Raw genomic sequence first — 126,851 nt, 5'->3', positions numbered from 1 at the left:
ATACATAATTATATCTTCTGGAGCAAGAATAAATGACAGAGAATGGATTCAATGCTGAAACACTAACTGGTCTCAATGTGAAATCTGGAACGGAAGGAAAATGACAGAAAACTTTTGATGGGAGTAGAAAAGGGGAAGTCTGCTGCATTTGCTGCTCTGAGATCACCTGTACAAACACAGACATGGCACCCAATGGATCTCCAGAGACATCTTAAAAACTGAAAGCAAGGGTGATAATTGCTAGAGGCTTTGTGTTTATTTTGGAGCAGTCACTAGCAATCACTCCAGAGTAGCCTCTTAGTTTCCAGGGTAGGATCTCAAAAGAAGGGAAGCCTCTATTCTCACTATATATATTGTATCAAGCACTTACTCCATTCTCTATTCTTCGATCACCAGGCACTTTCACACCATTTCTTTTTAAGGTTGGATCTTGAGACCTTTGGCCAGTCCCTAGATAGAAATACAGGAACAGGCAAAGATGGTAAGGTACTTTAGGATTTTTCTTATCCCTTTACACACCACATTCAATAGAAAATGAGAAACAGTACAGTCATTTTGGTTTAGAATCTGAACACTTGTTCTTCCAATGAGCTTACTGTTGAGATAACTTAATGGATGACACAAGACATTTTATTAAGAGGTTGGTGTTTGATGTCAACATTTATCTAAAACTAAAAATAGGACTGTTTAAAACCCACCCAACCAAAAAAGCTTAACCAACAGCACACTATTTCAGTATTTTTCCTGCAGTCAACAGGCCCCTAGTAAGTCTGCACTACAGATGCTTAGTCAGGAAAGTGTGTTCCCCTCTGCAAATGAGACAAAAGTAACTGGTTAATTCACAGAAAGACATTTGGACCACTGTCTTAAAACCATCATCTATATGTTCTGGTGTGCCTTTAGCCAACTGTCTTACAGAGAAGATGAATAACAACAGTTAAAGGTTAGTCACCTATCATGAAAGACACACCACTTAATCTACAGCTGATTATGTGCACAAAGCTGAAAAGACAAAGGTTTTTCTTTCTGGCAGTTATTGTAACAGTAAAATGCTGTTTAACTAGAATTCTACTTTAATGTTTACATCAAGTTACGTACAAACCATGTTCAGATGCCAAATACCGAGCCCACTCATTTCCCTGTATGACATACATGTGGGTTTGTCCTGCAGTACATCTGTTAGCTTCTTGCGCATATGATACCTGTTTCAAGAACATGTTTCTGCAAGACTAACTGCAGAGTTCCTAACTATTCATTTGCTTTTCCCTAGATATATTGCTTAGCAATGCCATGGCCGATAAAATAACAACAATCCTAATCCTAATGCAAGCACCCTGGGCTTGAAAAATTACATCCTCTAGATATTTAGCTGTGGCTAGTATATTTAACACAGGATGCCTCTGGATGCCTTGGTAATGACCAGCTCTAGAAAACCTGCAAAAATTTCAGTTTGGATTTAATGTCCCCAGATCTGGCAAGGGAGGATAAAGTCTTTACTAAAATGAGCAAGTTTTCTGTTACTACCATTCTATTCATCATAAAGTGACAGACCAAAAAGGGCTGCAACACCATACTGACTACCAACATTAATAAATTGCATACACATGCTGTTCCCTTAACCTTAATGAAATGAAGCTTAGACAAACAAACCAGCTGAAAGAAACACCTACCTGTTTCCCGGCAAGGAGAGCGTTCATGCCGAAGAAAGAAGCGAACCTCACCTCTCTGCATCCCAAAGCGCTGCAAAACATCCAGCATCCGTTCATTATCGGCTATGGGACGTTCTGAGAAGGTAAAAAGCCAGTTGTCTATTACATCCCTAAGCAGCACATACCAAAACAACACAAAAATATCTGTCCATCATCCAGTGTGTGCACCTAAGCCTTGCCCTCACCCAAGGCATTTCTACCTTTTGCTTAGGAAGGCATTATATCACTCCTTGCTTCTGAAATTCAACCAACACTTCTGAAAAGCAGATATACTCTCTAAAAGTCCACACCTGAAGGGAGAAACTGAGGCACCATCCACCCCAAGGGGAAGCAAACAGGCAATTTAGAGCTTTCTGCTTAGTTTTGTATTTGCAGATCATCTTAGCCACTCACCACCGCAGGAAATGTGCTGTCGTACCTTTTGCTCCACTTCCGTGGTACCTCAGACAAACTTATTTCTTAGTCAGTCCTACTCAAGGGCTCCTCTGCGCCAATTCCTACAGGGACTCATTTACTATTTATTCCAACAAGAATTGAGAGGTGCAAAGATAAACTCATAGAAGAGAAATTCTTTTCTTAAGGCTTCCTAAGGATTGCACTCAAATGCTGAATTGCAGCTCTTGCCTTCAAGTTCAGGCAGAAGCACTCACTTCCCTGAAGAGGCTCTTGGGCAGTACCCAACAGCCTGATCCTCAGCATGCCATCATAGCTTCTCTCACTTGAAGTGATCACTTATAGCTCCTGTCAACCACAGATCTGGCTCCTTCTCTCAGACAGCAAACTTCATGAAGTTCAGATTACATGTGTTTTGAAAGCCCCACTTCGGATAAACCTGGAAAAGCTGAACTATTTTGGAGTCACCACTCAAAGGGGGAAAAAAAAGATCACAGTGAAAAATGACTCCGATAAAGACTTGCCATTTTCTTTCAGACAGTTAGAATGAAGTTTCCTTAAAAGTTACATGCACAGTTCCAGTGAATTTCTTTTCCTGTTCGTGTTCCCAAGTTCAGGATTCAGTCACATCTTATTTTTAACCCATACTCGTTGCCTTTTGAAATCACAAAAATGCATTGGGAGTCTACACCTACTGCCATCATCTACCAGTACTCTTCCCTTGCTGTATTACTGTTGTTCCAGAATTTACACGCTTCGCAGTTGAGCATTCACAAACAGGAAATACCAAGAATTACTAAATTTTTACAGAAAAGTGATTTCTTTGGGTTTTCTAAGCATTTTACCATACATTTTTACATGTATTTTAAAAGTGATGGCAACTGTGGTAAACAGATCTCAGAACTACCTTTAAATAGTCAGGCTACACTCATAGTATCGTATTGGATCCATTTGCGCTAGGTGTCAGACAAACAGAGGATATTATTCCTGGCTTAAGAAATAAACAAGCAGAGGAAGCCTGAAATGAAATACCACCACTTCTGCACCAGTTTTGATTTTGCTAACATTGCTTCTGTTAGGTGCTTCCTTTTATTATTTAAGGGGAGGAACAGAAAAGAAAATTAGAGTTGTTAATTCATATTCAACAGAGTCTTTCAAGTCACTATATTAATATGGAATAATCATTTCAGGGAAAAAAAGAAATCGTTGGTGTTAAGAATTGAAGCTACTAACATGTTTTCAGCACGTAAAAAGCTCTTTTCAACATAAAAGTGTTTCTTTACATGAAAATGCTGCAGCTGTGCTCAAGCAGTCTAGGAAGAAAAATTTCTGGAGTCACTGTCAAAAGAGATTAGCTTTACAGAATAAGCAAGTAGGTCACTGTTACAGAAAAAGCAGTCTCTTGGCAGTTAGTTGTCTAGACAGCTAAAAAAGCTCTGCATCTACTAAACCTTAATTCAAGAGGAAAAAAAGACAAAAACCAAAAAACCCCAATAGTACCACTGTCAGATTTTCATCTTCAAGAATATACAGCAGGCTTAGGAGGCAGATTTCTAGCAGCTCGGCAATACTTCAACTGAAACTCAATAATCAAGGGAGATGCCCTTTGAAAAGGATTCTGTCAATACCACTCAGTGACTTCAAAAGGAAGGTCAAAGGGATTTTCAAATAGCAAACAAAACTACATTTGGAAAGCTCAAGAAGAAAGAACAAACAATCAGACTTCTTTTTAATTCCCTGTCTCACAAAGAGGAAAAAAAGAAGTCTTTATACATGCATACACCTTCTGACTGCTTTCCACAGTGGTCAAAGGTAGTTGCCTAATAAGAGTTCTGGCACAAACAGAAAGATGAAGAACGTTTGCCCTGATATTCATCAAATTTCAAACCAAACTGGGAGGACAGGGCAAGAAGGAAACTTGGCCCCTTAAGGGAGTAGAGTGCCTCAAGCACACTTGCAGCAATCTTTCAAAGTACCCTTAATAAGGCCTGACAACAGAAGCTAAAATTCCTGAGCAAGCATCAGAAAGAGAGACAAGCAATGTAAGAACAATCTGATCTCAGTAGCTCAAGCCTGAGAAGTCATTTTCCTACATAAATCTTTTGTTTCTACCCCAGGTCAGCTGCACTGCACCATGTTTGGTTTAAAATAGTTTCATTTGTTCAGTGTAAAATGCAAGCAAAATAGAAGTCATGGCATATCTTGGCAAAACAAGATAGCAAACTTTGCTGACATCTAAAATGAGATTATGTAGAAGCTTAAAGTATTTCCTGCCTTTGCTGCCCCCACCCCGTAAATCAAACATGTATGATTTGTATATGTTGGATTGGGGGGGGGGGGGGGGGGGCAGCAAATGGTTGTGTTTACAAATGATTGCTACTGGATGTTATACAGATGCTTAAGAAAGTATATTTTATCTGAAACAACATGCGTGTACTTCAGCCAGGACTCAAATCTTTCAGTCTTACATGATTTGAGAATAATGCATTTGTTGTTACCAAGTACAATTTGAATCTGTTTACAGTTTTATACACATACACACACTCACCAGTGTTTGTGTCTAGAAGTAAATACTTAGTAAATATGAAGGACCTTGAAAGGAACAAGAATAATTTGGTTTCTAAAACAATTGTCAAGGTTTTCACTGTATAAATGGAGGGGTTTGGGTTTGTTTTTTTTTTTCCTTAAAACAATAGCTGTGCAAGTAACATCCATATATCTGTTCTCATGGTATCTCATGACGTCTTTGCAAAGACTCATTTCAGGCAAAAAAAAAAAATCTCTGCTTTACGTTTCTGCATCCAGACTACTTTCTTACATCTCCTTGAGAAGTAGAGAGGCTGACAACCTGATTTTACAAATAAGCCTTCACGTATTACATGATCTCACTCAGCCAGAAGCTCACTTCTGAGCTTACAAAACTATTTGGACACGAAGCACTGGCAAACTTCACTTGCCTCTCACTATAGGTGCTCTCCATTGATTTCAGGACAATCTTGCTGCTCTTTCTAGCATATTCTACATCAACATCTCAAAGGCAATCAAGAATCCAACTTCAAAAAAATCACAAGCAGAGGAGCTGCTCACTCCAGCAGGGCTCCAACTTTGGTAACAAAAGGAAAATCCTGTCCCTCACCACCACAACCTGTGCTTTTTAACAGGGCATGGGGCTAAGGCTAACTATAAATTCAGTGGGTTTACCTAAACCTTTAACTTGTGTTTCACTACATAGTTTGACATTGCTTTGATTTAGACACAGTTGGACAAAGATGTACAATAAGAAAACAGTCCTGGAGTATCTCTCTCCATGCTTGACTGCTGATCTCATTTTACTACCATTTATAAAGAAAATATGCTTCGTTTCTAAGGAGAAAATTCTGTTGCATTTTTTTAATTTAGAAGTAGCAGAAACATTACGTCACTGTCAGAAAAGACAACTCAAGAGACACCTCAGGTATCTCATGCTATTAAACATCCAGCTCAAAGACTTCTTTGAACAGACATGAGCCTGAGCCAACAGCAGAAGAGTGGAACATAAGCCCTCATCATCTGATTCTTTTATAGTTTTGTTGAAGCATCTTAAAGAAGTTGGATTAAATATAATTATTTTCTTGACTTAAACCCCTTCATCTATTTTACACCTCTGGATAACTACCAGTATCTAACGAGTACCACAGAGACAGGAGGTAGTCAAGAATCCTTTCATGTTCAAGCCATGAAAAGTTAGCCACACTTCGGCTTTTGATTTGTTTGTTGACATGCTCTCCAGTTCCAATGGAGCACTGCAAACCAGTGAGATCTGAACTTCCAAGACAAAAATCAGCAAGAACACAGAAGGAAAAAAGCCACAACTGACCACATACATAAAACTCTCTCCCACAGGCTTAAAAGGACAGTGAACAGTCCAAAGCAGTTTCTATGTCCTCCCTCCCACACACCTTCTTTAGAGCACTTCACATCAGGTGACTCCTACTACTTCTGGTAACACTCCTTCAGTTAACACAATTGAGAACAATGATGGTGTTATCAGAAAAAGGAAATTTTCCTTTGCCACTGCACATGAAAATGGCTGCAGGGTCAATGAAACAGTTCTGACTGGGTCACAGAACTACTGATACTTACTGCTTCAAAAACCACATACAGGCCACTGGGATCCACTGTGAAGAGAAGGAAAAGAAAACAACTCCCCCACACCCTTAGAGACTCATTTCAGTCAGAGAAGGGCTGCACAGACACAAGAACATCTGCATGCCTGAGTCCCCTTCTTTTGCTTTCAGATCATTTTTGCACATGTCAGCCTTTCTGTAGATGTATTATCGTACAGCAGGTCTGAAGAAGAGGTTAGCAAAACTGTAAGGCAGAAACCCTCTGGGACAGGACCAAGTCCATCAGGTCTCCATGTGCTACTGTATTAGAAGCAGTGAATGGGTAGTAATTCACAAAGTGCAAGTGTTACCTACCTGAGCCACGCCACACCTCAGCCAGGTGGCACTCACTCTCACCAGGCTCCTTGCACAGCTCCACCACATCTCTGCAGGTTGTTTCAGGGGTGACTGGCACCTCAGTGAAGTGCTGTTCATTGTTACTGAGGTACACCGTCAGAAACATCTGGAAAATACAAAAGGGTAACAGCACACAGTTATTTTATAGCACAAAGCCAGACTGCACATCGGAGTCACAACCCTCTCATTAAATGCTTTCTTCTCAACATAATTGTATCATTTGTTAACTACTCTGCATACAGAAGTTCAAAAAAAACCCAGATTTTGGTAAAAGCAACTGAGACCCCACAGAAGTTACCCTCTGCTCAACTAAATTACCTTGCTGAAGGATTGCTTGGTTTCAAATCTGGACCTACTGCTCCTTCCTTCACCCTTAACATCAGAACTCCTCCCACCTTACTATATGTATATACTGCATCTATTCAATGCAGAAGGAGAAACAGCCATCTAGAGTTCAGAAATGTTATTCAGCATGAAAAAAAATGACATCTGTAAAGAGCAACCACACTAAAAAAAGAACAGAACTTACTACATAGGCAGTGAAATTTACATTTCCATAACATGTCATCTAAGGGTAGAAACACAAGTCTACTTGCTACACCCCTAGTCTCAGTATGAACACAAGGTCCCCCCAAATGTTATTCGCAGGGAAGTAAGGATACTTCACTTGGCTTCCTCTTCACAGCTGTAGAAAGATTCTTGATCTTTGGTTATTATTCTCTACAAACACACCACACAGATGTTATTCTTGCTTGTGTCTTTCCTGCCACAACTAGGAAATGAGCATTTTAGAAATTAATTGCCTTTTTTGATAGGAAATATCAGTGATGACTGCCTCAGAACACCACCTCACTGCATGCTATTAATATTAAACTGCTATGAAAGTTTAGCTGCTAGCTAAAAATTAATGTCAACTCTCTTCTGAGACCTATTCTCAATTTCACTATCAACTGGCTGCTAGTCGCATGACTCCCAGCAACACAAAAACCTGTCAAATACACCCAGCAACCAATTACTCCACTAAGCATTTCAAGCAACAGAAAGCCTTATCAATAGGCTACACAATTCATATAGCTGAAAAAGCTGGTTTTGCAGGAAAACACAAACCCTTACCTGTCCTCATTTTTAGAGGGTAAAAGGGGTATATGCATCCTTACAGACACCAGTTCAAAGGTCAAAATAAAGATAGTCCAAATCAAACACGGCAAGAGACAAGTATAACTATTCTTAATTAAAAACAACAGCAACACTAACACACAAACAACAACAAAACACAAAACCATTACCACAAGCATTACTTCTGTGATTTTGTGTGAATACTCCAGAACAAAGGGGGAGGGTTTATGCCACTGCAAAGTAAAATTTAGCTCCATCTTCTTCACAGTTTTGGGAACTCCCTCTTGGGGATTCTCCTGGAGTACAACCATGCACATCCCTGATGTCTCCAAAGTCTTCCCAGGGCTCTTTCAAGTGCCAACATTCCCTGCACCCCTCTGAGAGAAGCTGCCTTAACTGTTAAAGACTTCTGCAAAAGCACTCCAAACTCAGCCTGTGTTGTTATACAGGGTTTTTGTGCCACTTGTGGCAGTATGAACACCTGCAAATAGTATTTCAGGGCCTGGCACTGCATCAGATTTAGCACCAAGAGCATGCAGAGTTTGATCTCTGGTTTTGCCCAGCTCCCCAAGACAAGAGTTTCTGACAAATTCCTGAAGACCTTTCAAAAACATACAAGGAGTGGGAAAAACCTGCCGAAATAGAGCTCAAAACTGCCTGCAACCCTTAAGAAAATGTTTAGCTTCCCCAACCATCTCCTTGTCACATTCCCACACAAAAACACTTGTAAGCAGAGGAATTAGGAGAGACAATGTGGAAAATGCAAAGGCAGCAACAAAGTTCCAGTTACTGACCGAAGGAAGCTGGCGAATGCTGTGGAGAGCAGGCAGATGGAGTGGAACACCCAGGACTTGAGGATTTTACCTTGAATCAAGGCTGCTGCTCACTCCACAGCTTTGGCTCTTGGAGGGGAGCATCCTGCCTGCCAGCCAGGGTCACAGCTGCTCACCCAGGGTGGCAGGGAATGTGTTTCAGGGGTGGCAGGGAATGTGTTTCAACCTGCTCCCTCTCGGGTATGCTTTGTGTGGGCCAGAGCTGTGCAGCATGCAGTCAGGTAGGATCAGTTTACCACACAGCACTTATTAGGTAGTGAAGACTGGCACAACCATTGTGCTGTTTACAGCACAACACACTGAAGTCCTGACCTAAATTAAGAGACAAAGCTTCTCAAGCGAGAGCTCTGATACTCAGCTTTAATCTTTTGTCACTAAACATGGTATGTTTTTGATGTAGCGCTTCTACAGGAGGCTGATAGCGAGGGATGCCACGTGCAACCAGGTAGGAATAGCTCTTAATCACAGAAATTAGGGCAGAGAAGTATAAAATAAGAAGCTCCCCAAATAGCTTTAGAGCAGGGTTATACAGGTACGTAAAACACATCAACGTTTCACATTTAATGCTGTACAACCTCATATTCAGATGAGGTTCGTGTTCTCGTATGAACTTAGTGTTCTCATATTCAGAACACTAATTTGCACAGGCTGTGCATCTGCAGTAACACTTGTTAGTTTTAAAAGATGCGCTTGCAGATGGGTATCAAGAGAAAATTATAACACCCATGGCATTATACACACAAAGCAGACCTAATTTGACCCTAGCACGGCTGTTCACTCTTCAGTGTGCCTGTTTATATCCAATTGTTAATCCTCACGAGGATATACCAATACAGACAACTACACAAGAAGTATCACAAGTTGCCGTTTCTATCCAAAATGCTCAGGATAATTACTAATACCCTAAGCCAAAAGCATTCAAACCTGGTGTGTGAGAGCCATTTCTGAGACTTGGTAGTGTCTTTATCCCATATATGCTAGGAACTGGGGTGTGTGGGTGTGTGTATAAATAATTAAACCACATTCTGCAAAACATACCTCAAAGTCTTAAGAGTCTCAAGCAACTGAAAGGCTACAAAACTGACATGACCTTCACAGTGACCTCATCCCACTTCCCTTTAGCTCCAGGGACAATGCTGAGATGATTCAGAAGTCCTCTAGGTAGTTGTGACCCTCCTCTTGCCATTCAAATGGTGGTCACATTTAGCACCTTTCAAGAGAGGCAAAGAGCAAGCTCTGTCTGCTCCACTGCCTGTGCAACTACAAAGTCTCCTAGGGTAGCCTGCTCCCCACCTGGCTGCATCAGAGCCTAGGGCAAGCATTGATCAGAGAGTACCCATCAAGAGATGCTCCTCTTCCCAGAGAGGGTGGAAAAGATAAAACAGCTGGTGTGAACCAAAAGCCTGCTATGGCTTCTTGGCACTGCTCACAGTCCTTAGTGGCTGCTGTAGCTTACGCCATGTTGCTCCAGGATCCCAAGAACTTATCCTACCCCTAAGAACAGTTCAAATGCAACATTTATTAACCACCCTCCCAGCTAGTTTATATTGCTCTTTGATTGCTGTGAAAAACAAAGGGAACAAAAATTGTCACATGACACCTTGTTCAGAAGCTGGAATCCTATCGATTGCATCAAGTTAGAACATCAAAGCCATCTTTTGCTCCTTCCTAAACCATGAAGATGTTAAGACAGTTATATATAGGTATATAGGCATTAATATAAAGGGGAAAAAAAAAAGAAACAACATATTAAAAAAAATCAGTTTCAAGCTAGGCATAAATGGTTAAACAAATAAGAGGGAGGAAGGGGAGGCAAAGAAGCCTCAGACCTTACACTTCTTTTAAAGACAACATCCAGGCTAATACTGAAATTTCTGACAATTCCATCAGGTTTTTTCCTCTCAAGACTTTTAAAGAGTGAGTTTTCGAATGCTCATACAGGCTGAGCACCTTCAAACATGGAGTCAGGTCCCTAACTGAATTCTAATCTAATGACTTCCCCCTCATTCCCCACCCCCAAGAAATACCCACTGTTTATAGGTATTGTGGCATACTTGTCAGTAACCAGGGATGTGCTGTGTAGCTACAGAAGCAGTTCCTTCTAAAAATCACATCACAGGTTTTAGCTGACTCTGCTACAGCTTAGAAAATAAAAGTTTGCAGCTACAGAGCCACCAAATGACACAGTTCGATCGCATGCACCAAGAGCATCAAAGGACACAATGACCAAGGACACATGAGCTAAAGCAAGCTTTTGCAAGGAATGACTGCAATGTATAACTTACAAACAACTGAATAGCAAAGCAGAGCACGAAACACAATGGACTTCATGTCTCAGAAAAGCCCACTTCCTCAGACATCTAAGAAATCTAAGAAAATCCAAATCTGTGTGAATTACAACTTTGAGTTCTCTCAACGTGAAATACATAATTTTGTTCCAACCCATATTATTTATGCATCACCTCCAACTACAGCCACTAAATCTGGACTGTAACACGCCCAGGAACAGGAAGAAAACCTAGCAAGAAAAGCAACCAAACAGGACAGAAGAGGGCATAATTAAAGCAAGTCACACCCCACTTTATAATCCTCCATCTCTCTTCTGCACGTCAGTCCCAAGGAGCCTTACATTTGCCTGCAAATCTGACCCATTTGCTGCTAATCTCATCAATGGGATCATTTCATGCAATTGCGCTGATATGAAACATGACATAATAGGTCTCAACATCTGCAAGTTAGTTTTCAGCTGAAAGTAAAATATTTAATGGCTAGCTCTACAAAAGTGCTAGCCTACAACCACACTGCGTTTTGGATCCTGCTTTTTTGCATTAAAAACCCCCGAAGTCAGCTTCCAAACCCGTCTGGAATACAAACCTGAGCAAACACATGCCTTACAATTCACATCCATCCCACAGGATATCATTTTATATGAAAGACTTCATATCAATCTTCCCCTTAGATCACAAGGCCTCAATTATTGATTAAAAAGGGGAGGAGGGGGAGGAGAGCAATTTACTTTACAGGTTTGATGGTGTTTCTGTAAGGATCAGACTCCTCTTACTCCTTACTTACTATACAACTGTAATAACATCTTGGGTATTAAAAGGCTGATATATTGGACACTTTCTAATTAATAATGTTATTATATTAATAATTTATATAATGATGCAAATATTCAAGTGAAAACTATTACTGTGCATAATGCAAATTAAAATACAAGGGCTTCACTAATGGCTGAAACTACCAGAGTTTAAAGGATGAACATACTTTTCCCCCACAATAGTTTCTAGTTCAAGATCTAATTTAGATCATAGAATTGCAATAATGGACAACAATGTTCCAAGACAAAACTCAGCCCTTATAAAATATTATAATCCACTAAAGATTAAACACAAAAGAAACCCTAAAACTTCACCCTGGTTTTCACTATTTGCTGAATTCCTAACTTTATGCAGTCTTCCTGCACAGCATGCAATATACAATACAAACCATGGCACACATTCACATAGTATTTTACATCTTCAAAGCATCTTATGACCAGGAAGTTGTAAAATAAGCATGCAGTTTCCTACTTTCTGGGCAGGGAAACTAACACATAGAAGGCAGCAATGACAGACACAAGAACATTACTTGATAGCCAAACATAATGCCTCTGGAAATCATGATCCATTATCCTGCATTAGAGCTAATAATTCTGTACCACACTTCCTATTCTCTGCATTTTAGACTGAAACCCAATACCCTTGAACCACATGATATTAAGTGTTTGGGGTTTTTGTATTTCCATAACACAGCTAAGTAATGGTCTTATCTTACGTAACAAACTTACTTAGCTCTCTGTTTTAAGGAGGCATTAAAAGCTGCTCTTCAGGTCTCTTCCAACCTAAACAATTCCATGAATTTACATCCTGAACTAAAATACATTTCTAGAAGTTAATCTTAGCTGAAAAAACACCAACATGGAATTTTTAGAACGACTAAATTAGATATCAAATTTCAAGCACAAGCAAGAGAAATGAGAAATAACTGCTTCCACCCACAGACCTCATACCCACAGTTTTAACCACAAATGAGTCTTCCCTGTTAAATATAAAACCCCTCCAAACAAAGAGTTTCAAAAGGAAGTCTTGCACCTTACCTAGTGGAAACACTGATGCTGCACCTTCCCAGATGGCCACGAAGAAATCAGCTGCTAAAATAGGTATTTTTGCTGACTTGATGCAACTTTCTAAACAAGAGAAGACAGCCTGCACAACAGCACATTTTCCTGTTCTGATAAGCAGCACTTTGTGCTGGTATATAGTTACAGCTCTCCATTTAATGCAAAGTACACCACAATAACAAAGTAATTCAGTGATTCTTTCGTATCAAGCTCCTCAGAACCTGAAAACAGTCCTTCAGTAGGCAACAACCTCACTTACTAGACCTGAAGATTAAGGTAAGTAAATGATTAAGGTAAGCAAAGATTATAACAGACTTACTAGAAGACACGGGATGATTACTATTCCTAATCCTTTTCATATTCAGCCGTTCAATAAAGCTAGGTTCAACGGCAATGCAGAGTCAAATTCAGTATTTGCCTACAGCCACACCCATGGTGTGGGCTCTTGCAGTCTCACCCACTGCACACACTATTCCACTTATATTGTACTGGCTTTTGGCCCTAAATACGAGAAAGGAAGTTATGATGCAAGGTAGGTGGAGTACAGTAGGAAGCACCATGGGATTGTTCAGATTATTCCCAGTCTATATAAAGCACAGCTCTTTTCCCTTTCAATTGTATCACAGGAGAAAACAAGACTGAGCCTTTACTCTAAAAGGCATGGTAGTTTCTGCTTGTATAGATTATTTTAAAGATAAGTTTATTATGTATTTGTATTTTATTCTTGGTGAAAATGTATGTTTTGAGTGCTGGAAAAAATTGGTATCTATGTGCACTTTGGGGAGGATGGGAGAAAGAGCTGGAAGCAGCAAAGAGAAAGTTTTCCCCTCCTGTTCTTTTTCTCCCCCTTATCCTTAATGTAGAGAACAGAATGAAAGCCATCTGCTTTTGGTATACGCTAGATAAACTGGGCAAAATGCTATAGCATAAGCACCACATTAGGTCTCGCTATCACACATACATCTGAATCATCATTAGGGGAATCTGAAAAGCTGCAAGGAAAACAGAGTTCTGACCAAGCATTGTTACCATCAGAAATTAACAGATGTAGGTTTTCAACCCTTCTAGTTCATGGACTGCAGCCTCAAGGACAGAGCTCAGTGCTTCAGTTAAGACTTACAAATGAGGAAGATGTGATTACCATCTTTCTGCGAAACCTCATGGAAAATCATCATTCTCTTGGTTTAGCCATTTTGATTTTGTGAAATCAGGCATAGTTCAGGACTGGTAAATACAGGATTCCTCACCTCCCCTCTTTTAGTAGAGTATTAAGCACAAGACCCTTAAGAATAGAGCTTCCCAAAGACTTTTGAACCCAAGTTACGTTTTCCAACTTGATGTATTTCTTCAGTCATTCTCACACACACGAAGAGTAAAAGTCTCCCCAGAAGCCAGACAGCAGAAAGGTCTACGCAAACAAAGCTCACTTTTTGGATGAACACTAAGCACAGAAGCAACACACTTCATGCTCCATAGTTGAGCTATGCATCACTGAAGGAAGGACTGTCTCAATCAAGTGTGGCTTCTTCTACTTTTGCACTGCAGGTATCTATTGCAACATCAGCATTAAGGAGGAGAAAATGTTGTAAAAGATGTAGGCCAGTTTGTTTGTTTTTTAAGATATATAAACTAAACTGGTTTCAGTAATATATGTAAGAAACCACAGCCTTTCACTGAGCATCCCACATTTGCCAGCACATCATGTACAGCTCATTCTGCTCAGACCTGAATCCACACTTGGAATTGCACCAATTTAGTTTAACAACTGCAGGAATTCAGGGTAAACAAACCCTGAATACATTCTTCATATTGTTCCACACAGCAGCACATTCACAGATTTCTTCCCATTGCCATCTGTGAAGTTCCTCACCTCCATATATTCTCCCGCCTCCCAGTACTCTTCCCCTTTCTCCTCAAATCCCTCCTTGTGGCTCCTTAGAACCACTGAGTTTGCACTGCTGGACACACCACCAAAACCTGCTGCAAGCTGACTGGCAGAATCATGCCTTTACGTGGTGTTTGGACTTGTACTGTTGGTGTCCTACTTGGAGCTCACCCCTCCCTCCTCCCTCGAGTCAGTGAAGGAGAACTCTGGGTCTTTGGAGGCTTTCCCCTTCAGGCAGACTCTGCCTCATCTTCTGCATTCAGCACTGAGTTACAAACACTTGGTACACAAGGAGAAAGCAATTAATATTATTTTAGGCAGGTAAAAAAAATAATACCATGTAATTCTTCCAATAGGTACTATGCTCTGGAAAAGGATAACAGTCTGACTTGTACAACATAACCACTGGGGTTTACACTTAACTCCTCCTCTCATTCTTCAGTATAGCAACACATGTTGCACCCAACAAGAGCCTTAAGCCACAGCAACATCCAAGCATAATGCATAGGGTTATGAACTCAAACTTAGGCCTGAATCATCTCAATGTGCGGTACTTGAGTCAAACCCAGGGGCAGCCTTTGCATTAAAAAAAAACCAACCAAAAAACCTACGAAATAAAGGAAAATATAAAGAAAGAAACTAAGCTGCTCCTGCTGCTCTTCAGCTTTGCATCCCCCCCCCACTGAGAATAAGCCTTACTGTTCTCTTAGCCTCCTGAATGGCTAGAGGCCAGTAAAAAGCCACACAAAGTGCTCCCTGTCAAGACACTTGAGAATTACACCTCTCAAAATAGTCCCTCATGATGCAGGTGTATTCTTACAGTGGAAAAAAACCCTTGTATTTATCCTGGTAATCAAAAGAGAACTGGTACAACCCAGGATCCTTCACAGCGAAAAGCAGTTACACCCACATCAGGGCTGAAAGCATATTTAACACAACCTACACATCAATAAAACAGGCTGGCTATCGCAGCCAACTGGCACCTTACCACCCACACCACACCACCCCCTGCCTACGACACCAACTCTTCACTGGGTTTAAAACCACTCATTTTCTGCCTTTCCAGCCAACATATAATCATCTCACCAACAAAAAGAAGATCAGCATTCACACCAGGAAGCACTCGACCTCAGCGCACGAGTACATGCAAGTCAAATCCACATTTAGCATGCAACAAGTGCCATCACACAGCAAGCAAATTATTACCTTCTATTCACCGGCAACAGGGGGCTGTGCTGGGAGCACCCACGGGAGAGGCAAAGTAGTGAAGTAGAAAAGAGGATTTTGCTTTTTCTTGAGTCAATGTCTAAGTTAAAATTATAGAGCATAAATGTTGTGATTTAATAGCAACACAAATCAAGTCAGAAAAAAGAAGTGTGGAACACCAGTTTACTCCAATCCCAGCAACTTCATAGAGCTCAGTGCCAAACACTTTTGAAAATACTACTCCTTCTATCATGCTATTCAGTCCTCCAGGAAAATAGCTGCCAAAATGTGTGTCCTACCTCCACGAAACAGATCTATGACAAACCAAAACACTCATGACGTGCACAGGTAAGTCAGAGGACACACCATTTCTGGCATGCAAAACAATGACACATGTTTAACCACACAGGTAATTGCAGTGTGAGGAAGTCACAGGATGCACTGCTTGGGCTGTTCTGTGATACAGGCTGAGCAGTCTGGTATCCTAAAGTGCATTACTACAGTGCAAAACCACAGGTTGATATCTCCTTCATGCTGCAACCTCAGAACATACTGTTCAGCCATACTGTTCTACCTTCAGAACAAGCGAAAAAGAAACACTCAAAACAGGAATTTCAGACCAAGAACAGTTTGTGTGCTTCACTGCTTTCAAGATCAGCTCCGGCTTCCTATATACGTGCCTCCAGGAAGCAGAGGCTTCCTGCTGTATGAGCTTCTCTATCTCACCGGGATAAATGTATGTTTTAGTCCAGCTTAATCATCCCAGTGAGTGAGAATACCCATAGAAGGTAAAGAAATTCCCCTCTATTACCATCTCCAGACAACATGGAGGTTAAGGAAAGCATAAGATATCATCTGACTGGTACAGCTTAGCTGACCTAAACGGTGAGCTGACAGAGGTAAGCCATACTCTTCCCAAATCTCACCCCCATTATGTCCAACTGTGCAGCCACATGGCATATCACTTCCACCATATAAACCTTTTTGATGCTTTTTGCCTTTCTGTGTAGGTAGCATTTCCACCCAGTCAGCTGTCACCCAACTCCTTGCTAAATTCAAGGGGAAGCTACGAAAGACACGTGGCTTTGGGTGGGGATGAAAACCAAAGGAACAAGACCATTCATTTAGGCAGCATCCTACTATTAAATTAATTAGGTGTAATGTCACACCATACCTTTGCAGAAGGGTATCTCTTTCCTATTCACCAGTAGTTCTGGGTGGGAACTCCTCTTGTAATGGAAGTGTACCTTGAAGAATAACCTTTGCCTGTCAGACACAGATGACTGCCAGTATACTAAGAGCAGCCTGTGCATGGCAATGCAAGCAGTCAACATAGCCACCAGCAATGCCAAAGGAAATCAGCACAAAATGCCTATTGCTTGGTGATCATATCTGTTTGACAACAGCTGAAGTTATTCAAAGCCATAAAGAAGGGGTTTTTGTGCTACCACTTCTGGGCTGCAAACACACAGGAAGTCATTAGTAACCGCGCAGATACTGATTACCCTACACTCAACTGACACAGAAGACACATTGAGCTTTTGCACCAAAACAGATGGATCTTCTTTGTAATTTTGCAAGTTAAAAGAGACCAGTGGAGCTATTCCAACAATGCAAGCGATGGATGGTCAGATGGTCTTCATAAACCATGTTATAATGGGATATGTAAAACTAGTACAGCAGAACTGGGAAGGAGAAATCTTTCCCCCTCAGTACGACTATTATCCCACCACTTGATTTAACCTTTGCTCCTGTCACGTGGAGCTCTACATCTTTTAACTTTCGTCAGGAAACATTCAGCTACTCTAACAGGAGCTGCAGAAGGGTGGCAGATTGTACAGTTGATCAGTCTGACAGGTTTTATTTAAGTGCTGCTTACTCCCCAGCACTTATTCTAAGCAATATCAGGTTTTACAGAGACACACCAGCTGAGAAGTGAAAGAAGGGAGAGCGGTTCATCAGAGAGAAATGGTAGGCTTGCTGGGTGGCTCTGCACGTTGTCACCAGCAAAGTCATGACTGTAATCTTCACAGACAGTCTTGAATGAAATGGTGGTCACTGAGGGGATACCACAGCTCTTTTATATAAATTAAACACAATAGTTTAATCAAATCAACATTTATACTATGCTGGGCTCCTCAACAGGCTTCTTTTGCCCAAGAACTCCAGATATTGCCCCCCTTTAGCCTGTTACTATTTGGCCACTCATTCAGCTTCCCTGGAGGCTGAAAACTTTTTCCTCTAACTCAACTTCACTAAATGCTATTTGCAAGAGAAGCACTCTAAATAACAATGGGTTTGTGCAACACTGGTAAATCACACTGCAGAAAAGGCCTTGTGGGCAAGACCTACATACAACAGCATAGGAATAACGATGCAGAGGCAAGAAATGTGCAGTCCTGTTTCCATAGCTTCCCCACACAAACCTTTACTTGTAGTAAAATGTATTCTCAAAAGGCTGGAAGACACAGCATAGCTATCATTGATAAAGTGGCTATGGGGCTGCATGACAAGCAGGCAACGCTCTTCAGAAACACAGCTCATCAAGGCCCACGGCAGGGTTGCTTTGTCAGGTTTGGTATTTCACAAGAGAGCTTTGTGGCATTCTCCAAGGAGGTCTGGAGTATTTTGCCTGGCCCCTATGCACCCTGCCTTTCACGACTCAGCAACACCTCCCTCCCTCTCTTGTAGACATAAATCAGTCACATTCCCTGCTGCGTCAGCTTTTCCTGAACGCTTCATTATGTTGAGAGACACACAGCGTCTTACTACACCTCAGAACCTCTAACAGATTCTGGGAAACCCATCCTGTAGAGGCTTTCCCAGCCCTGGGATGCCCAAAGATGGCAAGAATTGGCTTCACTTTCCTAAAGAAGTCAGGACAGAAGCCATCAATCACTGCTCTGCACAGCCCAGATACTGATCCACGTGAGGCTCTGCATTCAGGGTAGCAAACACTTATGTAGGATGGAGAGCAGGGTGAAAAAAGGTGTTCACACATGCTTCAAAAAGGAAAACAACAAACCAGACAAGCCACCACTCTCAGGCATTAAGGGAATTACCACCGAGTTATAACTGAGCACTGGTACGACAAACAGCTGAATAAAAACCCCAGCAACCAGGCGTAAAGGCTTTGTGGATTCCCCAACATTGGATATTTTTAAGGTTCAGAGTGCTAGGACATCAGATCTAGGTCATGCTTTGCCTGGAAAGGCTGGAGCAGATGATACCTGGAGTCCCACCCAACCCAGTATTCTGTGATTCTATGGTTCCTATGTGGCAGCTCAGCCACTTTACACAAATTCAACTTCATCCAGCACAACTAAGGAACATTGGGATGACAACCCTACGTGTCTTGCTGAAGAGGCTTCTGGCTAATGAAACCCAAGAAGGGGACAATAACCTTGCAGAAGGACAAGCCTTGACACCTTGAGAACGCAAGAGGGATACTCTACACCAGTGCTTATGTGTAGTCTTCTTATCTGCAAGGCCTCAACATGTTCATAGACTGGCAGGCTGCGGCTCCACTGGAGTACCAGAGCACAGGGGTGGTTTGGTGCAGCATAGAGCTCAAGTGGAATAACAACGGCATTAAAAAAGAACCTGCTGAAGAACTAAGAAAACATGGATTTTCCTCTTTTAAATGACAGAACGAAATTGAAGGCAAGAAGAAGACATGATTCCAGGGACTCTTCCTTAGCTTTCAATTTAAAGAAACAATGGGATTTAACATTCCATTCCAATAGGGGAAAATAAGTAATCTAAGCTTAGATCTAAATTGCTCCTTAAGCAGTTAAGCCTCAAAAAAAAAGTATCAAAAGACAAGGAAAATCTCTTAAGTTACCTGACACAAAAGTCACATGCTGCTTCTTATATCCAAAATATGCCTTAAACAGTGCAACAGGAACACTGGCTTTACACACATGTAAAGGACTTATGAACAAGCACCTCTCTGGGGGACCGTCCTCAAGCATGGAGCTGAATGAATTACCATAAAGGTTCTCTCTAAATTCATGATTAACCCTAAAGAAGCAGGGGTGCAGGCCAAGCAAGATCATTTAATACTTACATTGGATATGGCAGACCTGTATTACAGCCACACCAGTATGTACCAGTTGGTTTTATTCTACAGGTCTTCCAAATCCCAAACTGAACTCACCGCATGACCTTTAGCAAGTGGCTTAACCTCCCTGCAGCTTCCACTCACTTTATTAAATGCTGTGATCTGTAGCAGTTAGTATTTTAGAGACCAGATGTTTGGTACTGAATGACTCAAAATAACATCAGAAGCTTTCAAGTCAGCACAGTAAATGTGTCCATGTTTTCACTTGAGTTTGGGTACTATAACTATGGCCCAGATATAATGCAGATAAAGGTCTTCCTGAATCAATCAGCAATAATCAAGAGAACCATGCAGAACAAGGGGTAACTGCAGTAATGTCTGACTTTACAATGTATATGCTTTACTTTGCAAAAGGAACAAAGATACACAGAATTAAAATTACTAAATAAATAGGCAGGAAGTGTTCCCCTAATTCTCCTTTTAAAATAGATGTCAATAGAAGTCAGAGCACTGCACACAGCCATCTATCAAAGGATCATATCATATTAAGATATGGAAGCACCACTCTACAGAAGAAACTGGTACAGAAATGATGTTATCGTCTCAGTAATAAAATTCTTGGTATTAACACCACAGCAACAAAAAGCCCCTCACCCTTTTTGACACTTTTTTGTGCCTAAAGTCCCACCCTTTAGACATGATTGGGTTCAACGTCCACAAAATGACACATAATAGCTGTGGTGAAACAAGTGGCAAGGACACATGCATGACTAACTCTAAACACTAGCAGCAAGATCCAGAACGTTAATGATTAACAAAAAGCCAATAGCAAAAGCAAGCGGAAGAGTGGTTTCTGCCTTTTAACATGTCCAGCATCACAACAGAGTCATGACTGCTGTCCTGCCTCTGATTGACTCACCATTCCCTCTCCAGGCATATTTACCCCAAACTACAGCTATCGTTATCTAACACTGTTCTAAACAACACTTCAGGTCTTTCCCGTTCCACAGAAAAGACCTGAAACCTCTAAAACAGTTAAGCAACAGTGACTAAGATAATTAAGTACACTTCATATGATGTCCAGGATTTCTAGTGATCTTTATACGCAATATTGTCCAACTACTTCAAGATCAAAAAGACTTGGCCTGACTCACAAGTGACTAAGCTGAGAGAAACCGGGCTTAAAGATAATAAAACAGAGAGCAAAGAGAAGAGTTCTATCTGCCCGTTACCTCATGAATAGGAGTACCTTCCAGTTTCCAGAGCATTAAGTAAGTTTTTACACTTCCCAGGAAGTAAAAGCCTACAAATCAGAAGGATCTGGGGGTTCCCTTTGTTATCAGTAGGCACACACAAAAGGAAGCAGTAAGTCCTCCTCCAGCTGTGCCATCAGGCCATGGGAGGTAACTTGAGTCAGTCGCCCAGGGGTTACCCAGCTCCCCCTTCAGAGGCTGTACAGCAGGCAAGGCACAACTCTGCCCATAATTAAACAAGCTCAGTAACATGCACAGTGGGAGAGAAAGGAGAGTCCCTGAGGCAGACTACTAACAAGGACAGCGGCTAGACAAATGGAGTACTTTCAAGACAGTTTCTTAATCAATAATTTGAAAGGAATGCTAGGCACACTGCCATTCCGCTAGTTTATTCTGCTGAAATAACCTTTATACCTGCCTCTTTTAAAGTTCAACTGACTTGCATGTAAATTAATCTGACAAAGCAGACCTGCTCACTCATAAAGCAGAGATCCCATCTGGCAACACTTGGAAGAAAAGAAGAAAGAAATTATCCACCCATCCCAAACTTCATCACCGCATACTAGCCCTCGAAACAGTAAATGCAAGAGCCCCACGAGGCACTCCCACCCTGAACTGTTGAATAGATCAGAAGCAGCATAATTAGCTATTCCCATGGCCTCCACAGCTTGATCTGGTATGAATTTGTAATATTGCCCTTCCCCCATTTGATAAAAGCCACACAAAGAAACAAAGATATTTAACATGCCACAGCTTAATACGACACAAATTGCAGATGGAAGGTTAAGGTATTTAAAAAGTCATCTGAGAAATTAAATGCATTTAAAACTATTCCAGGAATAATTATTCATTGGACAGGGAAAAAAAAATAAGAAAAGGAGTGCTCTGGGAACTTCAAGGCAGTATTTCCTGTTTTGCATAATGATGGTTTGCAAGAGAAGTGCAAGAGGTATAAGTTTAGAGGTAAGAAAGCTCAGCAGAACCATCACCTAGGCTTTATTCAGCATTCTAGACAAAATACTTAAACTCTAAATACCACATTAAAATGTTTGAATACAATCACAGTGTTAAAACTTTCCAATCATTAACATTAAATGGAAATTCAGTTAAAAGCACAGACAACAGATACTAAATCCTTCACAGATGAAGATGTAATGCACATGCTCAAAAGAGCTCGCAGTCTTAAGTCCCACTCACACAGGCAGACATGAAAAACAGTGTTAATGATCTATAAACCTGATCAGAGCTTAAATAATTAAAAGACTACAGGAAACAGGGCTTTGATCCTAGAGATCACATCTTGGTATCAGAACAGGCTGTGCAACTCTCCTGGGGGTCAGTTTGTTTATAAACCCATAGCTGCTCATCTTACAAAGTACAAGACGTTCATTCCTATTAAAATTTCTTTAGTTAAGCTGCAAGAAAAGTGTTTCCTAAGAAAATTGCCCGAAGATGGGCTACTACTACTCCAGTAATTCAGAATCCATATGGCAATTCCAATTAATTACCTAATGGAACAAGCAAAACAGCTTTAATTGTAAGGGCTCAGGGCTGTTTTCTAAGGTTAAAAATACATCAGAAAAAGCAAACAAACATCCAGTAGCAAGAATCCTGCAATAACAATATTCACTTTAAATCGAGTGCACACTGGATATAACAGCTCAGAGCAGACCACTTGGAACAAGGCATTCAGCAGACTTTAGAAGGAGAGCACAGCTCCTTATGGTATCAAAGTTGTATCTTTACACTTAAAGCACAGTTTAACTTGATCAGAAAAGAACACACAGTTACCAGAAAACTTCAGTTTCAGAAATTTAAGTCATTTCTGATGCTAGAAGGCAAAACTAATCTAAGAATTCAAGCACTCTCCAGTTTGCCAAGTTAGTAACAATGTATCTGGATCTATCCTGATCTCAAGGAGGCTCCCAATAACTACTGCACACAAGACAAACTGCAAAATGGACTCTTATCCAGTTCAAGGCAGTTTGATCCAAAAACTTCTATGGGCATTAAAGAGTAGCTCAATTTGTGTTACCTCCCACTGCCAGCAAAAAGCCATTTATCCAGTATGCATAATGATGCAAATTATTTCTCAATGCATGCTTATCTTTAGGGTAATGATGTAAAATAAGGGAGAGAGACCAATTATGCTGCAGAAAAAATATGCTATTTCAGAAAGTGTTTCCAGCTCCTTTTCACTACTTAACAGTACCAGTTACACTCCCACAAGCCTTCCCAGATGAAAGGTGAGACTTCGCACAGCTTGCCAGCATTAACCCTGTTATTACCTTCACCAGTACAGCTATACACAAATTACTTCATATTACACCCTTACACAGGCTTTTAATCACATTGTCCTGACATATGGTTACAGCAGCAGTTGAGCCCTGTCTGTCATCACCACAAGGAAAACATTCCCATCTCAGGGCAGCCCCCCCAAGAGCACGGATAGTCACGCTGCTACAGCAACTTCCAAGCTTTTCACTGGCAGCTACTCAGAGGTGAAATCCGGGCTGAAATCATGCATTTGCAGTCACGAGCCCTCCCATGTTGTTTAATCCCTTGTCCATGCTACCTCCTGGAGCACAGGAGAGACAGACCTGGAGCAAACAGTTAAAAACTTATAGGGACAATTTGATTTGGAGGGTTGGGAAGAGAATGAGACCTCTTAAGAAGCATTAAGCAAGAAACAAAACATTCTGCAGATGGTTTAGGGCCAGCCTACTACTACAGATAAAGATACCCAAGTCCATGAACACCTCATTACTGTATGAAAGAGCACTCAGATGTTCCACTCCCTCCTTTCTTCAAACCCTCCTTCTCTTCCCACTCCAAACTTCTTCAATCTCTCTATAAAAATAGAAATGAGAGAGTAGGGGTTTAACTAAAAGATTATGAAGAAATATGTAGAAATACTTATGAAAAGATAAATAGTAAGACATTAAGACTTGCTTTTGGCACTGCGTTTTCCACTTTCATATTCACATTCATGCAAGTATATTTACTATAAAATGCTTTCAAAGTGGCAAGGGGCTGTTACATTCCCTACAGACAGTGAACCAGAGCACTTCTACAGCACCTTTCTGCGCTGCCAGAAATCTTATGCCCCTTAAGACTAAGCCAAAAGTCAGGGTTTTGTTTGGTTTTGGTTTTTTTTTAAAGCTGAATTAAAGTTCTAATATTCATAATACTTGCATTTTTCATTCCTTCAGCCACATTCAGCCTTCACAGATCTTTCATTATACACAGCAAACACAATGTGAAAAGGCAGTATTCCATACCTTTACTTATGGGTTAAAATCCAGGATCACCAATGAGTTGAGCCAAGGAAAAACCTGAGCCATCAGGGCAATGCATACTCCAGCACTTGTTCCCTGATGAGGTAAGGCTGCTCCTGCTTGTCTTCTCCTTTATTCCAACTCAGTGACAAGGAACTGGCCAGCAATAGCATCTCTTGGAGATCTCATTGTAATATGAGAGTGCTTACCTAGCCTGGTTGTGACATGGGTTGAATTAACACCTCGTTACATTTACTGCTTGTTTTTCTAAGTTTTCATACACAGACAACACCACAGTTGCACAACACATCACCTACTTAATCTGTAGTTGGGCTCATATTCTGTCTGTTCCTCCCTCATTAGTTACAACAGTCACTCCTCCTTCTCTAGTGTTCTAGATCCAATTATCGCTCATTATTTCCTCCTAATTGCAGAGGAGGAACCTGACAGGGACAGCAAAACAAGCATCCCTAACACCCATATCCTTCCGGCACAGATTCCCAGTTTCACCTTCCAATCTCCCAGTACAGTTCCTTCCTTGCTTACTTCAGTCAGCTCCTGGAAGAGTTAAACTGGAAAGTCTTTAATAGAAGGGTGCTGTTTAGTGGACCACCTATGCATGTAGAGCTACCGGGTACCAAGTGAAGTAAGGCAGGCTACATCGTCTGGGGCAGGGTGGCAAAGAGAACGTTTTAGAATACCTTCAGCTTGGCCTAAACAGGTATTAAAACTCAGTGGGATTTTCTGTACCTATTCCAGTCTCTCAGAACAACAGCTTATAGATTTAATGGGGCATCCCTGCTGGTAAAACCAGGTAGAGGCAGGCATATCTTTTAAGAAAATTAAGTACTTTTTGTCACTACTTTCATATATTTGTGTTGAAAACTAAGCAGAACTGCTGTGCTACGCTTCCATCCAACTTCAGCTGACAACAACGGTGCACTTTGAAAATCCATGTTAAAACTCTGAATGGAGGTGGTCCTCCCAGTCCATTGTGAAAGTCTTAATACAAGACCCTTCCCAGAGCAGGGCAGGTTTAACTCACACCATCACCACCTCCTGAAACTCTCCCAGACAAGGATGGGAATACCCACCCCGGAGAGCATATTATCCCTTTGAACCGTAAACAACATGGACACCATCTTCTTCTTGGAGTCCGGGCGCTCGGAAACAAATCCACCATCACCACCCCCCAGGAGGAGAAGGAGAGGCGGCACGGCTCATAACAACTTTCAAGAAGTTGATACCATTAAATGAAAGAGAATAAAAGCAGGATTCAAAGGAGGTGCCTGCTTACCCCGCGGGGAAACAGCCCCGGCGGGTGCAGCCTTATCCCATCCAACCCTGCAGCCCCTTGGAGCGGAACAGAGAGGGAAGCTCCCGTGCGCTGAGGGCCCCCCGCCCTGGCTGCGCTCCAGCGGGCCCGTCGAACAAGTTGATCCCGGCATGAGAGAAAGAAAAGGAAGAGCTGAGAGAGGAAAAAAAGCCGGGAGGGGGAGGGGAAGGGGAAGCCCCTGCGCGGCCGCACCGCGGCTGCGGAGCCCGCACTGGGCGGACAGAAGGCCGGAGGGCTCCCCTCCACGTCGCCAGGATCCATTTTCCCTCCCGCTGCCCCGCTCCAACTTTCCGCGCCCCGGAGGCGGCCCCCAGGCTCCACCCGCCGCTCCGAGCCGAGCGCCCCCCGCGGCCCTGCCCGCCTGGGACTCACCGGCATCATCTTGGAGCCGAACCGCATGGGGACGGCTCCGCCGCCCGGAGCGGGAGACCGGCGACCGGGAAGGCGGAGGGCCTGCGCGGCTCACCGGGACACGCGGGGAGGAGACCTGTTGCGGGAGATGCCGTACCCGGCCTCACCGCCCCGTCCTGCGCTTTGTTCCCACCGGGCGCCGCTGCAGTCGCCCCCAGCTCCGCTCCGAAACTAACCCCGGCCCGGCGAGGAGGAGCCGCCGCGCCCCGCCCGCCGCCCACCCCCGGGAGGGGCCGGCCCGCCTCCTGCCCCCGCCGGGGGGCTCTGCTTCCTTCCCAGGTCGGCGCGGTGGGGGTCAGCGCTCCCGGGGCCGAGATTGTGCGGGGGACGTGTGGATCAGCACGGGGTCATCTCCCCCGAAACTGGCCTCCGGGCACAGCACCGGTCCTTCCCCTCCAAGGGGAGCGTCCCCGGACAGGCGGGCGGAAAGTGGCTGGCCAAGGTCAGGCTTCAACGCCGGAGCCTGCCTGTCAACCCCGTTCTGCTCTTGTGAGCGCAACCCCCGCCCGAAGCACGCTTCGTTGTTTTGCTGATTTTAGTCGGACCTGGCAGCCGAGCCACAGTGGTCAAGTCAGACCTCGCAGAACAGTGATAAGACGCGGAAATAAAGTCATAAGAGACCCGTATCAAGGTTGGGCTGTCTCCAAAAGGTAACCACCCCACAAATCTTTTACACCCCCTTAAGATGGAAATTAAGGAAGTTTTCCCTTACCCCCACCAGCGTACGGGACACCTATTTCAAACCCGCATACTTTACTATAAGGACTTCAAAAGCTCGGAGAAGGCTTGAAAGAACAAGCTTGTGCTAAACCAGCACCGTTACTGGGCTCTCTGCAGGAAAACAAGCTCCATCTGCTTTCCCTACTCGTGTTAAAATCTTCGCAGTAATTAAAAAAGGATAAAAGGGGAGAGAATTTAAAAGTTCTCAGATGAAGGGAGAACAAAACTCAGACCTGATCTGTATCTAAACATCGCTTTTTCGAAGGCAGTAAAGAAACTTCAGCAGCGTTGATAAAAACCCCGGGAAGCCCTGTGCAGTAACCGAACACTTTTTAACACAAAACTGCTGCAGCTGCGAGCAGGGGGCTTAAAAAAGGAGGATGTAAAAGCTATTTTTGTAGTCGTCTAGTTACAGCAAAGAAAAACTTAAGATTTTTTTCTTTTTTTGCTGCAGCGTTTATGAAATATATGGATAATTAAAACACGTCCCAGAAATGCCTCGCACTGATTTAAACCAGCTGTACAACTCCTACCCGCCCCGGCTGACATCTCCGTGAGCGCTTCGCCTTCGGAAGAACCCCCGCAAAGCCGGCGGGGAGCGGGACGGGAGGTCGGGACCGACTGTTTTACCCGCGGCCGTGACCAGCCTTAACACACACACACATCGCTGCGTTTCCTTCCCGGCCCCAGGACAGTCCGAGACCACCCTTCCTCTGTGCGGACCCCCGTGCCGCTTCCCGCGGGACTCGCCCCGCCCCCTTGCCAGATCTGGCCAATCAGAACGCGCCGCCGGCTGTATGACGTCACCTCCCCCGACGCCTATTGGGTACTCCGCAAAAACAGCGCTGTGTCTCTCGGCAACACCGTGGCGTCACGGCACCGCCCCGTACCCCTCCGAGGTTACCCGCTACCGCGCAAGCCCGCGGGCAAAGCCCTGCTGGCGCGCTCCCGAAACGCTCCCAACGTCTCAGGAGCAGAGCAAGAGCTTAATAAATAAACACCGGCTCCTTCTTGTGGTCCTCATTCACTCAGGGTCACTTTTCCACTGCCCGGACACGCTCGTCGACCTATCCACAGCAGGTTTCTAACCCCAGTTTTCATTCTGTATTTTTTGTTTTAACTCAACCTTTGAAGCATTTTACAAAATAAAAATGTTACAGGCATGTGCCAAAGGAGAACCAAAATCCTCCTGTAAATCTCTGCTGAACTTTTAGGAGCATCTAGCTGGTAAAGGGATAAAACAAGAGGTGTGATCTTTACATATATTCTTCAAATACAGACACGAGTTATTTCTAATAATCATAGAATGAATAGAATAGTTAGGGTTGGAAAGGACCTTAAGATCGCCTAGTTCAACCCTCTGCCATGGGCAGGAACACCTCACACTAGACCATGTCACCCAAGGCTCTGTCCAACCTGGCCTTGAACACTGCCAGGGATGGAGCATTTACCACTTCTTTGGGCAACCAGTGCCAGTGCCTCACCACCCTCAAAGTAATACTAATTACAATATTACAATAACAATTTCTAAGCCTGTAAAATAAAACTGGAAACAGATACGAATTGGCTAGAAAAGAGGTTTCGGATGCACCTATGTGCACAGCAGCTACATTTTGCCAGGGTATGCCTCCCACTGGTCAATCCACAGAAGTCTTCATTGGCACAACTCCTAATTTTTACACCTTCCACACAAAGCCACAACCCCATCCGTGCTAAGGAAATGAAGCTTCAAGGGGTGCGCCTATTTTTTCCCAGTTTCTGTCCAGGCTCCATGACTCATACGTTGTGATGGAGGCTCTCTGTGCCATCTGGCCACACTCCTCAGATCACAGCTTCTGTCCAACAGAGGGGACAACCCTCGCCAGGTCTGTAGGTAAAGCAGGGTCAAAACTGCCTGAGCAGAGCTCAGCAGCACTGCTTCTCTTCCCTACAGCATGCCACATTTCTGCCCCTTAAGGCAATTCAGACATGATTTCACTAGATATGCATGACATGAATTTCCCACAGTGGGTTATTAACGACAGGAAAGATTTTAGGGTTTACGAGCAGGGAGGAGATGATTCCCCCCCACCAGTGCGAAGGAACACGTGAGGGTTTCTGACCGCAGGTTCAACCTCCGGAGTGTCACTGGTTGGAGATAACTGAGTCATGCACAAGAGGATCGGCAAAAGGCAGCACTTCTCAGTTCTGCATATACAGAGCTGCTACAGAAAGGAAGAGGAGATGAGATCCATGGGATTGGGAGCCAACAGTGCAGGCAGATGAAGCTCTGCACCTCTTCCCTGCTTCCCACTACTCTTGGCAGCTTGACGGAGCATGCTGCAGTTGACTGAGACCACATGCAGCTCCCTAGAAGCAATCACAGCAAGGGCCCAGAGGAAGCTAATACTCATGGAATGGCTTGAAAAGTATCCAAGAAAAGGAAAAGTAGCACCAAACCACCAAGAAAATGTAGCTGAATCATTCTTCTTTCCACAAGAAATCTACTCAATCTGAACCACAGAAACTTGCAGTAGCAGAAAGACACAACAGACAGCAGTGGTAATGACAATTAGGAGAAATCAACAGCATCATCTTTTCTTTCCATATGATGGGATCAGAGGGAGAGGGGGTGGGAAGACACTTGCATTTCCCGCCTTCAGCAGGCTTCTTAACACTCCAAAACTTCAGTTAATTCCTTCAGTACTATATCTAAGCCATTTTAACAGTAATGTCTCATCCTTTTCTCTACAAGCCTGACTAAAACTGCCTCCAGACCAGTCAAATCATCTTCTACAGCCCTTGCACAATTAGCAGGATTACAAGGCAGCAGGTATCGGGCCACATCTCTTTTGCAATACTTTGCAAGAATAAAAAATAAATTAAAATGCTGTACCTGCAAGCTGTTTATATTTTAACAACCTCTTTCTTTCTTCAGACTGTTTCTAAGACAGTAATTCCAGAGAGTTTGTCAGAGATCAGCCCAACAGCCTCAATGTAAGACGAGCAGGAGGCCACCTGGTTTAGATTTGCTGTCCACTGCCACCTACTGTTAAAACTCCACCAAGTCAAGCTTCTGAGCTCTACTTTGTGAGGGATAAGACTTAACAGCACAGAAAGGGAAAGCTTTGGAACTGAGATTGCTGGGGGGCGGGAATAAGGGAAAATGCCTAGAGAATTGCTCACCTAACCTCTGCGGGTTGGGGCAACAGCAGCTTCATATGTCTGGATTCTCTCCAGCAACTTTGAACTTCTGGCACCTCATTTATACAGCTAATCCCCAGCTCAAGATAAGGTCTTTCCAGACAGTGATTCAAAGCAAGGGCCTCAACTAGTCAATGTTGTCAAATTTCCTCATAAAGAAAAAAAGTAGCTATAGAAAATACCTTCAGCACTTTCATACAATTCTGCTAATCCACCAGCTGTCCTCCAGTGGTTGTTAGATTAATTTTCACTATTTAATGATGCATTTTTATACTATTTGATTTGTTTTAAAAAGATCAGATAACAGACCTTGCAGTGGAAACATGCAACATGGGGAAAACATGCAGCAACAACTGAGTCTGCATCCCAGATGGAAAAAAAGCAGCTCACTAGATCCAAAATCTGCAGCTGATATTCATTAAATCCTTAAAGGAACCTGCTAACCAAATTAGCTAGGACATCCCATATTATCCCAGCGGCTACTTCCAAAGCAAAAGCTGTGTGCCATACTCAAGACACTACATCAAGAAGCATTAAGCAAGTGAAAATCTTAGATAAAGCCATGGTGGCTTGCCACAACTTGTGTCAAGTCCAGTTCTTTCACTGTGAAGGTTTTCTTCAGGATTGAGAGGTGGTATAATATATATACCTTCCTCCTGGTGATAAGCTGCTTTGCTTACTAACATCTGTGTCTGGCAACTGAAATGACTCTCTTCAGCTGTAATTCCCTACAGGGAGTTTATCATATCAGTGCATGCTTAATGAAGAACATCATCAGGTCCCTATGTGAATGGGTTAGATTTTGCTGAAAGGTATGTTTTGTTGTCAGCTGAAGTCCATTCTGGTTGTGACATACACATCCTTATTCACACAAAGATGATGTTGATTTAAAATCTAAACAAAAAATTATATTCTGTCACATTCCTGTGCCACAGCTCAAAGTCTAAATTTTCCCAACATGAGGAACAGCTGAGTTACATTTACCTCGCTTAGAGGCACAAGAGCCAGTGTCTTGCTTTGTGAAAGCACTTCTGTACTTGGTCACTGTATATGTGAACTGGTAATGCATGGTGCAAGTACATGAGACACCAGAGACATTAGAATCTGTAACCTTAAAGTTAATTAAAAATATTTCTTGCTCAACTTGCATTCTTTCTGTAAACTAATCCCATTACCTAGGTTGTGAGAGTCACGCGTGCTCCCACTGCGCAAAGTACATACTCAACCGCATTACTCAGTAAGCTAATAATTATACAGAGCCAGCAGCACCCAGGAACCAGCAGCACTCAGAAATTACTTTAGAAATGTGCATCAATTTTGCTGCAACCTATTCAGCTCGTAAGCTGATAATTTAGCAACAATTTCAAAGGATGATTCTATAAAAGCAGAAAGTAACATTAATACCGCTGAACACAAGCATCACTCACAGTAAACAGAAGTCTCTCGTTTATTCCAGAACAACCAGGAATTCATTAACTTCAGTAAACTAAAGCTTCCCCAACTTCTCAAGTTACTTGCTGGAAGAAAATTCTGATTTCCTCACTCAAAATTCTTTTCCATGTACTTTAAATGCCAATGTCTTTTCCCACAAGTAATTTAACATCTATCCAGCTAAAGCCAGTCTGTGCTGTATCTTAAAAAGAGGAGAAATAAGCTTTGTCATTTGTTAGTCACCAGTATATTTGAACAAAACAGTCTGGCAAATTTAGTGTTTCATATGCACCATACACAGCTGATATTCCTCTCAGTAACGAGATTACATTCACTCACTAGACTCTGGATGCCTGTTAATTTATTGCAGCACAGATCTGACTGAAGACCCTCTGTAACCAAATGGGTAAGGCAATTACAGCAGTATGAGAAAGCCGTATCTGCCTGCAGCCACTTATCCAGCCCCACAAGGGAGCTGGTCAGTAAGGAAAAACAGGGAAGGAACTGAAAAACATGCTTGTTAAGCACATAGACATTTAGCTGTTGCAAACAGGAATTCAGCAATCAAAATCCCATTCCTTACCAGAAGCCTTAAGACACTGATTGGCCACACAGTGATGCTGAACCTTCATCCCAACTGGATGTTTAGAGAATGTGGAGAGTTAATTCAACACTGCTGGTTTACTGCTGCCTCATCCCTGTTTCTTAGCTGCCAAGAAGCCAGGCTTAGCTCATGCTAGGAGTCCCTCTGGAGTCAAGAGAGAATGAAACCAGAAGGATTTAAGAAAACTACAAAATTACTTCAAGATCAGCCCCCATGATTCCTTTTTTCTTTTGTGAAGTGACTGCAGGTCTGAGCAGACCACATCATCGTGTATGTATCCTCCTTGTCAATCTATGTATTTCCTTTGTGCCTTCTCACACAGACCTATAGTCCTGTGCTTCAGCAAATCAAACTCTGCTTTAGATAACCCTGGCAGATACAGGTATGTGGGATGTGACAACAAACACTTTGGGAGCTGTGTTTTTTTCTACATCAATGTTATTAGTGCAGTCTGTTATGCCAGTGATGTTTCACTGAGCTGAACTGATGAGACAGAGAGACATTACTGATGTCTTCACTGAATTATCTTTATCATAGTGTAAGTATGTGGTAATATACTAAAATCTAAGGAATTCCTTGGAACTTACATCAAAACTGAGCTCCTCCTAACAATGGAAGCTGATTCTCCATCCTAGAGCTTCCAAACATCCTACAAGGAAATAATACAGAGAATTAGCAAAAGTCATGTAATCTAATTGAAATCTCCCTTTCTGTTTTATAAATGCTTTTTCACCGAGCTAACTTCTGAGTACAGCTGTGCGAGAGTATGTAACCTGAGCAAGAGAACATGCTATCCAGCCTCTGCAGTCCTCTTTCAGGGAAGGTATTTTGACTCCAATAGAAAGGCTATTTGTCTGAACCCTCATCCTTTTTTATCCCCGAAGTACATCAGTTCTCCTAATTAATATATTACATGCCTACAAACTCTGACTTTCTTGTGGATTTGAAAATACTATTAGTTACATTATTTTCTTGAAATTAAAACCAGAAAGAAAATATTTAATGAAAGCTTGACTGAGCAGTATGCTCAGCCTACAAAAACTACTCAAGGTTAGTCTGGTCTCCATACTTTTAGCAGAGAAAAAACTACAAAGGTTGTATTTTCTTTAGTTCTGTCTTATATCCATTTTCCTTTTGCTTCTACTTCTCATTTCCCAGGGAGCATCACATTCTTTTGCCTCTGAACTTGAGCTTATGATTGCTACCAGATACCCAATATATAGTATTACAAATAAATTACGAGGTAGATGTAGATTTTAGAGGCGGTTTCTCAACCAACTTTTTATGCAACGTGGAGCACTAGTGAGCCCCAAACTAGTTAAACTACAAAAGGTCAATTTAAATATGTTGATTTAATTAAACTGGGATTACATTCATATCTGAACCTGACTCTACTACAAAAACTATTAAGTTACCTAAGAAAGGATCAAAAGTCTCAGCTGCAAAACATGGGTCTGGGAAATTTACATTTGTTAAGCACATTCTAAAAGGAAATTTCAATGCGGCTTTTTTTTCCATTTATTTTTTAATGCTTCTCAAAAAAAAAGACCTTTAAGCAAGCAAGACTTTACCTTGGCGTCCAGCAGCCTCAATGAAACTATAGCTGTGTGAATACACCAGACCTCTCAAAAAAACCATTAATATCCATAAAGTGAGCAAACTGCTGCCGCCCTAGAGAAGAAAATATGCCATGTGGGAAGGCATTTTCTATTTTTCTATTGATTACACTGACTTAATAAAACAAATCTGTTCTCCTCCCACCCAACTTCTGCTCTTATCCTCAGTTTTTGAGCACATTCCTCCTCTCTGCTCCTATGTTCCTCATTAACATGGCAGTTCTTGACCTAGTTACACAACTCCAACCCCTGCTGCTAGGTTTCTTCCCCATTCCTATCTTCCCAGACGTCTGCTTGTTAGCTCCTGCTTCTCACTTTCTCCCCTTTCCTGAATTTCTTCTCCTTTCTCACATATGATACTACAACTTCCCTTGTATTTAAGGCTCTTCACCACAGCTCTTGGTGTTGCTTTGCTTCCACACAAAGCCCAAAGTATTTCACTTACTTTCATTAAAATTTCAGAGTCCTTGCCATCCTCAACAGACCACAATCCAATCAGCTGGGAGCATGATATACGTATGGTCTCATAAGCTTGTAGTAAGCTGAGAGATTCAATCTGTTCAGTGTAGATACATACTAACATGATATAATCAAAACTAAAGTTATTTCAAGATTTTTTTAACTCTTACAAGCATTGCAGAACTCTAAATGAGTGGTAACCCAAATAAGCAGGTTTGTATCCTGCACGAGCCCTAAAACACTGACAAAATTCTTGTGTGTTATTTGACGTGCAATAGACTCTACATAACTTTATTTCCTCTCTTTCAGGAAGTATTATCAAGTTGTCTGGCTTCACACTACCCCATAGTAACTGAAAAGTTAAGCCACTACAGAGCCTGTGATGAGGATTTAGTGAAAGTGTGTGGTCTGTGTTTTTGCAAATTTAATACAAAGTGATTCATGCTCAGAAAAATGACACAAGATACATTTGGGAAGGATGTGAATCAGAACCTGGAAGGCTGCAGAATTAGCCTACTTACTGAAGCAGACTTATTAGCTATAAAGCTATTTATATAGTTGTAGTTCATAATATAAAATACACAGTGCATATTATTAATATGTTCTACTTAGTAATACAGTAAACGTACAGAACATAAAGCTTACATTTATTAAACATCAAGCTGTATCTTAAAACCTCAAATTGTCCAAATGATAAGACAAAACAAAAAATCATTCTTGAAACCATCTTAAATTATATATGCTTAGGATGAAAAAATCCACTAGCTTTTAAAGCATTAAGGGACTGCCAGCCCAAACTTCACATGCCAAGTCACAAGAATTCTATGAAGAATTCTCCTGAGAGCGTTTTAAACTGCTGAGTGTGCACGTGAGAGGAGATAAGGCCCTAAAATCAAGCACAAGAATAAACCCCTTGTTTCAAGATAGCCAGATCATTTTACAGTAGCATTGATGAGTTGAGGGGTGGGGGGAGCAAAACACTCCCAAATCCGTACAAGGCACAGAGTGTTCTGCTCCCAAAAAGGAAATATTAATTTCAGTGCACATTTTTGGAGTGCCATTAGGATGACACAAATAAAGGCTTCCACTTGCATTGCCTGGCTCCCAAGTTAATTCTTTTGCAGTTACAATCTTTTTTCTGTTAAGAGAAAGGTTGCAGGTGGGTTTCCAAGGAGAGGGGAGAGCTGCACATGAAAGAAGTGGGTTAAGATAAACCTTCAAAGAGAAGAAGCACGGCTGAAAAAAAAGGCACAGGGATGCTGCAGGCACCTAACGCTTTAGTCCTGCAATGTTTTAAGCTGTATTACCTTGGTGCAGGTACTGGAACAAGTGGTCCCATTCTCCCCAAACATTTTATGGCTTTTTCCCATATGCTTTGCTACTGTCACTTCTGGGATTTGCCTAGTGATCTTCTTTGGCAAGTCAGTCTTCGGCAGCTCCAGCTCCCCAGTCAAGCACACACGCTTAACGCTACTGATGGGGGAAACAGGAGCAGCCACAGCTGAAGGCAGAGAGAAGACTGGCACCATACTTCTCAATGGCTGTGCCAAGTTCTGTGGGGCTAAAATGGTTGTGAAACTACGGCGTGTCTGTGACCATGCTCCAAAGCACCAGAGAATGTTCTAGAAACAGCCCTTGGTCCCATCCCTTTGCTGCCCCAGCTATTACAGACAAGAAACCTCCATAGTATACAGGATTAAAGGCAAATACAGGAGCAGAGTTTGTTTTAGTTTGGATGTTTCACCTCCTCAATAATGTCTGGTTCCAAGCAGTGCTCTGTGGGCAGCTGCAGTTCATGCCAGCTCGCTCTGACCCCTGAAGGCCACAGCAGACCTGCACACCCTCTGCTTGTCTGGCTGCTGGGGCTCCCCTTGCTTGTCCTGGCCAAGTGGGGGGCAGGCCCAGGCTGGACACAAAAGGGAATGCTCATCTGTCTGTATGTGGAATAGAAAGGCCTGGGTGACATTTGTAAGAAGTATGTAGCTGCGCCTCAAGAGCCACAGAGGTATTTTTCCGTCCTGTAGATGCCATACTGTAATTCAACCGTATTTTCCTGGGCCTGCATAGCCCTCGCTGTTCCTGCGGTGTGGAGGAAGCACTGCCATACCCCAGCGTATCAGCAGTGAGGAAGATTTGGAGGTTCTTCTCACAGTTGCCTCAGGAAGGGGCTCATCTGTCCTCGCTGTTGCTGCTGTCTGGCTACTGGGGGTGAGGGGATGGCATCAAGCTGCCTCAGGGGAAGTTCAGGTTGGGTGTTAGGGAAAAGCTCCACATGGAGAGGGTGATCCAGTATAGGAATGGGCTCTTCAGGGAAGGGGTCAAGGGCCCAAGCCAACTGGCATTCAAGAAGCATTTGGAGATACATATATGTATATATATACAGTTTAACTCTTAGGTTGCCCTGCATGGAGTGAGGAGCAGGCCTGGATGATCAAAGTGGGTCTCTTCCTGCTTAGGACAGCCTCTATGTATGTCAGCTTCTGGAGCTTCCTCAATCACCTTACTCTTGTGTCTCTTCTACAGAGCAGGAGGAAAGAAGACCCATAGGTTTGCACAAAACCCCAGTTGTGTGGGGCTGGGCTGCTGGTGCAGAGAGCTCAAGAGTGCCACTTCCAACTGCCTTGGGCACCATGCTAGTGTGAGGTGTCCCTGCCCATGGCAGAGGGTTGGAACTAGATGATCTTAAAGCCTTTTACAACCCAAACCATTCTATGATTTACCTCATGTCAGAAACACACTAGGCATGCGTCCTGAAGTCCTTATCAAACCTTGCTTGTGCTTTTAACGCCCACAACAGCAAGTCTCAAGCTTTCATTGTGCACAGTAAACCAGGTTTATTTCCTGCTGTTTGTTTTAACTCCGGTAAGAGTCAGGAGCACTCGGGGCAGGGTGGAATATGAAGCACCCTCCACCCCGCTCCGAGGCCCTCCCTCAGTTTGGCGGCGGTTGTCACCGAACCCCTCGGGAAGCGGGGACAACGATCAACCCGGGGCGGAAGTGTCGTCATAGGAAGGCTTTCTCCCCTCCCACAGTGGAGGAAGGGCTGACTCGAAGATGGCGGCGCCGGAGGAGCGGCTCGTGTCGGACGGGGAAGGCAGTGCGCTGGGCTCGGCGCGGCTTTCCCCGCCCACGGTCTCGGAGTCTCACGACTGTCTGGCACCTATGGAGCTACCTCCTCAGAGCAACACGCTCATGGGGTTGCCCATCGTGGCGATCGAGAACATCCTCAGCTTCCTGTCCTACGATGAAATAAGCCAGCTCCGCCTGGTAGGGGACAGGGGGCAGCGAGGCGGGGGGCGAGGGCCTTGCAGCAGCCGGTACCTGGACCCGCTGGGGGATGCCTCCCCGTTGCTCTGATGCCGCTGGCCCTGGGGCGGGAGCAGCGGTGGGAGGAGGTGAGAAGGTGGTGGCGGCCCCGGCTGCCCCCCCGCAGGGCTGCTGCTGTCGCCGGTGGGATGGGGCTTTCTTCCTTCTCCCCAGCGGTCCCCCAGCCTCGGGTATGGAGGTGATGGGCGTGTAGGTGTGTGCCTTCATTCAGGCTTTCGTAAACGTCTTTTACCTTGCCCTGCTGCTTTCATTCCGGTCGTCCTCTGCGAGAAGCCACTGGGCTGCTAGAGGCTTATTTCTCCTGGCGACTGCTTTCCTTGGGGGTCCTGTCTATTGTGTTTCATGTGTGTGTGTTTATTTTTACGTATAGAGTTTAAGCCTACAAGTGTAGGAGATGGTGAGCCTGCTGCTCCAAAGACTCTGCTTTATCTAGAAATCAATGTGGAGTTAAAAAGAAGATTTAAAAAAGCCCTTGTGTGCTTGAAAGGCTGCCTGGTTCTTCCAGTTGTAGTAGTAGATCTAATAAAAGATACTACTTCTACCTCTGAACTTTGTAATGCAAAAAAAAAAAAAAGTGTGCAGCTGTCAGTGAGGAGATCAGTGTGTATCAGTCTTTAACTGCTGGCCTGAGGAGCCTGATGTAAACTATGACATATGATAAGCTGCTATCTTATGGAATTTCTTATGAGATTGTAAATGGAATAATAGGGAATTAATGCATAGCTTATGTAACCCTCAGTAAACTTGGATGTACTGTTTCTATTTTAAGAAGTCTTATTAGCCTAAACTGGATAATATTGCAAGCATATTTCTGCAGAGAATTAGACTATGTGTGTCCTGGATCAGCAACCTGAAGTGTTGCGTCTTGACTGTAACTTTAAACTGAAAGCTCTTCAAGCAGAAAATCTGTTCTTACTCGTACTGCACCAAGTACACCAGTACCTAAATATTTCTAGCATGCTGTCAGTCTGCTAAAGACTTTTGCTGCTTCTGTGAAAGTAGGTAGTAGAGCTGTGAAAAAGATGTAACACTGTCTTTTTGGATTGCAGCCACTGCTTTTGAGTACTTCCAATTAGAACAAAAAGAAGTAGGTATCTTGTTTGGGTATGCTTAGTGTTGCACGGTCAGTATTGCAGTGCTAGGCATAGCCCTTTGCTGCAACTTTCCCATTTCACTTTATAAATTGTGGTACCCGTGGGAGCTGTAACCAGTCAGTAGAAGTTTTTTTTCTTTTCTAAGTTAATGTTTGTAAGCAATGCTTTGTCAGCAGTGAAGCTGAGAATAGGAAAGATGGTGGTGTGAGGGCTAAACCAGCTGGTTGAGCTCTCAGTGCTTCTTGAGAAGTAAAATAAAGCATTTCTATGCTCTCTTGTGTAGCACCTGCAAGTTCACTTTTCCAGATAAGTGCCTGTTTCAGAAGTTTCAGAAATATTCAAACCCAGATTGAATAAATGCCAACTTTGACACACAGAGAACAATACTAGACGTAAAATGGAGGACACTATTCAGTTGGTCTTTCTCTATTTTTAGTTTTTGAGTCAGTGACAGCCAAGAAACTTAATCTCCATCCAGTTCCTTACTGTTCCTTAAGCACATCAGAAGGCATTATGAGCATTCTTCTGAGAAGAAAGTACACTTGTCTTTGTTAACCAGCTGTAATACAGAGAACCAAAGCCCTTCTGGTTTGACTTAGTCAAAAGTACAGCTCATAACCACATAAGCCTGATCAGCTAGGGCTTTTGTGTGGCCATTCAGAACCAAAGGTGTTCTGTTAGCAGCTCACTGAGAGGAGGAAACTGGATGTTTTGCATAATGCCAGATGAGGTTGACAGAGTTAAGGTGGCCTTTAAAAATAACAATGCCCAGGCATAAATTCATAATGCAATTTCATCCCTTTCAGATTTTTAAAGGCTACAAGTAATCTTGGGAGGCACTTTTATATTCCTGCTCTTAAGATCTGTCTTCCGCAACAGTAATTTTTTCTTCTCTATGAGAACTGACTTGAGCTGCTTATCAAAGATGAATGGGTGTATCTTATAATGAGTAGTATTCTGCGAAAGATACCTCACAGGACCAAATTAGTTGAATGACAGGGATTAAATTACTTAGGTCTCATGCATATTAAAAATGTGTCCAAAAGCTGCCTCATTAACCCTTAGAATGTGGCAATCCTTGGGATAAAGCATCTTGAGGAAGGTAGGAAGATATGATCCAGGACAGCAATCAGCCTAAATGAAGTTTCTTCAAACTTGTAGACACAAAACGTGCATTCCCTAAACTGATCACTTGGATGCATTCTCTGTATCCCAGCATTGAAGGAAATGGATTTCGTAGTCTGTGTCTTTTTCTAGAGTACTGTAGCTCTCTGATGAAAGAAAAATAATCTTTAAATTGAACTGGTGTTAGATCTGGAGTGTGTACAAGAAGACAGACTAAGGAGTTGACTGGGTGGGAGGACAGAACATTGGAACATTTTCAGATGAAAATAAAGATAGGAACCTTTATTGTTTATATTGAGCATGATGAGGAGCATAACTAAGGCTTAAGATCCATAAGCCTTTTTCTGTTCTCAAAGGCCAAGGCAACGAACATTTCCTGCTGCTCATTGCTGTCAGGCAAGGCAAGACCATGGGCCCCTCATTGTGCAAAGGAGCACTTGCTTTCCTGAGCGTAATGCTTTCTGCTCTTCCTGGTGTTACTGCGTTTAAAAACACAAATTAAGCACTACTGGTTAAGCAGTGAAGTAGGTCTAAATGGAGACTGAACAATAGGTATTCAAAATGCAGCCTTGTCTGAAATTATGCAGTTCTTGAGTTACCAAAATTTTTTCACAGAAAGTGAGTGAAGGGAAAAGCAGTGGCCTTTTGCTTTCATCCTTTTGAGTATGTACTTAATCTACTTCCCCTGTTATCATAAGAGAAACACAGAAAACCCAAAAGATCCTAATGTCTGAAGCTGTGATGTTCTGTATGAGCTGCAGCCTAGTACGCTGGTATGGAAGCCAGCTCTATTCCAGCTTTTGAAGGCTTCTTTTACTTGGATTTTTTTTTTTTTTTTTTTTTTAATGATGTAAAGAAGCTCTGGAATTTTTACCTGAGTGGATAATAATGGTATTTTTATATTCAATTTTTATTCCGCTCACATGTCTGAGCTTGGAAATACACTTCTATTGAGGCTATTACTGCAGCAAGCATGATTAGTACCAGTCTACAAACGCTTTCCCTGAACACTCTGAGGAGAAGGTTATGGATTCCGACACACATCAGAAGCGTCTTAGATTCTTCAGCAAACTTGTGCTTCTTTTCTGCAGAGCACAAATAAGGACAGAGAGCCTTTGGACAGCATGGATTTCATCTTCCCGTAGTTGCTGTAAATCTGTATTTACGAGCATTTCTCGAGCATTTCTATTTTACAGCTTCTTGCTGAAGTCATCAACATTTTATCACTTATATTTTACCCTAGAAAGGCATTATGAAACACTGTGTCTGTGTAGCCTCTAAGGAGGAAAACATATATTGAATCTAAATACATTAGGATATTTTTATCTCTGTTTTGATCCCAAGTGAAGCTTGGAAGAGGTAAGACATGCTTGAGGGAAGGGAAGCTGGTAGCAGTCACTTAGTAGATTGTGTCAGTTAGTTTGTTTACCAAAAGAGGTACATTGTTCCTAGAAATATAGATGCTGTATAGTTTAAATGATGAACCATGAACCAGCTGAGAATTAAGAGATGATAAAATAAATTACAGACAAACATTCAGTTTCTGGTGGTACCTGTTACCTGTTTAGTGTTTGGCTTCTAGACTGATTATGGACACAAATATGGGTAATGTCCAGAAATGGGAGCAAAGCATTACCCATTTGCTTGCATTACACAGCATTAAGGAGAATAAAAATACCAGTGTTTAAAAATCTAGTGCATTTCGTATTACCCATTGGGACTTGGTGTCTTGGATGTGAGAGGCCTTCAGCACACGGAAAGGTCCTTCCTGCCACCAGATGTCAGTATGCACACGGTTAAAACTACTGATTCCTCAGAATTTGTACTTAATAACGTATTGAGGATTGTTTGCTTTTTTGTGCTGAACAGTTGCATAGCTAACATAGCCTTTGTGTGGGTGCTAGTTCCTGATTCAGGGGTTTAACAGCATTAGTACTACAAGCATGCTGTGAAGTCTTGCACTGGTAACAAGTAACAGGTGAAGGCATCCCTAACGTAGCTAATACCTCAGAAGGAACATGACAATTTCCTTCTTTCTGTGGTTGAAGGGCCAGCATTATTGTTTATACTCTGGAGATGCTTTAGCTGATTCAGTTAATGTGGGGGAGAGTGCTGAGACTGTGCCTGTGTAGTCAGCCTGTCTCATTCTTCTCCTTTGGCTGTTGACAAGGAAGGTCTAAGACAAAGGAGCACAGACAGATTCACAGCAATTGCTTAAAGGTCCATTAATACAGATCTGTTTGAAAATGGTCAGTTCTTACTCACAGAACTTATACTAGCTGTGACTAGAAGACTCACTGAAAGTAGAACTTTCAGTAGTGCCTTCCATATGGACAGAAAATAATTGTAGGCTTTTCTGGGAGTGAGAATCGTCTTCCTCAAGGAGGGAAATGGATGGCCTAATCTCTGTCTTTTTCTGTTTATAGCTCAAGGTATAAACTTACATAAACTTTGAAATTATGAAGTGAGTAGTTTATGGAGTGTTTGTTAAAAAAAAAAAAAAAAAGCCAAAGCTAATCCATTAGAAAGTGGGGTCACTGTGGGAGTTGTGCACTTCAGTAAAAACCAACCCAAAAACCAAAACCACAAAGAAACTCAATAGAAACAACTTCAAAGGGCAGTTGATTCACTAACCTCTCTCATCTTCAGACTTGAATTGGAATTGCTTTAAACTTTTGTATAAGTTGGCTTTGTCTTGTAACTGGTTACATGGCGAAGGTTTAAATGTAGCAGTTTATTGCAGGTTGTTTGCTGGGTTTTTTTGCAGCTATTAATATCCTTTATACCTGCATCTGTTGAAAAAAGTTGAGGCATGTTGGTACCCAGCACGGTAAATAAAGGAATCTGTTAAACAGAGAAGAAAATACATTATACACAAAGGAATCTTGTTTCACGTGCAGCGTATTGCATAAATGTTTAAATTTAATTGTGGCTATCTTTAAAAACATAAGCCTTAAACGCTGAAGGAAACCCATCATGATTTTCTTGCTTTTAAAAGCTTCTTTTTTGAGACTACAAAACATTAACTTGATTTACCAGAATCACTCTGGAGACAATGTTAAAAGCCAGGTACAGGCAATTGCGACTTCTATTAAAATTGTCTCTGCTTACATATCGGTGGTATCCAGCCTTCTGTCTCTTGTTAAGCAATAGCAGGAGATAATGATATCAGAGATTGTGAACTGCATGGAACATAGCTGCCTTTTTTTGGAATATCCGTGTTAGAGAGCCTTTTTAGAGATGGTGATGCCTTAAGCTTAACTACAGTTTCTGCTTCTTGAAATGTAGAAAAAACAATAAGAGAATCTTTTACCACCCAGCAAGTATGGATAAGGTAATAGTAAAAGTGACTTGCGGCCTTAATTGAGCATGAAGTTTTTCTTTTTACTTAAATCCAGGTTTGCAAGCGAATGGACTTGGTTTGCCAGAGGATGTTAAATCAGGGATTTCTGAAAGTGGAAAGATACCACAACTTGTGTCAAAAGCAAGTTAAAGCTCAGCTTCCAAGGTATGTACCAGTTAAAACTGTACTTATATTTAAATGTGCTAGATTCTTTTAAGCAGAATATTGGAAAGGAATTTGTTGCTGGCTAATTCTGCTTATTTATATATTGAAAAATTGAGTCACAGTTGGTTTTATTTAATTTTTTCTTTTTTTTTTTCCAAAAGCACCTTGACCTAAGATCTAATTAGAGAATAATGGTGTGGATGAATGTAAGTTGTCGTATACTATGTACAGGAATATTGGAAAGTGTCTGTGGTATTTTAAACAGAGAAAAGAGTAGATACGCATTACTTTCCTCTTCTGGCAAATCAAGCAAGGACTCCTAGAAATGAATAAATGCCATTCTTTTTCAGGACTGACTCCCTTTATTTATGATTTATCTAAGACTGCTTGAAAAAAACCAGCAAATTTATTTTAATGTCATGGATTAAACAGGGAAAGGGAGTGAAGTTTGACGTGTTAGCATTACTGGGAGCTAGTTTCTCACTTGAAGCAATGTTTTTTCTCCTCTTTACGGTGAATTAAGTGTAGCTACTGCTGTATCCTATCAGATTTCTCAGAGTGAAGAGACTCAATGCTGTTTATTGTAGAGATCCTTTGTCAAAATAACTTACATTTCAACCTCAAATTTTGTAGCAAGCACTATTAATATATTAAATTTGTCAGCTGCATTGAAGTATTAACTGTAGGAATATGGGAGGATAAAAATACTCACACTGACTTAGTGTCTACTGCTAGTTAGTAGTGAAAGTTTGTTTTTAAATAGTCCTAAATTACATACGGAGTTTATGGATCACATAAGGTGATTATTTAGAGAACAAATTCTGTCTCAGTGTAGTATGCCATTACTAGCTGGTTCTCAATCCACAGCAGGTTATTTCCACACAGACAGAAGTAATGTTAGTGATTACGGTTTTCAAACCTCAGAGGGTTTTACAGGTGAAGTTAATTTGAGTGATTTTATTGTTTCATTTTGTTGACTCATTGTTAAATCTGTGTCACTTAATGGTCTGTCTTCTAGACGGGAATCAGAAAGGAGAAACCATTCATTAGCACGTCATGCAGACATCCTTGCTGCTGTAGAAACAAGGCTCTCTCTGTTAAATATGACTTTCATGAAGTATGTGGATTCCAATCTCTGTTGCTTCATACCTGGAAAGGTAAAACATATGCTTTATTAAGTGAATGTATTTCAGTGTTTTAAAAATATGGTTTTGTAACTTAACTTGGGATAGCTGGGACAAACTTATATAATGTGTATATGAAACTGTTTCATAACTTGCAAACAAACACACAACCCAATGCTCTGCTATAACAGTCTGGAATGAATGAACCAGACTGTATCTAAATATTAATGATTTTAAACTCTATTTCAATTTTCCTTTGGGTTATCTCTTCATTCTGATGTGTGAATTGTGGCATATATATCTTATACAACCCTTCACAAGAAACACATGATATGTAGGGTTTAATTCTCAATTTTAATTCCACAAAATGGCTGGAGCTCAGGTCATCAGAAGGTGCAGTAATTAGGACTACACGTAACACTAAGCACACAGTCAGTCAGGAAGATTTTAGGTACCTTTCTTAAGGATTTGAGTACTTCAGATTATTTGAATTAAGGTATTTAGTATGGGGAAACATTGTGCAGTATTGCAGTGGATGGGGTATTTTTTGTACAGTAGGCGCAATTAGTTTTAATGTGCTAAAAGTGTGCTAAATATGGCTACTACTGAACAATTCCAGTGTTTCAGAATAATACCTCAATATAAAATATAAATTATGCACAGGAGATGTACATCAGGGATAGCACTGGTTTATAAGATGTGATAATGGAAGTGCTCAGGGGAATTGACAGAATCTGAGGACGACTGGTACAGCTCAGGGTTGAAACAAGATCTGTGAACATTAGCCTAATGCTCTATTCATTGATCTTTCCATTTGGAAATGGCAGATTGTATTAATTCTTCATGGGCAGATAATGGAATTGCCCTGGGCTGAGTGGAGAACTTAGGTGTTGGGTTCAGGTGAAGCATGGCAGGCATTTCTCCAGTACAGTGGGATAGACTGCTGGCATGAAATGTATTTTTATCGTGAAGAGGGGGTAGCTTGATTTCTTGATACTCTTGGTGACTAGATATTTAATTTTAAATCATTATAATTTAAGATATATTTGACTTTATTTTTTTATGTATGCCATGTATTTTTAAAAATGTAATATAAAATTAAACTAAAGTCCTTGATTCTCACATGATAAATGGAATACTTAAAAGAAATACTGCCTTGCTTTTGTGAAGAGTAGATATAAAGGCAATACTCAGCTAGACCTGGGGTGTGCAGGTGTTGGGCAAGTGAGCTTGCCAGCCATTTCCCTTGTGTGTACGGAGTCATAAGGACCTTGTTTGTATTCTGATACAACAGCTAAAAAGGGGATATGTGTGTGTGTATTATTTACTTAGTGTTTGAGCTTACTCTGTCAACAGATTCAAGGCCCAGAGTTTACTTACAGTCTAGTTCCCCCATGAAATTTTGTTTGAATGAAGCTGCCACAGAACTGTCAGGAACTGCCTAACTGTGTTAGAATATGTGAATCCTGATTTGAGGTTTGGCATACCGTGTGAGGGTTCCTGGTGATATGAGAGTGCTGCGGAGACATTTTCTGTTGAGGATGCTTTAAGGATGTTGTTGCTAACAGGATATAGAGTGGGTTAAAGTAGAGAAGTCTTTGGTAAGCTCATTGTGTGATCAGACTTTTGTCTAGCTTTTGCAACTTTTTAGCTAAGCTTCCCTTATTAAAACAGAAGATGCAACTGTAATATCTTACCTATGGTTCTAAGTCCTTAATATCTGTGCTGTTCAGGAGATTCTTCAGCCATTCTTAACCCAGTGTCAGTATACCTGTGTCAGTAGTTTTGGTACTAAGAGGCCAGCACTCCTATATTGACCTATCTTACAGCCTCATGCTATAATTCATAGATTAGCAAGACACCTTTTGTCTCTCTCTATCCTACCAGAAGGGCTTGCTTTTCAAACATATTAAGAGGGTGCTTATGTTCTCTGCCAGTAGTGGATTGATATTTTGTAAAGTAATATATTTTGGACTTAATCAGAATTTGGAATATTTTGGGTGTATGCAAGTGGACTCAAATAAATATTTGCATCAGTTCACACTGACATAATTCTTGCTATTCCATTCATGTGTTTCATAACTTACTGGGGAAGTGACTTGCTTCAGGTTCTCCAGAAAGAAATGACTATGCTCTACTGAGTATAGATTATGTAAGTCAAGTGTGGATGTAGTGAAACAACATTTCACACAATGAGCCTCGTTCCATGAGTTTGAAGAGAGTTGTTATGACAGATCAAGTGAAGAGCTTCTCTGATATATCACGAATAGTACTTCATTTCAAAAAGCTGATCAAGAACTGAGCACACGGTGCATGCAATAGTTATGTAGTAAAAGCCCCTGAATATGCCTTCTAGAATGGTCTGAAATAATCTTGCTTTTACCATAAAATCCTAATTCTTCTTAAATGTTTTAGGTAATAGATGAAATTTATCGTGTGCTAAGATATGTAAACTCTACAAGAGCTCCTCAGAGAGCTCATGAAGTTCTCCAAGAACTAAGGGACATTTCCTCCATGGCTATGGAATATTTTGATGAGAAGATTGTTCCAATACTGAAAAGAAAGATGCCTGGGTCAGATGTATCAGGACGGCTGATAGGAACTGCCCCAGGTATTAATTCCAACATAACATCTATTTTGTTCTTCTGTTAAAAATTACAGCACTGCATCTTTTCAAAGCTCCCTCCCTTAAATGTGAGCTTTATTACATAAACATTGGTGACACTTGTTTCTTAGGAATGCTAACTGAAACTCATTGCTTTGAAATTTAAGGAGCCTTTGTACTACCAAAAGAACAGTCACTTGAATGTATGTTAGAATTCTGCATAGTGTGTATTCATGAAACAAATGCTTTTGTGCCACCAATGAATGAGACACTATCGCTGCACTTGGTTGAAATTTGGCACATGAGATGACAACTTGATGCCTTTTATTTTCAGAACAATCAGCAAATGAATTAACCTAAGCTGCTGTAGCGCACAAAGGGCTAGAATATCCTTGTATGTGCTTCTTTTTTTTACTTTCCTGGAGCACTAATGTATACACTAACATGCAAAACACTTATAGGCAATCATAAAAAGGCAATTCAAATAACAGTCTATAAATAACCAATTAAACTGGTCCTTCATGTACTCTGTCAGACTTTCCAGAACTTTTGTGAACCAAAGTCTAAGATAGTTGTCTCTTATAATGGCCAAAAGCAAAAGGTTAGTACCCACATTATTTTCCCTGTGCTGAACATGTTCACGCTTCTTGAGGGCTGTAAAATTAACTCTCTGTAAAGATAACTTGTAAATATTTTTCATTTGTAATATCTTAAGTAAAAACAACAGGCTTGACTGTAGGAGCTGCTTGTTGTTTCTGTTACGTCCTGTTCATCTTTTAGCCATCAATTTGTATACCACCTCTCATTATACCTGAAGTCCATTGAGTCCCTCAGTTGAGGAAGATTACCCAAAAACATAGTTGATGTCAGTCAGCTTTTCAAGGCCAAGGCTTCATGTCACATAAGAATACCTTTCTTGTGTTGAGGGAGGAGCAAAACCCGCTTAATGGCGACCGTTGGGTGTTACATAATGATAACTATGCTGGCATCCTAACAGGAGGAAAAGGATGTTCCTATAGGCTGCTCCATACTGTACTCTCTGTGCAGCACTTGAAAATTGCATCTTACTTGCACAGGACACTACTAGAAGAGTAAAGTGATAGACACCTTGTGTGATAAAGTGATGTGTACGTTTTATGATAAAGTGATAGATACTCTATGATAAAGTGTCAGACACCTTGTATCATAGATAAAGTGATAGAGATAAATCCCTTAGGATAGATAGTGATAAATACCTCTTGTGATACATAAAGTAATAGATGCCTCTTACGATGAAGTGATAGATGCCTTTTACGATAGTGATAAAAACCTTTACAATAAAGTGATGGATATCTCTTACGATAATGTGATAAGACAATTAAAGCGATGAACACCTTTTATGATACATAAAATGGTAGAGACCATTACGACAGATAAAGTGATAGCTGCCTTTCATAGATAGATATCTTTTACGAAAGATAGTGCTATACACCTCTTACAATTAAGTTATAGATGCTGTACAGTAGATAAAATGAGAGAAATGATAACATAGCTCTTAGTCTCCTTGATTTACAGGATGTTTATTAAAATCAAGAGCCCCAAGCACTCAATCCAGTTTGGTTTTAGGATTTAGGAAGCATCGTTGTAAAAGACGGAAAGTAAAACGTGTTCTTCCAAAAAGTAAGTTAAAACAGTAGTATCTTGTTAAGTCTCAAACCACAAAAAAGTGATAGATGCCTCTTACGATAAAGTGATGGACACCTGTTATGAAAATATAAAGTGATAGATGCCTCTAATGATACATAAGGTGATAGATGCTACTTGTGATAGATAAGGTGATAGATTTCTCTTACGATAGCAATAGATAGAATCATAGAATGGTTAGGGTTGGAAAGGACCCCAAGATCATCTAGTTCCAACCCCTCTGCCATGGGTAGGGACACCTTGCACTGAACCATGTTGCCCAAGGCTCTGTCCAAGCTGGCCTTGAACACCGCCAAGGATGGAGCATTCACAACTTCCTTGGGTAACCCATTCCAGTGTTTCACCACCCTCACAGTAAAGAACTTCTTTCTTATATCTAACCTAAACTTCCCCTGTTTAAGTTTGAATCCATCAGCCCTTGTTCTGTCACTACAGTCCCTAATGAAGAGTACCTCCCCAGCATCTTTGTAGCCCCCTTCGGACACTGGAAGGCTGTTCTGAGGTCTCCACGCAGCTTCTTTTCTCCAGGCTGAACAGCCCCAACTTTCTCAGCCTGTCTTCATACAGGAGGTGCTCCAGCCCCCTTACCATCCTCGTGGCGCTCTTCTGGACTTGCTCCAACAGCTCCATGTCCTTTTTATATTGAGGACACCAGAACTGTACACAGTACTCCAAGTGAGGTCTCAAGACAGCAGAGTAGATGCCTCTAAGGGTTGATAAAGTGATAGATGGCTCAGGATTGATAAAGTGATGGACATGCATAAGATAGATAAAAGATAGATACTTCTTATGATAAAGTGATGGATACCTCTTATGATAAAATGTTGGGACAGCTGTTACAAAACATAAAGCTATAGATGACTATGATAGATAAAGTGATAGATGCATCTAATGATAGATAATGCAATAGATGCTTTGATAGATAAGATGGTTAATGTCTCTAATGATAAAGTGGTAGATGCCTCTAATGATAGTGATAGATGCTTCTTAGGGTTGATAAAGTAATAGATACCTCTTATGATAGTGATAGACACCTGTTACAAAAGATAAAGCAATAGATACCTGTTATGAAAGATAAAGCGATGGATACCTCTATGATAGATAAAGCAACAGATGCCTCTTATGATAAAGTGATGCCTCTGATGATAGATAAGGCGATAGTTGTCTCTAATGATAGATAAAGAGATATTTGCCTATAATGATAGATTAGGCCGTAGATGCCTCAATGATACATAAAGCAGCTCTATGATAGATAATGTGATAGATGCCTCTAATGATTGGTGAAGTGATAGATGTCTTTTATTACGGATAAAGTGATAGATTTCACTTATGATAAACTGATGCCTCTAATGATATATGTGGTGATAGATGCCTCTAATTATAGATAAGGTGATAGATGTCTCTTAGGATTGGTAGAGATAGATGCCTATAATGATAGATAAGGCAATAGATGCCTCAATGATATATAAAGCGATAGATGCCTCTTAAAGATAGTGATACATGCCACATAGGATTGATAAAGTGATAGATGCCTCTATGACGGATAAGTGATAGATGCCTCCATAATAGATAAAGTGATAAGATGGCTCTATGATGGATAAGTGATAGATATGTCTATGATGGATAAAGTGATAGATGCCTCTATGATAGATAATGTGTTAGATAGCTCTATGATAGATAACGTAATAGATGTCTCTATGACACATAGGATTGATAAAGTGATAGATGGGTGTTATGATAAACTAATGCCTCTAATGATAGATAAGGTGATTGATGCCTCTACTGATAGTGATAAATGCCTGTTAGAATTGATAGTGATAGATGTCTCAGGATTGATAATCAATAGATGCCTTTTATGTTAAAGTGATGCCTCTAATGATAGATAAGGTGATAGATGCCTCAGTGATAGATAAAGCGGTAGATGCCTCTTAAGATAGCGATAGATGCGTCTTAGGGTTGATAAAGTCATAGATGTCTCCATAATAGATAAAGTGATAAGATGCCTCTATGATGGATAAGTGATAGATGCCTCTTTATAGATGAAGTGGTAGATGTCTCATGACAGATAAAGTGATAGATGACTCTTATGATTAACTAATGCCTCTAATGATAGATAAGGTGATTGATGCCTCTACTGATAGTGATAAATGCCTCTTAGAATTGATAAAGTGATAGATGGCTCTTAGGACTGATAATCTATAGAGGCTCTTACAATAAAGTAATGTCTCTAATGATACATAAGGTGATAGATGCCTCAAAGATAAAGGGGTAGATGTGTCTTAAACCAGCGATAGATTCTGCTTAAGATGGATAAATTGATAGATGGCTCTTAGGATTGATAAAGTAATAGATGGCTCCTGTGATAAAGTGATAGACGCCTCCATAATAGATAAAGTGATAAGATGCCTCTATGATAGATAGTGATAGATGCCTCTAATAATACATAAATTGATAGATGTCTCTTACGATAAAGTGATAGGTGTCTCTGATAGATAATGTGATAGATATCTCTATGATCGATAACGTAATGGATGCTTCTGTGATAGGTAAAGCGATAGATGCCTCTATGATAGATAAAGCGATAGATGCCTCTATGATAAACTGATGCCTCTAATGATAGATAAAGTGAGTGATGCCACTAATGATAACGATAGATGCCTCTTAGGACTGATAGAGTGATAGGTGGCTTTTAGGGTTGATAAAGTGATAGATAGCTCTTATGATAAAGTGATGGACACCTATATGATAAATAAAGGATTAGAAGCCTCTTAGGATGGATAAAGGGATAGAAGCCTCTTAGGATGGATAAAGTAATAGACACTTTTAACGATAGTTAAAGTGATAGACATCTGTTATGATAGAGGAAGCGATGGATGCCTCTATGATAGATAAACTGGTAGATGTCTCTTAGGATAGATGAGGCACTAGATGCCTGTAATGATAGATAAAGCAGAAGATGCCTCTAATGGCAGATGAAGAGGTAGATGTCTTTTAGGATTGATAAAGTGGTAGATGTCTGTTATGATAAAGTGATGGACACAGATATAATAGATGAAAGGATAGATGCCTCATATTATAAAGTGATAGATACCTCTTATGATAGTGATGGACACCTGTTATGAAAGATAAAGTGATAAATGCCTCTTATGATAGATAAATTGATACATGCTTCTAATGATAAAGTGATAGATGCTTATAATGATAGATAAGGTCATAGATGCCTCAACAGTAGATAAAGCGGTAGATGCCTCCGATGATAAAGTGGTAGATTCCTCTTACGATAGCAATAGGTGGCTCTTAGGATTGATAAAGTGATAGGTGCCTCCTTGATGGATAAAGCGATAGATGCTTTTAATGATAGATGAAGCGATAGATGCCTTTAATGATAGATGCCTCTAATGATAGATAAGGCAATAGATGCCTCGTATGATCATGGTAGATGGCTCTTAGAATTAAGTGATAAATACCTGTCATGATAAAGTGATAAACTTTTTTTATGATAGATAAAGTGATGGGCACCTATATGATAGATAAAGGGATAGACGCCTCTTAGGATGGATAAAGGGGTAGATGCCTTTTACAACAGTTAAAATGATAGACACCTGTTTTGATAGAGGAAGTGATGGATGCCTCTAACTACAGATAAGGCGATGGATGCATCTTGTGATAGATAAGGCGATAGACACCTTATGATAAAGTGATGGGCAACTTTTATGATAGTGGTAGACCCCTCATGATAAAGTGATAGATGCCTGTTACGATAGATGAAGCGACAGATGCCTCTTATGATAGTGACAGATGGCTGTTAGGATTGATAAAGTGATAGATGCCTTTTATGATAGTCATAGATGCCTCTTATGATAAAGTGATGAACATCTTTTACAATAAAGTGATGGGTGCCTCTTTAGGATGGTGAAGTGATGGGCACCTCTTATGATAAAAGTGATAGATGCCTTTTTACAATAGTTAAAGTGATCTGTACTTCTTACAGTAAACGAAGTGACAGACACCTGTTATGATAGAGAAAGTGATGGACACCTTTTACAATAAAGTGATAGATGCCTTTTAGGATAGATAAAGTGATAGATGCCTCTTAGTATAGATAAAATGATAGACTCCTCTTAAGATAGATAAATTGATAGATGCCTCTTAGGAATGATAAAGTGATAGATGCCTCTTGTGATAGGTACCTCTTGCCATAGAGGAAGTGATAGATAGCTCTTATGATAGATACAGTGATAGATACCTCATGATAGATCAAGTAACAGAATTTCTTCTGTAGCTTTTAGTGTCCTTGATTTGCAGGATCTTTAGTAGAATCGAGATCCCCAGGCCCAAACACTAGACTGATTTTAGCATTTAGGAAGAGTCGTTCTAAGGGATGGAAAGTAAAACGTGTTCATCCAAAAAGTAAGTGCAAATGTAGTGTCTTGTTAAGCCCAAAACCACAAAATTCTAGAGCTTTAGTTATCTACTACTAAGACAGCACAGTTTTATTCCTCCATTGAAATACATTTAATATAACTATTTTGTAATAAATAATTTATAGACATGTTGTTGGGTTTTGACCTAACATCTGTTAACACTAAGTCTAGATGATGTCTTTATGGAATTTTTGATACAGCAAAAGGCAGGCAGGTTATATACAGAAAATTAGTGATGAGCTGTTTTTCACACTACTGAGAATCTTACGTATTTTAAATTAAGCTAACTGTGCTCTGGGATGCCACGTGCTCTTGTTTTACACTTAAATCATAGAATGGTTAGGGTTGGAAAGGACCTTAAGATCATCTAGACCATGTCACTCAAGGCTCTGTCCAGCCTGGCCTTGAACACTGCCAGGGATGGAGCATTTACCACTTCTTTGGAAAGCTGTTCCAGTGCCTCACCACTCTCATGGTAAAGAACTTCTTCTTTATATCTAACCTCCTCTGTGTAAGCTTTAACCCATTACCCCTTGTCATGTTGCTACAACCCCTGATGAAGCGTCCCTTTCCAGCATCTTTGTAGGCCCCTTTCAGATACTGGAAGGCTGCTATGAGGTCTCCACACAGCTTCTCTTCTTCAGGCTGAACAGCCCCAATTTTCTAAGCCTGTCTTTGTGACTGTAAATCTGTTGACATGTTCATTTAACTTGCAACCAGTATTCAGATTTATGTTTGGGGAGTAGGGATAAGTAAAATATGAAAACTGGGACACAATTTCTGTCTTAAAGTTGTAGAGGATTAATTGCAATTTTCTCTGAAGTTCCAGGACCTTCTGCTGCACTGACAACAATGCAGCTATTCTCCAAGCAGAACCCTTCAAGACAGGAAGTCACTAAACTCCAGCAGCAAATAAGAGCAAATGGCACAGGCTTGACATCACTAAAGCGAGAAATCTCAGAGCTTCGCATCAAGGTGCAAGAGCAACAGAAACAACTCCAAGATCAAGATCAGAAACTGCTTGAGCAAACCCAAATCATAGGTGAACAGAATGCCCGATTGGCTGAGCTTGAACGCAAGCTGCGAGACGTGACGGAGAGCACAGTAGGAAATCCTTCAGGGTCTGGCTCAAATGAACAATCTCCTAGAAAACGGAGGAAGACGGTTGAATCCACAGACTGTCCTAGGAAATCTAAACGCCTTCGAAACAGAAAATAACTTGGGAGTAAATGACACTTTCAGGAGGATACACTTATCTTTAGTAGTCCAAGCAGGTCTGCTTGTTTGTGACTAGCTTCATGGTGTCATTTAGGCTGCTGGTTCTTCAGAACACCACTTAGACTTGAACAGTAATTTTCTTTCATTGAGACTTTTCCCCTGCTTTCTGTATGGGTGGGCCTAATGCACAAAATCTGTCAGATTTACAACAGTTACATACTAACCAGACCTGCTCTGTTATGTTTTGAAAGGTTAACTTTTTTTTTGTGCTGATGTGTTTAAAGTAAACTTATTTGTGTTTATGCATATGTTCAAATAAAAACCTTAAATAAATTCGGTCTTAACTGATTAAAAAGTTAAGCGTAAAAACAAATGTCCTGTTCACTTGAAGCAAAGTTCCATTTGTAAAATCTTGGTTTAGAGAACTTGAACTTTTTTTGTTAAAAGTGACCTTGTCTGGAATGTCTGAAAAGTAGTTAATACTTTTGGGGAGTCTATGTAACAAGTAACACTGACTTCTTAAGCTACAGTATTGGCTATATATTTTTGTAAACTTAAAAAGAAAGGCCTCTGTCTGGTCTTCACATGCACACTCCCTGGATGTTGGTCTGGGGAGCCATATTCCACATTTGCATGGATTTATGCATGTGCAGCTTAGTCAGCCTACCAAAAGCACTTGCCTGAAGTTGTTCTGAACTCTGGGAGAGAGCAGAGACCTATAAAGCAATTTCTTTGTTCCTCAGCCATAGCTTAGCATCTGCTTTCTGACAATGACATGGTCTCACACAGGGGAGTTTGGACCCAGGTGCTCTCCCTTTCTCACTGCCTGTAAATCACAGGTACAGTTAGGCAAAGCTGGAGAACTGAGATCACTTGATTCACAGGCCAACGTTTAATCAGTATCAAATTGTCCCCACAATACCCCAGCTCAGGGGGACATGTTTGAATGAAATTCTGTATTATGGAAAAACTTCAACTATTTTGTGTGTATGTGTTCGGGGTGGGGTGGAAATTTCTCTGTAACACTGATGACAATATTCTGCGGTTTCCTTATCTGAAAAGGTAAATCACTTCAGACAAAGCTTTAATTTCTTTTGCACTTCTGTTTTGAGCTTGTAACTGGAAAAGCATGTCTTGCACTGTTCAGTCTCTCTGATCACCTTAACAACCTCAGAGTTGTGTACAGTGATTTTTTTTTTTCTTCCCATCTGTATATTTTTGGAACTTTATACAAATACCATTGTCCTTGTTTTTGTTTTAATGTACTAAACTATGTAGCTTTATCCTTTGACTTACGGGTTTTTTTTAATCAGCTGCTGCTTTGTGTTTAGGTGGTACTGAATTCAGATTGGTGTGGCACTGAAAATGCAAATACTGCATTTGGAGCTGGTCAGAATCTTGCTGTTATTACCATGGGTTACAGTGCAAATTTCTCATACATTTTGTATGGCTGTCAGCATCACGTAGTGGTTGTGTTTAAATCGGTGAACAAAGCAGAAACTGTCTGGTCAAATGTCACACGACTGTGGGGAAAGCGACCTTTCCCTAAAACTTCAGCTACAAGTTTTACTTCTAAAACATATTAGCTCATATCAGACGTAACATTGCAAATGCCTAATATTTAGCAGACGTTTAATTTTCAAATAAACTTGTTGGGTCGTTTGTGTCCTTTAAAAAAAACCCAAACATACTGCTTAAGAGAAGCATCCAGGAAGTGATACAGAGTTATCTGAGGGAAAGGTTAAACTGTTAAAGGAGTAAATTGCCTTTTTACTGTTATGGACCTCTTTAAGGTAGATATCTGCTGTTCAGCTTAAAAGCATATAATTTGTCTTTTAGAAAATGATCTTGACTCAGAAGGTTTGGAATGATAGCTGTAACTGCTGTCCATCATTTGATACAAATTCATTTAATGGTCATTCATGGTGACAAATTGTTTTAGTGGTCTTAACTACCCCATATTTGTGGTTAAATAGGAATTGCATATACTGAAAAGGTTAATTCATATATCTCAATGTCTTTCATTTCAGTTTCTTTATTCTAGAAGATGCAAACAGTTTCCTCCCTCTCCCCCAGTATACAAATAGTTTCAGGTTATTCATATTAATATATTTGTGAATCTGTGTGTAAGCCACGTGTAAACTGAGCTGGAAAGAACAACAACAGCCTATTGTTACATGAAACATTCTCTGTGAATGGTGCCAAGTTGGAACCTTCAACTAAAGGAAGTATCACGTGCTGCAAGTTTGCAGGTGTATCCTGATCCTCTGTGTGCTACCAAATGTAGTAAAATTGAATGAGCCCCATGAAACTTAAGTGGTAGAGGGGGATCATTACAAGCAATCTGCAAAAATGTCACAGCAAAGGTATGATACTATTTTGTTTTCACTTCCTGGGGACGGAGGGAGATGACTCTCAGACTGGAATATACACTAGTGGTATAGATAGAATATGGAAAACAAATAATAGTAGAGGAATAACTAGAATGTTAATTTTTGACCCCATATTGACCCTTACTAAATATAAAAGGGTGTATTTTGCAGCATATGAACAAGCTGATAAATAGCCTGAAGCAAAATTAAATAATTTGTGACTATACATTTCTGTGCAGGTTTACATGAATTGGTATATCAGCCTCAAAAAGTACAGTGTTAGTAGCAATTAGTGATCACGGAATCTGTTCAAGGTAGAACTTCAAATTAGTGAGACTAAGATGTAATTTACAAGTTAACATAAAAAATTTGTTTGCAGTGTCTTCAGTTTTAGTGCTTGTAGCAATGGCTGAAACAGTACAGCTCAGGGTTGACAGGGAAAGCCAAGTGCCTTCTACAGCTATTTCTTAAAATAGCTTAAAACTCCTGAGGCTTTACCGGTTTTCGAGCTTGCTTTTTTTTTTTTTAGTCTTAAAACAGCAGCTTGCTTTGTAACAGCTCTTTGTTTCATGGTAGGGTCTTGAATTCCTGATACTCAGCACATTAACTTAATCACAGAAGTTCATTAATGTTACAAGGATGCCTCTGCATAATTTCTTAATGTAAAAGGTAAGACTGCATTGAACAGAAGCTTTGTTGTTCTTACTAAGATCTTTTAACAGTTAATTATGGGAACTGCTAAGATCACCTAAGGAATTTTCTGCATCAATAGCCTCTTGAAAATAGGGTGATGTAAGAAGTAGTTAGATGTGTCTTTAGACAAGCAAGGATAACCTGATTTCTTAGTGTTCCTGATGATTTTAAGGTGGTAACTGGCAAATTGCAGTGATAGTTTGTTACTTCATTCATAGGTAAATTCAGTTTGGAGTATCTTACCCCAACACATCTGCTGGTTGTTAACTGTTCTGATACTCTCTAGTTGCATTCCTGTGTTGCTTTGCACTGTTCTTGGACCAGCTCACTTGTGCTCTCAGTTCTTGCAGTTGTACTTGCTGGATCTCACCTTCCTGGATGGATGAGGATGCACTGCCAGCTGTGGCTTATGTGTAACTGAGCACTCCAGGATTTTTGTTCTAGCTTTGTGCCAGCTGAAGACATGCTAGGTACTGGATATCTTCATCTTTGGAAGGGAAAGTTCCATACAAAACCTGTTACCTTGCTGAAGACCTAATCTGGATTTGTTGCATGGAATGCTTAAACCAGAAAGGCTCAGTGATTAGGAAAAACGCTGCACTCCAGGACACTTGGACAATTACATTTTCCAAATTTTTCCTATTTAATATTTTTCTTAGTTGTTTAAGCCTTGTTTGGCTGCAATTAAATGTTTATTTTATAAATCTGGAATCTATTTAATTACCCTACTGCAACTTGTGAGCATTTACAAACCTATATACATTTGCAGTGCTGTAAGCCTGCTGCTGCGTGCTGAACTCTTGATACCCTTGTCTTTTTCCTCCAGTGCTCCTGTCAGTAGCTATGACATGACTATGACCTTTCTTAGCAGCAGCCACGTGTTGTTCTCTGCAGGATCCTTCCCATGGTTGAGAAGGTTTTTAGTGCAGTGCTAATATTTGAACTACAATGAGAAGGGAACATTTTGAGGAACAAGGGAGACTTGTTTTTCAACCAGTTCATCAGACTCATGGCGTCCAGAGCTGGAGCTGGGAATTGAACTTTCCATTCCAGTGTCACCCATTTTTGACATTGAGTGAAACACTTGTGATCCTGGCAATTTTGCAAACAACTTCTGCTCTGGTAACTCAAACGCACTTCCTGGTTTATTGTGAAGCAGTCACTGAGCAAGAAGTAAAACCGACCAAGGACAAAATGCCTTGATGAAATGGAAACATCAGTTTTCCTGTGTATGCTGCACCACTCCTCACATGTGACTACGGAGGGAAAAGCTGTGAAGAAACTTTAGCATCTTTCTTCCACTCTTCCCATTTTTGCTTCTAATTCACATCCTAATATGCACAGATTAAAAATGTTTGTAAATGAAAATATTTGCAAAGCTGTTTCGTCTTACAGATCCTTTGCTTTGTCCATTACTTTAGGTTGTAAACATTTGCAAGTAGGAGTTGTATTTCCACTGCATTTGCACCATTGCACATGGGGTAATATTTATTGGCCTTTCTTATTCATTATTACTAACAAATTTAAAGCGATGCATCATGAATCTGGAGATATTCATATTACATTCATACATAAGGTATAATTTACTTTGTGACAACTTCCTCTGTTACTTTTATCAGTTATTATGGATTTACATACCTTATCTATCATAGAGGCAGCTATCACCTTATCTATTGTGAGAGGCACCCATCACTTCCTCTATCATAACGGGCATCTATCACTTTTACTAATGTAAATGGTGTCTATCCCTTTATCCATCATAAGAGGCATCTATACCTTTATCATATAGGTATCCATCACTTTATCATAAGAGATGTCTATCAATCCTAAGAGGCATCTAGTCCTTTATCATAAAAGGCATCTACTGCTTTATCTATCATTAGAGTGGAATTAAGGACAACTAAAATTCCAAGCAAGTACTTATTCTAACTTCTACATAAAGTAGTCTTTGTAACTGAACTGCCCACAGTCAGTATTTTATGCAAAATAGAGGCAGGGACAGATTAAATGGAGTTTAGTTCTCACAGAGAAGTTTGTCAAAGCTCTTAAAATATCTTACCACAAAAAGTGAAGAAAATGGAGACCTACCTTGGCCCAGGTGTTTTGGAGTTGCAGCTAAGGATGTATTTTTAGGTAGCTTTTAGAAGTTTAGACTTTGGCCAAATGACAGCTAGTTCTTCCAACCATACATCTCTCACCTATGGACAAGAAAAAGTGCTTTTTGAAGAGCCACTGGAAAATGCGGTTTCTGTTTCCAGTCTTAATAAAGCAACTCGCATGAGTCTGCTCGACAGTCTGCGGTGGCTTCTGGGCAGGTTGTCACCGCCGAAGGGGCAGAAATCCCACCGGCAGCTAAACCTGCATGAGCACCGTTCTGGACAGGAGGCAGCACACGGCGCGGTTGGGGGCGTGTGAACATGAAGCCGGCTCGCCCTCCCTACCACGGCTGAACCGTGAAGGAGCTCCGGGTTTCCACAGCGCCTGGGCGCAGGAGGGCTCCCGGAGTCAGGGCCAGCGTTACAAGCCGAGACTTTTCTCTCCCTCCTTACATATCAGTTATTCATGAGGCGTTATCAAGGGCACCCAGCGCACGGGCCACCGCACTGCTGGTTTGAGGGGCCGGCTGCCGCCCCGCGCTGTGCTCCCCTGAGGCGCCAGCGCTTCACGGCCCTCTCAGCCCACACCCGGCCTCCCGGCCAAGGACGTCTCCAGCGGGAAGGCCGGGGAGCCGCAGCCCGCCCGGACGGCCGCAGGACGGATCAATGTGGACCTTTTCCGTAACGAGGGGGGCACACACAGCCGCCCTTCAGCGGGGGCTAGCAGCGACGAGAGGCCGCCCCTCAGGCGACGGCTTCGCATCGCGTCTCGCCCCGCCCGGCCGGGGCCTGTCAGTTCTGACAGCCGGCAGCTAGCCAATGGGAAGCGAGGCCGGGGTGGTGGGCGGGGCTCTCCGAGCCGCCTCCGCGGAGCTATAAAGTGCGGAGCCGGGAGGGTGGGTGTCGCGGTTTGAACGCTGTGCAGTTGGGTAGGGCGGGTACGGGGGAGCGGGCTGGGGTCGCCGTGCTGCCGAGATGGGTAACACCGTCGCCAGAGAGGATTTCGAGTGGGTCTACACGGACCAGCCTCATGCAGACCGCCGCAAGGAGATCCTGGGTGAGGAGGAGAGGTGGCGGCGGTGCTGCCGCTCCTTGCCGCTGGCTGCGTGGCGGGGCGCGGGGGGCACCCCACAAAATGGCTGCCAGGCGCCTACGCCGGGGGGCGCCGTGCGGAGGGCCCGTCCGTCGCCGCTGGTCGTCAGAGGAGCCTGAAGCGTGGGGACTGGCGAGCGCCGAGGAGTGCGGCCGGGACCAGAGCCTGGCGGGGCCGAGTGAGGGGAGCGGCGCCCGCCGCGTTTGTGGAGGCGGGAGCCGCCACCTTGGCGGCGGGGGAGGGGAAGGAGAAGGAGGCGGGGGGCGGCTCGCTGCCGGCGGAAACAGCGGCCGAGCCCCAGACGTAGGGTGGGCGGCCCGGGCTTCCATTTCGAGCAGCGAAGTGAGAGCCGCGGAGCGGTGCAGGTGGTGCGATTCCCCTCACTCCCTGCGGGGCTGCGGGCCGCTCCCCGCCCGCTGCCGGAGCCGCCCGCTTCCGCGGAGCCCTTCGTGCGGTAGGAAGCGAGCTGAATAACTGATAACGTGTCTGGTGGTCGGTATAAATAGCTCGTGTGCAGGGCGTAGAGGTCGTCGCGGCACCCAGGAGTGGTGGTGACTAACCGCGTTTTCAAGCGAGATGGCCAAAATCAGCCCTTCTGAATTGCTGGTGGGTTGTCAGTTGAAAGCTATTCCTTTCTGGGTAGCCTGAGGTGGTACTGATGCTTGTCACGTACGTGTCTAATTTCTGAGCAACAGAAAAACGCGAAAATGATATAATTTGAAAGGATTCATTATTGCAATAAATGTCACAAGTGGAAAGCTGGTGGGTTTTCATTATGTTTGCAGACAGCCCTAAGTGGGAGGAAGGGAAGGAATGGCTATATCTGCATTTGTAATCTAATTGGGGTAGTTGGTTGTGAGGAGAGCTTCTAAACAACTGCTTTATTTCATTGATTTGTTTCCCATCTAGCGAAGCATCCAGAGATTAAAGCGTTGATGAAGCCAGACTACAACTTGATCTGGGTGGTTGTGCTGATGGTTCTTGCGCAGTTGACTGCATTTTACCTAGTTAAAGACTTGGACTGGAAATGGGTAATCTTCTGGGCATACATTTTTGGAAGCTGTATTAGCCACTCCATGACTCTGGCAATTCATGAGATCTCCCACAACAGTGCCTTTGGCAACAGCAAAGCAATGTGGAATCGATGGTTTGGGATATTTGCCAACCTCCCTCTTGGCCTCCCATACTCCATATCCTTCAAGAGATACCACATGGATCATCATCGTTATTTAGGAGGCGATGGAATTGATGTAGACATTCCTACCAACTTTGAAGGCTGGTTTTTCTGCACCCGTTTTAGGAAGTTCATATGGATTGTTCTTCAGCCATTTTTCTATGCGATTAGACCTCTCTGCATCAATCCCAAACCTATTACTCGACTTGAAATAATCAATTTGTTGGCTCAACTTTCCTTTGATGTTGTGATATATTATTTATGGGGAGTTAAATCCATATTTTACATGCTTGCTGGTTCAGTACTTGGACTTGGGTTGCACCCAATTTCAGGACACTTCATAGCTGAACATTACATGTTTTTGAAAGGACATGAGACTTATTCCTACTATGGGCCACTTAATTTGCTCACTTTTAATGTTGGCTATCACAATGAACATCATGACTTCCCTAATATTCCTGGCAAGAGCCTTCCACTGGTAAGTTTACTTCCGAGGTTATTACTTTTGCTCAAAATAAGCCCTACTTTAACTTGAAAATTGAGTGGAACACTGATAGAAGAATGGAAGTTGGGAGATAAAACCCCCAAACAAGAACAAAGAACTATTTTCAAGTTGAGTGATGAAGGGGGTAGTTATTTATAATTTCAGTGGTCTCCTAACCTAACCACAGTTTCTTCCACGAAAGTGGAGGGGAGGAAATGTGTGTCTTAAGTTGTGCACTTAATTGAGTATTCTTTAATCACAACCAGCCTTCTGATTTCTTCAGAAACTAGTTAAGAAGTTGCAAATAACTTCAGATTTGTTGGCTCTGTCTTTGAAATCTGAAGGACAGTATTCTTATGCATGCTTATCCTTCAGTCTCTTCTGTCACTGTCATTCTCTGATGGGGAAAAGAGAGGGTCTGAGGTACTGCTGCTGTTTGTTGTACTGTGACATATGTTTACTGGCTTTCTAGTTTGGAGCAGCTGTTTCCTCTAATGAGAGCCTTTGAACCCTAAATAAGTCTTGGGCTTCAAAGCTGCGACTTCGGGCCTTCCACATGAGAGCAGATGGGAATTTTCAGTTAAGTTCCTCTCCAAGTCCTTGCTGGCTTTTAAGCAGGAGCTTAATTGTCCTTCTGTATGTGTGTCCCAGTTGGAGTATGGGAACACAGGCTTCCAGGGTTAAGCCTAAAACTCATCTTCAGTCAAAAGTGGCTTTTATCAGTGGAAAATGCCTTTAATCAGACACTAAATTTGCAGTTTGACAGCAGCTGTGGTGTTGGTCTTGTAGCTTTGTTACTGCACTTGATAGTAATACCTTGTAAGCTTGTGCCTTTGGAGTATAAGCTTGATTGTTGTTTCTGTTGGTGGCAGTGTAGGTGAAATAACTACTCCAGCACTACTTTAGCAGGGTGGTTAAGTTCCATAACTCCTTTGCTGAGACTTTTCTGTGGGCTTTGTTGATTTTGAAAGAGACAGATGATTTTTCTTATCCACAGATTTAGTCTTTCACATGCAGCCAAAGCTGCTTTAACGCACTTTGATACTGAGATCTGTGCTGGTGAACCAGCATTTCACTTCTTGGGCCAGTACTTAAGTAGGGGATGAATTTTCTTCCAAGTACTTACTTGCAGAGGTGAATACCCAGCTCTGCTATAGGACTGTTAATCCACAGCTCTGATAAAAGAATGAAGCTGCCTTTTAGAAGCGTAGTTAATTTGATCGGACTGGACTCTGCTATGCTGTGTGCTAAAGATCACTGAAGTAACTGAACACTTGATTCCAGCTGGGGTATTGGGTAAAATTACTGTTGAATAAAAGTATAGTGGCTAGATGCACTGTGATCACACTTCCGGTGGGATGATGGATCAAAAGAAATCTTCAGCTCCAAAGCAGGCATGCAGGTATCTTGGGCTGGTTTGTGGCTTACACAGATTAATATTTTTCTTCTGTCTAAAGCTATGGAATTTAGTGAAAAATCAGGTTTGTTTTGTTCAGGTTTTTAAGTCTTTAGGTGGTTGGCCTTAAATATCAGTGGGGATATCTAACTGAAACTCCGTCTCTCTTAGATTATAACAGTTGTGTAGTCAGCATGTACATCCAAGAATAAAGTCTTTGGAAGTGGTTTATATATGTTCTTTGATGTCTGTCTGCAGAAACAAGATGTACCTCAGAAATAAGATGCTTTTTTTTTCCTTGTGTGCTATGATTTGAAGCTACATGTAAAAACAGCTGTGTTTCAACATCTCTTCCTAGAACATAAAGCATCCTTTTTGCTGATAACTCATATGAGTCAGCACTGAACTGAATCACCCACTGCAACCGAAGTACTTTTGTGAGCTGCATCATTCTGTAGGTAGCACAGTGAATGGTCTTCAAGTGCTAGCAGCTTGTTCTAGTTAGCTTCAATAGAAAAGTTTCACACGATGTTTACTTAACAACCAGGGAGTAGCTTTTTCCTTCAAGGAACTTCCATATTGTGGTGCTAGTTGCCTTCCTTATAGATTCTTAACAGCTAAAATGAGACTTTTAGTGTTCTGTATTAATTTATACATTAAGGATTGTGAAGTTTCATTATTAGTGCTAATATAAATAGCAAATAAACCCTGTATTTCTTCTTTAGGTGAAGAAAATAGCAGCTGAATACTATGACAACCTGCCACAATATAACTCTTGGGTAAAAGTACTATATGACTTCGTGATGGATGACACAATCAGCCCATATTCACGTATGAAAAGGCAGTTAAAGGGTGAAGTGAAGCAAGATTAAACTTCTGGCAACCAAAAAAAGACTTTGAAATGTCTGCTTGCTTTAAAGTGGCTGCTATAAGGTCTCTTGCTAAAGCTGTTCACCAGTGTCCTGAATTAAGATTTACAGCAACACAGCAATGCATCCTTAAGGATTTTGTAGCAGGCTCCTACCAGCTATAACATTCCTCGCAGTCCCCAGATTTGTTGGTTTAATGTGTCTATGTTTGCCTAAAAATCAGTGTTATATACATAATGCTAAATCACTTTGTTACAGGATTTACTTCAGCAGGTGTTAAATCTATGTAAAATACCTGCCTGCCTCTTAAAAAATACTGAGTTCTCAATGTAGTACACTGCCCACAAAATGCTGTTTAGATGACTGTAGCATTCAAATGCTGTACTTACCTGTTAATTCTACCCTAACACAATTTGTTAATGTAAACCTTCTGTTGAACCTGTTTCCTAACTTATGGGTGGATGAACTAAATTTGCACAGAAGTTTTAAGTCTTTTTCTGTTTAAATATGTAACGTGTCATTTGAAGCATTGCTTTAAAGTTCTGTGTTTTCTAAGGAGCAATCTCTCAGAATGAACCTGGTATCTTCGAGATGGCTTGTGTGGCTTCCTTGTGAAAAGGTGGGGAATTCAAGGGTATTACCAGCTTTGTGGGTCGCCACCTACTGTTTAAGCTGCTTGTGCTGGCATATAGCTTGAGCAGCCAGCGTTTAGAGTTGTGTTGTTTAAGCCATTGGGTAGCTTAATGTAACTGATAAGGGTTTTCGTTTTTCATCATGGAGAAAGTCTTGTTACAGTTTGGGGGTTTTTTTTGTGTTCAAAGAAAAAGGTTTAGGTTTGTGCTAACTGTCTCTGCTATTGCCATGGTTTTAAATGCTCAATCTATACATTTTTACACTCATTTGGAAATTCAGCTTGTATGGAAAACTGAAGCAATTGAAACAGGTACTGTCTGGCAAACTATTAAGTATATTAGTCATGTGTACATAAAGCATTGCTAAATGATCTTTTTTTCTTCCTAAACCTACAGTACCCTACATACACACTTGCCTTTCTTGCATACTAAAATGTGGGGGAAGCACAGGTGGTGATAACAGATTTCCTGCTTAAGAAGTTTTTAAATTGGGAACTGAGAATGCATAGACTTCCTGAACACTGAAGAATCTCTACATACCTCAGAGCAGTGCATTTACCTTCTATCATTTAATGCACTGATGATGGCTTTAAGCAGCCAAAGATAGCTACAAATCACCCTTAAATCTCAAATGGTGACCCCGTGGTTCACTTACAAAGATGGAATTTGATGAAGGTGTAAGTCTTAGCTGCTGTCCACACTGGTCTGCTGTAAGTAACTTAATTTTTAGATGCTGCCTTCAACTCACGCATTTTGTTTAGGTGTGTTTTGGGGGATTTTTTTTTTTTAAGAAGCTGAGAGCCTGACAAGAGTATGTTGGTGCCTCTTAATCCTTGCTCGATTGTGGTCTTATTTTTAATGTGTTTTGTTTAAGTGTGGGGCCCTTACCTGTGGCTAAGCCATAGAAATGGTATGCAAGTGTGCCAGCTACTTACTGGCAGGATAATGAAGTCACTTTGTAAACATGCTAGCTGGCCAGCATATTGCTCAGGGTAGAGTGTAATGACAAAATAGTCTTTATCTAGTATTCTTACATGTAATTAAAAAGCAAATATTAAAGTAATATTGGATGAATTTTTGACTGGTCCCCTTATACTGAGGAACTTGAGTTTTAGTGAAATTTGGTATTTTTACAGCAGATGTAAGACCTGTTCTGTTGAATGGTTGTATAGACAAACTAAAGAATCATTGCCTTTCCTTTCTACTCAAGGAAAACTTTGGTTGAACGACTTGAATAGGCTTAAGTTGCAGAACATACATTTGGGGGATTTTTTTTTTTTAAGCCACTTCTGCATGACTGCTCAATTTAAGAAGCAAAAGGTGGAATTAAATCTCTTCAGTGTTGATGGCTTAACATAGCTGGATGAAGGATGGAACGAATCTCTGGAAAGTTTTATGGCTAAAAGCTCAAGTTTTAATGAAGTATCAATTAGGCTTGATGATAACTAGAGTTCAAAGTCAAATTTTATACTTGGACTTAGTTACCTACTTCATGTAATCCCTGATGTCTGTTACTATCCTCCCAATAGGTAGTCCAAGTGTGGATTCCTGCTTCTAAACAGGACTGAAGTTGCCATTTCTCACTTAAAATTGCAGATGTTGCTTTAAGGTGTTCTGTGATCTTCCCTTCCAGCTGTGATTATAAATACACTATTTTCACTGTAAAAGCTGCAGGATAGTGGGGAGTTCTCTGCTTGCTGTAATTTTTGAGACATCTGCTACTGGCTGCCTACTGGAGAAGATTTACTGGACTAGGTTAATCTCAGCCAGTGAGACTTAAGTTTGTGTCTACACTATGGCCTGATTCTTGCAAGCACTGGTGGTGACTGTTCTTAGGCATACAATTACTGTGTTATACACAAGAGGCCGTGGCATTTAACTTGTAGTAGGGATTTTGCCAGAAGCAGATCATCTGAAAGTTAACCTGTATGGCAGCAAAATTTCATCCTTAAAAGTCAGAAGCATTTCTGAACCACTGGTAAAAGGAATTAAGACCAGCCAGACTACCTGACTTGTTTGATATATTCTAAATGGACTAGTTTAGTCCAGTCATAATGTGGCATCTAGTCCAAAGGCATGGCACAAATAATAGTATTTTTTGACATACATATGAATCATTAGTTATTGTTTTTAAGGAATTCAGTAACTTTAATGCTATTAGAATGTATCTGGCAGAAACAGGTTAGTATGTTTGCAACACTTATCTGAAAGTTGGAGGGACCTTTTGACTAACCTGTAAAGAACATATTAAAGAGCATTAATTTTATGGTCCTGTGATTAAGAGTAGTAACAGTTAAACCAACTATAATGTTTTAATAGATCTATTCAGATGGGAATGAGTTAACTTTGGCCTTTCTACATGCTATGTAAAGCATCTTGCTAGTTTGTCAGTTTGGCAAACCTCTCTTCTATATGAAATTAGCCAGGAGTTTTAACTGTCGAAACAGAGCTGACTTTGGGTCAGCTGTGTTAAACATGTCATCCAAGTATTTTAGCTGCAGTTAAATTGTGCAGAGCTCTGAATCCCCTTCAGGGCTTTCACAGTAACTTAGTTTTCAGAATAAACTGCCTTGCATGGCTTTTAACACACACGCCCCTAATTATTTGAAGCTGCTTAAGTGGAATAAGTAATGCATCCTGGAATCTCATCATACTAGGCATGAGTTTTCCCACAGGACAGGCGTGGGTGTGTTCCTCTTTCAAAACAACTCTTGCCTCTGGCATTCTTGTTCTGCTGTTGAACCGGTCTCCTCCATTAAGAGTGACAATTAACGTGTTGAATGGGTGCATCTTTCTGGCTACAGTGCTCCATGCTTTCAGATCCAGGGCAAGACTTCCTACCTGGAACCAGAGGTGAGCTGAAAAGTAGTTAAGACTTTTAGTTTTGTGTCTCAGAATTAGTCTGGTTAAGTCTCTACATGCCAGCAAGCATGTAAATGCACACTTAAAAGTCTACAGATGTTGAGAATTGGATCTGTGCTAGGTATATAGACACTGTTAGGTAATGAGTTCAGTGGTTCAACTTTTCTTCCTCAGCATTTTTTGTTGTATTAGATGAAGTAGTGTGGCAGCAACAGTAGAACTTGAAGCTGTTAATTCCTTATTTAATGATGAGGTTCTACAAGCAATAATGTCAGTGCTACAGACTGCAGGCTGCCATTCTAACCCTGTTGGACAAACAGGTGAAAAGTCGCTTTCAGGTAGTGATCTTGCATGGTCAGTGGTCTAAGACACAGCTTTTGGGAAGGGTACTGCTCTGTAATTGAAGAGACTCAAAAGACTTAAGGCAAAACAAGTTCTACTGTTCTCGCTTGTGCGCTGCAAAGCACAGGAGCTACTTCTGGGTCTGCCAAGATTGCTTCTGCAAGGTCCTAGGAAAACAATCTGACAAATAGGTGTGTCTGAATCATGGAGCTGTGTCTTTAGTATAGCAACCTGCAACTCCATGTACACAATTATTTCTTCTCTATCAAATCCTCTTATTTCACAATCAAGCCTGCAGTGCTATCCAAGACTTTAGTAAGGACAGGGATGTTGAAAAAGTTTCTTATTGAGCCAAGAATGCAGACTGTGTTTCTTCTCGGACAGTTCCCCTGCACTGCCTCTACCCCCATCCAAGCTCAAGTTAGCATCTAATATGCTCTGCGACAGAATCATCACTATGATTCAGATATGTGGCTAGCCTCGGGAAAAGGGAGAGGAGAATGGCATGATGAACAGTTTCTTGAGCTTGTCACAACAAACAAGATGACTAGAGGTGAAAAACTCCTCTAGGCATGTCTGACAGGAGGGGTGGTAGCTGCATATGCAGAACAAAGTAGTGGTCTCTGTATTGCGTGAAAAGACTTCTTCCTTAAAGCAGCTCCCATCTTCTGTGTACAAAGGCTCTTGCGTTTTATTTCTTATCAAGTTGGTTTTTTCAGTGAGAAGTACAATAGCCTTAGGAGAATTTCCCTCAAGAAAAAGTAGCAGTGTAGGTGCAGTGCATTCTTGTGTAAACAGTCAAATAGAGTTCAGTTGCCTGCCCTTGTCTGCTCCTTGACACACATGTAGCCCAGCCAAGGTAAGCAAACAGTATATGGACACTTGACTGGTCTGGCTTCTTCTGCCTTTCAACTTCTGATTTTCTTGTAAATTCAAACCCTCCTGCATCCTATTTCCACCATCATGTGTTAAGAATGATCATCAGACACCTTGAAAGTTACTAATTTTGTGTATGTATTTTTTTTGCCTGGAAAGGGTAACATTTATAACAATTAGACCTTTTTAATTCCTGATTTGTTTTTTATATAGTTGGTTTTGAAACCAGTGTGTGCCACAGGCAGGTAAAATCAGTGGTGGCCTTTACAATTACTGTATCTAAAGGTACAATGGGTGATGCTTTCAAAATTAGTATCTGAAATACCATATACTGTTTTCTTGGGGCTCCTGCTTCGTTCTTTGCATTGGTCAACTCTGAAACACCCAAGTAAATTTAGTGTATTATTGTACTAAGAGTTCACAGTTTGCTTCCACACAGTTGTAGCTTCCTATAAAGCAAAGAGCTTTCATTTGAGAAATGTGGTTAAAAAAAAGTCAAGTTGTAGATTTGGAGCTAAAAGAGGAAGAAGTTTGTGACATAGGTGGTTCTTGTATAGCTCTGTACGTGACATCTAGGTATGATTTTTACATTAAAATTAGTTACTTAACTGATGTCCTAATTGCATGGCCTCACAGTAATGAACATGCACAAGTGAAACTACTCTGAGATAAAATAATGATCCTTCATCTTGGATTTCTCCAAGCCTGATTTACTTGTAATTATCAGATCTTCTCTTTTATATGCAAGGACTTCATCTGTTAGTCATATGGGCCACAGCTTGAGTCACTGAAGAGGGAGTATCTCATGTTCTGCAAAAATCACAGTGGTAAGTACAATCTGCCATGAGTGTCAGTGTTCTTAAAACACAAGTCTGTGGGGATGAGTAATTTGTAATTATCTCCCCCCACCCTCCATTTACTTCTGGGGAGAAATGTGTGAGATCTTCTGTCAGATGGCAATTTGGAGAAGAATCAAAGATGTAAGGCACTGTTCCCCCTCAAGGCAAGGTCAGTTTTAAAGTTAGATCAGCAAAGCATGATGATTTGCTTAAATGAATTATGGTTTAAGTAGGAGATGAAATGATCACCTCCATCTTGTATGTTAAAGTAGGGGGGAATGCTTACAGGATAAATGTTGCTATAAAAACTGTTTTACTGTTTACACTGAAATTTCATTACTTTAAGTATCATTTGAAGTTAAGACTATGAAATTTGCTAGCAGAAATGTCCTTTTCTGATCCTTGACTGGTTGTAGTGCTTTTACTAAGCATAAGACTGATCAAAGATAGGAACTGAGATTAATGATTAAAGAATGTTGTAGAATGATGGCACTGGTAAAAAAATCCATGAGGGTTTGTAGGTTTCAGAAATCAATTGCTATGTCTTTCACATTTCAGTGTTTTGTCTTAACTCATATACTTCCCAGTTTGATGATGAAAGTTGACCTCTTCCTGAGATGGAATTTTTTTGTGTTTAAAAAACTTGAGGCTCTTACCCTGTGTTTCAAAACCAGTTGTTCTCCTTCCTCCAGAGGATATGAACCCACTTGAGTTAAGAAACTCAAAATAGATTTGTTTTGTTGCAGACTTGTCAGTTAAACTAATAAAGAATTAGCTTGCTAGATAAATCTTACAGTTTCAAATGTTTCTTAGGTGGCTGTTAAACTACACTATTGTAGCACTTCCAAACTTTACTGTTTCCTAGGTAACCTTAAAACAGTTTGCCATCTGTAGATAGTTCTTTTGTTAAGGTGAAGGAAGCTGCTGGAAGGTCCAAGAAACCTGCCAGCACAGTCATAATGTGCCAGTGTATCTGTAAAAGTCATGATTCATGTTACGGTAACACAGGGTGCAGCACTTTCCCAGTCTGATTGCCCAGCTCTGTCCTCCCAGTGATTCTTCAAGAGTTTTCCTTCCTGCAACCTTGGCTATTTTCATTTATGGTTGAAAATAGCTATTTGAGCAGTGTAAACACCAGAATGTTTGGTCTCTCTCTCTTTGAGGGCTTCCTGATTAAGGGCACCAAATTATAAGAGTGGTATTAGCTCTTTAGCACTAAAAGCATTCACTTTTAAAAACATGATAAGCAGGAAGTGTATTCTGTTTTTTAATCTGGAAATAGTTAAAGATGGTTAAGAGCAGTAGGTCATTATGACCTTTTTCCAGGTACAGTTTAGAAAGTTCAGAGAGATCTAGCACAGTTTCTTTCCAGCCTGTCTCTTGGAATTGCACAGGTATTGCCAAACTCTCCACCAACGCAGAGTAAGCTTCTTGGGGATTGTCCAAATGTATCACCTGCACAGTGACTGACGTAGTTCTTCATACATTATTTGATCCTAATAGTGCCAAGAAGAAAAATAAGCTTTAGACAATGGTAAAAAATTATGCACTGTATCAAAGTGACTTTATATGTGTTATTTAAAGTCAAACAAACCAGCTGTATGACCCACTTAGCTGTATTTTAAAACACTTGCAAACAAAAACCTAAATATGGCAAAACCCCACTACTCTGCCTCATGAAGGAGGTCCTCCAGTGACAGTCACCAATGGTGTGTAATTAACAGATGTGCCTCTGGCAAGAGCTCTTGTACTTAATATTGCCATGTTAGGCTCAGAATTACAGCTTCACTAAGATACTGCCTCTTTTCTGGGCAGCTGCTGAATTGACACTTTACTCCCCAATTTAGTTTTGCAAAGTGAACTGAACAGGATCTTCTTTTGATAATCTAACTTAACTATTCCTTCATACTTTTCAATAGTCACTCTAAATGACAATTTTGAGCAATAGAATACTTAAAGATGTTAACTTGCACTGAAATAACTGACTTCAGAATGTGATGCCTGTTCATAGCTTTAAGAACAACCTATTTTGATTTGTCTTGACTCAACTGGTGAAACCAAAAGCATGTTAACACAACTCAGAGATATGTACGGGAGGGAAAAGAAGAGTTAGAAGCACTAAATCAGTGAGATGCAGCTTTTACCTTCCAGTATTCATAGTAAGGTGTGGAGGGAGAGTTTTTGTCAGACTGAATCTGTCTAGCAGGTAGGAAGTAGCATCTGGAAATGGTAGATGAGTATACTGTACTTCAAAATATCTAACTGAAGATTCTTCAGATGGCTGTAACTGAAATATAGGGCTCTGAGATGTGATATTTAAGCTGCCTTTGAGATGCAGAATTGTATTTTTGGTTAATTTTTAATGGGAAGGAATATGTCTTCAGTGATCATTAAGTTAAAACATCTCTAAGTTCTTGTGGCTGTTTCTTCTTAGCTGTTTGCTTAGTGATTAGCAAAGGGGAAGAAAACAACCACAAGTACCATCTTTAAAGGGCCTTGGTGCCAAAGATCACTTCTAACTTTCAGAAAAAGTTAATGACCATCAACATACAATAACAATGAAAGGAAAGTGTTAACTAGTTAACCTCTCTCTTGCTAGTGTTCAAAGTGACTGTATTAGTTTATTTTGGCTGCAGTACACTCCTGGCAACACAGAGACCTATCCAGGAGAGCCCTACAGCAGTAACAATTCCTATATATATAAACTTTGCAGTTCTGGTAATTGAGATGATTGAACAGCTTTCCTTTCAGTCATTGAGGAAATGTTTTTTTATCAGGTCATAAGGAAACTTTTAAAATAAACTTCCTTGACAAATGCAAACAATCAAAAGACTGTTAAAACACTCATCTTTTATGTCCTATCTCAAAATGATTTTTTGCACAGTAACAAAAATGATTGAGCATCTTTGGGTGTCACATTCATCTAGGGGGGGAAAAGGTGATGGCAAGATGGGGAGCACTCTAAAGGTCTTGACTTTTAGCTGAATATTCCACAGCTAAGAGGTTAGGTCCAAGTCAATAATTAATCCAGGAATGTCAGTGAGAAGTCCAAGGTGCCATACTAAAATATAACCTCGACAGCATGGTAATCTTATCTACATGCAAGGCACCATCTGCAGCTGAAAGGAGAGACTTCAATTTCTGACCTTATAAAGAGCATTAGGTTTGTTTAATGCAGGAACAGGTAGTGTCAGTTTGAAATACATGCAAGTATACTGCAACCTTTACTATTCCCACCAGGTTCCAGCGTAAAGAGTATCCTTTCCAGAGGAGTAAGGAATCCTACATACCTAAAGCTTATCTTACCTTTTTTGATACTGAAGATTTCACTTTCTGAAAAGCTTCCTCAAAATGTTTACGGGAAATCTTGATTTCTCCTTAGAGAACAGAGCATAATAATGTGTTAAAACTGCAGCCAAGTGACAATCAAGCTATTGTGTGCATTTCAAGGCAGCATTCCTGGAACCTAGCCAACTGCATGTGCTGGTCAGTTGGATGACATCAAATTCAGCAGTGTTAAGACCACCTGAACTCTTACAAATTTTATGTAGCCTTCTGTTTATGATTTTAGACAAGATCTTAATCCCTCTAGCCCCTGCACCTTAAGCCAAAGAATGCTTGTTTCAGGAAGTTCTTAGGTATTTACCTAAGTTTTTACCTGCAGACTGAGAGTTTCATTTTTAAAGATCTGACTTAACTGCAGCTTGCATCAAATCCAGTTAGAATTCAAGTACCTCAACCCTTCTGGAAGTGAGTGCCTCAAATTCTGCTGCTTCAGTTCTGGGATCTATCTTCTATACATGCTCATTATTAAACTTCCATACAGAGTGCTATTGAGTAAGTGTCTAGAAAACATTTTATCATTCCAGCTTTACTACAGGATGCTCAGTTCCTTAATAATTGACTTTATAGTACTGCCTGGCATTACCCAGAAGTGATGAGAGCTTTCGCTTATACAACTCTGTTTAAGTTTATGCAGATTGCCTTTTTGACCTTACTGTGGATTGCTGCATTAATTATTCCTAATCATAACCTTTTCAACAGGTTTTTTTTTTAGTATGCTGAAACATAAGCACACCTCAAATCACAGAATCCTCTGCTCTCACATGCAAGTGCCTGGTTTAGACTTAAGAATCCCAAGATACCATTACTATACAGATTCATTGCAATCCTAATATTATACCTAGGTATTAAGATGTGATAAAGGTACAAAAAGTATGTCTTTAGTCAACCTGGTGCATTTTAAGTGTATTTCATTAAGATGATTTTGTTTGCACAGATATGTACTGCCACTACCTTTGCTTACATCTTTGTAATGTGAAATGGGGTGTGCTGACATGAAAAAACTGTCAGGACGACTCATTAATATATTTGTCTGAGTTAGAACAATCTGCTGATATAACAAACTATGTAGTGAATGGAAAGCACTAAACTAAATAAGAGCTTATTTAAGGTATATAACAGAACAGCAAATAGTCTACAATTACGACTACCTGCTTGAAAAGTAAAGACGAAGGTTAAAGTTCATTGAACTAAACACACATCCTTAGTGCTCTTTCTTATCTTAGTTCTCTGAAGCTCTTATTCAAGATTCCCATTACTGTATGAAGTTATACCAGTATAAAGGTGTAGATTAAATATATCAGCATTTCAACTTATTTTTCCAAGGAAACCCTACTTACAGTAAGAAAGTTCAATGTGGGTCTTTCACAGAAGCCAGATTACTTTAAGATTGAGTCATCAAAACTCCAAAAATAATTAAATGAAGCTATGAGAATTTACTTCTGCTTTCAGTTTTGTTTTTAAGCCTGTAACTCTAACCAAATTGTGAAACAAGATACAGTCTCACCTACAGGGAGGGAGGAAAGGAATAAACAGCATTCAGCAACTAGGAAGACTGGTATCACTAAGGACATAGTTATCAGAAAAGGTCAAGGTGAAAGTGCTGATAGCTATAGCTAGGCATAAACACACTTTTATCTACTGCTAGGTAGTTTTACCTCTTATTGAAAGTAAGTTAGGCTACTTCATGCTTACTGTGTGATAAAAACAAGCACAAGGCTTGATCCCATGGAGAATTCAGCTGTCAGTACTCTATACCTTGTTGTCTTGCTTTTACATAGTTTGCCTTGATTTCTGATGACAAAACCATTTAGTCCGAGTAAGTAGGTATGAATGTTTTGTCAGTTAAAACAATTTATATTGATAAATTAATGATAAAATAATGAAGTATATCAACAGGTAAAACTTAACTTAGTACTTAAGCAAATATGAAATTGGTTTTTTTAGCTATTTACATAGATGAGTGAAGGAAGGATAGCTGGTTCCCTTTCCTCTTTAATTTGAAAGGATCAAACAAGGACCACATCTTGCTTTTCAAATTCAACTGCAAAATACAAAACTTTAATCTCAGTTGTTAAACCACACTCGCTCTTAACTGCTTTAACAAGAAGTCTCATGCACTCCTTCTTAAGAAGATCAGCTTTATAGACTATACAGGTGATGTGGGTGGGGCTCACTGGGTATGTTATGCAAAAAGGCTGGTCTGGGTAAGGTCATAGTTTAGAAGGTCAGTGAATGCTCTGCATTTGCCTTTGCAGCTGGAAGTGTTACGAGCTCCTCACACCCTACATGTTCTTTGTAACTACCTCTATTTGAAATAATATACAGGAAATATTAAACTAAAATGGGACAGGTATGAGGTTAACAGTAAGTCACAGCAGGACCAGATGGTGTTCACCCAAAGGTGCTGAAGGAACTTGTCTATGAAACTGCAGAACTGCTGGCTAAATCATGTAACTTGTTACAGCCATCAAAGGACTGGTAAACTCCAAGGGACTATAGGATCTATCCTTTGGTGGACTAAAAGCTGATTAAAGGGTATGAAATAGAGTATAAGGATTAATGGTCACTCTTCAGGATAGGGAACAAGCAGCAGTAGGGTCCTGCTCTGGCACTGGTGCTAAAACCTGTTTTATACAGCATGTTGATCAGTGGTTTGGGGAAGGGAGCCAGAAGTGGAAACTCCAATTTTCAAGTGATACTGAACTCTTCTGAGCAGTCAGATGTGGGACCAGTGATGAGAAACTCCAGCACAGCTCTAAACTGGAAGCCTGACTGATTGTTGTTAGGATTCCCCCTTCTTTTAAGCCAAGGCCCAATGTCTGGCAACTCCCAGACTGCAGTGACTCACCTCATCAGCTGTCCTGCAGCTTTTCAAGTTGGATGTAGAATTTATGGATTCTTGTGAAAAATATCACAAAAAGGATACATTTCCATTTCACTATAAACAAGTCGCTTCAAGCAAACCACTGCTGAGTGTTAAAAACACCCCACAACCCTGAACTGATCTAGAGGGAGAACACCAGGTATAACCAGGAAGTTGCCACAGAGTTTCTACAGAACAGAAAGTAGCAGCACTGATCTCAGCCAGGTGATTCCTAACTACTGACTGATAAGGACACGCATCACCCATCTATAGTCATGCACAGAGGAGGGGAGGCACTTGTGGTAACACTGAAGGAAGAAATTCTCCAGTCTGTGTACACATACTACCCTTTTGAAGATATAAATGAACAAAACCACCAGCCAGGGCTGACAGCTTGGAAATCCAAACCCAAGGACATATAAACATGCAGATCAAGCTAGGCATATATTACGGACTTGCTGGCTGCCTACACATCCATACAGTAAGTGCTCAGGCTGCAATCGTAGTTGTGGATCCTGAATTCAAGTGATGAACATCTCTGGTTGATTAAAGCCTGCTATATTTTATAAGCCTGTTTGTAAAACAAACCGGATAAACTCAGAAATTTTCATCTCAAATCAGAAGCTTTTATCATCTACAGTAAACAAAATGGGTATCCAAGTCATACAACCGTGAAGGTTGTCCTACTTTGTTTCTTTCTTTTCCCCCACTCTAAACCAACACACTAGTTCCCTCAAAACAAGAAATACAAACAGTCTGCTCTGTTAACCTACTGCTGTTAAAAACCAGATGAGACCAGATATTTACTGGATCAAACAGAATGAATCAAAGCCATCAAAATTCCAGCATGGTTCTTAGGCTTTCATTATGCCTCTGATGTTTAATATGCTTTCCAAGGACGTAATGTGAAAAGTCACAATTCTATCTTAGCTTTGCATTTTGACTTAAAGGTAAAATAACAAGCAAAATTACTGGAAAAACAAATCTACATGCACATTTTATATACAAGAACTTCAATTTCCAATTACATTTTCCTATCTGTATAGAAAAAATACTTTAAAAAAACAGGAAAATGCAACTTAAAATTGCAGAGGGATATGGAAAAGGCAGACATTGTACTTGAATCTATTTATAATTCCCTGTTAAAGTCCTGGCAAGAGCTGCTGATGAGCTCAACACCTAAGATGAAACACAGCACTCAGATTTTCCAAGCACCATTACACTAGATGCAAGTATTCAGTTAAACAACACAACTGGATGCCAAAAGGTATATGATCAGTATGTCTGCAGTTTAAAATGGACTCAGATCTGCAAATAAGTCAGTATAATTAGTCTTTGATGGTGCTGTGGAAATTTTGCAAAGGTGTATCCAGTCTGGTATATGAATTGTCAGTTTATACTACTACAATAGTATGTATATAGGCACACTATTATACTACTACAATTTAACATAAAGTTTTCTTTAAGGTTACAAGGCTCAGTTCTTTTAGGAAGAAAATATGCTGAACCTGCAGCATATCCATTTTTTCCTATACTCTCCCCTGCAATTACTTCAAAGATGCTTATGTGTTCTTGAAACAAATCTGACAATTTTTGTTTGGCTCAGCCTTTGTGCTTGTCTTGAATGACCTTAAATACTTTATAGTCCATTTATCTTCTCCATATTCAGTTAAGATTTCTGTAAAGCTTTCTTACCTTTCTTGCTTTGAGTATTCTGCAGGGCCATTTCCTGTCTTAAGGCGCAAACTGAAGCCTCACGCACTAGAGCGGAAAGGTCTGCTCCTCTACAAACAGAATAGGTTATTGTAGGATAAATCCTCTTGTCTTTTGCTGATAGCATACAGAAAGGCAAAACACTACAGATCATGGTAAGAGACTGGTTGTGCTGTCATGAAGAATAATCTTCAGAACACTGGAAAGAGGGACAAGAGCTACGCAATGCTGCAGCCTTCATTATGGAGTGACATCCTCCAGATCTTAACCAGAGATGAAGATCAAATAAATGGGAAGCAAGGGAAAAGACAAAACCCCCATTTAGCAGCCTTAAAAATGCCAAAGGATTAATACTATGCCACTTGGCAGGAACATGATACATTTTTTTCCCTATCAATCTTATGAAAGATTCAAATGGAATCACCCATTATTACAAAAGGGAGTTGCCTTGCTCAAAGCTGCATCAACAGTTAATATGCTCATAAAATAACAGTATCAAGAAAACAGGGTCAGATCAATCATTCTAAAGATTTGCTTCTAGTTTCCAGCTGTTCAACTTCTCACAAGCCTTTAAACTGGTGCAAGTCACTGAACCAAAGACAATTCTCCATTAACTCCCCATGCTTCATTTGTGGGTGCCAGAAATGCTGCTGTATCAAAATAATGGACTTGGGGGTGTTGGTCAATGAAAAAATGAACATGAGCCGGCAGTGTGCGCTCGCAGCCCAGAAAGCCAACCGTACCCGGGGCTGTGTCAAGAGGAGCGTGACCAGCAGGTCGAAGGAGGTGATCCTGCCCCTCTACTCTGCTCTCGTGAGACCTCACTTGGAGCATTGTGTGCAGTTCTGGTGTCCTCAACATAAAAAGGACATGGAACTGTTGGAACAAGTCCAGAGGAGGGCCACGAGGATGATCAGGGAATTGGAGCACCTCCCGTATGGAGACAGGCTGAGAAAGTTGGGGCTGTTCAGCCTGGAGAAGAGAAGGCTGCGTGGAGACCTCATAGCAGCCTTCCAGTATCTGAAGGGGGCCTACAAGGATGCTGGGGAGGGACTCTTTATCAGGGACTGTAGCGACAGGACAAGGGGTAAAGGGTTCAAACTTAAACAGGGGAAGTTTAGATTGGATATACGGAAGAAATTCTTTACTGTGAGGGTGGTGAGGCACTGGAATGGGTTGCCCAGGGAAGTTGTGAATGCTCCATCCTTGGCGGTGTTCAAGGCCAGGTTGGATGAGGCCTTGGGTGACATGGTTTAGTGTGGGGTGTCCCTGCCCATGGCAGAGGAGTTGGAACTAGATGATCTCAAGGTCCTTTCCAACCCTAACTATTCTATGATTCTATAATGAAACCAAACCCCACAACCAACCCCCAACAACAAACCCAAACATAAAACCAAAGAAAAAATTCCCAAACCCCAAACCAATCAAAACCCACCATAAGTTCAAACAAAAAACTCCCCACAACCAAACACCCCCCCAGATGACAGTGAGTGAAAGGGGCAGAGAAAGAAAAGGTACTGATCTTTCCCAAGTATGAAACAATGACAAACTAGAAATCATTATTGATGATAGCCTCCATTTCTTAAATTCAAAAGTAATGTTGTGACATGCAACTTTTAACTTCTGGGAACTCCAGAATATCATTAACTATTAATAAGTCATTTAATAGATTAAAGCTTTTTGAAGTTTTGTAGAATGCAACTACACATTATTCTGACTGATATGGCTATTGAGCTTTCCTAAAACACATGCCTTGGTATTCCCAAAGCACAAGTTGAAATAGGCCCTCACTGGTTTGTCAAGCACACTGCTTTCAACTCCTTGACAGGAGGTGGTTATGGTTGTTAAACCAATTTGCTTTCCATCATCACTGTATATGGGTCCACAACTTAGAGGCTCTTTTATCCTAAGATTATGCAAGATAAGAAAGACAAACAAAACCAAGAGGCCTCTGCTGATTTGTATTTACAACATGAAGAGGACTATTCCAGATGAAAGAGACTTTAGGATCCATATACTCCTACAGACTCCTTGGGAAAAAGCCTAACTGAAAGCAAGAAAAGTAGTGTAAGGGAGAGGGTTTATGAACCCTGAAAGTTAAGACATTGTCTTAATAATAGCAACATAACACACATTATTACACATCAGAAGACCTTTGGCACTGCATATTAAATATTAAAGTCAAAACTAGAAGCTACTCACGTATAACAATCACAATGTTGACTGTAAGCAATTTCTTCAAGGCTTACATCAGTATCTAGTGGAGGCCGGGTGCCATTCTGAAGGGATGAGATAATAAAAAGAGGAAGATAAGAAACCACTATTTTTTTACACGTGCTATCCTCAAAATTATTAAGTTTCATCTATGAGAAATCATACAGGGGTCTGAAACAATCCCTGAAATATCCATGTATATTAATGCTTTTCATCTCAAACCCACAAGAATGACAAGCAGCCTTAAAAACATTTCACTATGAAATATTAAATAATACTACATTTTAAGCTTCCCACCAACATATTAGATTTTCTCTAAGAAAATGACGGCCAGCCTGTCACAGGGCAATGCAACACTGACGCTGTTCCAGATGGAAACGTGTCTTACGGAACCAGTTACATCAACAGCATTGCTTAACTGAACTACTTCTAGTTTTACTATGTGTAGAAATCAAACACCTAAGCAATAAGCATGTAGATTTAGTCTTATCACCTTGAAGGCTGAACTAGTTCATCTTTTATTTCTACACATGTATTTTCAAACGTAGAAGTGTTCCATTCTGGTTTTCATGAAAGCTTACACATACTGTAGACAGTCCTGTAGACTGACACTACTCTTCTATATCATTACTGCTTGCTCCACAAAAATCCCAGAAGTGGTTTCCTTTGTTACAGTTTTTGCATCTCCAACAGCAAAAATTATTGACCAACATTATAAATTATTTGTTGAAACTAGCCAACTCAGTTGTCAAACACTGTAAGCGTGGGGATCCATTACCCTTAGACAACAGTTAAGTTAGTACTATGGTAGTTACAGAGATTCCAGATGTCTACAATATCAACCACCACCTGAGTTTAGACAGGAAAGGACACTTTTTGATACAATTGATACATTTCTGCCAGAAAATCAGTTGACAGAAATGCACAGATTCATGTAATTCTTTTCTGACTTCTTCAGGTGGACTGCTACATACCTACAATACCTCCAACAAGGGAAAAAACCAAGATGTATAGCAACTGGCAAGTTAAACCCCTGGAACACATAACAGACAGTAGAATAATCACGAGTCCATGCAGTTCTTACTGACTGCTGAGTATGGGAACAATCCTGAATGAATCTTTGGCAGAATACCAGTCAGGAAAGAGGGGGAGGAAACCAAACCAAAAGTGACAAAGGAACAGCCTGATTTTGAAACATCTGGAAATGTTTCAGCATCTTGACTTTAACCTGGAAGCAAGGAAGCCTCGTACAATTTGATAAGGGATACTGTAGTAATTGTACAAGACCACTAGCCAGACACCGCCTTTGCTAAAGAGAAATGTTTTACCTATTGCTTTGAGTAGCAAACATATGTTGGGCATTGTCTGAGGGGTTTGATCTGCCTTCTTTGGAGACAAGCTCAGTAGTACGTGCACCAGAGAAGCTTGATACAAGCTTCCAGGAATGTAACTAACACTAGTAACTTAAACATGTGAAGACTTGCTTCTCTTGTGTAATTAATATGCAATTTGAAAATGCCTGATTTGTACAAGTTAACTGAAATAGAACTCTCTCACAACAAGGCTTCAACCTACATTTAGGCTGGCTGCCTTACAACCTATTCATCCCCTTTACTCCCTTCTCTACTCCTCAGTGCTGCCTTTGTAAGCATCCATGTTTTCCCTCAGTTTCCACATCCTGTGCATGTATTCCTCAGGGATTTCTGGGAATGCGTACAGTCACCATCACATTTGCACCAAACATTTGGTTTCATCTAGCCCTGAGCACATATTTAAGCAAGTGTTCCTGTACTCAAATTTCCTTACCTAGAATGCATGGATGAAATCTGATCAAACCCAAGGTATTTCAATTAATTTAACATATTTTCCTCTCTCCATACTCCATGCTGTTATTGTAGATAACTCCTATACATTTTTAAAGAAAATAACAGCCTATGTCTCCTTCTTAACACTAGAAATAACAAATCTTTGCCTAGCTTTATGAGAACTCTGGTGACTGCAGAAGTAGTAAAGGGAGAACAGCCTCAGCCTCCTCATGGAATGGCCACAGAAACACACAAAGACTCATTCAGAGTGTTTTATCTCATTTCTGCTGCCTCTTAATTAAGAACTGAGGAAAAATAATCCATCAAAGACTTGACATCTCAATCACTACAAAGATTTGTAATCAAATTAAGACTGGTATGAATTCAGTATGCATGGAATTATCTGGCATTCCAAAAATAACGTGCCCTGATAACCAACGACAGGATCCACAGGAACCAAGCTGGTAAACACTATGTGATGTGTTGCCTGTATCACAAGAAGGCACATGTTCAGATAACGCCACAGTGAAGATGGTTTGTCAGCAGAAATACACTCTGGTAACAGGATAACGACAAGGTTACCACATCCCATGGGCCACTCCTCTTGGTGTGATCCCAACATTCAGGCTGTAGCCAGTGTCATTACCAGGAGGAGGGAGCAAAGACACTTCTCAGCAACCTCGCCCAAGATTTATGGCAGCTGAAGTAAGCACAATTTGAACTGTTTGGTTTTTAAAGGGAATCTAGAAAACACTTCTAGCAACTGTTTGTCACTGCCAGTCAGGAGGAAGCCAAGAGATGAGTGAGGACTCAACACGGAGTTCCTTATCCTCAGTAGAGCACACAAGCGATCCTGGCCTTACCCCCCATGGATGGATGCATGCACCTTGGTGACTGTCTGTGGCTGTGAGAGTATGACCAGGTGAAACTGGTGAGAGAATGAAAGAAACCAGTTTTGTTTAATGCCTCCTTCCTCTCCCACGCAGTCTTGCACCAAGCTTTGCTGCACTATTTCCCCACACCACTGATTACAGTGAGAGCACCTGAGATCCTATAAATCTCCAAAGATTCTCCAGCAAAAATTAGGGAGAGCAAGACCTGCATGTTATACACCAGAGCAGAGTCTGTACCGGAAGCTTTCTGCTCTCTTTAGATAGTCTAGTGACTGACTGACCCTTACTACCCACTTCTCCCAGAAGAACAAGGTTGTTTCTATTAAGGCAGAACAATCATATAAACCCATTTTTCAAAGAACACATTGAGTTACCTTTAAAAATGAATGTGGTAAAATAAAAACCATCATTCCTTACGGTATGTTTGAAAAATGATCCAGGGATGTTACACTCAGATTCTCTTTAGGTCTTTTAAAAGGCAACCATCTTTAAGAAGAGGGTTGTAAAAAGTTTTAACTGAAATATTTTCATAATACATAGAAACAATAAACTGATTTAGAGCTAACAGCAAATAGGGGCATACTTCTTTTTCCTCCATGAAGTACAAATGAAGGAAAATCTAACATCCTGAATTTGTAACAAGAGTCTGACTTTTAGAACAACTATTTTGGCATGAAGGAACATGCTTGAATGAGTTCTCACTTTGTGAATTCTCCTATGGGATTAACTGTTGCCTATACCACAACTTTATGCTTACATGAGTCTGAATTCTCTTTTTTACAAAGTTGCTAAGTAATTTTTGCCACACTCTTCATAATACAGTGCTAGCTTTCCTTAGAGTGAAGACTTGGTCTCCTCTGCAGCGCACAGAAACACCCATAAAATCAGACGGAATACCTGCTTTTAACAACCAATGCTGCTGATCTACTGGAAGAAGTAGAAAATATCCAAGTAATTCATAATGATTTCCATGTTCTTTTTTAAAGACCTTGATTACTGCTGTAATACTTAGAGAATCACAGACTGGTTTGGGTTGGAAAAGACCTTAAAGCTCACCCAGTTCCAACCCCCCTGCCATGGGCAGAGATGCCTCACACTAGACCATGTCACCCAAGACTTCGTCCAACCTGGTCTTGAACACTGCCAGGGATGGAGCATTCACAGCTTGCTTGGGCAACCCATTCCAGTGCCTCACCACCCTCACAGTAAAGAACTGCTTCCTTAGAATTCTATAATCCACATCTCCGACATGGCAGAATGTACCATTAACCCCAGGGAGGACCCATGATTATTTTGCATTTTCACATTTACTTTGACCTACAACCTTTATCATCACAAGATTCCTTTAATCCTAAAGGCAATTACGTGGCACAATTGCTGTTGTGCAAATTCAGCTGGAGCTTGTGAATCACCCTGGTGAATGTGTGGAACACCCCCCCCCCGAAAAGTTTGCAAAATGCTTCTAGGCCCATTACTCACACAGATAGGCATCTTTTCATTAAATCTGTTCAAATTGTAACTACTAAGGCAGCAGTTTCTATGTTTAACGTTTGCTTTACTCAAGATTTATCAGCTCAGAGCAATTTTAACAGCAAATGTAACTGATGGTTTATTTTTATGACCTCATGTAATATCTGCAAGTGTTTCATGAGACAGGATCCTGCAATTCTCTATAAAAATTCACTTTGTCTTAAATCATTCCACCAAGCTTTGAGATAAGGATTTATTTCCAAATACTCACTTTGGTGATGGTCTTTAAAATAGCAAGTCGATCTTCAGGTGGTGGCAAACCCACATACAGTGTTTTATCCAGTCGACCCGGGCGCAGGATAGCTGGGTCAATTATATCTTAGGGAGGGGGAAAGAAGAAAACAATATCCAGAAATGAAATACACCCTCAGGAAAGTGTACACATGTGAAGCAATACGTCCATACTTGTACTGAGATTCAAAGGCGGCAAAATTTGTCCCATGATTTGAAGCTCTGAGCATTAAAATAGCTGATTGAAATAGTTTCATCTCTGTCAAGTAGGAGCCTCTATTACCCAGAACAGTAAAGCTGCATCTCTCAAAGATGGCTCATAAATACCAGCTTCATCTCTTCACAAATGAAAACAACTCTTATCTTGTCATTATAATACTAGAACATGTTTACTGTCATATCTAGCATGGCTGAGTGAGGAATTCCACATTAATTCATAGCAAGGGGAAAAAATGCTTCCAGTTAGTTATGTTCTCTTGGCAAAATGTTGCTAACACACAAACTACATGCATTCATATTAAAGGTGAAGAACTGGTAAAAGTTAAGCAGTTAATACTTACTATACAGATGTCTAAAAGAAAGAAAACACCAGCCAAACCCCCAAACCGTAGCATGGAAGCACAGCTACCCCTTCTTGGCAAATGAAAACAGTTTCATAGAATCCCAGACTGGTTTCTGTTGGAAGGGACCTTAAAGCTCATCCAGTTCCAACCCCCTGCCACGGGCAGGGACACCTTCCACTAGACCAGGTTGCTCCAAGCCCCATCCAACCTGGCCTTGAACACTGCGAGGGATGGGGCAGCCACAGCTTCTCTGGGCACCCTGTGCCAGCGCCTCAGCACCCTCACAGGGAAGAACTTCTTCCTAATACCTAACCTAACCCTCCTCTCTGACAGTTTAAAGCCAAGACAGTTGAAAGCAAAGAGTTTACTTAGCTCCGTCAAGAGTCCTACTACTTGATCTACCACAATGTAGTCTTGATTCACTTTTTAAAGACGTGTATAGTTTTGTTCAAGTTACTCTCTCACCTATGCTTAAAGGACAAAAGGTAAAATGAGATGCATACATAAAACCTGCTCCACTATCTTATTCTTGGACAACAGCATTTTTTCCCCCAAGATACACCAGGCATGGCCAGAGGCATCTATGTAGGCAAAAATCAGCTATTGCAGATGGTGAGGGAAAAAAAGGAAGAACTTGATGTGTTAATTTAATCCAGACCAGATGAAAAAAAGGTTAAGCAAAACCCTGCCATGGGATCTAACATCTTTCTTATATGTCTGTGTGCAGTGCTATATGATACTTTATCTTGCTTTTGGCACAAGTGCACTTTCCTGTTTTCGTGTGCCTGTGGACAGAAGTCTTGCCACATTATTAAGGTCAGATGACAAAGTTCACTCAACAGATCAATTACAACAATGAAAACAAACACTCTCAATAGGGATTGCATTACACCACCATGCGCTTGAAAACTTCCCCATTTGAAGTTTCAAAAGCTCTTTAAAAATACTAAGCTTGATATGGAAAAAGCTATTTCCATTTTGCACACCGAGAACACGGCACAATGCTATCAAGTTAATGATACAGTCTAAAGATGCATTCATCCATTTGTATGTTAATGATTACACTGCCCACATTCAAAGAGTTACAACGCTGCATGCTAACTCAGTATGTTACAGAAATGGTGGTTTATGCTGAGAAGACCATACCGAAGTTGAAAACAAGGATCTACACTCCCCACCTCCTTATGAGTCAATTCACTCAATTCTGCTCGCTCAAACCTGGGCCTGAAGTTCTTGAAAATTCAAGTCACATAACACAGAAAATGCGTATTTACTCACTGGTCAAACCCACTCCTTAGATGCACTTCATATCTGTTTAAAAGAATTGAATAATGCTCTTCTTTTAGGAATTTCAAAGCATTCCATCCTGATAAATCAGGAAATTCTCTCCATACCTATCTTGAAACTTACCTAAACAAAGAGAGTCAACTAATTTTAGATACATTTAACATTTTAATGAAAGAAAGGTAGTTATCATAGATACCTCTTTCAAAGCCTGTTAATACCTCTCAAGTTTGAAAGTGAAACACGGAAACGTGCTAACACACAGCACTTCTCTTCCAAGCAGTTATCTCACAGAGAGAATATACTTCTATTGAGAAATGTCTAGTTAGTAACTTTCTAACATGCACATGAAAAACAACAAGGTGCTTGGTGACAGCCAGCATGGCTTCACTAAGGGGAAATGCTGCCTGAGCAGTTTGGTGGCCTCCTATGATGGGGTACAGAACTGACGGACAGGGGTACAGCAGTTGATGTCATCTACCTGGACTTGTGCAAAGTGTTCGACACTGTCCCACATGACATCCTTGTCTCTAAATTGGAGAGACATCAATTTGATGGATGGACCACTCGGTGGATAAAGAACTGGCTGGATGGCCACATGCAAAGAGTTGTGGTCAATGGCTCGATGTCCGGCTGGAGACCAATAACGAGTGGTGTCCCTCAGGGATCGGTGTTGGAACCGGTCTTGTTCAACATCTTTGTCAGTGACATGGACAGTGGGATTGAGTGCGCCCTCAGCAAGTTTGCCGATGACACCAAGCTGTGTGGTTCGGTTGATAACGCCGGAGGGAAGGGATGCCATCCAGAGGGACCTCGACACGCTTGTGAGGTGGGCTGATGCCAACCTTATGAAGTTTAACCATGCCAAGTGCAAGGTCCTACACCTGGGTCGGAGCAATCCCAGGCATGGCTACAGGTTGGGCAAAGAAGAGATTCAGAGCAGCCCTGCAGAGAAGGACTTGGGGGTGTTGGTTGATGAAAAAATGAACATGAGCCGGCTTCAGTGTGCGCTTGCAGCCCAGAAAGCCAACCGTATCCTGGGCTGCATCAAGAGGAGCGTGACCAGCAGGTCAAAGGAGGTGATCCTGCCCCTCTACTCTGCTCTCCTGAGACCTCACTTGGAGCATTGTGTGCAGTTCTGGTGTCCTCAACATAAAAAGGGCATGGAACTGTTGGAACAAGTCCAAAGGAGGGCCACGAGGATGATCAGGGGACTGGAACACCTCCCGTATGAAGACAGGCTGAGAAAGCTGGGGCTGTTCAGCCTGGAGAAGAGAAGGCTGCGTGGAAACCTCATAGCAGCCTTCCAGTATCTGAAGGGGGCCTACAAGGATGCTGTGGAGGGACCATTCATTAGGGACTGCAGTGACAGGACAAGGGGTAACGGGTTCAAACTTAAACAGGGGCAGTTTGGATATAAGGAAGAAATTCTTTACTGAGAGGGTGGTGAGGTACTGGAATGGGTTGCCCAGGGAAGTTGTGAATGCTCCATCCCTGGCGGTGTTCAAGGCCAGGTTGGATGAGGCCTTGGGTGACATGGTTTAGTGTGAGGTGTCCCTGCCCATGGCAGGGGAGTTGGAACTAGATGATCTTAAGGTCCTTTCCAACCCTAACTATTCTATGATTCTATGACATTCTGTTGTCCTATAATAAAATCTGGTAGTCTCACACTCATTTCCAGTTGATTATTCGTATTTTATCAGAACTGTGCAAGCGTCAAAAATGTTTACAAAGTTCAGTGCATACACCAGCAACAGCTACTGTGCTGAATCCATCAAACTTCTGCTATAGTCACTACAGCTTTTAAGATTATATGGAAGTTGTTCCTTACTGCGAGGGTGTGAGGCCCTGGCACAGGTTGCCCAAAGAAGTGGTGAATGCTCCATCCCTGGCAGTGTTCAAGGCCAGGTTGGACAGAGCCTTGGGTGACATGGTCTAGTGTGAGGTGTCCCTGTCCATGGCAGGGGGTTGGAACTGGATGATCTTAAGGTCCTTTCCAACCCTAACTAATCTATGATTTGACATATCGAAGACCTAGGTCCTCACATTTGTGACATTCTGGAGCTCAGAAAGGTTCCAGAAGCCCTGAAAGATTTTCTGAGACTCTAGACGAACTCTGCAGTTAACAAATTTGCTCCTACACAACAAATGAACTGCCCTAAAATTACTGTGAAAGTCACATAATGTTCAAAGGCTAGTGAAATGCAGAAATGTAATTTGTGTGAACTGGAACTATTATGAAAGAAACGGTTCCATGCCTCACATATTAGGTGCTTTTTTTAGATCTTATCTTGCCTTTCATTCCAGAACACGTATAAACAGATACAATCATAACAAACAAAAAAACCCCAAACCAAAACTGGAACTATTATCAGAGACTGAAGATTAGTTTTCTACTGTGTTTCAAAACATGTGATTCAGGTGACTGGCTCTAGAAAACTAACAAACTTGCTAATGAAAAATAGAACTCACTGGAACTAGGACCATGCTCTAAGGTAACAGTACAAGGGGATTTCTGCAAGAATTCATTACAAAAAGCTAGAGAAAAAGACCATAAATAAAAGCAAAGACAGCATCAACATTTACATCACGCTTAAATCACTATCACTTTGTAGCACTTTACTGATTTCTTGATGTTTCCTCAGGTTACATAAAGTTCCTTAGATTCCACATAAACACAGCAATTCTCCAAAGAGTTTGTAAATGTTCGAAGCCTGGCAAAGTAGAAAAGAGCAGAAAGCAGCAGTATCCAACAGTGAAGCTCACACTGGTAACTAGGAAATTGTGGGAAATTACAGACCTTAGTTAGCAGTGGTGCTTGCTGGTTTTGTAAATAACTAGTCTTGGATTTGGGGAAGGGAGTAGACTGAAAAAGACTGTAACTTTCTGACCCATAAAGCTTCTAAGAGGACATGACATTTCTGTCTCTTTTTTTCCTCTCTCTCTTTTTAATGACATTGAGTGCTGTAAAAGTTTAATCCTCTTCAAACAAAGTTTAACATTGGTTCTGCATTTAGGTGGAAAGAGATTGAGTTGGGAATACTGCATCCCTCCTAATTTAGCAGTAGTCAAGAGAGGTCCACAGAGGACTTTCAAAGTCACCGAGTAAGCACAAAAAACATTCAAATATCCTACTTTTTAGAGTAGATCAAAGACTTATTTCAGAAGAAGAATTACCACTTGCAGATTGCATATGGTAAACAAAGGAACTGATCTACTGTGCCTGCCCTTTTGTAAAGATGGAAATTAGAGTGTTCCAAGTCCTTAAAAGCCATTATAAAAAAAGAATTTGGCAGTCTTCAGCCATGGGGTATATAAACCACCACCATGTCACAATAATCCCTTGTCACAGGTACTAACATCTCACTGGAACTGCTGCACCAGGAACATACCTTGATGCCACAACTGCTACCCTACTGCTAGTACTGTTATTCTTTATAATAACAGTAATATTTTTATGAGAGAAGGATCTTCTTTTGGCATGATGGTCTCTGAGGCTACAATACTGACAACATATACTACGTCATGAATAGTACCAGCAACCAACTGTAAAATCTAACATGCATGCAACCACACTAAAAAAGCAGCAGCTTGAAAAACCATTTTCTCTCCCATTAACATGGATTAAAAAAAGGTGAGATCTCACACTTCACAATACAGATCCAGTGGAAGGTTCCACTGGAACACGTATTACAACCCCCCAGCACCATTATTGCACATAAATATGACAGAAAAATCTTTCATAACCATGTCAGACTTCTAAGCAAAAGAGCTTTTCAGACACCACAACTTTTATTGTTTGTGGGATTTATTTAAATATAGTAGTCAATATAAGCAATGTTTCTCCTTCAGGTCTCTGCTTGAACATTTCATTCTTAGGGTGGTAAGAGTGCTTTACTAGCATGAACTTCACTGTTCTCTATTTGCAGCGTGCTCGTATTAGGCACCCAAACCATACTAGTAGAATTTAATTTGGTGAACACTGCCTCTTCAGAAGCCCCATAAATGGTGAATAAACTGCGCACAAGAAAAAATTGCTCTGATAAAAGCTGCATCAACTAGAACCTATGTTTCTTCACAATGCAGGCATCACAGCAGAAGTTTGTAGTCTAAACATATCCTAGGTGTTATTCACAGCTGATATCTTTCTGAAGCAAGATACTCATCCTATCCAAACTGCAAATATAACTGCCTCCTCTAACAAAAGCCAGATGTACCAAGCTCTGCTGTTCAGAAAACAGATGTTTTATTGTGTTGGCAAAACAACTCCTTTATCAAGATAGAATTCATTTCTATTTACAGAATTTGTGGATACATCTACCCACTTTCATTTGGTTATCAGATTTGTTATCCCTGCCTTTGAATTTCCTTTATGTTTGGCATTTTAACCTCAAAATCACTTTTTTCATCAATGTCACTGGCCAGTAATACATTGCTGATTGCAATTTGCCTGACAAATCTCCTTCAGCTTCCTTCAAATACCAGTTCAACACTCATTAGTGGAAGGTGTCCCTGCCCACAGCAGGGAGGTGGAACTAGATGATCTACAAGCAGACACAGATTTAAGCATTTTCAGCTAATATTTCACCATGTAGAAGGTCTGTCACAATGCAAAGAACTCAAGGGGAAACCAAGTCCAGAACATGAAGCCCAAGAAGCAAAAGACAGGCAAAAGGGAAAATGATTTAACATGAGACAGGTCCCTCAAGGCAAACAAAAATTAAACCAAAAGACTGCAAGGTTGTACTAGATTAAAAAAAATAAAATCAATTTAAGCAGCAAAAAATACATAATTCATGTTTTAGTTAGAAGTTTATGTTCCAAGAAGATAATCCAAAGTCCAGTTCAGCCACAGGTCTTCTAAAGCATTTTACAGCAAAGGTATCAGGTGCTAATTAAGACACATTTGAGAGAGGCTGCTTCATCTTACACTGTCACAAGAATGTGGAACAGATTAATTGATCAGGAAAGGTTTGGATTTGAGGAGACACTGTAATTTTAAGGACAGAACAAGGTTAGTTGTAGAATTCAAATATATAAGAACATATGATTTCCTTAAAGAGAACCTAAGAGGTCGGATTTCTCTTGTTTATGATTTTTGGATCCTTACCTGGCCTGTTTGTGGCAGCCATAATGAAAACCTGCTGACGATTCTCCAGACCATCCATCTCTGTGAGTAACTGGTTAACTACTCGGACACTGGCTCCTGACTTTAAATGGAGAAATGTGTCAACAAAATTGAGAATACAGTGGGAATATGAATATTTCAAAGTAAAAGAAACAAAATCTCTGTCCTGAAACACTACTCAAAGTTTCTTTTTCACACCTTCAACGCAGCTGTATTCTAGATTTCTACTAGTATAATTTTAGCATTCAATTCTAATTAAATTAAGTTCTACTAATATGGTTTGAGTGCTTAATAGAGAAAACCTCAGAGGTGGAATAGCTCTGAAGTCTGATGCATTCCATTTACACTCCTGCCTCAGGTATTTTCATGACCCAGTTCATTTTGTTCAAATAAATACAAACTTCACGCAAGCATTACAGTTGCATACAGGTATCAGATTTGGCCATGAACGAAACATGATATTGAACTACACTCCATCTTTCCCTACTGCTCTGCACGGCCAACTTGGTAGATATATACATGTTCTCTGGGTAATTTACATATGCATACTAAAAGAAAAAATAAAGCTTTATAAAATTCGACAAATATATTTTTCCTCAACAATGAGAAAGCCTCTTGGATTGTTTTTCTTGGGAGATACTGAATGCAGCACCCTTCTGGTTGCTTATGTTGCTAACGCAATGCCACAAAACCTGCAACTGATTTTATTTATTTATGGAGATATTTTACAACAGACTCACTTCACGGTCAGACCTCCGAGGGCACAAAGCATCAACTTCATCAAAGAATATAACACAAGGGGCTGAATTCCTGGCACGCTGGAATACCTGACGGACAGCACGTTCGCTTTCACCAACATACTAAAACAAATGACAAATCACAGTGAAGCAATTTCAGACATGAAGATTTTGATTTAAAACAAGATAAGCTAAAAAATCAGTTTTAAACAGTATCTGAGGTGCTTTGCAAGGGAGAAGTGCAACTTGCTAACCAGTTTACTTCAGTAACAGTCTGTTTCTATGTCCTTACTGAGCAAGATTTACATAGGAACTGTCCCTAGCTCACTTCTGACAGTTTGCAGTACATTCAGAGTTTAAACTTCTTTACTCTCTACTTTTTGGGGAATAAATCTAACTTGCCATGAATCTGCTGATGAGAATAGTGTGGCCAGCAGGGCCAGCAAAGTGATTGTCCCTCTATACTTAGCATTGTTGAGGCCGCACCTCAAATACTGTGTTCAGTTCTGGGCCCCTCAGTCATGAGAGATATCTGAGGTGCTGGAACATGTCCAAAGTTCAGCAACAAAGCTGGTGAAGGGTCTGAAGCACCAGTCTCATGAGCTAAGGGAACTGAGGCTGTAGTGAGGTGGGAGTCAGTCTCTTCTCCCCAAGTAACAAGCTGTAAGACAAGAGGAAATTGCCTGAAGTTGCACCAGGGGAGGTTTAGACTGGATATCGGAAAAAATTTATTCACAGAAAGGGTTGTTAAGCATTGGAACAGGCTGTCCACGCAGTGGTGGAATCTCCATCCCTGGAGGTATTTAAGACATGTAGCTTTGGCACTTAGGGACGTGGTTTAGTGGTGGACTTGGCAATCAGTTATGATCTTATAGATCTTTTCCAACATAAATGATTCTATGATTCACAAATACAATCTTCATTAAAGGCCCTGTTGTTCTTCAGTTGTTCACAGACAAACCCAGTGAGCAATCTGAACACAATGAACATCTGAAGTTCATATAGTAGTTGTCTGAAGACAGGGGGAGGACTGGTGGTAGGGAACAAGAAAGTTACTGATCATGAGCTGTTCGCACTGTAGCTTTGAAATTTTGTTCTTTTTCCAGATCTACATAAAGCAATGATGGATGTAGATGGGCATTTAGAATTCCTACTTCAATCAAGAAGGCTCCGTCTGCCATGTAATTTAAACCAAGATACATACTTAAATCTACCCAGATAGCAGTGAAGTTGTTCACGTGTAAAGGAAAAAGCCAAAAACTTTAAGCAGAGGTTAGATGAGGCAACCTGAGTTGCACCAGTATCAGTTGTGTAATTACCAGGAACTTTGCTTGCCCCATGCTTTGGACAAAAATTCCATAAATAACAAAAGCACAATGATTAATGCATACCATATTTAGCAGTTCGGGACCTTTCACAGATATAAAGTTCAGTCCAGACTCATTTGCCACAGCCTATCAAAAGGAATAAAGATAGATGTATATATAAAGCACACATTTTTCATGTTTTCTTTGGTTCTGTCCATGGAGGAATAAACAAACTTAAAGGAATGAACATAGTTATCAACTGTTTGTAAAATACAGAAAACAAGTACAATTATATGTAATGAAGACTGGGAAGGCAGGCAGGGAATTTAGCAAGGTGTTCTCTCTCTTTAATGGGGCAGTGATCCAGATTCACACCCCAGTGTCCTCCTCCATATTAGCTAAAGAAATTTCAGTAATTAGTGGCAGTTAAAGAGATACTGAACTACATAAGAGCATTTGAAGACAAAGATGAGTGACAATCTGGAATGATTATCTGCATCTACATGGAGAGGCCATAAGAAATTAAATGCCCCAAGGAGAAGGAAGATAGAAGTATTTTCAGTCAACTAAATAAAATAAATAAAAATACATAAATATAATGGAGTGTAGACTACTTCCAAGTATATAATTTAGTTATAGTGAAATATTCCATACAACTGGTTATCTAATAAAGTTTCTTTCCATCTTTGCTACTTTCTTCTTCACCAACTTTCATTCCTTCAAGTTTTGCAGTAATTCCATATCAATTCAAGCAAAATTGTAATTTTATGACAAGAAGATCACATAATATAGCACAGAGGCCCAAATTTAATTTTATGATGAGAAGTGCAGAAGCCCGACTTCTGGCAGTCTCATCCAGACTCAGTCATCCCTACAGAAACATCCACTTCAAGAAGATTCTCCAGTATTTTTAAACACACTGGAACAGGCTGCCCAGGGACAAGGTGAAGTCACCATCCCTTGACGTGCTTGAACACTATGTAGATGAGGCCCTTAGTGATATGGTTTAGTGGTGGACTTGGCAGGAATGGTTGGACTTGAGGATCTTGAAGGTCTTTTCCAACCTAGTTGATTCTGTGATTCTGTGTTTAGAAAATGTATTACCTTAGCTAACAGCGTTTTGCCACATCCAGGAGGCCCTGCAAGGAGGACACCAGCTGGAGTAGTGAGGCCCAGAGCTTTAAACTGCTCTGGGTTTCGCACAGGTGCCTAGAAAAGAAATCATCATCATTATCTGTGACAAACAGCTAGCATGGAATTTTTCATTTCAGTTACAGCTGGATTAAAAATACTTCATCAGCAACTTTTTATGCCAATTCTTTATAGGCTAAAAGAAGAAACAGTCAATCAGCATCTTAATATCTTATACCATTACTGAGAAGCAAAGATTATATATATTTAAGTTCTCATCCTAAGGTGTTAGTGTTAAGATGCCCTCTGACTGGCAGTGAGACTGCTAACCTTCCACCTAAGTTGTTTCCAATTCTTTGTGTGGCAATTGCATAACTAAGGTTGTTGGTACAAAATTCTTAGATAATTAAAGGTTCAGTAATAAAGAACATATTGTTTTCATGCTTTCAGTTTTCAGTAAGTTAAAGGTTAAATACATGTACCAGACTCATAACAAATTTGAAAGAAAATTAGAGAAGTCTGACGAAGTTTTAAACAAAGATGTTGCAAAAGTCTTAGGTTGTAGCATATTAGAACTCACGGGTAGCACCTTGTATTATTATACCTTCAATAAATCTTAAAAACCAAACAAGCATAGTTTTATTTCCTACATAGGGGGAAATGCAAAGACAAAATCTTTGAAAGCAAGATTAAGACATACCAATATTGCCATAGTCAGCTCCTCCCGAACATCCTCCAGGGCTCCGATATCTGCCCATGTCACATCAGGAATTGTGACAAAGCCTTCTCTCTTGGCAGAGGGTTGCACAGATGACAGTGCAACAATAAAATCATTCATCTCAATGCACAGCTTCTGCAGCTGCTCCTCAGGCAAGGGGTCTTGCTTCTTCAGCAAATCCAAAAGCCTCTGCAATTCATCCTGAGGATATATGGAAAAGGAAAGAATAAGGTTACGCACTGGATTAGATTTTAAGAACCATTGTTTAAGGGCTTTTTCAAAGCAATACTTTCTTCAACTGTAATATTAATTATTATACAACAAATTATGTATGATACATATAAAATATGCAAAACAACATTCAAAATTAACATTAATGATAAAAACGTAATGATAGGAAAGTACTAGGTACATGTAACACTTGTGAAAGCACTGAGCTGACAGACTACAGCCTTGATTTAGATACCACAGAAACAGAGCTAGCACATGTATTTTGTCTTCAAATTCTTCCCACTGTTTCTCCCACACTGATTAGGAAAAAGTTCTTTCCACGCTGAAATTTCCAAAACATCTATTATATGTATTAATTCTGGGTTTAATAACAAATTGCTCTCAAGAGAAAGCGAATAACTCTGCTGAACTGCACAATCCCAACAATTTGCAGAACATTCAGTTACATATAAAGCTTTAAAACTCTTAACAGACACTTTTAGATTATGCACTTTTATTTAACATAATCTGGTTTCAAGTCATCAACTCATTTCTTCAGTCTGATTAGACCTGGTTCTGTAATAAGGCCCTGATAAAGTTTGTGCAAACAGAATAGACACACAGGGTAACGCTTTTCAACACTGTCCCCCATCTTGCAGACCACAGTGCCCCTGACAGGTATGTTCCAGTTTCCCCAGGTGGCTCCTTATTGAGGAAACAGAGAAGATACTTGATCAAAGAACTTTATAGTTGCACAACAAATACATCCCAGTTCTCATACAGAAAGGGGAAATCAAAACCAATTGATACTGCACTGCAAGAAAACTATAGCAAAGTTTTCATTTATAAGATAGAGTGAGAAAAATAGTAAGAAACCCTGTTAAGTTTCCACATTTTTCCTACAGCAGTATATGGGTAATGTATCTCTTCCTATTTGTTGCAACTAAGATAGCTCTACAACTGATCACAAAGAAACAGAAGTCTTCATAGTGCCCAATAATCCTTTTAAGCCTTCTCTCTTTAACAGAACCATTAAAAAAACCTCTGAAATAGCCAAAACCACTGAGTTTGTTTACTTGAATTGTGTGAATGATTTTTAAAGGCTTTGTATGTTTAGTTTCCCATTATAAACATAATATAATGGTTTTAATGACAATGCCCTGTATTAGACTATGTCAACCTCCTGCCAGCTATCAAAATATGGCTCTGTTAGGATTAGACTTCCTCATCCTCAATAACCCCTTTGATCATGGTGATGTTGATAAAAGCTGCAACTACCTGCCCTTCCTGCTTGCTTTCAACTACGTCAGGCCCCAGGAAACACTGGGAGTTATTGCAGCGTGATGATGTTATTCTAATACAAAAGCTTACTACAGCTTTTTACACTGTTTTTTTGTTAATGGCAATAGCACTTTTCTTTGACAGTCCTTCTAAAACCAGAATCTGAGTACAACATGTATTTAAAACCACTTTGTTTTACTTCTCCAGACAAATCTTCAGGAAACCTACATGTAATGAAGGCACATACATGCTCCAAATATTGGGAAGTAGGGCCAAGAATTTCTAGATAACGATGGTCTGGTTCACTGACAACAGCATGATACTTGGGCCACAGAATAATTCTGGCACTGGAAATGCTGTTTTCTGCCATAGAGTTCCAGTTGTGCTGCACATTAACAGATACTTTCTCAACTCACATTGCTAACTCAACTTTTCTACTGGATAGATACCTCTTCCTCAAACTTGCTATAGGTATGAGATGCCACATGTGATTTACCACAACTAATCATACAGCTGGAGGGAAAAATGTAGACTGCTTAAGTACTTCCTATTTTTGGCTAACTGTAACTATACCAGGTCAGGAAAGAGCCCCAGGCATCATAATAGATATTTCACTAGGAGCACAGCAAACAGCTTGATAAAAACTCAGTGCACTTTTGATATTCTTAACATTCTGTTACTTCTGAATACAGATATAGCCACTATTTTAACCTCTAGTCTGCTAGAAAACAAAACAACGCAACACAAACAACAACAATGAAAAGCCCAAGGGAAAAACCACACCTTGTACAAAACATTAATACTATCTTTAGAAGGTGTAGGTTTTGGGAGCCACTTACTCAGACCCATTATATGGGTCATTTTGGAGTTAAGCTTCTGGCTTAAGAGCTGCTATTTCTAAATCTAAAATTACATTTGCCATAGATGTTTAAGGATTTATGAGCAATGACTTTCCCACCTATAAAATGGCTCAATTCCTAAGATTTATGTTATACCTTCAGAGGCACACACTTCAATGAACAAATACCTTAGGAGGAAGTTCTAGTTGTTTGGCATCCTCTTCCACCAGGATGTCTGTTCCTATTCCCATGCTTTCTTCAGCTGAATTTCCTCCAGCATGTGTATGTTTCTTTTTCTGCTGCTCAGATTTTATCAGGACCCTGTTCACTGTGCACATAGCTGCCTCACGACAAAGTGCCATCAGATCAGCACCTACATAACCTGGAGTCAGCCGTGCTAAGTGATGAAATTCAAAGGATTCTGGGAGCTTAAGTTTTCGACACAAAGTCCGAAGAATTCTGAACAAGTAGGGAGAAAAAGAGCAACAAAATAAAGATGAAGCTGTGGCTTTTTTAATTTTCACATGAAAACAAACAGCGTTGATTCATGGTCTCTCTCAGTCTACATGAACTGAAGTAGTACAGTGGGAACAATTTTCACTCAACTAGAAAGTAACCAACACTGAAACCCACAAACCCATAACTAGGTGTTTCCTTTCAGTTCTTAAACAAAACCCAGCATCAACCAACAATGTCAATCAGTGGGTAAAAGCTGGTTTTGGTGAATCTCAACATTACAGATTCTTTAAATCTCAGTTTATGATTCTAAATTGAGAGAGTAGATCTCAGAGTGTACCACAGAGACACACATAAGTTATGCACTGAGGTATTCAACCTTGTATTCGTAACCACCTTAGTCTGCATTGTCTGTTCCATACCAGTTTTATTTATTTATCAAAAAACATCCACAACAAACTATTCTACAAAGAACAAATGAAATCAGACTGTCTGAAGAGCTCTGTCTTTTAATCTTCAGTATCTTTCCTCTACCATTGTCAGCTAAATATAACTGCAGATATTTCCTGTGTCCCCCCCATAAAATTTCCAACGGGCATTTCCAACAGCTTATGTGTACACCTCATATGTTACCTCATCCTGACTCAAAAGCTGAAGTTACACCTACTTACACAGTTCCGTCACTAATACAAAACAGCTCTAGGTAACTAACAGTGAAATGTTATGCTGCATGCTTTTTTAATGGGAGTTTTTTCACTCTGTATCAAGGCCCTGACTTTAAAAACCTCCTTCAAGGTCCACCTGGCCTTCCTGCTGTTCTTCTAAGCCAAGGACAACTGAAAACTACATGAGTAGTCAAAACCAAAGGCAAAAGCCAACGCCACCACACAAATACTGGCAGAGAGATCAAATCAGCTTGTTTAAAACAGCAAACATCACTTCATTAGGAAGATATTCTAAAAAGGCAGCACAAAACCAAGAACAAACGAAGAAGTGAAGAACATTGGAACTAGAAAGCATGTTAATCAAAACTAGATTAAATTACTTCCACTTCAAGTAATGTAACTACAGAAATGTTTTGAATAGTTTAATAACTTGTTATTTTCATAATTCTTAAATTTTAGTATGTTTCATCTGTTTGTCTCCCCCACTAATAATTTCCACGGTCTGTCATTTAAATCTGTATTAGTGACATTGGCTTGGTTCTCAGGACTTTTTCAACCTGTCTGACAACATCTGTAGTGAAGCAAGTAATTCAGAATGTAAAGTATTAAGAACCATAAATGCCTCATTCCAAATCCATCCCCTACTGTTTTCCTTCATGTGCTTCATACACGCACATGAAAACACAACAAGTAAACACCAGGTACTCCTTCTTATTCTACTTTATCCCCCTAAGGCTGTAGAACCACAATTAGGTAGCTCAAATCACACCTTCAGCAAGACTTTATTACGTGGTAAACCAGAGCACTATGAGGACTTCTGCTTCTATATGACCCTTTTATTTTTCAGAGAAAGGAGAAAACCACCCCAGCAGAAACCAGCCCAAAGCCAAAACACACAGTAAAGCTGGGGGAGGTGGTTAATTTAACAAAGAAAAATAAAATCAACAGTTCCTGTAAGCCTACACCTCCAGGAACACAAACACAAGCAACTGTACAAAACAACTACATGAATGAATGTGACTAACTCATGAACAATCTTTAAACACTATGATGGCTTTCCCATTCACAACTCCTATCCTTTGAAGCAGTGCTGTTTCTGGGAATATCATACTGAATGTCATATTTTCAACACAAACCAAAGAAATATCAGAATCAGAAATCTCAACAGTAAATTCTTTAGTTCTACGTCAAACCACTTGCATGTTTTTGCACAACCAAGAGGAACATAACTACTACATACATAATTACTGTATGGGTAGGGTGGGGGGAAAGAAAGATGGAATAACAGCCAGTAGTGTTGAGAACACAAGGTGGGCAATACTGCAAGCAGAATAGATTGTTTTGTCAACCTAAGAAATAAGGTTAATTGAGCTAGAATGAACTTAATCCTTTAACCTTTCTTTCCTTCACATAACAAGATAAGCCACAGCTGTCTTCACATTTCCCTTCCTGTGATTTTTGCTATTGTTGAAATGAGTAGCAGTTCCTTTTAAATTAAGAAAAGCAAAAGTTATGGGGTTTTTGGTTTTAGTTTTTCCATCTAGTCTGACGGTCACAGATCTTTGGAATATAAAGGGGCCAGTTACAAAACAGGATGACTGCAGCTGAGCTTAATGCCTGGACCAGTGTATTTCTATAACAAACGGAATGGAAGAACCTAGGCCTGCTGCTTAAGGTATGTATGTGCTCGAGAGGACTAACAAATGGGCTATATTTAATTTATGTTCCTAATTTAATAGTTACACAGGGAGCACCAAAGACAGAACGTTAACCTTCTGAACAACAGGCAACATATATTTAATTCCATCCTTTCTACTATTAAGGCACTTGAAAACCCATTAACAACTGCCCACAAGAAATGAAACCACTCCAAATGTAGTCACAGCTACCAAGACAAAGAATAGATGCACACTTAATGTCTTCTGCACTTTTCAGTGTATGCTGATCCACAAATGTGTACAGGCACAAACAGGACTAAACACAATACTCTTCCTGAATTTTTATGTTAACTTGCACATTATTTCCTTATTTATTAATTAATCAAAAAGAAGCTTAAACTTTTAACACACATACTTTTCTCTTGCTGCTTCATCTGGGATCCCTAAACGAATTTCCCGATCAAACCTCCCAGCTCGCCTCAGTGCAGGGTCCAGTGAGTCAGGCCTGTTAGTTGCTCCGATAACAAGGACCTGGGTAGTGGCAGCCACGTTATTCAAATCTAAAGGAAGGAAGGAAGGAAGGAAGTTAGTACTCATATCCACTGTCTCAACTTTGTCCTGATAGCGGCAGGATTCTGGTTCTGCAGCACACAATAATACTCAGAACAGCAGAGATAAACTAGCCAAAGGCAGATTAAACTGCTGTTCATCCTTATATCCACTACTTAGAATTTGCATTTTGCATGATCAAGTAAAAAATAAGCATTTCAAATGACATTTGACACATTTTCCCATTATAACTCGCTGTCCAACAGACAGTGCTGCACAGACCATTGTGAAAATAAGGCAGCAACATTCTCTCAAATTAATTAGAATCTTTCTATCATACCCAAGGTAAACTGTGCCAAAACATGAAAAATTATTACCACTATCTCCACTAAAGTAATCACAAGTCACTACTGAAGGAAAGCAGTGAGCCTGATCAATAGAAGGTTTAGCTTAGCACAGATGTTTCTGAAACTGACCATCCATACAAGTTAGAAATTGAGCAACAATTCTCCGCTCCATGTCCTTCGATGCAACTTCTCTTTTTGGGGTGATGGCATCAATCTCATCAATGAAAAGGACACATGGTGCACTGGACTAGGAACAAGAAATATTAATAGTTAAAGAATTACAATGACAGAGTGCATTACAAGAGAAAGAAATTATTCAGATTTTCTATGTTGTAAGTATTACTGTAAGTCTGCTGTACAAGCAGCCTGCCCTAGAACAATTCTGTTGTTATTATCGATTATCTGGAGAGCCACCAGACTATGAAACTGTGCTGAGCTGAGGCTATGAAATAATTAAGGCATGAGATTCAAAATGTGTCTATATATTGTTTAAAATTTAAACGTGCCTCTACGCTGCTTTATGTTTTCTATAAATACCCCCTTGTGACTGCTTACTTGCTTAAGTCCAGAAAAGAAAATCAGGCAAGAAAGGTTTGGTTTGGTTTCTGTTTGTTTTGTTAGTGACATTAGAGCTGTGGAATTTCAAGAGCTAGTGTTACTGACATACATCATGAAACAAAAGGAGCAGTAGGTGGTCATGAAGAATGATCTGCCAGCTTCCAGATTACTACAGAGCCTGACCGTGTTCAAAGAGTATAAATGAGTAATGAGCAACTCCTACAAGTGTTCTAAAATTCCATGTACTTCATGTTCATCAAAAGCCAACACTAATATAGAATCATAGAATAGTTTGGGTTGGAAGGGACCTTCAAAGGTCATCTAGTCCAACCCCCCTGCAATGAGCAGGGACAGCTTCAATTGTATCAAGTTGCCCAGAACCACATCCAGCCTGGCCCTGAATGTCTCCAGGGATGGTGCATCCACCACCTTCCTATGTCCTTACTGGGTTTTGGGTTCAGATGTTGATCTCCTTCTGAAGAATAATAACTGTAACTAATAGAACAGTGTTTAACGGACATAAGATTATTAATATTCTCAAAAAGCACTAGTAGGGCAGAGGAATACTTAAGGAAAACACTAGAATCATCTCCAAAAATAGTCCAATATAAAACAGTAGTATTTTCAGACCCATGCATTCGGTGTTATCGTGTGGCAATTGCGCCATCTAGTCGTCATTCATCTCCACTCAGGCAGAAAATGCAATTAAGCTGTAAAGATTCACAGCACATACGTAATGTGTAACTAATAGCTTTGTTCCCTGCACAAAAACTGGTACAAAAACTAATGTGAAAGACTATAAGAAAGGCCACATTTTATTTTTAAGCATCTTTTATGCAATATATTTAGTTGCTTTAAAAATAAAGCAACCTCCCCTCAATGTACACACAAAAGATTTAATTTCTAAAAAAAATCTGTGCAATCACTTAATTTTATTCTAAAAAACATCTTCACAAGCTTTCTAAAATTAAAATGTAGTCTGAACTGGAAACATAATAATCTAACAGCTTCACAATAAGCAGTTTAGCTTTGCTTAGCACTCTTTTTTTACAGGAACATACTCTAAATACCCATCTACATTTGTAGGGGAGAGCAGAAAAATGGAATAAAGCTGGAAAACCAGAACACTCTCAGAGGTCAGGAACACAAAACTGTTCTCATGAAATAAAACATTAACCACTATTAAATGTTTAATATTTTAGCCTGTCTAGTTCTCTTTGCTTCTTACCGAGTCTGGAAATTGCAACAAAGCAAGATTTCAGCTGTAATTTGATTTGTTCTCTTATTACGTTTGCCCCAGATTTCATACTTTATACCTAACCCCCCAAGTTTTAAGTCACTCACATTCATTCAAATCCCATGCCAGATAAAAACAGCAAAAAAAGTTGTAACAAAAGAGTATAGTGAACTGCTCTTCCCTATTTTTATGTATCAAGCCAAGTAGCTCCAAATAGGTAAATAATTTATGATGATCTCTCTACATTGATATGATGAACTATCTTTGGTCAAGATTTCAGAACAGTGATCTTTGTGTTCTATGACAGCATGACACTTAGTACCATGGAATTCTAGTCACAGAAGGGGAGACACTATGACTTGTGTGCAGCAGTATAAAGATTCACTCACTTATCACAGCAACAAAGTATGAATCCTCACAAAGAAAAGGAAAAACAGTTCAGTGTCTCACCACAGCCTGCTCAAACAGTTCTCTCAGTTTCTGCTCAGACTCCCCTGACACTCCAGACACCACCTCTGTTGCTGCAACTTTCAGCATCGGGAGCTCAAGTTCCTGAAAAAGAAAAGGAACATACAATATCATGTATTGTATGATATATCTAGAGGTTAGAAATACTGGCTGTCCTAGAGGACAGATACTTTCCAGTATGACATATTTTATGCCCAAAGATTATTTAATCAAGACTAAATCTTAAAGAGCTCTAAAAAACAGATGAGTCATATCCTCCAATTTAAAATGGGTCTGTGCCATTTGGCCAAGCAAACAGAAACGGATATAAAACCCAGGTTTTCCTAATTCAGTTAAAGAACAGCTGCACTGTCAAATAGCTTTGCACCTTGGTCCCCAACCCAGTCCTTCACAACACATATACTTCAGTGCATGCTTGGGCTCCCTTCTTGAGAAAATTGCCTATTTCCATCTGTGAAAAGCATTGCTTAGCAATGTAGAAGAAAGAGATCTCTACCAGGTTTGGTTCCCTCAAACTTGCTCCAGAAATATCTGAGGAGGAGCGTACAGTTAAGATACTTGTAAAGCTCAAGCCCATGTTTTTCTCCTCTTAAAAGTAAGTAAAATTGTAACTTTGACAGACTGTAGCCCAGTAGCACTACAGGTAGTGGCAGCCTATTTCAAGCTCTTTGAACTACACATACATATTAAAAAATAACCCTAATTTATCCAAATCAAGGCCACCAGAAGCAGATGGGGCTCAGAGGAGATAATTTCCCTTAAACAGCACTATTGAAAATCTCATATTTAAGAATTAGCCATTAAATTTACCAGAGAATCAGAATCCCAGGTTGGAAGGGATCTCAAGGACCATCTGGTCCAACCTTTCTTTGCAAAAACAGAGTCTAGAAAAGATGTCCTAGCACCCTGTCCAGCTGAATCTTTAAAGTATCCAGCATTGGGGAATCCATCACTTCCCTGGGGAATCATTCCAATGGCTAATTGTTCTCACTATGAAAAACTTCCCAAACTGAATCTCCCCATAAGTAACTTGCACCCATTGCCCCTCCTCTTTTCCATGTGACTCCTTGTAGAAAGGGAGTCTCCATCTTCTTTATAGCCATCCTTTAAATACCGGAACATGGTGACAAGGTCTCCCATGAACATTCTTTTCTCAAGGTTGAGCAAACCCAGATCTCTCAGCCTTCCCTCACATGGCAGGTTCCCAGTCCTTTGATCATGTTTGTGACCCTTCTCTGGACCCTCTCCAGACTTTCCACATCTTTTTATCTCATTTCTGAACGTTTTTCCACTTGTGTCAAGGTTCTTTCCCCAAATTAAGTACCCTTCCAGGATATAAATACCCACTGAATTGTTAAATAGCACAGATTCACTCAATGAGTACCTTTCTACAGTAAAGCACTGAAAAAAACCCCCCAAATCTTTTTAATGGAAACATCTGAAATTGTATCAGAAAGGTCTAACCAACATTTAAGAAATAAACATCCATATTTTCTTTCAAAAAATAAAATCTTCACTACAAAAGTTCATAATTTCCATGTATCTATATTTAAGGTTATAATCTGTGACATTTAAGGAACAATTGTATTAAAGAAAAAGAAATTACCATGGTTAGCACCAAACAGCCCTAAATAGCCCCTAGATTTATATCTAGAACAGGCACATAGCAGCCCAGCAGCCTCACCACACACCAAACTATTAACACCAATATTGTCCTATGATGTGAAATTGTTAGCTTGGCACAGGCAAGGCAATATACAGTTCTGAAATTCAGAAATCACTGTTCAATGGATGCCACCCAACAGAATCAATGTAATGCCTCATAAAAGATGGTAAGGTTCAGTCCACACTTAAAATACTATAGTAAATTTAACCAAAAGTATCTTCTATATATAGCCTTCTCAATACCCATGTCTATATTGCTGCCCTGGGAATGCCTCAGAACAAGCAAGTCCAACATAAAACTCTGTCACTATGTCCCCTCTTTACATATGAGGCTCTGTCAAGTACAGATTCAGACGGAACTTAAGCAAAGGAAGTAAAGATGAATGTGTTTTAGACTAAGACTGAATGGAGAGAAAAAGAGACAAAAAAGAAGAAAGATATTCTCCATCCCTGGCAGTGTTCAAGGCCACGTCAGACAGAGCCTCAGGCAACATGGTCTAGTATGAGGTGTCCCTGCCCATGGCAGGGGGTTGGAATTAGATGATCTTAAGGTCCTTTCCAACCCAAACCATTCTATGATTCTATGAAGGAGGATTATATTTTCTCTCTAAGTGTAATTCAGAAAAAGAAGAAACTGTAAATTTAAAGCTATCTCACCCCAGCAATTGCCTGTGCAAGTAGTGTCTTTCCACATCCTGGTGGTCCATGTAAAAGAAAACCCCGAGGTGGAACCACACCTAAGTGCTTATAGACTTCAGGATGACGGACATGAATGAGCATCTTGCATATTTCCTGTTAAGAACAAGGGAGACCTCCATCTAAATTGCAGCAATTAGTATTACAGATTGCTAATATCATAGACAGGGAAAAATAAAGCAAATTCAGTTCATTAACATAATTTCAGCGGCTGCTTTCAGCAAGATTAATCAAAGGGAAAAACCACTTTGTTGCTGTTGGTATACGCAGCTGCTCTCAGCACCATGCAGATGAATTCTGTCAGATTTCTTCTTTATCATTTTTCATCTGACATTTTATTCAGTGCATTCTGTACCCCACAAATAAAATTTTCACAAACCTTTAAAGTTCCATCGTTGCCTCCTACATCCTCAAACTTCACCGAAGGGTGATAAAGCTCTGGTGCCTTACTTCTAACTGTTAAGGTGAAAAAGTCATGAAAATTTAGACATGGCATAATAGTAACTACTAACATCGAACAAAAAAGTACTCAGGCTAAACAATTAGCTAAGTACATGGAAGAGTATTATTTTGTGGTAGTAGACACAGGACTGGAATGTATTTTTAGTACAATGTTAAGGCTAAATTTCTTAACAAGAAAAAAAAATGCTTGAGGACACTCAGAAAACACTTCTCTGGTAATGGATTCCGTGGTCAAACACTCTCTGATAGGAGCAACACCCTGAAAGTAACTTCTCACCTTTCTCTTTAAGCAAGATGGAATTAATCTCTTCATTTACATCTGGAAGTTCTTCTTTTTTTCTTTTTGCTCTCTTACCCTTTGTCTTCTTTCTTTCACTCTCCAAGACAGACACTTCTGTTGATTTCTAGGGCATAAACCCAGAACTAAATATACAAAGCCTTTCAAGTCAGCGAATTTCTGCAAATACTTAAAAGGACTAAGTGTGTGTCTATGATGCTTATCTTACACATATTACATAAATAAAGAGAAGCAAGGCAGGAATTCAACACCTTCTTTTTTGTAGAAACGCAGGGGAGTTTTTTACTTAAGATTAGCCCTTTTTAAAAGGTTCAATTACAGCAGTCACTTTTTTGCTAAGAGTACATACCTACAAGCAAAAAAATCCCCAAACACCTTCCCTCACCCAAAACCCCCAAACCACTAACCAAAATCAGACACCAGTTATTTGCATACCATAAAGCAATACGCTTTGGGGATGAATACACCTGTATGAATATATTTACCCCAATGGAAACAATTTTTATTACTAGTAAGTCATGAGTGGCTATAGGAAAATATTATTCAGTGCTGACACAAATTAACTGTATGAAAGAAAATTACTAATACAGGAGAAAACAAAGAAGAGGTTCTTCGAGAAATGGTTTTGTATGGTTTTCAGTATACAGTATTGCAAACATTTTACAATTTGAAGATCTCCCTTTTATTCAATTTCTCTATGTAAGAGGACACAGTACTACTAGGACAAAGGGATGATGTCTCAAATCTGCCTATTCACTAAGTATTTTGTTGTGCAGTTACGAAGGTGGATATAAACGTAGTTCTTCCTTCACATAAAAAAAAAGAGTATCCTGCCAAAACATCTGGTCAGCCAAACAATGTGCGTTATCTCCCATGCACAAATGGAAAACTTTCAACAGCTAAACAAATCTGGGTTTTTTTTTTCCTAAATAATATAAAAACATTGGGGGGGAGGAGAGGAATCACAAAGTAGCCAACATGTCTGGATGGGGAGTAGGACCTACTTCTAACTGCTTTATAAATCAATGCAATTTCCCTTCAACTTCCCCAATTCTTGTCCATCCAAACAATTTCAGCTTTTTCCATGCTCTAAGACTTAACCACTGGCTAAAGGACACCATGTGCTATTGTCATGGTTTAAACCCAGTCAGCCATAAATCAGCCACGTAGTCTCTTTCTTACTCCCCTCCTTCTTTCCCTCCCCCAGCTCCCGGAGGGATGGGGAGGAGAATCGAGAAGAATGTAATTCTCACGGGTTGAGATAAGAACAGTCCAGTAACTAAGGTATAACACAAACCACTACTGCTACCACCAATAATAATAATGATAAGGGAAATAAGGGGAGAGAATACAACCGCTCACCACCCACCGACCGGTACCCAGCCCGACTGAGCAGTGAACTAGCCCTTCTGGGTAACTCTCAGTTTACATCCTGGGCATGACGTGCTGTGGTATGGAATACCTCTTTGACTAGTTTGGGTCAGGTGCCCTGTCTCTGTTTCCTCCCAGCTTCCCCTCCTCCCTGGCAGAGCATGAGACTCAGAAAATCCTTGGTCAGACTAAACATTTGAGCAGTAACTAAAAACTCCGGTGTTATCAGCGCTGTTCCCAGGCCGAAAGTCAAAAACACAGCACTGCACCAGCTACTAAGAAGGAAGAAAAATGACCGCTACTGCTGAACCCAGGACAGCTATGGCTACAGCAAGCCACATGCTTCTTGACTAGTTAGGCTGGTCACTGGCAAACAGAATAAATAACAGCTAAGTTCTGCTAACCTTTCTCTAAGTATGGGCATTAATCTGGGTCTCTCTAATACTGAGCACTACATTTGCCTCAAAAAATGGTGAGGCAAGTTATAATTGTGACTTTTTTACCTCTTATACAAACACACTTGAAATGGGCCATAAGGTTCAAAAATCACTTTTGACAAGGCAAAACAATAGGCTAAGCCCTTCCTTCTTCAGAAACCAAGCTATAAGTAAGTATTCCACTGAGTTGAAGGCAATCTTTCCTTTCTACGTAATATGTTCACTACCTTTAAACACATGCATGACTGTAATTAAAATACTACATTTTAAAAATAAAGAGAGAAAGACGGTCCGATCTTAGTATCACCCTTCAAAAGCCTGACAAATTACACAGAAAATTATCTTCATTCTTGCTACTTAAATCACATTGGGTTTGTAAAACACAATACCTCAGAAATCAGTTTCTTTTCATCTCCTTCTCCATCCTCCGAAAGGTCAATGAAAAAGTCTTTTCCACATGGAGTTTTATCAATGAACCAGCCACCCTCAGAGATACGTGTTTCAACTCTTGCTCCTGATGAGAGGGTGCTTGTTTGGGGTGCTGTTTGTACAGGAGGGGGGGTTTCCATTGGTTCGTTTTTTGGAGTGGTTGGAACAGAATCAGGATTTCCTTTCTTGTATAAGCTCAGCAGGGAACTGTTCATGTGATTTGTAGACTGCAAAATGTATTTGAAAAGAAAATATACAGGTTATAACTTGGATTATTTATATTAAGGCCAATTAAAAGTATTTCATAAACAACATTTAGCATTACCCCTGATGGATAAAGTAGCCATGCATCTTTCAACCCACTCCCCTGCAAAGCAAACAACAGCATATAAAACTGTATCTGCTGGTTGAAAAGAGCGCAGTCTCTGCAATTTACTCTGAATGATCCCTGTTAATTGATAGTCACCTCTTTTAGTAATAGGTATGTCAGTTCCTTCAATCATTTCATTCATTACATAGCCAAGTCTTTCAGGCCCTCAGTGTGCTTTAAGAAGTGATTCCCCACTACAGATTCTTCCTTCTTCTTCAGAAAACAGCCTCTTTTCAGTTTCTTTTCAGTTCTATAGATTCTCAGTTGGAATTGCCAACTCTGACTTTACCTCATCTTCATTTTTAAACTCTCCAAGTGCATTGCAATTTCACAACACAGAATTGTGTGTTGTGCAAATACAAGCAATCACAATAAAATACAACTTACTAGATCTTCTGGATAATCATCATAATCAGAGTCATCTGTGGCACTTCCTGCAGTCCTTTACATGGAAGGAAGACAAAAACTATTAGGGTATCAGAGCAGAACTGCAAAGGAGACACCCACAAAACAAAACAATGCAAATTCTACAACGTGGTTCCCTATACCCATAATATGTCGCCTAAGACTGGAGAAAAATTCCTGACTTGCATGCCCTACATTTACTCCTATGAAGAGTTAAAAACCACATCCTTTCCAAGTCTGCCATGAGTTGGATCAACTTTGCAACCTGGTTGAAAGACTGCCCTAAAAAAAAGGTGTAGGATCAATCTGATTCAGTTCACCAAGAGATCACACAATCTCCAGTGCTGGCAGAGGGGAAGTACTAGCAATTCACTGCTGTACTGGACTAGTTCTTCTGACAACCATGTCCTAATTTCCTATGAGACCCTTAATATCTACCAAAGGTTACAGAAACCAGAATGGTCCATAAGACTACGCAAAATTGGGAGTCAGGAAACCTCAGATCCAGTGGTGATTTATTCTGAATAGCCTATCTTGTATCTTTTTCTCTCAGATTCAGTTAATGTCCCTCACACCCACGAAAGTTTAAACAGAAAACAAAACTAAGGAACCACATGAGCACTGGGGCCTCTTGTGGAAAACTATCGAGAAAGTCCCAAGGTTATTCACTAATTGAAGGCTATAGGATCCCCATAACAGAAAAATTGTGACTGGTTCTAGTATCTGCTTGTCTTCAGTGAAAAAAGTGCTTCCATTCACTAGAGGTAATTTCTGATGAGACAGGCCTTTGGGAAACCAAAGATCTGTCTGCAACCTTAAAGCTACCAAAACCTAATAATATGCAGAAAGAAAGTTTTAAAGAAGTCACAATACTAATGGCATTACTAAAGTAATCTAATGGTAAAAATTCTTCTTACTCATTTTTCTCTTGCTGTCTTGCTCTTTTTGCCACATGTTCGGCTTCTAAACTTGCTAAATCTTCACGTTCTTTTTCATTACTGATTATTCCAAACACTAAAAGGAAAAGTTCAAACATGTTAAGAAAACAGCCAAAGCATATTCAAAGAATTTGATCTTAGACATAATACTAACAGAACTACCTTTTTCAACTTGTATTCTAAAAGCATTTCGTTTTCTTCGTCCATAGTCTGCACTGAAAAAAAACCCCAAAATAAACAGGTTACATCAACTGCTTCTTCCCCCAACACAGTGTCATTCTCAGGGGAAAAAAAAAAAAACCACATTGTCAGTTGAAAACCAAACTTTCATAGAAGCTCTTATTAAAAACCAACTATGTGAACACATAGAATCATAGAATAGTTTAGGTTGGAAGGGACCTTAAGATCATCTAGTTCCAACCCCCCTGCCATGGGCAGGGACACCCCACACTAAACCATGCCACCCAAGGCTTTGCCCAACCTGGCCTTGAACACCGCCAGCGATGAAGCATTCACAACTTCCCTGAGCAACCCATTCCAGTGCCTCACCACCCTCTCAGTAAAGAATTTCTTCCTTATATCCAATCTAAACTTCCCCTGTTTAAGTTTGAACCCTTTACCCCTTGTCCTGTCACTACAGTCCCTGTAGTGTACATCCCCAGCATCCTTATAGGCCCCCTTCAGATATTGGAAGGCTGCTATGAGGTCTCCATGCAGCCTTCTCTTCTCCAGGCTGAACAGCCCCAACTTTCTCAGCCTGTCTCCATACGGGAGGTGCTCCAGTCCCCTGATCATTCTCATGGCCCTCGTCTGGACTTGTTTCATGTCCTTTTTATGCTGAGAACACCAGAACTGCACACAATACTCCAAGTGAGGTCTCGCGAGAGCGGAGTAGAAGAGCAGGATCACCTCCTTCGACCTGCTGGTCATGCTCCTTTTGATGCACATGATTGTTTTGTCTTAAGCCTGGAACAGCTCAATCACTGGGATGAAACAAAAGCACTAAACTATACTGGTCTCTAAAGGGATGTTTAATTAATACTATCAAGATCCTTTTTAGCTGGAGATACAGAGAAGCAGCAACATACAAATGATCACACTGGATTCTGTATGGACACAGGACTAGAAAGGACAGTCCAGTGAGGAATAACTGTGATGATCAATAATGGTCACTATAACAAAATCTGATTCAATAAGCATCCTTAAATGCAAACAAAAATCATCAGCCTTTTACCTTCACTTACTGATGGTATATTTTATCTATTCGCTTTTATAAAATCGCTGGAAGAGGGAAAACAAAACAAAACCCCAAGACCTGTAAGCATCCTAAGCAAAGGGTTTGGCTCCCTTTCTCTAACAAGGCACAAATAGAACACACAAGCATGAATGAATATAATTCTCCACCTTCATTAACCCCCACAGCCACCAATGACCTGCTGACACACAACCTTGCTCCCACCCATATCAGCCTAAAATTAACTAGGTAAGACTGACCATCCTGCTGAGCATCTGAGCAAGATTTAGTGTCTTACTGAACCCTCTATCTCCCCCATCTGCCTGCACCAAAGTGTTATTTTCCCTAACATTTCAGCTCACTGAGGGAAAGGACAAACATGCTGTAATACATCTGTAGCTGTTCAATTAAAACAAAAAAAGCAGCCCATAAAAAACAAACCACAACTAGATCTTGCAATGCCAGTGCATTAATAAAATACAAGCTACTAGATATATCAGCAGATGGAAACACTACTAAAGTACAAATCTCTGCTCACCTGTAGGTTTTCTGCAAATCAGATGCTAGGATTCCAATGTCAACATACTGGCCACATTTACTACTTGCAAGATACTGAAATGAAGAATTTTAAGCAGCAAATAAAATCTTTGTCAATCACTTCACCAGAACAAATATGCCTACTTTAAACTCTACTCTTCTTAGAAATGAAAATTGGAAACAGCTTCGAACTGCCTTGGAACACACTAGACAGTATTTCCCAATGAAACAGAAAAGCTTATTAAGACACAGACAGGAAAAGCAGCATATTGTATTTTGGTACTTCCAGGATCTCTGCTGGTGCAATGCCATTGTTTTTATTTAGTAAGAAAGGTGACTTTGTAACCCACATGCCATTTTCTTGTCAATCCTTCTAAAGCTCTTGGTTTATCTCAGTTAACCTCCTTCTGGGTTTAGGTCTCCTACCTTAATGAAATAATCTACATCAGTTAGCATGCATACTGTCATAATAAAAACTTTAATCTTTACAAGATGTTTCAATTAATGCTCTAGAAAAGTATATAAATTACAGTGAATTCTATAAAGCTTTTCCTTTTTTTTTTTTTCTGACAGCAGCTGATCCAACCCATTTTCAAGCCACAGTTATGAAAGTGTGAGAAAATGTACAAAATTTCAGGTGCAACTGGAGTCCGTTTGCTTTCTCTCCCCACTCTCTGAATGAGGAGCAAGAAGAAGTTTCAATACTGTAATCACTGAATCACAGAATGGTTTGGGTTTGAAGGGACCTTAAAGATCACCTGGTTCCAATCCCCTGATGGTGGATTTTCCTTCTTAGAAAAAAGGAGACAGAATGTCCCTAAAAGATACAGCATTACCAAGGCTGCAGCAAGAACAACTTCAAAATCTCATTTAAATTAATACCTCTATTTAAAATCAAACTGCTTAATATTAAATTCAGAATTCCTTTTTTAAATGATGTGACACTTCATGTCGCCCATGAGCAACTACTGACCTGCAGAAAAAAAATCAAGCCCATCACAAATCCGGCTGCCTTTCTCACTTCAGAACAGTAAAGACAATTTCACTGTGATCTTGTAAATTAAAATAAGCAACTTCCCTCAAGCAGCCACTCGCATTTGAAGGAATTAGAAGCGGAGTACTTATACAGAGACTCAGAAAAATGGTGTTTAATTCCAAAGTCACCAAAAATTTTCAGGTGTGACACAGCACTACATCACCTGAAGGAATCACTGTTTTCCATGATCTTCACAGGTGTATTGTGGAAGTAATCCATTTTTTCCCTTTTCTTCAGTCACCGATTAATATAATCGATGTACATGTTTCCAAGTGTAAACACTTCTAATTTGCCTACATATACTCTGAGTGCATTTTCTCTGGACTACTTTGGAGAACTGCATCCAGTTCTCAGACGCCCAACACAAGAAGGACAGAAACTTGTTGGAGCAAGTCCAGAGGAGGCCATGAAGATGCTCCAAGGGGCTGGAGCAGCTCTGCTCTGGAGCCAGGCTGAGAAAGCTGGGCTGGTTTAGCCTGGAGAACAGAAGGCTCCTTAAGGGGAGACCTTAGAGCAGCTCCCAGTGCCTAAAGGGGCTATAAAAAACCTGGAGTGTGGCTTTTAGGGCCTGTAGGGACAGGACAAGAGGAAATGGCTCTAAACTGACAGAGGGGAGATTCAGATTAGATATTAGGAAGAAATTCTTCCCTGTGAGGGTGCTGAGGCACTGGCACAGGTTGCTCAGAGAAGCTGCGGCTGCCCCATCCCTGGCAGTGTTCAAGGCCAGGCTGGACAGGGCTTGAAGCAACCTGGTCTAGTGGAAGGTGTCCCTGCCTGTGGCAGGGGGTTGGAACTGGATGAGCTTTAAGGTCCCTTCTAACACAAACCATTCCATGGCTCTACGACATTCATCTCAGATTTGAAATTGCAGCCAGCTTCAGGATCAGAAATACTGAAGAATGAAACAAAACGAAATAAAATGCCAAAAAATAACCCCCCCATTTCTAAACCTCCGAGAGGCCAGGCCGCGTCCTGGCACCCTCCCACTCCTCAGCAGACCAATGGCCCAGAACCTTTCCGCAAGCCAGGGTAGCGGCGCAGCGCGCCATACAGTCCTGAGGGAGCCCTCCCTCGCCGCTGCCTCCCCTTGGGGTCGCCGCCTGCCCCGGTACCTGCTTAACGCGCTGCTTCAGCCGCAGGTCCACGAAGTGTCCCGGCCGGCTCCTCATGGCAGCTCGCCGCCTGCCCGCGCCGACGGGACCGGGGACTGCCTACCGCTTCGCCTGCGCCGGACGGCCGAATGCCGCTGGACTGGAATTGCGCGCAGGCAGCTCCCGGGCGCCTCAGCCACGCCGCCGCAGGCCCCCTTTGAACCGCCGGCCTGTACCGGCAGAGTGGCACAGAGGAGCGGCTCGCTCTGACTGTGCCCGGCCGCTAATTAAGCTTCACGGTGCCCTTCCCGTCGGGGCAGTGTGAACCCTCCGCCACCGCAGCGCCCTCAGCAAGAGCCGGGACGTGTCCCCTTGCCGCCGCCCGGCCGCGACGGCTGAGGAGAGCGGGTGGAGACTCCATTTCCCAGCATGCTACGCGCCACAGAGTGGCCTTGTCCGGGCGGGGAGCAGTGCGTACGGCGGCCGGGAGGGTGGCGGCCGAGGCGGGATGGAGTCGGTGGTCTTCATCTTCTCGCTCATTGACTGCTGTGCCCTCATTTTCCTTTCCGTCTACTTCGTATCCTTCTTATGTGGGGTTGGCGGGCGACCGGGGTGGGCAGGGTTGGGGCTGCGGTCGCGTCCCGCGGGACCGAGGTGGGCTGGGCCCATTGAGGCGTCGCTGAGGACGGACGGGCGAGCGAGCGAGCGAGCGGGGCCGGCGCCGCCGGGGTGGCGGGTGGCCTGAGAGCGATGAGACGTGAGGGTCTGTGCGGTAATGGCTGCTGGCGGTTGGTGCCCGGGGCGGCTGCCCCCAGGGAGCCGGCGGGAAAGGGTTCAGAGAGAGGAGAGTGCCGCGTTGTAGGGAAAGGGCGGGTACACGAAATATGCTCGCTACTTCGGGAGCTGGAGCTCAGGGGGCCTGCAGGAGGCCACGGGTGTGCGCGGTGGGGGCCGTGGAAAATACATCGTGGCTCAGCACAAGTAGCGTATGCTTGGCTTTGGTGGGGTGTCAAAGCGTGCTTCACTCTCTCACAAACTACACAGGCCTGTAAAACACGGTCATGCGGTAGCTTTTAATTGTAAGGATACCTTAGGCGATTTTAGATGTGAGCTGACGGCTGTGAGACTGCGAGTTCCTTGGCAAACGGAATTCCCGTATTCTTTGTTACAAACTTGCCTGCGGGCTTTGCTGCCTGGCGTTGTTACGATGTAGAAGCGCCGGCTGGGCTTTGCTTTCTTATTTTTCTGAATACGAGAGAATTGGCTTTCATTCTGATGCTATTTCAGAATCTCTCCAGTTCTTGTCATAGGAAAAAGTACAGAAGCACTTGAAAGAAATTAATCCTAGAAGGACAGGTTATTTGTTGAAAAATATAAAGGCTTTACCTAGGGATTGAAGAAATCTTGTGCTTTTTCATTTTCTTGAAAGAAAGGAGCCTGAGCTTTACAGGGCATAGCATAATGATGTGCAATGTACATCCTAAGACTTTTTTAGAGGACTTTTCTGTCTGAAGTCGTCTTTTTTCAATTGCTGAAAGTTCATTTGATAATGATGTTACCCTCTTTTTTCCTAGTAAAGTTTGAATTCAGCCAATGTTGCTGTAAATGTAAAAACAAAAAGTAGATACACTTCATAAACCTGTACTATTGTGCACTTTATTATGGGGAGAGTTTAAAAACTGCATTAACTTTTTCTTCTAAGTTGTGGTTTCAAGTCTTGTAGCAATAATTCTGATACTAAAAATACTGAGTTTGCCTCCTTGGTCTGTTCTTAGGGTTGAACTGAACTTTAGCACTTGAGCAACAGTTGCCACAGGAAAAACATTATAAAATCACTTGGCCTAGTGATAAAATGTGGCCTAACTTGCTACCTAAAGCTAGAGTTAATTGTAACCAAGTGAAATATGCTTTTGTCAGATCAGCTGTAGAACAGGACAGTCTATGCTGACAGCAGAGTGCTCTCCACAGGTTATTTGATGAAAATAAAGCTTTGTGTATTCCCAGTTACCATACAATTTTTCCTCATCTTGGGCTTCAGATAATCACACTATCAGATTTGGAATGTGACTACATTAATGCTAGATCATGCTGCTCAAAACTCAATAAAGTAAATTATTCTTCTTTGCATTTTATGTGGTTTAAAAAAGATGGCTCTTCATCTTAGCATCGCAAACAACAGGGGTGCAATGTGTGTCTGAAGAGCCTCAATTGGCAGTATTTTGCTTATATCCTTTATTTCAGTCTGCTTGTCTTTTTTTGATGGCTGTCTTTCTTCAAGTTCAGTCAGGAAAGGCTGTTCCTCTGACCCTTGGTACTCTGCATTCCTGGGACTGAGACTTAATTCTTCATAGACCTCTTAAGTTCTGTGCTTTTGTTTTTGAAAGCCACACCAAGGATGTCTGTCTGTGACTGAACTCCGAGATCTTTACAGCAACTTTGTCAGATGCTTCTGTATAATTTCTAATTTCTCTCCAAAAGTAAAGAGTTTTACTATGATAAGAAAAAGTACCATTTTAACCAAATCAATATGGCCTTCCTGCATGGGTGCTCACTTTGATTTTTGATATTTTCTTTCTTAGTGTAAGAGAGAATGCTGCAGAATACTATCAAGGTGAAAATGTCTTACTGCCAGGGGCTGACCCAATTTAACTATGCCAGTTTTCATATTGATCAACTTTCTTATCTGTTCCAAGCCTGGGGGTGCTTGTATGTCCTGTGTCTGTGCACATTTTCATTATCTGCTTCTCTCATTCTTAAATCCAGTTCTCTGCAGTGATTTCGAATGAGCACTGTATATTTCTTAACTCGCTTTCTTAAGTGCTTGTGTAACATAGTTGTGTTCAAACAGCTGCTGTGCTTCTCTAGAAACTTTTGTAATACTTGGATAAAGGATGTCTGTTAGCCCAAAACCAGGCCCTAAGATACTCTAACTCACATGGAATGTGTCTGAAGGTATCAATTTGTCCAGATGCGATGAAATCATATGCTTCTGCCATGATTTTTCTGCCTGAATTTTACATGATTAGAATTAGATGATAACTCTATATAGATCTCTTCTTCAGAAAAGAATTTACATTTGTGCATATAATTCCTTTTCTTCCCTTTTTTACAGTGGGTGGTGCCTGAAATGATTGGCCATGCTGTTGTAACAGTATTAATGCTTATTTCATTGCACTGGTTCATCTTTCTCCTTAATTTGCCAGTAGCAACATGGAATATATATAGGTAAGTGCAAAGGGTTTTGTGTGCTTTTTTTCTTTGTTACTAGTTTAGTTTTAAGCGTAGTATGAAGGTAGATAGTATGTTGTGATGAGATGTTTCAGTTGTGTTCTTGAGCTGCCAACAGTCTTTATGGATCTAACTAACGTGAAACTCTCCTGTCCTTGCATTTAAAATTACAAGAAACCAAACAGTGAAGGGTAAGAAGCTTCTGACCTGTAGTAGAAATGTTTGGAAGGTAGTATCCTTGCATTCTCCTTAGTGTCTAGGAATCTTGATTTGCAAGTCATTCCCAAGTTCATAGGAAATAGTGTGATTCTAATTGGGATTATGAAGTAGTGCTGCAAACACAGTTAATGTTTTTCATGCTGTGTCTACATGCCTGATAGTGATAGCAGCATAAAAGTATGGCGATCAGTATGGCCAACGGTTATAAAACCATCAGGCTGTGTTGTCATCCCCGACACCCTCCTGTGTTTGCTGTCTTGTCTGTAGCCTGCATTTGCATTGCTTTTGGTCCCCCATTTTGCCTCTTTGTATCTGGAAAGGTTTGCAGACTTTTCACCTTACGACAACTGTTAATGTTACTGGTCTTTATATACCGGGTCGTCCATGGCTTTGGAATGGTTTATCATCAGTGGGGGTTTCCACATGGCAACATTGGGGCTGGTGGTTCAAAAATATTCTTTTTATTTTGTATCATCTGATGTGCAGAGAACTGAATCTTTACCGGTGCTGTGCTAATAAAAACTGGGTGTGGATTTGTTGCAATTGTATCACTAATCACTATAGTACAGGAAGTCCAAAAGACCAAATGTTTAAGATACAGGTATAAAAAGTTGCTGTAATTCTTGTTTGCCTGAACCTGCTAGGGCTAACTGTTTGCAGGGATGGGTTGAGTTGCTGGTAAAATTAAATGAGGTTTCATAGCTCTCACTAAAAAGAAGTTGAGGACCTCATTGTTCTTGGACAGAATAACCATGCATTTATCACCCTTGTTATCTACAACACTGAGAGCAAAGCCTTCAAATGTTTCTGAGCTGGAGTAACATGAGACACAATAGAACTTGTATGCTTAATAAACAAATATTGCCTAAATGCAACAGGGATAGTTCTGTTTGGCCATCTGTGTGTACAGCTGTATTACACACTGACTAGTTGCACAAAATGACCAGTATTCCCTTTGGTATCTTCTGGCAAGTATGGAGTTTGCATTTCATGTTTTGTTTAGGCTAGACTCTTTCTACAGAGACACTAGAGAGGGAATTCATTTTCTTTGAAGCTTTGAAGAGCTCTTGTACTGGTTATCCTTTCCTACTTCCTTTTGCTTACTGGCAATGTTTAAAGTAGCCACTTGCCTTCCCTTGTAAACCTGGTCGGAGAGAATTTGAGAAGATACAATTTCTGTTTCCACACTTCAGACAGTAAGCCTTGGCTGCTGTTTTGAACTGTCAGATCTCATTTTATTTTTGTCATACATGGGGTAGACATCCTGAGTATCCTAAATACAGGACTGTTTTCTTAATTTTAGGGGTGCTGTGCAGGCAATATATGAATATGACAGTATGATACTTCTCCTGTTCTGCCACAAGCAGTCAAAATGTTAAGCCTGTATTGCTAATCCTGCTTTCTTTCTGAGGATTGAGGAGTTTCACCCACATTGATTGCCTGGACTATCCCATCCATAGTGAAGGACTTAGAGGTCTGCAAAAGCAAGTGTGTTTTTTAGCGTTATGAAGGAAATGTGATGATTTGGGATAGAACTTAAATTTCACCCAGTGTTCAATGGACTAAACGTCTGGTAGTCAGAAGAATGGTGTGCTGTAAAGTAGTCTGAATACACGGATGAGAGGAGAAGGTATCATTTACTAAACTAGGATTAAGTAGGAACAGATGAAGTGTGAACCTATTATCGTGAGCTGCAGTCTTCCAGCATCAGCTATATGTGTTTGAATCTTCTTCATATGTTATAGTATCTCAAGGACCAGTCTCTGGAGTCAGTGTTGCTGCACATGAATTCAGAAAGGTTTAAGATAATCATTCTACTCCAAGAGGAGTACAGAAATGTAAATACTTCTGAGATTGAAGAAGTCTGTGCTTTGTAGTATATCTAAGAGATAATAGAGAGAAAGGTAGGATAATAATCCCTTCCCCTTGTCTCTTCCCTTCAAAACCTGCTTAATCTTGATGAGTGAATGGTGGTTACAGGCAGTGCTGGCTTAATTTAACCAGTTGTCTCGATTTCAGTGAGGGTAGAGAGGGTTTTTGTGAAAGAGGCAGCAAAAACAAATCCCGGGGAGGATAAATTGGTCAAAAACAGCATCAAGGGAGACTTGAGTTGCAGCATGTTTATTGTAACATCCTACTGGCCCTTCTTGTTCAGCATACTCAGGTGCTCACTTGGGTTTATTTGCTGAATTTTCTAGTGTCTTACACAATCCCCAGTGAGACACAGTTTTGCCTTACAATGCCCTTGTTTTAAAACTAGATATTGAAGCAGCTTATTTGAAATCAAATCGTATTTGAAAACAGATTTTTTTTTTTTAGTTCTTAAATATTTCTTAGACCTGCTATTATGTAAAAGAAACAAGAACTACAAAGGAAATGTAGAATGTGAGTAGACAAGAAAGAAATCAACTTTGAACGCTTCCCTTTCATCTTTGCTATGTAGACCTGCTTGAGACAATAGGTCCAAATAATGTGATTTTGCCATGTCTTTAAGGAAATCTTACCCCTCTCAAGACTGAAGGAGTTAAAAAAGAGTAATCTTTAAAATACAGTGAAAATGTTGACCAGAACTTCCACATTCCTTATGAAATTATGTAATCTAGAGGCAAATGTCCTGTTGCTGTGGCAGCAGCTTCCACTGAGTGGAGATCCTGGAGGCACCGCTGTATATATTCGCTAAAGCTGACAGTTGTCTTGTTCTGTGTGGCTTTGCTGCACAAGTTTTTTGCTGTTTAGAGTAAAACAATGGGCTTGAGTTGGGTTTGTTAGCATCTGGCATCCTTGTGTCCATGACTGAAGTTCCTGAGATATATAAGCTATGCTGGCTTGTGGGGCTCCTAGTGGAATTACCTCCCAGGTTCCACAATTAAGTTGCATCATTTAGGTGTTATCAATGTTCTTCTTAAAAAGCAGAATTAATAAATACTACCTTTATGGCACTCATTTCCTAGGGACATTAGAAAACTGTGCTCTATTTGGGATAAATTGATACAGGAAACTTATGTTCCTCCTTTTATTCCAATAAAACGCATTACATTCCCAGTAAATGGACAACAATTTGTGTATAGTACTAAAAATAGAACAATCACTTAAAAATTCACATTTAGAAGAGAATTTCAAATTGTAATGATTTCACATGAACTATTTCTAATGGGACATAATTGAGTTTGTTATTAGTCAAATATGCTGCAGTGCTTCTTAATGCCTCTGTGAAAGAAAGACCAATACTGTGGTCCTAATGGGTTTTGGTTGGTTGTATGGTTTTGGTTGGTTGGTTTGGTTTTATCTTGTCTCCTGCTGCTGCCATAAAACACCCGTTTCTTGTTCCCTTCCTTCCCCTTCTGTTATTGAGATGAATGTTGTGAGAGGTGGGGAGTGCCTTTTGGAATACAAGTGGCGCCATTCTTTGAGTATATACAGAAAATCAAGAGGCATTCTGTTCTGAAAGCTTGCTTTTGCTGTGGGTGAAAGAGGAGGAGTTAAATTCCTGTGTAGAGTGAGTATTATTTCAGGAAGGTAGAGCCTGAATGACACTGAAGTGAAATATTAGTAATACTGTTCTAGACTGAGCTCAGCTGGAATGAGAGCTTCACGTGCTTGCGTTTGCCATCCTGAGATATGCTTATGACAAAAGAACATGCTGCTTGTTGAATTTTCACAGGACATAAATATGTGCTTTGCTGCTGTTATTTTTTGCTTCCATTTCACTTTGTTTTACTCAACTTCTTTTCCTACGTGGGTTTAGACAGCAGCACTTAGCCTCTTCAGCCCTGCCCAGTCTCTCACCCTGTCAGCCTCAATGTCTCTGCTGAGATAACACAGGATGGTTGTGACAAAGATGGGAATAATACACATATGTTTTGTCTCTTCTATGCTGTCTCATTTGACCACTGGCGTTTGTGATCGTCTGTGTGGGGGTTTCTGCTAAATAAATAATTTATTAGTGAAATTAAATCCTTTCCAATCATTTCATTTAATGCATCTTTCCACTGTGGGTGGACGTTTCCATCATAACACCAATTAACCATGAACAGCAATTAAAACAAACTGGAATCAGCTATTGCCTGGAAACTCTCCCATTTACACATGGGATGTTGGGCTGATGCGTTTAGTACTTTTTGTCCTCTTTGATGGTGGGTTGTAGTGGCAGAAATTCACACAATATCCTGAAACTGGAATAGAATTAAAAAAGAGCTGCCTTATGTTGGATTGTGAAACCACTGTTCAGATGGAAGTCCCTTCTGTGCAAGCTCTCCTGTTCCCCTTTCTCTACACTCCCTAATGTTTTGATGACTATACTTCTGTTTTGATTTGGTTTCTTTCTTCTTAAACTTTCAGGTACATTATGGTGCCATGTGGAAACATGGGGGTATTTGACCCCACAGAGATCCATAACCGAGGACAACTGAAATCACACATGAAGGAAGCCATGATTAAACTAGGCTTTCATCTGCTGTGTTTCTTCATGTACCTTTACAGGTTAGTCGCAAAAATTGCTTCCAAGGCACAAAGGAATTGTCTGCCAGCTATTTTTATCTCCTCTATTCTGCTATGGTAATTGCTGGTATTTGTGTCTTGCATCCTGCTAAGCCTCAATAATGTATTCTGACAACTGTCTGCAGGCTCATTATGTGCCTTTATTCTCTCTGATCCACTGTTTGAAAGCTCAGACTACTCCTTAATCTCAAAAATCTGTAAGTACAATATAAGGGGTTACATGATTTCAGCACCTAGAATAAGCAGCCTGTTTAGAATGGAAATCATCCTGAGGACCAAATTTACTTTACAAGTTCTGTTTTAGAAGATAAATTAATCAGACTAAGTTATAAATGGGTGCGTTCTGTGATGGGCTCACTTATTACGGGATAGAACAACTACTGTTCTTGTGCTGCAGTATTACTTCTGTAGTCCTTGTCTTCATGAGTAAAGCACAGAGCACAGTTGCCTTGACTTTGCATTTCAGAATCAAGCACAATTCTCTCATGAAAGCAATAGCTGTTGCTACTTGCACGTGCCTCAGTAATCCACTGGTGTCATGTTTTCTGTTTTGTCACAGTATGATTCTGGCTTTGATAAATGATTGAGAAGTTGAAAAAGAACCGTTAGCTGCCAAATTGGGCCATCACTCCCGTGACTGGTTGTGGAGCCACAGACACCTTCTGACCATACCTAGATCAGTGTCATCGTGCAGTATCTTTTACCTCTTTGGACAAGAAATATTTTTTTCTGTATTTTTAACATAAAGTATTTTCAAAAGACATTGGGTCTGTGTAGCACTTGTCTTTGTTCCTTTACAACCCAAACTGCTGGAGCTGCTGCTTCTCTAAGATGAAATCGTTGCTTACAGAACTGATCTCATAGGAATTAAATAGTGGGAATGGAAACTCATTTCAGTAGCATGGGCTAATAGTAGTGGTAGTTCCAGAACAAATTTAAGTGCAGCTCTGATGCCTGTTTCTTAGTGAAAAGTGTCAAGATGTGCCTCTGGCTGTCGAGCTGACCTGTAAGAGCCTAGTTTGAAGCAGTGATTGGAACACAGATTTCAAAGTGGAGCAGCAGCACAGCTTTCATCTTTGTCTCAGTGTGTTTTCCAACTAAAAAGCGATGGAATAAAAGTTACATTTTTCTCCCTTTTCACCCCTCTCTCCCAACAACCTACATGAAGACTTGTGTTTGGATGGATTAAGGTCCCTTTGGTGAAAGTGACACTTGTGTGTAAGAGTGAAAAACAGATAAATAAGAAATGTGATTAATACTTGCTTTTTCCCTTCAACTTCTATTTTGTTACTGAAATACATCACAGCCCTCCATGCAAGGTATTGCACTGGGATTGGTGTTGGTTACAGAGCAAAAGGCTACCTGCAGTCACTGCTCCCTGAACCTGCTGCTCCCATACCCAGTGATCTGAATCAAGAGTACGTTTAGCTCGGGAAGGTGGTCAGGTAAACATAATTCCAGTTACCCCAATGCCAACGTGACTGTGCTTCAAAGACACCAGCAAACTTTATTCTCTTTGTGCAGCTCCTGCATCAGTGATAAGTACATGAACCTGAGTTTGTACCCTCACTGTCCAAATGTCTTTAAATATGTGCATGGAAGCACGGTTTTTTGAAAGTGGAACACTTCATAAATACAGTTCTGTAATTAAGTGCTAAAACTCATGAGCTTTTCCTTCTGGAGTACTTGTTCTTGGGTGAATAGCTGTAGTTAGCAGATAGTTTTCATGGCCAGCAGTGAAAAGACAACACTGAATCCTGACTTCTTTAGTACCTTGTGTTCTTGGAAAAGTCTGGCTTTAAATTCATGATGGATGGAGGCCAAGTTCAGCTGTTGCAAAGATGAAAAACTGCTGCAAATTACACTCATTAAAAATAAACAGCTCCCACAGCTGCACACCATGCACTACTTGACACCACAAACATCAAACTGCAGAAGGTACTGCCTTATAAAGCTGACCCAGACAGGATGTAGCTCTGAGTAAAAGTAAAGCAAATAAAACTTTAAAAAAGAGAGAAAGTTAGTAACTTTTGCCACAGCTTATATAGTAGGCACTAAGTTACTCATTTGTATGTGAAAGAAAAGTAGAACACGTATTTTGGGTGTTAACTGTTAGAAGAAAGGGCAGTGCTAGTAAGCTGCTTGAGTTAAGTCCTTGCTGCAATGCTTATGGTAGTGGAATTTAACGACATTTCACACTGAGAAGCATGCTCGTTAGTCTGTAAGTCCACTGCTTATAAAACTATCAGGTTTACATCTTATCTCAAGGTCATGTCTCTAGAATAAGAGCTTTATTGGTAATGAAGATGTTTGTAAGATACAAACATTGCCTCCAATGATGTCTAAGTGCCAGTACCTCAGGATTACAGTGATGACAGTAGATAGGGTAGACCCCATTTGCTAATGGAATTAGTAAAATCTATCACTTGCTATGAAAAGCTTCTGTTCTCATCTATTGAGGGAAGTGTTTTTTTCAGAGATGTGAGCAGTACAGGGAAGGATAAGGGAAAAGAACAATGCATTTGAAAACAAACCATAAAAATGGGAGCAGCATATATCATTAAGACATTATGTCTTCGACCTAGAGAGATATTACTGTGGATTTCTCCCTACTTCCCTCCTCAAGAGTGAGTTAGCCATGATAGACCACTAAAAACCTACAGATACGTTTTCTAAGCAGTGGTTGTCAAATACTAAACAAGCTGTAGTTCATTTAAATGCAAACTTCCCACTCAATTTTTAATATAAAGAAATTCTCTGTTCACTCCTATCAAACATTGTTGTAACAGTTGGAAAAACCCCCGGGAGCTACAGAGAAATTACACTGGTAATGTTTAAGCCCTTCTTACTGTACAGGGTCATTTCCTACCTAAATAGCCTCACAGAGCTCAGCATCAGCAATCAGAAACATGTATTTGTAATTGCTAAAAATGTAGTTAATTAGGTGGAAATATGGATGCTACAGGCATCTATCTCATGGGAGAGCCACAAAGCACAGAAATCCTATGGTAAAAATCAGAACTCCCTGTTCTGTGGGTCGCCATCCAGAGAGAACAGGGTAATTTAAATCCAAGCTTATGATACAGAATTCTAGACAATTACAAACTTTGGGATGATTTTAAATAAACTTTGGTGTGAGACCAAACACAGACTCCTTCCTATTCACTCACCAGATTATTACTTCCTTTTGGAATGGAAGTATCCAACTTCGTGAGGGGACCATTAGTTTATCCATCAAGTGATTAGCTATGATTTGTCAAAACCCTTAATCCACAACAATTAATCTGCACTTAGCCTACAGGATCCATTTAACAAAAGAACTACAGGAACTTTAAAGTTAAAATAGAAGGTTATTACCCTCCTTTTGTCACCCACAGTCTAGAGCCTGACCAGCTTGTGAAAACAGGACTCAGTGAGCAGGTTACAGAGCTGAGACTGCACTTGGGAGGGGGATTAGTTAAAATGAACAACAGCGTGTTTCCCTACTTAATCATTACAGATACAGACTGTTGGTTATTTAGCCTGCTTTATTAAAGAATATACTTAGATCTTCAGCCTACTAAATTATTGTTTGGGTTTTTTTTTTCTACAATAGTTTTATATTATGGAACATAGGAATTCAGTGGGTTTAAAAGGATGACCAGTAGTCCTGACAACAGTTCTCCATGCAGGTGAACAATCAACCTGCCTCCCTGATAAGCCCATAGAAGCAAATCTTTATCTGTTCAGTATTGGCATAGCTTGATTCTACTTTTTCTTCACGAGAAGCTCACTAGGATTTTGTACAAATGCCAAGAAAAGACCCTTTTTTTAACCCCTCAGGATACAATAGTGGAAGTAGTAACAGGAAAACTGGGGCTATACGGACCACGATGCATTTATCTGCACATTAAGCACCTTACCTGTGGCAGACAGGGTAGAGGCATACAAGCATTGTGGGTCTTTTAAAGTGAAGAGACAACTGGGACTGCCACTTTTCTGTAACAAGTAGATAGCTTGAGCATGTGCAACACGTGCACTGGAGCAGAGGGATGCATCAGGCAGTACAGAAAGCAGAGAGCAAGGCAAGAAGTGCCAGAGTAAGAAGTGCCCCTCTCAAATACCCTACCTCAGGCAGAGTTTGGATTTAAACTACTTACGAAGCGCTCATCTATCATCAGGTTCCTTATGTAGTTTCTTTTAAAGAATCTGAAGGCTTTTAGAAAAAGTTTA

General features: G+C 40.6%; 4 protein-coding genes across 17 annotated transcripts; 3 read left to right on the top strand and 1 right to left on the bottom strand.

Annotated features, from left to right (window-relative positions):
* The first annotated feature begins 37,205 nt into the window (after window positions 1–37,205).
* Window positions 37,206–54,752, top strand: FBXO28 (F-box protein 28). 2 transcript variants are annotated; one of them, XM_080615801.1, is made up of 5 exons: window positions 37,206–37,427; window positions 43,105–43,214; window positions 44,233–44,371; window positions 46,754–46,949; window positions 53,874–54,752. In XM_080615801.1, the coding sequence occupies exons 1-5, from the start codon at window positions 37,215–37,217 to the stop codon at window positions 54,266–54,268; spliced, it is 1,053 nt and encodes a 350-aa protein (XP_080471927.1). In that variant the 5' UTR covers window positions 37,206–37,214; the 3' UTR covers window positions 54,269–54,752. The 2 variants fall into 2 exon arrangements, with proteins under 2 accessions (XP_080471927.1, XP_080471928.1); XM_080615802.1 differs by having other exon boundaries at window positions 37,288–37,555.
* Window positions 54,753–60,343: 5,591 nt separating this feature from the next.
* DEGS1 (delta 4-desaturase, sphingolipid 1) lies at window positions 60,344–70,315 on the top strand. 6 transcript variants are annotated; one of them, XR_013956737.1, is made up of 4 exons: window positions 60,344–60,486; window positions 61,432–62,174; window positions 64,302–67,930; window positions 69,906–70,315. XR_013956737.1 is itself a non-coding variant. In XM_080616959.1 (3 exons), exons 1-3 carry the CDS (start codon window positions 60,405–60,407, stop codon window positions 64,446–64,448), a joined length of 972 nt encoding a protein of 323 aa, XP_080473085.1. In that variant the 5' UTR covers window positions 60,344–60,404; the 3' UTR covers window positions 64,449–69,484. The 6 variants fall into 6 exon arrangements, 2 of the variants coding, with proteins under 2 accessions (XP_080473085.1, XP_080473086.1); XR_013956738.1 differs by lacking the exon at window positions 69,906–70,315 and having other exon boundaries at window positions 64,302–65,064; window positions 65,474–69,484; XR_013956739.1 differs by lacking the exon at window positions 69,906–70,315 and having other exon boundaries at window positions 64,302–65,787; window positions 67,758–69,484.
* Window positions 70,316–70,508: 193 nt separating this feature from the next.
* On the bottom strand, window positions 70,509–114,834 carry NVL (nuclear VCP like). 8 transcript variants are annotated; one of them, XM_080616953.1, is made up of 23 exons: window positions 114,717–114,834; window positions 112,570–112,643; window positions 110,960–111,012; window positions 110,777–110,873; window positions 109,842–109,896; window positions 109,045–109,311; window positions 106,827–106,953; window positions 106,467–106,543; window positions 106,049–106,183; window positions 103,709–103,810; window positions 101,593–101,710; window positions 100,983–101,127; window positions 97,977–98,247; window positions 95,441–95,659; window positions 94,714–94,818; window positions 93,694–93,756; window positions 92,306–92,425; window positions 91,548–91,647; window positions 84,571–84,677; window positions 80,120–80,196; window positions 77,900–77,988; window positions 73,303–73,373; window positions 70,509–71,492 (listed from the first exon to the last, which is right to left on the bottom strand). In XM_080616953.1, exons 1-23 carry the CDS (start codon window positions 114,771–114,773, stop codon window positions 71,448–71,450), a joined length of 2,574 nt encoding a protein of 857 aa, XP_080473079.1. In that variant the 5' UTR covers window positions 114,774–114,834; the 3' UTR covers window positions 70,509–71,447. The 8 variants fall into 8 exon arrangements, 6 of the variants coding, with proteins under 6 accessions (XP_080473079.1, XP_080473082.1, XP_080473083.1 ...); XM_080616956.1 differs by lacking the exon at window positions 112,570–112,643 and having other exon boundaries at window positions 114,717–114,814; XM_080616957.1 differs by lacking the exon at window positions 110,960–111,012 and having other exon boundaries at window positions 114,717–114,780.
* Window positions 114,835–115,085: 251 nt separating this feature from the next.
* CNIH4 (cornichon family member 4) lies at window positions 115,086–123,502 on the top strand. Its single transcript, XM_080616964.1, has 5 exons — window positions 115,086–115,272; window positions 116,734–116,802; window positions 117,808–117,920; window positions 122,481–122,621; window positions 123,199–123,502. The coding sequence occupies exons 1-5, from the start codon at window positions 115,204–115,206 to the stop codon at window positions 123,224–123,226; spliced, it is 420 nt and encodes a 139-aa protein (XP_080473090.1). The 5' UTR covers window positions 115,086–115,203; the 3' UTR covers window positions 123,227–123,502.
* Window positions 123,503–126,851: the final 3,349 nt, after the last annotated feature.

Source organism: Psittacula echo (assembly GCF_963264785.1).
Source record: "Psittacula echo genome assembly, chromosome: 4".
NCBI classification, from domain to species: Eukaryota; Metazoa; Chordata; class Aves; order Psittaciformes; family Psittacidae; genus Psittacula; species Psittacula echo.
This window is presented reverse-complemented; position numbering and strand designations above follow the sequence as displayed.

Coding starts and splice junctions, on each gene's coding strand:
- NVL (XM_080616953.1), bottom strand. CDS start 114,773: ATGAGGAGCCGGCCGGGACACTTCGTGGACCTGCGGCTGAAGCAGCGC. Junction 101,128..101,592: donor ATTTCTAACTTGTATGGATG/GTCAGTTTCAGA, acceptor TCCTTCCTTTAG/ATTTGAATAACGTGGCTGCC. Junction 92,426..93,693: donor GTCCCGAACTGCTAAATATG/GTATGCATTAAT, acceptor CATTTGTTTTAG/TATGTTGGTGAAAGCGAACG.
- DEGS1 (XM_080616959.1), top strand. CDS start 60,405: ATGGGTAACACCGTCGCCAGAGAGGATTTCGAGTGGGTCTACACGGAC. Junction 60,487..61,431: donor CCGCCGCAAGGAGATCCTGG/GTGAGGAGGAGA, acceptor TTTCCCATCTAG/CGAAGCATCCAGAGATTAAA. Junction 62,175..64,301: donor CTGGCAAGAGCCTTCCACTG/GTAAGTTTACTT, acceptor TTTCTTCTTTAG/GTGAAGAAAATAGCAGCTGA.
- FBXO28 (XM_080615801.1), top strand. CDS start 37,215: ATGGCGGCGCCGGAGGAGCGGCTCGTGTCGGACGGGGAAGGCAGTGCG. Junction 44,372..46,753: donor GTTGCTTCATACCTGGAAAG/GTAAAACATATG, acceptor TAAATGTTTTAG/GTAATAGATGAAATTTATCG. Junction 46,950..53,873: donor GCTGATAGGAACTGCCCCAG/GTATTAATTCCA, acceptor TTTTCTCTGAAG/TTCCAGGACCTTCTGCTGCA.
- CNIH4 (XM_080616964.1), top strand. CDS start 115,204: ATGGAGTCGGTGGTCTTCATCTTCTCGCTCATTGACTGCTGTGCCCTC. Junction 115,273..116,733: donor TTTTCCTTTCCGTCTACTTC/GTATCCTTCTTA, acceptor CTTGGGCTTCAG/ATAATCACACTATCAGATTT. Junction 122,622..123,198: donor TTCTTCATGTACCTTTACAG/GTTAGTCGCAAA, acceptor GTTTTGTCACAG/TATGATTCTGGCTTTGATAA.